This window comes from Amphibalanus amphitrite, unplaced genomic scaffold (assembly GCF_019059575.1).
Source record: "Amphibalanus amphitrite isolate SeventyFive unplaced genomic scaffold, NRLGWU_Aamphi_draft 000429F_arrow, whole genome shotgun sequence".
NCBI lineage: Eukaryota > Metazoa > Arthropoda > Thecostraca > Balanomorpha > Balanidae > Amphibalanus > Amphibalanus amphitrite.
This window is the reverse complement of record NW_024881923.1, coordinates 1-127,687: the sequence shown is the minus strand read 5'-3', so window position 1 is coordinate 127,687 and position 127,687 is coordinate 1. Positions and strand designations below refer to the sequence as shown.

Sequence of the window (127,687 nt, the reverse complement as noted above, 5' to 3'; positions counted from 1 at the left end):
AAAGTTCGGATATTGTTTTTCTTCAAGAGCATTGGCTCTTTCCGTCGGATCTGGCTACTCTCTGCAATATTCACGGTGATTTCACTTCTTTTGGTATTTCGTCGATTGACCCATCTGCCGGCTTAATCAGAGGTAGACCGTACGGTGGTGTAGCTGTATTATGGCGTAACTCTTTGGCCTCTCACGTGAAGCCAGTATGTTATGAGGATGACCGGATAGTCGGTTTGGAATATTCGTTTAGTGGTGTAAAAATTCTGTTTGTTGGTGTATACTTGCCTTACAACACAAACCTCAATTTCGACAGTTATGTTTTCTACCTAGGTAAGCTCAAAACGATCATCGATGAATTTGATTCCCAATACGTATGTGTGCTTGGTGACTTTAATGCAGATGTGGTCAAAGGCACTGAGTTCGGTAAAGAGCTTGAGTCGTTTTGTAATGATTCTCGCTTGGTGATAGCGGATATTCAGTACCTTCCCTCAAACACTGTGACACACATTAATGATGGCCATGAGGTGGAGACTTGGTTGGACCATATCGTTTGCACGAGGGGGTTTTATGCTCTTGTTGATAGCGTTACGATTGATCAATCTATTCTCAGTTCTGATCACTTCCCCATAGTGGCCAATATCGATACTCAATTGCGTGAAAATGTGTGTCATGTTTCTGACACTGAACAGAGGATGAGGTGGGTCGTAGACTGGGATTCGCTTAGTCCCGATGATATCTTAACTTACAGTTCTGCTGTGAATGACGGTCTGGCCCAGCTTACCGTTCCTACCGATCTCTTGCACTGTGATGAGTGTTCAGATACAAAGGAACACTTTGATCTCATTAATGCCTACTATGATGAAATAATTAGCTGTTTACAAAAAGCATCTGAGCTCACAATATCGAAATGCTTAGGATATAAGAAGAAACGTAATATTCCTGGATGGAACGAATATGTTAAAGACAGCCATGACTTACTCTGTGATGTTTATTCGTTGTGGGCTTTGATTGGCAAGCCCAGGGATGGGTACATTTACCTGCAATTACGTCTGGCGCGGTCACGATTTAAGTATGCTGTACGATTCTGTCTTCGGCATGAGAAAGAAATGAGGGCTAAGTCACTAGCAGATAAACTCGTTCAAAATCCTTACAGCTTGTCTGCTTTCTGGAAGGAGGTAAAGAAATTGAATAAGAGCCCTCCACTGTCTCATTCGATTGATGGTGTTTCGGGGTGTAAGAATATTGCTGACATGTGGAAGGATCATTTTTCAGACATTTTGAATAGCGTGGATAAGACGGATCGTAAAGAGTATGTCTTAGGGCAGTTTCAGGAGGAAACAAGTACATTCAATTGTTTCTCAGTCCCTGAGGTTCTGAATTCCATTCAGGAGCTTGCGTCTGGTCGCTCTAATGGAAATGATGGCCTCAGTGCTGAACATTTTAAACATGCTGGGGTCCCATGTGCCACACATTTGTCTTTGTGTTTGTCTATGATGGTGAGACATGGCTGCATACCGCATTCTTTTGCAAAAGTTGTGCTTACACCTATTGTTAAAGACAAAGCCGGAAAACTGTCTGAAAAGGATAATTATCGTCCAATTGCTATTGCCAGTGTGGGCTCTAAGATATTAGAAAGGGTTATTTTAAACCGTTGTTCTGAACAGCTCTCTACAGGCCATCACCAGTTTGGCTTTAAGGAGAACCATTCGACCGACTTGGCCATATATGCTCTAAAAGAGGTCACTGATTACTTTCTGCGAAACAGAAGTCCTGTATTTCTTTGTTTTCTTGACGCCCGCAAGGCATTTGATCGTGTAAACCACTGGACACTTTTTGCTAAGCTGTTAGAAAGGAAAATGGATATTCATCTGGTAAAATTGCTCTGTTCTTGGTACAAATCACAACAATTTCATGTGTTATGGGGCGATGAGCTTTCAGAGGGATTTACAGTGTCGAATGGCGTAAGACAGGGGGGCATTTTATCTCCTTTTTTGTTCAATGTGTATACCGATGATTTATCAATCCTTCTCGCACAATGTGGTTTTGGGTGCCACTTTCACGGTAGCATAAATCACCTGTATTATGCAGACGATATGGTCCTTCTTTCTCCTTCGTCGTATGGACTACAGAAAATGCTGGATCTTTGTGTTACGTATGCAGATGGTCATGATATTAAATTCAATACGAAAAAGACTGTGTGTATGACAATTCTTCCTAGAAATTTCCGCGATCTGTACGTACCGTCTGTGACTCTTGGTGGTAGTGAATTGAAGTTTGTTGATTCGTATAAGTATCTTGGATTTCAGCTTACTAACAAAAGCACCAGGGCTGATGACATGGAAATTCATCAACAATATCGTAGTTTGTGCTGTCGAGCGAATTCTTTGAGTCGTAAATTTGCGATGTGTTCATACTCTGTTAAAAAGTATCTGTATACTACCTACTGTTCAAATGTCAGTTGTATGCACCTTTGGCACTCCTTTCATGCATCTGTTCTAACGAAATTCAAAGTGTGTTTTAATAATGCTGCCAGGATGTTCCTTGGCTACGATAGGTTTTGCAGTGCGTCTAATATGTTTGTTCAAGAGTGTTTACCTGGCTTTGATGCGCTGTATCGTAGATCAGTATGGAACTTTGTGTCACGTCTTGCACGATCTTCCAACAGGATTGTGTTGTCACTATTCTTTAGTGACTTGGCCTACACTTCCTTGATAAGGAAAGCATGGTCCAAGAGCTTGCATGGAAGTTGAGATTGTGTTACATTGGGCCTTGGTGCCCTAGCTGAGTGGATGACTCGTTTATGGACCTAGAGTCTGCCAATAAAGGGATCTCTCTCTCTCTCTCTCTCTCTCTCTCTCTCTCTCTCTCTCTCTCTCTCTCTCTCTCTTAGATTAACGGAAATTTCTGAGTATGAGCGACCGGCCAGGCGGCCGGCCGGCCGTGCGGACGCTTTTGCGAGGCTTATATCTCCGCAACCACTTGACCGATTTACACGCGGTAATTTTTCTAGGGTAGCTTCATTCCTTCTACCAAGTATTGGACTATTCCCGATGCATGTGGGTGACCCCTTATGCACGTGCCACGTGCAAAACGAAGAGGTGTCAGTTTTGTAATTGTTGCAATAGCTCGGTAACTACTTGGCCGATTGCGCTGAAAGTTGGCATGTAGGTAGGCACCCACTAGGCACTGCATATCCATGTGCCAGAGCTGGGGTGCTGCTGCACGTGCGCACGTGCAGGGGTCGTTTCCAGATCTCGAGAACGGCTGGTCCGATTGCGCTTAAATTTGGTACACGGTTAGGGACCAGTTAGTAGGGTGCCGTGCACCAGTCAGTTGGGACCCATTTTGCACGTGCGCACGTGCAGGGTGCCGCTCCCAGATCTCGAGAACGGCTGGGCCGATTGTGCTCAAATTTGGCACATCGCTAGAAACCGGTCAGTAGGGTGCCGTGCACAAGTCAGTTGGAGGTACCCCCTCGAAATTTCGCGCGTACAAGACTCACTCCCTCGCTCGCTCCGTTAGTCGCCCCAAAAGGCGCTATACTGGTGTCTATTAACAGGTTATATCAAAGAGCTCCTTCAAACGGCCGTCTGGTAAAAGGCTGACGAGCATTTCCAATTTTCTCATAGACTTGGCGGAGTAGATTTCATGCCAGTTGCCAACTCCTGGCTTCTCCCTGACTGTTAGCCGTATGCTTCGTTATTGATGTTTATGACTTGTACTTCCAGCCTTGTTTTCGAATATTATTGCTTCGTGATCGTGTAATCTTTATCACAGTGTCTGAAGTGTCTAAAACTGAACAACACATCCACTTCGGTAGCAAACAGATAAAATGCATACTCAGTTTCCACACGATCGATCGGTTTGCGCCTCTTTGTTCAAAGCATCGCTCCTGGCCAGCTCAGGGGTACGCTCATCTAAATTCCGGATATATGTATGTACTCCCCTGAGGTGTTCCTCCTAGGCGATTGGCAAAAGACCAGTTCACGTGAGACAGACAACCAGTATGACTCATGGCTCACTGGGAATCATTGAAGGATCACTCTCATCAGCCAACTGTATGAAGTCAAGGTCAGGGCAGACTAGATGGGACACCAGCGGCAGCTGATCGAGGTCTGACTCTGTCTGCCAGTGTTTGCCTTCTCTCTCTCTCTCTCTCTCTCTCTCTCTCTCTCTCTCTCTCTCTCTCTCTCTCTCTCCTCTCTCTCTCTCCTCTCTCTCTCTCTCTCTCTCTCTCTCTCTCTCTCTCCCTCTCCCTCTCCCGCTCCTCTCCTCCCTCTCCCTCTCCCTCTCCCTCTCCCTCTCCCTCTCCCTCTCCCCTCTCCATCTCCCTCCTCCCCTCTCCTCTCCCTCTCCCTCTCCCTCTCCCTCTCCCTCTCCCTCTCCCTCTACCCTCTCCCTCTCCCTCTCTCTCTCTCTCCCTCTCCCTCTCTCCCCCTCTCTCTCTCTCTCTCTCTCTCTCTCTCTCCTCTCTCTCTCTCTCTCTCTCTCTCTGTCAGAATTCTATGCATACCTAATGCAGTATATGTTTCTGACTCAGTCTGTCAGGTATCAACTTCTGCTGCCTGTCTGTCTATCTGTGCCAGACACTTCCACCTGTCTCTGCCTCCTAGATTCTATTTGCTGTCTGTGTCTGCTTGCTCTGCCTGCCAGATGTCTATGTCTATCTGTCAGAGTCTGCCAACTGGCGCTGCCACTATCAGCCATCCCACCATGCCCAGCGCAGGCCCCAGGTGTGCGCGAATCTACTAATCTCTACATCAGCTATACATAGCACCTACTTGATATGCATGCATTTAGAAGCCCTCCTTTGACTTTGATTGTCCATCACACGGCTCCCCCGCACTAGTTTGGCGCTGTAAACTGACCACCTGCGCGGGGCCACTCTGGTAGCCTCTGGTTCGCGCCGCATTCCTTCCTTGGGCGTGGCCGGAGGTTTGTCCGTGGCTAAACGCACGCGCTACTCTGACACTTCACAAACCAGCGCCCCGGGCATTTCTGCGTCGATTAGCTACAGGGTCGTACACAATTGGTAATTTGACAAGTCACCATGTGGATAAATACGCCACTGGGGGTGAGTGCGTCATGGCGCCATGGAAAACTGCCGGTAGCATTGATGTCTGATGGGAGCGAAGATAATTATCGGGGCGCCAGTGAAGCACATGCGCTCGCAGAATACGGAGTGGCTCTGTCTACGACCACGCCCAGTTGTGAAGCCGGGTGGGTTGATGCTTAGATGGGCGTTTGCTGCCTGCTGGTGATAAGACAAGGAATAGGTGATATCATGGCCACTGATTTAATTAGAATCGATGCATCTATTATGACCATTTGTGTAACCATATGGCCACCAATGTCACCATTTACCAGATTATATCGTCAGGTAACCATCAAAGGCTATTTAATACCTATATAACAATAAACGACTTATGCAGGGATGCGCGGCGGTAGTTGCTTTTTGGTTGGTCTCATTAAACGTTTAGTCAGCTGACCACTCTCATGGTTTCAATAAAACCACCACAGGTGCTGTGGCTAGGTAATCGCACACTTAAGTACCTCATTGTCAGTTATGAGCATGTAACCAAGCCGTTGAAATAATGTATTTAATTACACAGCTCTAAAAATATAAACGAAAGCAGACAAATAAAACAAAAATGACATAGATTTCAAGATGACCATTTGTAACAAAACATACATGCTATGTCTAACCGTTACGTCCGATTGATCATGACTAAAGAAATGGGCAGGGAGTTTAAAACGGAAAAAACAACGATTTTTGCAATCCCTCGCATCTGAGGTATTGAATAACTGGAAAATTGAAAGTAGAAACTCGAAAGTGAAAAGTGTTAAAAAACTTGAAAGTGAAAGTGGACTATAAATAGGCATAGGTAAATGTAATTTGGGTAGTGCAACATAAAAGATGATTTATTGCACTTCAGGCGATATGTTTAGGCGTACAATAATTTCATAACACGGCGTAATAAATGACGTGGCGCCATCGAGTACGATCGATCGTTTTTCTGTGGCGTCGAGGAGTGCGTGTGGGTGATTTGATATCGCTATCCTGAGGGGACACCTCGCCTTGAGAAGCCACAACACGGAGGAAGGAGGGCGCACACAGGGGGTGGTCTGGCGTCAGTACCAGCCGCCGCCAGGAACTGACGTCACAGCGCTCTGTGCGTGCCCGTCTGTTTGCTATTTTCACGCTACTTAACCACACCTTTTCCCTATGAAGGAATGCGCGGCAGTGCGATAAAAAGCTGCGTAATTGCACGACTACTCCGCTTTTCATGCCAGTCACAATGACTCAATGGGAGAGAGATTCGATAGTAGCTGCTTTATAGCACGGCCCTCCCTCCTTCATACCCGGATATGGTCCAATAAATGACCTCTTCCGGCCCGCCCCCACCCTGCCACCAGCCCCGCCTCGCGCGGAGGGGGGAGGGGGACCAATCAGGTCAAGGTTGCACCTCAGCCAGGGAGACTGCTGGGCGTGGCACTTCAGACGCGATGTTGTTGGTGGGGGTGTTTGTGGTCACTGTCAGAGGCGACGGGCTGGCGCCACGCGTAAACGACGAAATACCACCTTTTTTCTTTTTTTCCTGATATTTTCGCTTGATTCATATGCTTGATGGAGAAAATGAGGTCTTAAAAGTTAAAACTCACTTTGTTAAGAGAAAGGACAGTAGACCTTTCGTTCTCGTTTTCTGCCTTCTGATGGCTTGATGTGCAATGCTGCGTCATACACTAGCTTATTTTGTTCTCTATCATCACACTCTATTTTCAACACCATTGCTTCAAATTAAGTAGTCATGTAATAGCCCCCTGACGCCTATTAATCACTGAAAATGATAGTTGTGCAGCGTGCTAAACATTTAAATCAGCCTGGAACTAATAAAGAGGTTATAAAGGCTCCACGACTTATTCAGATTATGTATATAGACAGAACAACAGCAGTCTCCTTGTCCTAGCCGGGGGAAGCAGACATGCGTGGAAAATCTGGGGCATTGAAGTGACAATCCTAATGCGACATTGGACAAACACAGTCCAAGGGGTGTTCCTTTTAAACCGTTAGTTTTTCTTGTTATACAGGTCCATATCACATAAACAAATCGTCAATTATACGAGACATACGCATGCCTGAATGGATGAGCGAAGTGAATGCGTACTACGAACGGATATCCAGCCAATGTTCAATGCAAGGTCTGCTCGTATAATGCATTTCATTGATTTTGTTGTTGATGATCAGACCTTAACCCTCGCCCATGTAGGGGGGGGGTTGGTGCAACCCCCCCTGAGGTTTTTCGGAAATAGTGCAAAAACGGCGGCGCGCAGCGCCGCCAAATTTTGGGTACCTTATGGGGCAAACCTTGCGCATCTTTTGATAAAAAAAAATTTGACCGGGTCATGTCAGGTCACGGAGTTATGACGTCACAAAGGGAACAGCCTCCGGCCGGATTTTCACAAACTGAGTGCCAACGCCCGAGGTTTCCTGCCGGTGGTACGGACATCGGTTGATGGATCGTGATGAAACTTCCCATGCATGTTGGGGCAAGTATTGGCTATCATATGGTATAAGAAACTTGACCGGGTCAGGTCAGGTCACGGAGCTATGACGTCACAAGAGGAACAGCGTCCGGTACTATTTTTGAAAAGCGCCCGAACCACTATTTTGCTAATTCTTGTCACCTCAATGGGAATATGCAGCAATATTAGCTTCTATAGGGAGCAAATGGACCTTCCAAATCCAAAAATACAATCAGATTTCAAAAATTTAAATTTTGATTTTTCGAATTTCTGCCGCCGACTGTGACCTTGCCGACTTCCGGCGCTCCCAACGCGCCATTTTTAGAGCTAGGGAAACGAAATACATACCAAACGATAGAGAATTGATCAAGGAACACGATAGTGAAGGTTTCAAGTCGATATCTCCCACCGTTTTGCCGCAATCGCCGCGGAAAGTTGAAAAAAGTCTATTTTTCCGAAAATTTGACCTTTGACCGGTCAAAAGTAGGTCAAATGTTGACCTAGGACCAAAAAATATACCACCAATCGCGAGATCTCGGCGAGAGCAATCCGTTGGTCTTTTCCGCTAAGCTCTACGACGCTCCGTTTTCAAACGCCAAGGGGGGGTCGCACCAACCCCCCCCCCCTGCATGGGCGAAGGTGGCAGATCGCCGTTTACGGGCGAGGGTTAAAGGCGTGCATATGTATAACTGGTGTGCGACGGCTCATACGCAATGTACGCTTATACATTATGCATTGGCGGCGGGCTGTGGACATGAACACCAGGGCCACGCCCGGAACAACTGACCACAGTTTCAGCCCTAACAATGGCTCCGGTTAGCCGGCTATTGTCATGAATGATGACCTGTAGACAGGCAATCTGCGGCAAGGTCATCTGAGATATAGAGCTCAGCATGCGAACACAAGGTAGTGGTTTTATTTAGCGAGTAGCTGCCGGCAGCGGAAGGTTCGACTGTTTTCGTTTTATTATCTATTTCCGGAGAAGCTGCGCAGTGGGTGATAGCTTCTGCACCGATTGCGGGGTTAGAGTTGGTAATATTTTTGCAGATTGGTATTGCAGACAGCTGGAATGGCATGCGGGAAGGTTGCTCATGTTAATGATGGTGTTGTCAGTTATTTGTCGGCGTGTTGCATAGCAATTGAGAGTTACTGGTAGATGAAAAGATAACAATCGCACAAATATGTGGCACAAGGTCCAAAAAGCCGACCGTGTAGCCTAAGAGCGCCAAACCTACGTGTAAGTACTTAATTCTGTAATATGGTGTCATCGTTTGCTTACAGATGCAATAATAATGGTGATTGTGAATGTCACAACGCTGAAAACCTTTCGATAATCTTTTGAATAAATATATCAACAGTACAGAATTTGCCTTCACACAGTTTAAGGGATTAATGATGTTTTAATCTTGCAGTACCTCATAATGCCCTTAGTTTGCCAACGCCCCTTATGCCTAACGATGCCATTTCTATCTCTAAAACAGCGCTGGCATCGCTATTCGAGATGAGCTGGCCATCTTATCCATACATTTGTGAGTAGTTTGCAGATAGGTGCTTTAGAGTCGAGCGCTGCTGTTATATGCGCCGTTACAGTCCACAATAGTACATCTGTAACTGCTAATATGCATTATGCATCTCTGCACTCACTAGGCTAAATGCTAATGTGAATGTGAGGCTGTTTGTGCAGATTTACGGTCTCCTGATAAACATTACTCATGCACCATTGCAGTTCCTCGGTAAATGATGCTGATACATTAATGCGACATTGCAGTTTCTGTTCTATGCGGTAGTGTGCGCCTGGATGCAGAAAACAGTCCGCTTTAGCGCGATGTGATAGCGCTACATGCATGAATGCAGTCTCCCGTGGCGCGTGCTAGTGTTATGTGCGTGAATGCAGTCTCCCTATACAAGCTACCTTTATATGTGAAATTGCAGTTCCTGGCATACGGGATATTGTTTTGTGTAAAAGTGCAGTCTCCATAATACGTGGTAGTGTTCTATGCATTAATGCAGTCTCCCGGTGAATGGATACTGTTGTGTGCGTGATTGCAGTCTTCCAGTACACAAGACGGAGGACCATCAAAGCGTCCAAAACCGCAGCATCCAAAGTACGCAACATCCAAAACCGCAGCGTCCAAAGTACGCAACGTCCAAAATACGTCCAGAATCGGGTATATAGGGCAACATCCAAAACCGTTAGGTTAGGTTAGGTTAGGCTAGGTTAGGTTAGATTAGGTTTCCTTATCCCCGGTAGGCATAAATCAGTAGGTTAGGTTAGGTTAGGTTAGGTTAGGTTAGGGATAGTCAAAATCAGTAGGTTAGGTTAGGTTAGGTTAGGTTAGGTTAGGTTAGGTTAGGTTAGGTTGGTTTTTGGATGTTGCGCGCCTTGGATGTCGTGGTCTTGGACGTTGTGGTTTTGGAGGTTACGTACTTTGGATGTTGCATCTTTGGATGTTGCGTTTTTTGGATGATACGCTTTTGGACGGTGCAGTTTTGGATGTTTCGGTTTTGGACTTTGTGAATGCCCCCTATGAACCCGATTTTGGACGTATTTTGGACGTTGCGTACTTTGGACGCTGCGGTTTTGGATGTTGCGTACTTTGGATGCTGCGGTTTTGGACGCTTTGATACGGACCCACACAAGACAGTATTATGCGTGAAATTGCGGCCGCCGGTATACGTAATAAGGTTGGGTGCGTAAATGCAGCCTCGTTGCCGATGTGATGGTGCTATGTGAGTGAATACAGTCTCCAGTGCACTGTAATACTGTTATGTGCCTGGCTCTCCTGGTAAACTAGGGTGTGTTGTGCCGTTGTGCGTGTTAGAGCAGTCTCAATAATTGTAGTAGCGTTAGTGCGTGATTGCAGTCTCTTACGCCCCGGCCCGGAAAGTGTGATTGTGGTATGAACGCTGTTGAGGTTCTCTGGATTCATGATGTTTTTTAACGCGGATTGTAGTCCTTCGGTTAACGTGAAAGTAATATGTCATGCTTTCTTGCTGTCTCTAACCGGCTGGGGTGTTCGGTTGTAGGTATGCGTATTGCGTAGTAGCTTTTCCTTACAACTTTGCAAACAATATATTAGCATTTTGTGCTAGAAAGACATCATAAGGTTATGAAGAAGCTAGCACTGACGGGGTGTATCAATGCATGACATTCGATTCGAATATTCATTCACCGTTCCGGAGCACCAATGCATTACTTGATAGCGCAATTACTGAACACTGATAGCACCAATAACTATTACCCTCACCAGATATATCCCAATTTCTCCTCAAAGATGGGCCATTTATGTCAGAACGGCACGTGCGATAGTGGCTTTACCGACGCCCCCGCATTTCATCCATCTGTCGGATCTGTCGGAGCTCTCCGCTCAGGGTCACTGCCGGAGCAGCAGTGTCCTAGACTGGCCACGCCCTTTGATACCGAGCAGCACTACTCGGAATTCAGCTCAACGATCGGCCATCAACAAAACATAACACAGATGAAACCAGATAGCAGAGGCGTTGGACGCTGATGGTAGGAAGTGGGTGGGAGGAGATGCTTGGTGGCAGGTCAGGGTCAGAAAATGGGGGAGTAATGATTGATTGGCGGTACGGCTGATATTGTTCACGGCCCTCAGTTACACCCTGGGGAGGTCAGGTATGGTGCGGTACTCGTTCACAATAAAATTAGATGTTAAAATGTATTTTATTACAACAACATCAAAGAAACCCACAACTTGGGGTAATTTTGTTTTGCTGTTAAATTAACAAACTCATAAGTTTTTTTTTTTCATTATTAGTCCTAACCCGCCATAAGCTATCTTTACCGGAAAGGTCAACGACATATTGATGCTGTCTGTTCTTTCTTTTCCTCCACTGCCCTGTTTCACAAAACGATCGGCCCGGGCCATCCAGCAGTCTCCCCTCAGTACAGCGCCTTCCCAGACACCAGTCTGCTTCCTGCCCACTCCAGCAGCTGCCAGATCACGTTCAACTGGGTGTGGCCGCTCCCCCTCCCCCCTCCCCCCACCACCTTCGGACGCTCAATCAAGTGTCCGGCGGCTGACTAGAGTGACCTCGTCTGTCTGAGAGTGTCCTGCTGAGCCGTCAGGTCACGCCGGGAGACCGGCGACGGCCCGTGCCCGGCTCGAGGACGGGCCTTCTGATGGATTGGAGTGTATCGTACCGTATCAGTGAGATCGAGGAATGTACAATTGCGGTACTACCGGAATGTCAAGGATAGAAGGAAATTGAGAGTGTGTTATTTTGGTGAGAACTTAGTAAGACTTTTTATAGACTTATAAAAATATCATAGATGTTACTAAATCTGTTCAAAATATGCAATAAAATATAACATAGACATGGTTTTGCATACCAATAAGCCCAGTCATGCATGTCATACCTCGTTTTAAAAACATAAACTATTATAGCTAAGACTCGAGGTTAAACCTCAAGGCTCTATGCCTCTGATCCGAATGCCTATTGTCTGAGAAAGACGATTCAAAATGATACGAAAAAGGCACACCAGGTGTTTGAGATATAATGCCACACACGATATTGGGTAATGAAGTGTGATTGATGTTTGTTCCACAATTCACATGGATAGTACCTACATGAATGTGGGCAAAAATATTCGCAATCGCTTAGTAAACCAGCAAAAATGAACCATCTTATCTTCTATCATGTCATCAGCATTCATGGGTAAGAACAATCATATTTCACCAATTGAAAAACGTTCGCATTTTACGAAAAATCGGTCACGTCTTATCACCTACCGTAAGGTTTAACAGACATCTACCAATAATGCAGCCGCCCATTTACGATGTTATTCTCGCTAACATTGCTACCAATACCATGTCTTCCCTCAGAACAGAGCAGCAACAGGACGAAGGTAGTCCAGGGGACTGGGTGTGGCCATGACAGGCAGCGCGCGGCTGCTCTGGCGGTCAACCTTGACGGCTACATCAAAGAACGGTCGATCATGGTCTGAGCTGAGTCGATGGTATGGAAACCCTGCAGTGTTGGGATCATTGGTTGGGATGGAGGTTAGCTTATCGTCAATGGCTTCAACGAAGGAATAAAGGAAGCGTATCTCTGGATGTTCCAATTTTCGATGCTTATATTCGATGCGTATCTCTGGATGTTCCAATTCCACTGTGCTTATAGTAAGATTGATGCTATTTGTGCTTAAGGAAAATTGATCTGCTAACCGGGACTGGGGGGGGGGGGGAGGTAATAAATATTAAATGGCTATCAATTGATTCATGTAAGATTTTCAAGTGTCTTTCATCCGTTCCTATTCAGTCCATTGATCCACATCGGTTATATGACTATCTTTTGACTTATTTACAGACAACAATTTTTCAGCGCAATTATAAGGCTAAAGTTAAATCAGCATACAAATATATTTTCAGTGGCGGATCCAGGGGGGGGGGGGCAAAATGGGCATTTGCCCCCCCCCCCCCAAACGGCATGATTTTAACATTACGCCTATGGACGATGCATGGAAAGAATCGATAAATTTTTATGGTTTGCCCCCCCCCCCCCAAACCTCTGAGCTGGATCCGCCTCTGTATATTTTCATTTATTTGGTCTCAAATTCAGGCTGCAATTTCTTCAGCTTATCAAAAAGAATCATGTTCTGGTAACCAGTAAATTTCAAAGGTTTTTAAATGCTATCAGCTTTCCTCTGTTTCATGGATTGCCTTCTTGTCGGGCAAAAACATCCACCCCAGAACGTCCCTCTACGTCGAGAGCGATAGGAAAGAATCCACATTTTCCAGCGCTAGGTGGCAGCGTACTGCTCCCAACAGAGATGAAGAGGGCGCTGCGTTCACGTTTCAGAATTTAGGTATAGTAGCTCACAGGTGCTGCGATTGACGATGGATAATCCCAGTCACGGCTAACTGGGATTATCAGAATAATCCGTCTAAGCATGTTCCAGCCAAAAACAGTTTTTCCACCAATTAAAACGATACTTTGTCATAGGAACTTCGGTAAAAAAGTTATGGTAAGGTATCGGACCGGATGCCTCAACGTCCATCAGCCGAGAGGGTGCCCTCATTCCAATGTAAAAAGTTACAATAGGAAATAATGCTGATGTCAGTGTCACATCAGCTTACGGCAAATTATAAGCAATTTAGTTGACAAAATCGGTTTATGTGTTTTCGCCCTTCTGTTGTCAGAAGCTCTTCAACTGATGTTCTGAGCTGAACTATGTTCCTCCCACCCCACTCCATCCCTTTATCTCCAGTTATTTTCACCCCCTCCCCCTCCCCAAGCCTTCCGATGTCCCGCCCCAATGCTCTAACCCGAGCTATGAGCCGCATATAGCGACACCCGGCGGCGACCTTGACAACCGACCGCCGCGACCGTCGCGAGGCGAGCGACCGGCACCGAGGCAGGCTGGTTACTCCGTGACCGTGACCGCCCCAGGGCGTACTGTCGGTCTCAAGACAACGGCCCAGCAGCGCAGAGGGACGGTCAACGGGTGTTTTGGTCAGTGCACGACGCTAACTCACGTCAGGAGACCGAGAGATGCTGTGTTAAGTGTTTGGTCGTCCGGCTCTGCTGCAAAAACGCTTGTTCTATAAGGATACACTGTGGGTTTGGGAGAGTGGCGAGAAGAGGGTGCATAACAGACCAGTGGCAAATAACAGCCTCAGGACCGGGTGGATGTTAGGTGAGCCATGGATGTGTCGACCTTTTTAGAGCAGATTATCATCAGTTATTCTCCGTGATGCATTGCCAGAAGAGTACAACTTTCACAGCCTCGGCATTTCGCCGCTTTGATTTTGATTGATTTAATTTGCTTAGTGCTTACCGCGCTATACGACTCGGACCTGACAATGCGAATCACACTGCAACGCTCTTTTCCTGACATGAAAACAAATACAATACAAAGGCTTCTCGGGTTCGTCGGCGTTTCCTGCCAGTCCCAATGACTCAGCGGTGTGCTTTACCGTCCAGTTCACATAGACACGCCAGCAAATGGACGGCTGGTCCGACCGTGGCGGGCACGGCATTTCAAACGGCCTCGAGAGGCTCAAACCTCGCGTGTAGAGCTGAGTTTAAGTTAGTTACAGCGGTATTAACTGCCATATTAGTGAGTCGATGCTACTTGCGCGTGATAATGTAATTATGCGAGGCATTGAAAGCATGGCAAAGCGGTTGGTGCCCGAGCATGGACAGAGGGGCGGTGAAAACTGAAGACATCATTGCTCTGGTAAGGGCATTTCTAGTCATACAGGGTATAATCGTGGCCCGTGGGGATATGGTACTATCATTTGACAGGAATAATTTGACTAGATAACTTATTCCTGGTCAGCTGAATGTAATATGAATAAATTTGCAGCGAGATTAGGATACAGCAATGATACATTTAACTGAAGCTGACACATTTAGAGTATTTTTAAAGACCCACGACTTACAAGGTAGGCGTTTTCAAAATCGTTTTAGGTTTCCTTTATGCAGTAATGGTTCCATAAGAATCAAATATTATTTACACACGTCACCATTCTGATCATAACTGAAACGCTGAGCCGTGTTAAGGCCTGGCTACACTATGCGTTTTCTGCGTGCGTTTTTTGCGGGTTTGCGTTTTTTGCCTAATATCCTTCTAGAAAAAAAGTAAAAAAATAATATAATTTTTACATTAGTTATATGCAGAAGTTAATATAACTCTTATATTAACAACAATTGAATATAAAAAAACATCACAAAAGCATAATATCGTTTATTTTTCTAGAACGATATTACGCAAAACCCGCAAACACGCAAAAAACGCACGCAGAAAACGCATAGTGTAGCCAGGCCTTTACTCCTCCTGCAGTATGCCTCAGTATGTCCCCTGCTGGTGCAGTATGACAGTATGTCCCCTGCCGGTGCAGTATGGCAGTATGTCCCCTGCCGGTACAGTATGACAGTATGTCCCCTGCCGGTACAGTATGACAGTATGTCCCCTGCCGGTGCAGTATGGCAGTATGTCCCCTGTCGGTGCAGTATGACAGTATGTCCCCTGCCGGTACAGTGTGACCTCTGGCAGCCTGCCCGTCGGTAGCACCGCCCGCTCCAGAGACGGAGCCAGCTGATTTGGGTCACTGGCGCCGCGCGCGCCAAGGTCAAGGTCACGCACCGTCCTAGTGTCGTCGACAGTGGCGGTCGGGAGACGACAGGCATCGTGTTGGCTCACAGACACGAGAGGCAGCTGGTTGGGCTGTATATGATTACAGGTAGCTGAAACATGCGCTGTATACGACAAGGACAGGGAAGTATGTACTATGTTACTAATGCTTCTATGCAAGTATAAAGCACTATGTTGCTGTTTAAAATAATGTCTAAAACATTTTTGATGAGACCTTATCATTGGCTTAACCTTGAAAAGGGTTCAATGCCAAGTCGGGGATGACATTTGCGTATGAATAAAAATATTCGAAATACCAACATGTCACTGTGGAGCTCGCATGCATAACGAACAGCGCCATCATTTTACAAATCCAGTGCGTAGCTTTCAAAGTAATTTCAAAAATTCAGTGAGAGATTTTAAAACCTGAAAGATAGATGATACGGGTGATGCACGTCAGCCTAGGAATGACTGCGGAAAAGCCTTTCATCACTCAAATGTCACGCATAAGCAGCTATGATTCATATTCAGATTAGTCACATATTTGTTTATCTACATTGAAGCACCACAAATACAATCGCTCATAATCAACAGCACTTATCCACTTATTTATCTCCCGGCTTAGCAATTCGCACCATATTGTAAATATAATCGAGACCATCTGTTGATTTTGGAAGTTATCGTAGACGGCGGTGCTTGAAAGCGACGGGAAATTCCATACATTCTCCCCTCTACTTGTAAATGCCAGGCATGAGCGCGGGATTTCTGTACGGTGATAGACAAGGTACGGCCCTTGTTTACAAAGCGGACTCAGCAAGGTGACGGCATTCGGCTCACGTCAAGGGCTGCATAGTGCATATATTGAGCCGGACTTCGCTTAGCTGAAGGTCTCATACCTGTCGTGACTGCATATTTACTGATGTGATTAGACTACTGTAACATTTAAACAATCCTTGCTACAGTCTGCCTCTTCCTTATTTAGTTTGAGAGATCTTCGGACTTTTTAACTCACGCCGATGCATTTACGAGTACACACAGCACCACGTTTCCCACACCCACATTATTTTCTTTTTCAAGGATCATGCGCACACACACATCTAGCGAACTGAGTTTCATGTGAACTCATTATCAACCCTCATGCGTTTCACGACAATTTTCAGACGCTCCCTCCTCATCGTCGAATTTCTCCAGAAATCGAGAAAATCGAGAAATTTCTCCAGAAAATGCAGTCTGCATCGATCGCATTGACCCCGACGCTTAAGTGGAAATCCCGGTCCCGCCTGCCTCCCGTATGTCGTATGCAGACCATATTGCAGCATGTCATCATCGTGATGCTTCGGGCGCAGGATTTATGTAAATTTCAGCGGTGCCCCTAGCTCTGCGTGACCAAAGCTCTGCTGAAAACGTGACTGAGTTCACGTCGTCTGGAGATATCAATCAATGTCACTCGAGGCTGGACGGAATGGAGATCTCCCCCACTCTCACCTGTCATTCCTCCGTACTCTCTCTCTCTCTCTCTCTCTCTCTCTCTCTCTCTCTCTCTCTCTCTCTCTCTCTCTCCCTCCCTCTCCCTCTCTCTCTCTCTCTCTCTCTCTCTCTCTCTCTCTCTCTCTCTCTCTCTCTCTCTCTCTCTCTATCTCTCCACCACATGTTTGAACAGAAACCCAACACCCCCTGCAAGTGACATCACCCGTCAATCGCACATCACACACCGCCACTTCCCCATCACGCTTCCCATTGATAACGTCACTTTTAGCGATCAACCTTTGTCGTGACTCTCTCCAGCGTCGCTCGTGACCAAAGTCACGGGTTTTACCGACAGTACTGGCGCCTGTGTCACTAGAGGACACGAGCTGTGTCAATCTGACATTCGAGCGGTGGACACAACTTCCCGGTCACGGTTTGGAGATGGTCGGAATTCTTGGGGAGGCAGGTGGACAGTGGAGAGACATCCATCACGGGACCCGGATCTCTAGGGATGCACCCGGATCTAGGCGGGGTGGTGGTGTGTACGTCACAGTGGTCACAGAAGTCACAGTAGTTACAGTGGTCACAACGGTCACAGAGAGTCACAACGGTCACAGTGGTCACAAACATCGCAGCGGTCGCAGACGGTCACAATCCATCACAGTGGTCACAGTTCGTCACAGTGGTCACAGAGGTCACAGAGGGTCACAGTGGTCACAGTGATCACGGACGGTCACGATCCGTCGCAATTGTCACAGAGGGTTGCAGCGGTCACGGCGGCCGCAAAAGTTACAGTCTATCATAGTGGTCACAACGGTTGCAGACGGTCACAGTGCAGAGGTCAAAACTGTCAGAATTCGATCTCAGTCCGTCACAGTCCATCACAGCGGTCACAGCGGTCACAACTCACAACGGTCACAGCGGTCACAACTCACAACGGTCACAGTGATCAGTCCGTCAAAGTGGCCACGGGCGTCACAACTGTCACATTTGTTCCACAGTTTGTTACAATGGTCATATCCGTCTGTAGCAGCGGTAACAATGACCTCACAAGCTATCGAGCTATCAAGTATCAAACTCAGGCGTTCTATCACAGTATTGACAATGTCTCCCCTAGTGCTCGTCAATGTATGACCTGTGCAGTGTGCACTGCCATACTCTGCCCAACAATCTGTAACAGTCTGATGAGTCTGTCGCAGTCTGGCGAATGTCGTGCAAAGTCTGACTGGAGATCAGTAGCCGTCGAACCAATTGATTAAAGAGACTAAGCCAAAGGAACTTCCCCAATGAGAAGGCGTGAGTTGCGAGGAAAACGGTAAGCTTCCAAGAATCATTCATTTTAACTGCGCTCTAGCACCGTAATTCCCCTAGAAATATACGGGGTTTGGAAAGGGAATACTAATTCATATTAAAACGATCACCGTGTCAAGTTTGCCCTAAAACAGCAAGAAACCGTTGAACTAGAAACATTGCAAACCAGTTTTAAGAGACCATATCACCAGCTCATGAAGAAACTCATTCTAGTCAGTCATAACATTGGTTTATGAACCGCTATAGCGTTTTGACTATCAGTCACTTCTACATACACCCATTGGCCTATGTGTACGATGTGTGCGCGGACTCCTATCGTATTCTGCGAGTGAAGCGTATGTACCGAGCCACACACACACATACATACAGTGGTGCTGCAGGTGCACCAAGGTGACCGGCACCGGGCTGCGTCATACCAGCGGCGAGCGAGGTTTTCCTGAGTTCACGGGAATCGCCGGTGACCGTCGCTCGCCGTTGACAGGTGAATGAAAAGTGAGTGGCACGCAGCCACCAGGATTCAACACAGCGCTGTATAGAGTTAAACACACTCCCGCACACATACATATAACACGTATTCGCGGATAGATAGGGGAGATTTTAGGTGAATGTCACAACTGCATTGACTATGTAAGTACGTGTGACTCTGTAATGAGTATGACTACAGTTCTATCTTTTTATTCATATGACTACAGGCCCGCCTACTAGCATTCACGTAAACGACCCCTTTTCACACTTCTGGTTAGGATTAAAGCTACCTGGATTAATAGGATAAAGCTGTCTGCACTTATTTAACCAAATAGGGGCACTTCGAGTTTTTATAAGGTCTTGCACACTCTAGTTAGCATTGGCTTTTGTGCCACCACATTGTCTATATAGGTGCATAATGTTTGCGCTCATCTATGCGTAAATCGTAATAAAACACGTGGCTATTGTTGATATTGTTGCTACTGCTGTTCCTGCTAGTTTTTGTGTTTGTTGTTGTTGTTACTGCTGCTGTTTCTTCTGCTGCTACTGCTGCTCTTGGTGTTGCGCAGCCTATCTTCTCGCAAGTCTGCAGTCCCTGCACAACGCATGTTATGATGTTTCCCAAAACCAACGGCCACTTTCAGCGCAAACGGCTGTCAGCCGCTGAGCTGATCTGTGTGTAGTTACTGGCTGCGGTAAACGGTAGCCTAATCCATCAGGGCGAGAGAAGGCTTATCAGATGTATGGACTCGTAATGCCCAGTCCCGTTTGGTTCACACTTTGCTAGGTGAGTAATCTCATAAAACCAGTTTGGTGTTGGGTCTGCGGTTTGGCCTAGTGTGCCATATTCGTTCTGATGTATCTTCATGGCAGATAAGAAGGATTGGATTCGGAAGGATTAGTGTAATTGAATATCATTGATCCTTTAAGAGTATTTATGTTGGTCCTAATCCAACCCAATCACCAAACGATCTAGTACGATCAGCCATGTGCAGTTGAAGTTAACAAAAAAAAAAAAACTTTTTATATGCATAGTTTGACTTGCAGTTTAATTTTCAATTGATTTTTTGGGTTATGATTTTTCTTAACTCGGCCTAGTTACGTTTTGCTTATTTTATGCTGCTTTATGAACCCGTAATACAGCGTAAGACGACATAGTGTACGGCATTTCTCAAGTCTCGGTAAAACGGACTACTTGGTCGACGCTATCATGTTAATTAGCTTTTCATGCTGATTTGATGCTGATTTTGGTTGTTGGGCGCACATCGCAGCCCTAACACCCGACCTAAAATTCCGGTCTTAAGATTTTAGCCCTCACCCGTATTGGTGTTTTCTCAGTCGATAGTGTATAAGGGAAGGGGGACCATCCTCCCACCCCCCCCCCCCCCCCTCATGCCGTTCGGCCCACGATAGGGCTAGAGCCTTGCCAAAGAAAGGAGCGTGTTGTTGCCCGTGACGAGAGGAAGCTGATGCTCCCCAACTCATTCCACTTAACTGCAAGCATGATTGTAACAAAAGTCCCCCATTCCCCACCATTGCGTACCCAGCGGTATGACGTCACAATCACGTGACCTCGTCAGTGCGTCATTCTATGACACCACGTGACGGGAGTGCCCGGCCCCAGCCGGAACCTGGCAGGGACCTTCACGAGTGGTCACTGTGGCGTGTCGGCGGATAAAAAACACCATGGACAGCGGCCTTATGGGGGGAGCGGCGGCAAGCGCCGGCCACGCGGCAAACGAAGTCAGGGGCTTGGCGTTTGCGAGGACGGAATACACAGGATACAAACCTCAGGCCAGAAATTCATGCGTGGATGAAGGTGTGCAACGTAGCAGGTTAACCGGGACGTAGTTGATTTAAAACAGTTTGAATGCTGGTTTTCGAATGTCGTGGCTTGAAGTTATCGGCGAAGAAAGTAGTGTCAAGGCCAGGCTTTGCATTGCATGCACAAAACCACGTGTCCAGAACCCGTTAGTTGATAAACAATCACATACCGAGACTTAAATAGTTCTTTAACACCGTTTTGGGGACATAATGATAATATGATGAAGCTAAGCATGCCAATTTTTTCTTAAAAGCTACACGGCGTCAAAGACACTTAAAAATAAAGCTAGTGTTCAAGAATGATGCCAAATTCTTATGAAAGAAAGTTACTTCTTTTACTAAGAAGAACGCCACGCAGCCATAAAGGCTGCCATATTTCAGCACGATTGTTAGCTCCGTTTCACAGTCGAGTGCGAATAATTGTGCGAAATTATGCCATGAAATCCACACGACATTGCGCAGTTATGCAAACCGACGCACTGCTGAATCAGTGCACTGACGCATCGTTGCGTATAGGACTGCAGTCTGAAACATTCCACAACACACTATGGCATCATGCAGTTTACCCGCTGAGTGGTCAACAGCGGCGTGAGCTCCTTTTGCTAAGCACGAATCGCGATACGAGGAAGTATGTACCGTGCCGCGCCGGGCCGGGCCGCGCCGCGCTGGGCCGGGGAGGGCCGGACCGGGCCGCGACGGGGAGGGTCGGGCAGAGGCCGCTTTGAGTGAGCGTCAGCCACCACCGAACAATTCACTGGCTAGCAAGGCTGACTTGGTGAGTGAGGTGAGCGCACTTTCCTTGTACGGACCGACCCGTCAGCGACTCGACGCGCTTGTAGAGACGTTACTGGACGGAACCGTACGGGACGGTTATACAAGACGGAATAAGACGGCACAGGACGGTGGATAGATGGCGGGGGAGTCAGAAACAGGACGGGAAGGGAAGAATGGACGAATGGGCGAATGGACGAATGGACGAATGGACGAATGCGAACAGATGAACAGAGCGGGATGGGGCGGAAGGGATAAAAACGGGATAGTACGAGACGGGATGGGACGGGAAAGAACTGAATGGGACGGAACAGGACGAGATGGGACGGGACGGGATGGGATGGATGGACGAATGGTGGAGGGAGGGACGGATAGACGGATAGGCGGATAGGATGAATACGGGATGGGACGGGACAATTCGATAAATATGAACGAATGGTTAGGCCGCTGGGATTTGGAAGTAACACCGTTTCTAGCAGTTTGCAAATGAACCAGTGTATCACGTTGGAGAGGAGACAGCAAAGGGAAAATATTTGTGAAGTCTTAATTTCGTTCTCACGTGATATCCACTTGATATCGACATTTGTCCGCACCTTTTCCTTTTTCCCGTAACGGGACATCGATAACCAACAGGTGACACATCCAGTGACCCTCTGGTGATCCTCCCGATGGTGTCAGCATTAGCCTGTTTCCCACCACTTCTGATCACCCCGCCTTGCACTTGCCTCTGAAGTCATGGATTACTTGTCAATCAAATAATTCCTCTTTTCCTGTTTTGATTTTTATCATAATCATTTTCCCGTAGCTGTTTTGATGAGTGTATTCTTTTGAAGTGAATACAAAAATGGGATACTGATAAACAGCTCTTACGAACTCAGAGTGTTGATAAACTTTGCCAACACGATAAATCACTCAGTATCATACGAAATCGCATTTCGTGCTCGTAACAGCTAACATACGAGCGCAAAGCTGTTCAACGTACGTTTACCCGAGTTGGCACCGCTATACTAATCAAAGTCTAGGTTTCTTCTGTTATCAACTTTTAGTGATCATATTGGAAGAAACAAATCACTACCCGATGGTCTAGTTATCGTAAAGCAGATACTACTGACTAGAAATGAAAAGCGAACTCGAAACGATCTGCTTGCTCATGTGAAAGGGAACGGTTCCCAGGCGTCATTCAGTGCCAGGTACTGTGAAAGAAAAATGGTTTGTTCGGTTTTGTCGCTGTGCTTTTACCGCTAGCTGTCCTAATCGTAATGCTCACTTGCCTTTCACGGTATTACCATGTGTAATGCATCGTGCGATGGTGCTGCGTCGTGCTTGCTAGAAAGTAAAATAATGATGGATTTATGTGGATCTACCGTACGAGCTGAATTCACGGCTACAGCTGCAGATACCGGCTGTAGCCATAGCTGATAAATGCTGAAATAGTGCTTAGAAACCTATTACCTATTGAAAAAGTGAAGAGGCATGTAAGAGCTACGTTGGGTGTTATAGACTGACGGCGATATGCCGCCAACCATTGGCTAGCTGATAGGTCATCCTCGAAGGTAGCACTGACGGTCTTACTAGAAACCTTCAACGCCACCGCGTGCCACAACCCATACTGAAACCAGGCTTGGTTACATAACCATGAAACTGCGATTGTGTGGCTCGTCCAAACCACAAAACGACACGCAGAGCCTTCACTGGGAAGGCCGTGAAGGAAAACACTTCACTAATTTACCAGCCTTGACCCGAGGATATCTGATCGCGGGAAGAATAAAAAATATTGTCTCACTGACTTACCGGCGTGAAGAGTTCCATTTTGTCGAGACTGTGGTCGTCTGGGTCTTCTGACGTTTACTGGAGGCAGCTGTCAAGCGTTAACACTCACAACCTCCAACACCTCACAACCTCCACAGTCCACACCCTTTGTCACTGAGACCTTGAAACCAAATCACCCGCTCCGGTGCCCCGGGCACCCAGTGGTCCCCGCTTCACAGGGGGTCACCGCGGGGAGCTGGTCCCCGCTCTGTAGACCGCCACCTCCGCACTGCGGCTCCCTGGTGCACGGCACCTTCGCAGAACAACTGAACACGTGCACTGTCGGCCGCGGCGGCGGCGGCGGCGGCGGCGGCGGCGGCGGTGGTGGAGCGCCTCTGTACCCGCAGGCGATCCTAGTAGTGACAGCCGTCAGCCTTCAACCAGCCGGCAGTCAGCTGGCGCCGCCGTGGGGACGGGGGGGGGGGGGGAGTCGCGGTAACCATGCTTGAAGATGGGCTGATGCTACATGCATGTAATATCCATCAATCATCATTTATTTCTGTCAGAAGGGTTGAAAATGGCGACTATGGATGATGGTCACTACAACTTACAAGCCCCATTCTAAACTAAACAGGCACGTGGGGATGTGGAAATCTTGCCCTTATTTTGTATGACCAGTTCCTTCAGTGTTTATTATCTGTTTTGTTGTAATTATCGGGAGACTTCGATTTTTTGTTCGGTTAGGCTTTTTCGCTATGACGAGACCATTACAGAGCTGAGGCCAGTTTTACCAACAGAAAAGTAGCCGCCTGCCGGAATTTTTTGCCTAAAGACCGCTTCACAAACGGAGCGTAAACGCGATGGGCACGTAAGCGGATAGGGCTTTACCGTAAATGTGAAGCGGTCCTTAGGCAACAAATTCCGGCAGGCGGCTATTTTTCTGTTGGTAAAACTGGCCTCTGGACATAGGCGGCGGAACGGGGAGGGCACCGGGGCACCGTCCCCCCTTTGATTTTGGCATTTTAACATTAGCCCCATGGGCGTTGCATGGAAAGAATGGGACCAAAAGTCGGCAGTGCCCCCCCCCCCCCCACTTAACCCGCGCCCCGCTGGGCTATTCAGCCATACGCGCCCTGCTGGGGGGGGGGGCAGATTCTGCCCCCCTGTCTAACTTCCGAACCGATGGTCGTAGAAAGACGGGGAAAACGGCAATCGAAAGCTCTCAACAAGGCGGATCTTAAGAGCCCAAATTTTTTTGCTTAAGTAGGTCAGAGGTCAGGTCAAGCTCAGGTGAAGGGTACAAAATGCAAGTTTCTACAGCATCGGCCTTGCACCGTAGTTGCCGAAGAATGGACTGAGACTGATTGCCCAAAACGTGTTCTTAGACTGCCAAGACAATATTCGTTGCATACAATGTCATTCAAAGGTCAAGGTCAAGGTCAGGTCAGGTCAGGTCAGGTCAGGTCACCAAAAACAAAATATAGAAAAGGGCATGTGCGACACATGTTTTATGGGCCATTTTACTCATAGAATTCAATAGGTACACTCAATAAGTGATATCCCTCGCGGGCCCGGGGGGGCGTTTTTCGCCCCCCCCCCCCCTGGCGAATATTTGCGATAGCTCCCGAACGATTAGGGATAGGAAGGCGAAACTTTCAGTACCTTTTCTCCCATCCATTTGACATCTTCTGTAGTAAAAAAATTTGGACCTAGCCCCCTTGATGACGTCACAAGGTTGATTTTTCTTAACCCCTGCACGGCAAACTTCGGCGTCACAGACGCGAACTTCAAATAGCTGCTAAAAATAGAGTTTTAGAGATAAAGACAAATTACGAAAACGGTTGTGTAGCGTTTGACCTAGAGAAAAATAGGTCAGGTCAACGACCCCGAAATGTGGTTTTAGTTTTTCGCAAATAACTTCGACAAAAATGGTCCTAGAGCTACGGCAGTGGTACCATCGCATTCGCCTTGTCAAGCCGCGTCGAATGATATATATTTTGTTTGGAAAAGGTCAAATTTTATGTTGACCTCATGTGACCTCGAATGACCTTTGGTTGACCTTGACACATGAAAGGTCGTTCATGATGAATTTGTACCCGCTGATCACGAATCTGGCATCTATTTTCCTCTAAGCTTTCATTTAGAGCTTCCGGATGGCAAAATTGTCTTATTTAAGGGAAGCCGGGGGAAGCCCGGCATAGTAAGCTCTTTTTCATTTTTATTACATACCATATGTGCTGTATAATATGTTGATATCCTGTTAGCTAGCTAAGTTCATTGGCCGTGTTTTCCCAAAAATTCGGTTTCGTGGAATAAGTATAAGGTTGAGAAAATCGAGTTTTAAAAAAGTGTTGATTTTTCTGGGGTAAGCCCGGCATAGGGGTAACGCCGGCCACCTCCCCAGCGCTTTACAACGAGTTGATGAAACCATTATGTGTCTTCCAAATATTAACGGAAAGTGAAATATTAAGGTACTGATTAGCTCTGGACATCTTAGAGTTTATGTCACTACTGGTATTTTAGCTAGCGTCTACCACATATACAGTACTGGTCGATGAAAATCGTGATGCAAAATTGACAAAAAATGTGTATTTTAAAATTCCTTAAAATTTATTTTTCTTTTTACCTTAATGCATCATATTGCATATCATTCGACTCGGCTGATGAAGAAGAACACAACGACACCATTTTTGAAGCTCTAGCTTCATTGTCTGTCGCGTTATCTGCAAAAACGTAGTTTGACCCTAGTTGACCTTACGTGACATGACTGGCTTTGTCTATGATAACACGTTTATTTTCGAAATTTATCTTTGATATAGGTGTAAACCAATCCTGCTCAGTACCTATTATCTCATGGAAAACAGTGGTTTAGTGGCATTGCTCTCGGTTGGGGGTAAGCTTGGCCACTCGCCCGGGGTTACCCCAATGTGCTAATTTTTATTTTAGAACAGCGATATTCGAAAAAAATGTCATACTTAAGCCAGCCTGCCTCGTCACCCCTCACTACAAACACTTAAACGGTCCTTACATAACATTCGTATAAATATTAGGACTGTATGGTATAACATTAACAGTGCAACATATCTCACTTTTTAGCTAAAAACCCTTAAAATATCATTTTTGCGCTATAACCTTCACAATATGCAATTTTTGTGAGCCTTAACTTTTTTGCTGGCGTTACCTTAGATGCCACGCTGAAAGGACAAACAGTTGAACATTTTATTGTGAATAATTTAGCCGGAAACGGGGTGGCCGGGCTTCCCCCGCGCCCGGGCTTCCCCCGGCTTCCCCTATTATTACTAACTTGAATCAGTGAAATAGCCTCTAGCAAGGATACTCTTCTGTGACCTTGACCTTTGAGCAGCCTTGTATCGTAAGATGAACCACAAATAGGGAACTGATAAGCCTCAAAACATTTCAAAACATTTTGGAAGTTAGCACGCAAGATGTACGAAAAAGTGCAAAGTTTGAGGTCAAGTTTGGGCGTGACCTTGACCTTGACCTTTGATTATGAGCACATTTTCGGAATCCTCAGATTCTCTTCTTTCGTTTGACACCCAATTTTGCCGGTTTGATGCATCCTGCCGTCCTCTAGAAGGCTTACTTTGAGATCACTACACATGTGCCGGTTTTTGCCTTTGACCTTGACCTCTGACCTTGAAAATTGACCTGAGGTCAAAAATTTTAGGTGCCCTAGAATCGTCTCGTAAGGACCTTTCGTTTGGTATCGCTTTTGTTTGCGTAGCTCCCTTATTTACGGAGTTAGACAGGGGGGGGGGGGCGAAAAACGCCCCCCCGGGCTGCGGTGGTTGGGATTACCCCCCGGGCCCGGCCGGGATATGGACCACCTCTGGATGAATTTTAGGTCGAGGTCAGGTCAAGGTCAGGTCAAGTGAGGTCAAATTTTGAAGTTGGTTGTTAAGGCCTAAAAAGGTGTCTATCTAATGCAGTTTTTCATGGCGAATCGAATGGTGCTATTTTTGTGTCCGTACGAGGTCTAGAACTTCCAAAAAAATCATTGTTTTCAAAAGTTTTGTGTGTCGTGACGTCATAAAATTTTGAATAACTCCCACATTTTTAACCGATTCTTCTAAAAATTGGTATGTAGGTGCACATAGACCACGTCTCTGACATATATTCCGGTTTTTTCGATACACTCAAAATTTTGGATTTTATAATAATTTTTCCAAAACAGTCAGTTTTTTTGAAAAAATGTGGGCCAAAATCCACAATTTTCAAAAAACCGAGATGGCCATTCGATAGACAAAGTAGAATCACGTATAATCTTTTTTGTTTCGTCTTGATTCCTTTAAAAATGAAGATGTTAGCGGCGTTTGAAATTTTGCCGTTTTTGAGGCGAAAATGGCGAACATGACGTCACTAAAACGTGAATTTCTCAAATATTTTCCGACGGATTGCGCTCAAATTTTCAGGAAACGTGTCAAATTGATGTATAATAAGGTACTGAAAGTTTGACGTCGCTGGCGTAACGCGTTTAGAAGTTATTGGCGAAAAACGGGAGGGGGCAGATTCTGCCCCCCCCCCCCCAGCGGGGCGCGGGTTAATTGAGGGTGTTCCGCCGCTGCTGCCTCTGGAAGGATATTAGGAATTATGGGGAGATATTGGTCTGGGTGGGCAGTGGGCACCATTAGTGAGGCGTCGGGGCTAAGCCCGTCCACTGGACGGGCCATCCAGCCCCCAAACACTCACCGCACCCGGCTCAACGGGCCTGCTCCTATGGGAGCTTCCCGCACCAGCCAGGTAGTGTACCTACCAGTGTGTGAGGGCCTCCAACTCCGCTTGCAATTGGTCCCGGTCATGGGATCGCTCGTGTTTATGACCCACATACACTTTTGTTTCGTCTGCGAATAGCTTGACTTGACATCGGACTCGCTCAGGAAGGTCGTTAACAAATATAACTAAAAGGACCGGGCCCAGGACTGAGCCTTGAGGGATGCCGCTTCTGATAGGGACGAGACTGGATCTTGCATCGCTGAGGCTGACCACCACTTCTTGACTTAAGCCAGTTAGGAATGCCTCAATCCATTTCAGGAGGGTACCGCGAACTCCCAGATCATAGAGCTTCTGGATCAGGCGTCAGTGGGGGACTGATCGAACGCCTTTCGGAAATCAAGATAAATAACGTCGACTGGTGAGTTCGTCTCCATGAGTCGAGTCCAATCCTCCCTAGATGAGAGGAGCTGGGTGGCACAGGATCGCCTGGGGAGGAATGGCCGTGTTGGGCGTCATTCAGTTGACCCGTCCTCACCAGGTGGTCCATCAGCTCGTCGCGCACCACGCCTTCAAGCACTTTGGACAGGATGGACGTCAGACTAACCGGTCGGTAACTGAAAGGGTCCCGCCTTCCGCCGCCCTTGAAGATCGGGACTATAAAGCCCTTCTTCCATGCGTATGGGAGCGAACCGGTCGCGAGAGACTTGTTGAAGAGCGAGGAGAGAGATGCACTCAGCGGATTGCCGAGCTCTCACAGCTCGACGCGGTGGCCCCAGTGACCAAGGTGCAGCTGCGGCCCCCCCCCCCCCCGGGGCGCCGCCGCTGTCAGACGAGACCCGCCGGTTGCTGGCTGACCGGCGGCAGGCCCTCCGCCCCGGTGGACAGCGCGACCACTACAGGGAGCTGAACCGACAGTGCCGTGCAGCTGTACGGAGAGACCAGGCCGCTCACCTGCAGCGACAACTGGCCAAGGCGGGACCGGGAAGCGTCTGGCGCGTGCTGCGGCCTATCATCGGCAGCAAGAAGGAGGCCGCGGTGCCCAGCGCCACGCCAGATGCGCTCAATGACTACTACGTGAGCATCGGTCCCGCCACGGCTGCCAGCGTCCCGAAACCGGCGACACCGGTGCCAGTTCGGCTGTTGCGGGTGACATCTGTGACTATTGTGCAGGCCCTTGTCACATCTGTCGTCAGATATTGTATTTCAGTGTACGGAACATGTGACGCGACGCAGCTCCACAGGGTACAGAAGTTGTTGAATTTTGGTGCCCGGGTCATCAGTGGCAAATGAAAAAGTGACCATATATCTGACGTGCTGCGCGAACTGAACTGGTTAGACGTGCGAAACCTTGTAACATACCACAGACTGTGCCTTATCCACTCAGCAACCACAACGAGGAGACCAGAGAGTGTTGTCGAGAGCATATGTGGTATCACGGTTCGGCAGCACCGGGCACGAGCCAAGCCACAGCACGTCCTACCACGAATACGAACGGAGCTAGGTCGCCGCCGATTATGCTACAGTGGCGTGCAAGAGTATGACCGACTACCATTCGACACGAGCGCGCGTGGGTTCAGGTCTCGACTGAGGCGCCACCTGCTGCGGGTGCAGCACGGCGGTGTGTAGGCGCGGGCTTTCGCTGCTGGCTTGCCGAGCTGATGTTAGCGGCTACTGTATTGGCACACGTTGTCACGTTCCCTTCCCCCTTTCACATGTCATTTCTATTTATTTGACGTATGACAATGAAAAACCATTTATGCATGTGGATTTGTCATGAAATACATTCTGATTCTGATTCTGAGCTCACGCCAAACCCTTGATGGGTACTGATCGGGTCCTGAGGAGGTGGAGGTATTGAGACAGCGTCAGCGAAGCCTCTCCTCAACCAGAGATGGTGCGACTTTTACTTCATCGTCCATCGAGATTCGAGAAAAGGGCCTTGGAGCAGTTCTTATCAGTGAACACACTGGCAATGAGCGTGGAGAGTACCTCCGCCTTCTCGGTCACAGCTTGTGAGGAAGCCGTCAGGTTTTCTTTATAAATCAGGTCCTAGGACCTCGTGGCACACGCTGCTTTACGGCTTGTGCAGCATTTTAGTGCCCCATCTAATTTTGCATAATTGGCGCAGGCAAGACTATCTATGGCGCATAAAGCGATGCAAAAGATTGTATACCAATACAGGTGATCCGTGCCAATACCTAGAGCTCGGAGGTCTAGGCTCCGGTATTACACTAAAACGGATACGGGAAAGCTTATAAAATTTTGTTTTTGGGTAAGTTCATCGAATTTCGGCGTTTTGAAACCGTTTACCAAGAAATCTGACACGGATGATACAATTTCAGGCATCAAAGTCATTCACAAGCTGAAGCGGTTCGTATCTGAAAGGAAGCAAGATTCTTACAGAAAGGTCGTCTGAAAGGTCGCTGGAGGTCTAGGAATTAAATGGATTTTGTTGTATTTACATTCCCCACTCTGACCGGGATTGGAAAATTGGTGACTAGTTCAAGTTTGAGCTTGCCTCTGAATGTGCATAATCAATGTGCATGAAATGAATGTGCATGTAATGCCATAATGATATGGTCACATGTTGATATATTTTTATTCTACTATAGTAAATAATTTCATTTTTAAGCACTGAACTTATATATCCTAGTGAATTTTAAACATCTTTAAACCTAACTTTTAACTCCTTATCACTGTTGCAGCGGTGCCATCGAACCAGTCTGTGAGATTGAATTGGTTGCGACTCCAGCACTGCAGCCATGATTCACAGTCTTTTCATCATCAACCACGGTGGAGATGTGTTCCTGGAGAAGCACTGGAAGTCAGTCATCCACCGGTCTGTGTGCGACTACTTCTTTGACGCGCAGAGCAGGGCGGACGACCCTGTGGATGTGCCTCCAGTGAGTGTTCTGCAGGGAGTCCTCTAAAAACGATAAATATGGTGATGATTCCAGCAGATATGCCAGTACTGCAAGGAGGTATGGTTAATTATGCATCAACCAGTACACTCATGGTGATCATATGGTTTGATTTGTGACATCATTGTGTGTTGATTTTTGTAATTAATGGAAGCATGTCAAAGTATTTACATGTTATGCTCACCTTTTGAATTGCATCTCATTTTAACTTTTGAGTTTAATATTGTGATAACCATTTTCAGCTGAGCACAAAGCCCTCAAAGCAATGAAACACTTCTATCTTGTATGGCAAGATAACCACTTCTGCCATATTCTGATGGTGAAAGACAAAATTTACCCATGTGACTAGTAACTGACCAGCTCTCTCTCTCTCTCTCTCTCTCTCTCTCTCTCTCTCTCTCTCTCTCTCTCTCTCTCTCTCTCTCTCTCTCTCTCTCTCTCTCTCTCTCTCTCTCTCTCTCTCTTTCTAGGTCATCACCACACCTCATCACTATCTGATTAGTGTGTATCGAGCCGGACTCTACTTTGTCAGCGTGTGCACCTCGGAGATGATGCCACTCTTCGTCATCGAGTTCCTCCACCGAGTGGTTGACACGTTCAAGGACTACTTCGGGGATTGTACGGAGTCGCTCATCAAAGAACATTATGTGGTGAGTTGAGATTTGTTAATCTGGAATTTGTGATAAGTTGAGATTTGATTCATCGGGAGGTCGCTATAAATGTGTAGGACATGCTTTGTAGAAGGTAGAGTTGAGACGCTCTGGTGCTCGATAGATGAGGCTCGTGACAGTGATTGTGGCTGGTGCAAGCAGTCTTATTCTTTCAAAGGCCGTGCGTGAGATGAACCGTGTCTGGCCTTGATTGGTAGGCTGAATTCAGTTATCTCATTTTGTCCAATCCAAGGAATTAGTTGATCTTATTAGAACCATTAAAACCAGTCAATCAAAAGTAAGGTATTTTGAACCAATTGATTATTAATTAAAACTTCCTGAGTATTTTTTGTGTCCACGCTCCACAAGTCCTGTTTGCGTGATTTTAGTTAGGTAGCTTGAACGTGAGCCTCTGAATCATACACCTTAGCTATACACTGGACACGCATACCGTGAGGCTAACCGAGCGGTGCGTTCCGCCATTAGACAGGACACCCGCCACGATATCGAGCAGCGCATCCGTGACGGCGGTAGGAAGTCAATGTGGCAACTGATCCGTCCCGTTGTCGGCAGTAAACAAGCTGCTTGTAAGCCGCCGGACATTCTGCCCAACGATTTTAACCGATACTTTGTCAGTGTAGGCACTCGGGTGGCGGAAGAGGTTAAGCGCCTTGGGCCGACACCGGATGTGCCGTGTCGCTTGCCGCGGGTCGGAGCATGTGCTCTCGTGTTAGCGCCTTTATCGCTTTGCGAACTGCGAGCCATTGTGTTCGGCATGAACAATACGCGCGCCAGCGGCGATGACGGCATTGACCTACGCATGATACGTACCTGTTTTGACTCGGTAGGGTGGGTGCTCCTGCACTTGGTCAACTCCAGCATAACCCAATCCGACGTTCCCCAATCCTGGAAACACTCCCTAGTCCATCGTATTCATAAATCCGGCAGTCATTCTGACCCAGCAAACTTCCGTCCTATATCCATTGTCCCCGTGATCTCCAAAATTGTAGAACGGGCTGTGCATCAGCAACTCTATTCCTACCTCTCAGAAAACCACCTCCTCTCACCAACTCAGCACGGTTTTCGGCCGTCTCACTCGACCGAAACCGCGCTGATCTCCATTTCAGACCGCATCCTTACCTCGTTCGATCGTGGTGAAGTCTCCCTTCTCTGCCTGCTGGATTTGACCAAGTGCTTCGATGTGATAGACCACTCAAAACTCCTCTCAAAATTATCTCTTTACGGCATTGATACTTCTTGGTTCTCGGCTTATTTATCCAACCACACCCAGAGCGTCAGCTTCACTGACGCCCGGGGCAGAGTCCAGACATCCACCCCGCTACCCAACAGCATCGGCGTGTTTCAGGGATCATCTCTCGGCCCTTTGCTTTACTGCATTTTTGCGAACGACCTAAGCCTATTTGCTGGAGATGCTGCAGTTATCCAATATGCGGACGACACCCAAATTCTTGTCAGCGGCAAAAAATCCGAACTTAATCAAGTCGTTCTCCGCATGGAAAATGCTCTTTTATCCCTTGACTCTTGGTTTAGAGCAAATGGACTCAAAGTGAATGCCGCCAAAACTCAACTGATGCTGCTGGGTAGCCCCCAAAATCTGCGCACTTTAAACAACGTCGCAGTTACCTATCGCGAACACGTTCTGAGACCCCAACCCGAGGCAAAAAAATTTAGGCCTTTTCTTCGATCCCTCGTTGAGCTGGGACCGTCATGTCTCTGTTGTTACTAGCCGCTGCTTTGGAGTTTTGACTGGTCTGTCGCATCTGCGGGGGCACCTACCCATGTCTGTGCTCTCAGCGCTGATCCATGCCCTGGTCTTCTCTCAGCTACGGTACTGCATCTCGGTTTATGGAAATTGCAAAAAGAGTAACCTTTCTCGCATTCAAAAAGTTATTAACTATGGCGCTAAAATGCTTTTTGGCCGCAGAAAAATACGACCACGCTTCAGATTTACTCAAGAGACTGGGCTGGCTCGGCGCTGAGAGCATGGCCTCTTACCACACCTTATGCTCACTCCACAAAGTGTGACACTCGGGCGAGCCCGAGCAGCTGGCAGCTGAACTCACCACTGTAGCCGCGGCGCGTGTGAGCACTGAGCGCACCACGCGGCAGGACGACCTACTGTCAGTGCCCCGGTCCAGGACTGAGATGGGCCGCCGCCGTTTTACCTGCCGAGGGCCAAAGCTTTACAATGATCTACCGCGCGACCTAGTCCGGCTGCCCGTGCCGCCGTTCGGTCGACACCTGAAACGTCATCTCGTCAGTTTGCCTCCACACTGACGTACAGAGTATCCAGGCATGTGTGTGATGTGTGCAGGTGTGTGCGTGCTTGTGTGTGTGTGCTCACTCTAAGTGTATACGTGTATGTGTGACATTCCTTTTTACAAGTTTACAAGATCTGACAAGAGGTTGTAATAGCCATAACTTGCCATGGATGACCTCAATACAAGTATGAATATGAATATGAATATGAATATGAACAGGGCCGTCACTAGACTGTCCCCTCTATGACCTTCTCTCCCATCTCCTGGCTAACCCCCCCCCCCCCTCCCCCCAGGTGGTGTACGAACTACTGGACGAGATGCTGGACAACGGCTTCCCACTGGCCACCGAGTCCAACATCCTCCAGGAACTGATCCGTCCGCCGAACGTGCTCAGAACGCTGGCTAATACCGTGACGGGGCGCTCTAACGTCAGCGGCGTGCTACCGTCGGGTCAGCTGTCCAACGTGCCCTGGCGCCGGTCGGCCGTCAAGTACACCAACAATGAGGCCTACTTTGATGTGGTGGAGGAGGTAGGGGAAACTCAGTGTCCTTTTTAGTCAGATTAGGAATGCTTGCATTGACACAGCAGTGACACTGAGAGGTCTGACAATTGTGACACGGAGACTGACGCCTAAGTAGCTGACACTTGCTTCTTGTATTGACTTCTATAACCTTACACTGACACTCAAAAAGAGGAACAACGCTGACACCCACTCATGTCTTCAGGTGGATGCCATTATTGATCGCTCGGGCAGCACAGTGTTTGCCGAGATCCAGGGCTACATCGACTGCAGTGTCAAGCTGAGTGGCATGCCCGACCTCACGATGACCTTCATCAATCCGAGGCTGTTTGACGACTTTAGCTTCCACCCGTGTGTGCGCTTCAAGCGGTGGGAATCGGAGCGACTGCTGTCATTCATACCACCTGGTGAGTAAAGGGGTGAGGGGGGATGTTGCGCCCTCGCTAGAGATACTTATAGGTCTTTGGACAGTCTGTTTAGCGATTTGGGTCGGTGAGAGGGTTGTATGCTGGCTGGGTGATGACTGAACTAAGCGTAGACGATGATGTTGACACATGAACCGGGTCGACAATACTTATAATTGTTGGATTTGCATGAAGTTTGGTACGGAATTTCGTACAAATCCAACAACTAAAAGTACATTTAAAGACATGATGTGGAGATGAATTGTGAATTAAAATGAAATCGGACTTACTCCACAAGAGTTCGTTGGGTCGGAGCTTTCGAATTGTATTACAATTCTTCGTCAGCGAGAGTCGTATCGGATGTTAAGATCGAATCGAAGGTACAGTGCGGATCGAACAAAATATGGGTCGGACAATGGGAAGCCACCTGTCTTGCAGCAGGGCACCAGAGTTGCGGTTCACATTCGCGTCATTGGGTGACACTAGGACGGCTTCCCGCCGTCCCACGGTACGAATGTAGGCCGATTCGAGAAGCAGTCTCATCTGGTGGTGGCAGGCACGGTTCAGGATTTTGGCGTCGTCGAAGGCCGGCGTGCAGTCCCGGTGCGTGCTGAACGCTGAAGCGTTGGCTCTGGAGCGGACCGAGCCAGCCCAGCTCTCTCGGTGCTCGCGGACTCTGGTTCCAAGTTCTCGGTCCGTTTCTCCGATGTAGACGACCGGGTCACCTTCTACCCGGCAGGAGCACTCGATGCAGTAGATGACATTGCTCTCCTGCTGCTTGGGTAGACGGTGCTTGGCTTGGCTACAGAGGAGGGTCCCGATGGTCTGCGACGGCTTCGACACGAGCTGAATGCCGATCTTGTTGGCTTCTCGCTTCAGTTGGTAGAAGCAGGGACCAGCGAACGGAACCGAGAGCCGGACGGGTGCAGGCAGCGGGCTGGGGTTCGGTGTCGACGGCAGAGCCCTGGCCTTCAGCTGGAGGTCCTTTTCTGTTCTTCTTAGGATCGGGTTGATGAACGAGAGAGGGTAGCCGTGTCGGTGGAATTTCTTGCGTCAAAGAAATTCCACCGTCGGTGGAATTCCTCCGTCAAAGACCGCCTGCAAGAACTTGATTTATACGCAAGAAATTCCACCGACACGGCTACCCTCTCTCGTTCATCAACCCGATCCTAAGAAGAACAGAAAAGGACCTCCAGCTGAAGGCCAGGGCTCTGCCGTCGCCACCGAACCCCAGCCCGCTGCCTGCACCCGTCCGGCTCTCGGTTCCGTTCGCTGGTCCCTGCTTCTACCAACTGAAGCGAGAAGCCAACAAGATCGGCATTCAGCTCGTGTCGAAGCCGTCGCAGACCATCGGGACCCTCCTCTGTAGCCAAGCCAAGCACCGTCTACCCAAGCAGCAGGAGAGCAATGTCATCTACTGCATCGAGTGCTCCTGCCGGGTAGAAGGTGACCCGGTCGTCTACATCGGAGAAACGGACCGAGAACTTGGAACCAGAGTCCGCGAGCACCGAGAGAGCTGGGCTGGCTCGGTCCGCTCCAGAGCCAACGCTTCAGCGTTCAGCACGCACCGGGACTGCACGCCGGCCTTCGACGACGCCAAAATCCTGAACCGTGCCTGCCACCACCAGATGAGACTGCTTCTCGAATCGGCCTACATTCGTACCGTGGGACGGCGGGAAGCCGTCCTAGTGTCACCCAATGACGCGAATGTGAACCGCAACTCTGGTGCCCTGCTGCAAGACAGGTGGCTTCCCATTATTCGCCGTTTCTGCCGTTAAAAAGTTCATTTATAGAATTTATCATTTTGATATTTTATATCTTAGTCTAGTTTACTATTCGTGTTTTTGTAAAGCTTTATCTCTGCTTTAGGTACTGTTTGCACCTAATCTATGCAATTTTTTACATGTCATTAACTGTATTTTTACCTACCTGCCTATATTTTTGTATTAGATATTTTACTAGTGTGTTTTATACCCATTTTACAGGCTTTTTCTAGTAAGTGTGCATCCTGTTATTATTCACGTGTTTTCCCAGTGTTTGTATGTTTATTTCAAGACCAACTAGTTGCCTCAGAGACCCTCCTGTCCGACCCATATTTTGTTCGATCCGCACTGTACCTTCGATTCGATCTTAACATCCGATACGACTCTCGCTGACGAAGAATTGTAATACAATTCGAAAGCTCCGACCCAACGAACTCTTGTGGAGTAAGTCCGATTTCATTTTAACTAGAAGTACAGTACAATCCGCTTAATTAATCCGCCTTGGTGACACGGCGTTTTGGGTTTAGCGGTGGCTTATAGGCAGGTATACTTCGTGGAGAAAATCCGTGAATAGCTCAAGTGACCACACTAAGCGGATGGAATTATTATTTGAGGATTTATTAAGCGAATTCTACTGTGTATCTACCACCGGGCGTTAATGGATTACCATCAACGTCACATTTCCATCATACATGTTGTGCTGTAATTAAGCTAGACCCCTGCGTAACAACTAACTCCCCATCCCCCTGTCTCCCCCCAGATGGTTCGTTCCGACTCATGTCCTACCACATCGGAACTCAGTCTGTGGTAGCAGTGCCTCTGTACGTGAGGCACAACATCTCCTTCAAGACGGGTCCGGGCACGGGCAGGCTGGACCTCACGGTCGGGCCCAAACAGACCATGGGGAGGACGGTAGAGAATGTACTGCTGGAGATCAACATGCCAAAACAGGTAGGGAAGGCGGGAGAGTGTGGGCGGGTGAGAGAGGAAGGGATGGATGAGGGGGAAGGAAGGAAGAAAGGGATAGATGAGGGAGGAGGTAAGGAGATGAGGAAGACAGGGAGGAAGAGAGTGCGAGCATTATTGAAGAAATGAACGGGCGAAGGAGCGAAAAAAATGGCTGAGTGAATGAGACGCGAGAGTCCGGGTGAATAGGATGGACTGGTGAATGGATGTTTTTGTTACTCGATTATTTTACAGTGTTAGGTAGGTATGTAACTGTATATTTAGGTAATGTGTTCTATCTTTCAGCTCTCTAGCGTTTGTACTCCTCTGTGTCTCGGCTGCTGCCTTCTCGCACTCCACTGGTGTGTTGCAGGTGCTCAACTGCATGCTGACGCCCTCCCAGGGCCGGGTGACGTTCGACCCGGTCTCCCGGCTGCTCAGCTGGACTGTCGGCCGGGTGGAACAATCCAAACTGCCCAACCTGCGCGGCAGCCTGAGCCTGCAGACGGGCGCGCCGCCGCCCGACGCCAACCCCGCCATCAATTTACAGTACGAGCGGGGCCGTGGGGGGGGGGGGGGGGGGGGGAGCATACGCTGGGTGTTGACGCTCTAATGGGGCTGAATTTGTCGGGGTTTCCGATTTCGGAGTACAGTGAGGATAGATTTGGGGACTGTTAGAGCTGTGTCGTAACTCCTAAGGGCGTGGAATGGCTTGTCTTTGGCCATGAGTGGCCGGATGACGACTGTCTTTTAAGAAATGCAACGAAAGTTGAATTTATATGGCTGAGTCAGATGAAGAATTCATGCGATGCCCCCATAACGGTGTGTGTTCTGAGTGGTCATAAGAATACTCCACTTTATATACATTTTCGCATGGGTTAAAACATTACCTGAGGGCTGACAGTACGATTAGGTAAATTGCCCTTTTTACTGGGTCAGTTCAGTATGATATAATGCTCGTGGCTAAGGCATGTGATATGTTTGGCCGCCTTCGCTACCTACGTTTGGATTTCGTGTGTCTTTAGTATATGTTTGTATGTAAAGTCATTTGAAAGCACCGATACATGGTGAGAGGAAGTACCGATGAAGCAGCTGCTAAAATCGGTTCGGCTCTCTCTCTCTCTCTCTCTCTCTCTCTCTCTCTCTCTCTCTCTCTCTCTCTCTCTCTCTCTCTCTCTCTCTCTCTCTCTCTCTCTCTCTCTCTCTCTCTCTCTTCCCGTCCTCCCCGGCATCCTCATTCATCCCCCAGGTCAAGTGGCTCGCTGACTCTCGTACTTTCAGCCCTGGCTTCCTCGGTCGGGCTTGATGGCACCCCCGCACCGTGACGCGGTACTTTCAAGGGAGACTACCATGTGTGAGCTAATTCCGTATCGCTAATGCCCTGTTCGTGCCTGTCATTCTAACTCCTATTTAGCCTATCGCCATTGTCTTCCACATTTCTAACACGGCATCATGCTCTTCCGCAGATTCACCATCAGTCAGCTGGCTGTCTCGGGGGTCAAGGTCAACCGTCTGGATATGTACGGAGAGAAGTACAAACCCTTCAAAGGTGTCAAGTATATCACCCGGGCCGGAAGGTTCCAGGTCAGGACGTAGCCACGTCAGAAACTGAGGTGCTTTGGATGAGGGTTCGGACATGGTTTATGGTTGGGTAGGCTCCCTGTGCCAGGCTGAATCGGTTCATTCCTGAATTGATTCAGATCTGAACCAGTATGTACTATGTACTCGAGGTAGTCCGTGCGGTTCAGTCCTGAATCAAAGCCTCCGTTGGTTGATATGGTTCACCTCTGAACCATTCCAAGGGCTGAGCTGGTCGTTTTTCGCTTCTGAATCTGAACCGAGGTTGGTCCGTTCGGTTTGGTTCCTTGTGTGGGTAAGATTCACACCTGAACCAGTCCATATCTGACCGCAATGGTTGCTGACTGTCTGACTCGGGCTTTGTTATTTAACCGAGCGCCACCTACCGTCAACTATCTGACCAACATTGGCATTGTGTTAGTCTGGGCCTCCCCTCTATAAAGCGCGGTGTGAGAACGCCATGCCGCCATCTCACTATCTCAGTGTGTGTGCGCCGGTGGTTGTCGGGCTGAGAGTTAGCCGCTATGTGGAAATGTGTTTTCTTATGCGAAAGGTGGCTTCGGAGTTGAGAGCATTTCGGCTGAGATGCAGCAACAAGGTGGCTTCGCGGCGAATGTCAATTGTTACGCAGATCGAGTGACGAAACGTAGAGTACGATCTTATGGGGCGAAGAGGTGGCATCCGGCAACTGAAAACGAAATATGTATATCTTTGTATTTATGTGTGCTGAAGAGGCAGGGACGCTTCATTCCTGTGTAATAATATATCTGATGTATTGGGACGATCTATGAGTTTTTTTTTTTATAATCAGAGGGATTTAAGTCGTTCGTTTCTGCTTTTTTACCACTTATTTAGGCATGTAGTCAGCAGACAAATGTTAAGCAATGCTCATCACACACTTAAGGCGTCATATAGGAATTCGAAGGTGGGATATGGTGACAACTGACGACCGTGTGCTTGAGTAAAAACAAAGAATAGGAAAAATAGTTCAAGTTCAATGTAGTAAAAACGTATGTGAGCTAAAAAATTGCACGTTATTTGTGAAAACAAAGATCTACACGACCTGAAAGTATGTAGTTATACCTTATCCTGACCTTTGAGGTCACCAGTTCACCCCAGCACAATCCTCGTAAGTGAATGGCTTTCAGACACCGGAGGCTATGTATTTTTTTCCTTGTTTACGGCTATGCTTTGTAACTGTTGGTGGCTATTTCCCGAACGTGAAGTCCTAAGGATTCCCATCCACACTGCGTGCCCTGTGCTGTAACACATGTGTCGCCAATTATTTTCGATCAACCTTCTATCAGTCCGGAACGTGAATTTCTGATAGCGGCTGAGCCTGAGCCTACCGAACCAGACGAGTTAAACCAGGTGGCCACAATTCATTTCGATAAAATGAATTGCTGCAACTACTCATTCAACAGGTGACATTGCTAATTTACTGTGGCGTTTATCGAGTACATAACCTGTGCATTTTCAACAAGGAGCGTGTGACGAGCTCGTAAATTACAGCACCTATTCAAAACTGATGTACGAATTTAAGATGCACAGCTGATTTGCCTTGTACGGCTGTGCAGCGAAACAAAACGCAAGAATGTTGAAAATAACAATTTTTAGGTGCAATGGAAATAGATAACCTACGCGGAAAATGTATGAGCAAAACTCATCGCATTCGTACTACCGTATTTACCTATAGGCACAATCGTAAGGCGTATTCCTACTGCCGTATAAGCATTCGCTTCGGAGTGCGTATCAGAAGGCATTCCTTACATTACATATATCGGCGACTCCAAGTTGTGGAGTGTGGACCAGTGTAGACTTTGCCAAAGTTGATTGATATTGCGCGCTGAATATGATTTATGAGCGTAAATTGCTGCGGTAGCTCACATGTGAACCCTATTGTTACGATATTAGTGACTTCTGGTCAGGTCATTGGTCATCATTTTCAAATTTCTTGATATAAGCAATGAAATGTGCTGCGACTCACTATGCCGTACCATGGATTACACTATGTACTTCATCCATGGCCGTAGGTACTTTACTTACCAATGGGGAATGCTAGCCAAGTGTAAGAAAATTGATGAGTTCTCTACATCACCTAGATTTGTTGATCATTTGAGTTGAAATTTTAGCATAGTAGGAGACATAGCGACTGTGAATATTCATAGGTACGCTGGCGGATCCAGAAAATCGGCCTTGGACGCTGCGGGGGTGCATACCTACTGCCTAGCCCTACCCCTATAGAAAAGTTTCTTCAAGTTCTAAAAAATCATCTAATTTTAGTTCCTAGCGCACTGCTGTGCTGTTTAAAACAGATTTTACATGATAAAAGTTGTTTAGTTTTCGTTTCATTCTCGAAAAAACGACAGATCTTCGTCAATTTCGGGCGCTTTTTTGTCAATGTGCAGCGTCCAAGACCGCCTTTCTAGATCCGCCAGTTACTCGAGGCTGCAGCCCGGATTCAGCCGAGATTCGGGACACCTTGGAATTCGGATCAACTTCACTGGCAAAACACAAATACAAGTAACAAATACAAGAGGTATAGGTATTGTGCGTATTATATTCAGTAATACAGGGTGACACAAAAAAGCGGTCATCACCAAAATTCGAATAACTTCGGAAGTTTTATTCAGATCATCACCAAACTTCGGCCACTTTAGGTCACACCTATGTAGCAGTCAGCAGACATCCGCCAAGTTTCAAGTCTTCACTACGAATACTTTTAGTACAGTGTGTGTTTTACGGACGCTCCACAATGTGCTCCAGGTGAGCGCCCCGGCGCTGCAGGCCGCAGGGCGTAGGCATACCTGCATCCGGCGGGCAAAGTTGCCGATAACCCGATAAGAATAACGTTTCAGGGGTAGCACACCCCCTGAGCACTGTCTCCAGAGGCCATTGCACTCTGTAAAATGCACAGCCATCGGGTTATCGACAACTTTGCCCGCCGGATGCAAGTGTGCCTACGCCCGGCCCTGCAGCGCCGTGGCGCTCACCTGGAGCACATTGTGGAGCGTCAGTAAAACACATACTGTACTAAAAGTATTCGTAGTGAAGACTTGAAACTTGGTGGATGTATGCTACATAGGTGTGACCTTAAGTGGCCGAGGTTTGGTGATGATCTGAATAAAACTTCCGAAGTTATTCGAAATTTGGTGATGACCGTTTTTTTTTGTGTCACCCTGTATGTCAGCAAAACACTTCTCAGGCTTGCAGCAATAAGTAGTCGACTCAACTGACCCAACATTTGCCTCCAATATCAACGAAAGTTCAATAAATTTAATATGGAAACGGAAATGAAATTGAAATGGTCTCATGCCACGTCTTTACAGCGTTGTACGGAGCGCGTGACATAGCTCAATTTAGGTGGGTGGGTAAATACCTATACTGACGAACCGGCGTAAGTTGGACCGCTCTAGCTTTTGACCTGACTCAAATTCTACGGTTAATAATGGAACACCTGCGGGGAACGATTAGTGCGGCAGCTTCCGATTGCGTTTATACATGCCGACAGACAAGATTCGATCCCGCATTTCTATCGCATTTGTTAGTTCAGTCGCACTATCGCCTCATGCAGAAAGGCCACGATTGCTAGGCACGATTGTAGCATTTGTGCTGTTTTAACCCGCGACCGCCTGGGGGGGGGGGGTCGGATCCGACCCCCCCCCCCTCCGTTTTTCTTGAATAACTCATGAACCACTTTCGCTATCTACTTGAAACTTGGCATACCTTCTTCCCCATCAATTTGACGTCTCCTGTGCAATTTTTAAGAAAATATTTCCGAAAATTTCTGAGATATATCGATTTTAGTGATGTAACTACATGGCGTTTTTAGTCAAAAAGTGGTAAATGTTTAACCCGCGCCCTGCTGGGGGTCCTGGATTTCCACGCCCTGCTGGGGGGGGGGGTGTTCAAACACCCCCCCCCCCTTCTAACTCGGCTCCTGGGCCACGTAGCGATACGCGGAAGGCGGCGTTCGAAAGAGCATAAAAAATAATGACGAAATCACTTCGGTCAATTTTTTGGTCAGGTCAAAGGTCAGGTCACCAGAGGTCATTGAAGGCAAAATTTCGCCGATTTCCAGGTCGAATGTCGACAATTTCCAAGAAGCCAACGCATAACTCGGGAACCAATAGAGCTACAGCGCTGCGGAAAAGCGCATTCGATAGCCCTATTAGCGCTCTTTCTGAGTAATTCTCTCAGATTTGACCTAGCGTCAACGGTTTTGCCTGCAGGGGGTAAAAACTGCAAAAATAGCCGATTTTTTCGGAAACAGTTTTTCTGCAATAACTTTTGACCCAAACCTTGTACGAGCTTACTTTTACCGGCATCGTGTTCCTCTCGTCAAGACGCATCGAATGAACTATAACTTGACCTTGAAAGGTCAACTTGAAAATTTGACCTCAGGTCAAGGTCATGACCTGGGCCTCGTTTCATAAAACTCTGCCGTAACTTACACCTTTCCGTAATTCACACCCTTTCAAACTACGGAGCGCAAATGAAGCCGTTTCACAAAGCCACAACTGGAATTGTTTACACCTCCGTAACTAAGCACATTTGCGTAGTTACCGTAATTTATCAAGCGTCCTACAAATTACAATTTCATGTCAACACTTATTTTTTACGAGAAATTATAAAGCAATCATGTTGAATTTAAATCTTAAAAATTATTTATGAAAAAACAAAATTGATATTGATGACCATCCTTTATTAAAACAATATATTAACCCGCGCCGTGCTGGGGGGGGGGGCGTTTTTACGCCCCCCCCTCAGGTTTTTCGCGAATATCTCAAAAACGGCGGCGCGCAGCGCCGCCGTTTTTGGTACACGTGTTCCTACATCATTTCCGCACATGTTGTGAAAATTTCAGACCTAGGCCGATCAAGGTCAGGTCACCAGGTCACGTCAAGTGACCTTACCTCAGAAAAAGTTCAAAGGCTCGCTATAGCTACACCGACTGAACGATCACTTTGAAACTTTCAGCGATTGATATGAGTAACAGTATGTATAAAATGTATATCTCGGATTTTTGATATCTGTGACCTAAGGTCAGGTCAATTTTGCGACCTCTCCATTATAAGTCAATGGGAGAAAATTGAAATGCGCCTCTTTTGGACGAATATCGTTCAAAACGCTCTCAAACATCGGTTCATAGGTAAACATGACACACTGAATAGGAAAAATGCACCTGTGACCCCTCTGTGTGCCCCTGAGGTCATCTCAGGTCATGAACGGTCGCCAGCAGTTTTTTGGCTATAACTTTTGATAGAGACGTGCTAGAGCGGTGAAAACACGTCAGATGTGTTCAGCTCGACGATACGGATCGACTGATATGCAACATGACCCTTTTCGGTCAGGTCATGACCTTGACCTGAGGTCAAATTTTCAAAATGACCTTTCAAGGTCAACAAATAGTTCATTCGACGCGTCTCGACGAGAGGAACACGATGCTGGCAAAAGTAATGTCATGGCGCTTATGAGTCAAAAGTTATTGACGAAAAAACGTTTTTCGTAAAAACGGCTATTTTTGGAGTTTTTGCCCTCTGGAGGCTAAACCGTTGACCTGAGGTCAAATCTGAGAACATTACTCAGAAAGGTCTGTAAAAGGGCTATCGAATGCGCTTTTCCGCGGCGCTGTAGCTCTATCGGTTCCCGAGATAGCCGTTGGCAGTTTCCAAAATGTTGAAATAGTCAACATTTTACCTTTGGTGACCTCTGGTGACCTGACCTTTGACCTGACCCAAAAAATGACCGAAGTGTTTTCGTCCTTATTTTTGACGCTCTTTCGATTGCCGCTTACCGCGTGTCGCTACGTGGCCCAGGAGCCGAGTTAGACGGGGGGGGGCGTGAAAACGCCCCCCCCCCCCCAGCACTCGGCGGAAAGTTCAGGCCACCAGCACGGCGCGGGAAACAGCAGAAAGCCAGCTTAGCAGAAGTGCCTAACTACGAAAGTGGCGCGGCGCGGCGAATAAACAAAATTCCGATAGTGGCCACAAAAAGCGACTGGTACAGAAGATTTGCAGTTTCTTTTTCTCATTTTGGCTGTTCTTTATTCCTCACCGGGCTCAACATTATAAAATATATTAAAAATTAGCTTCGAATCTTCACATTAATTCAAAATCACGCAACATTTTTGTGCGTAGTTTACACCACTGATATCAAGAGCTTGATAAAATATTTGGCGTTAATTACGTCGTTTTATGAAACCCAAATGGCATCAATTGGTCCGGAACCTAGCATTTGCCGTAAATGAAGCTCCGTACTTTCGATGGCGTGAATTACTCCGGTCTCCGGCTTTATGAAACCGAATTGGCATCAAATACGCCAAATCTGGCATAATTGACGGAACGCCGTAAGTAATTCCTTTTATGAAACGAGGCCCTGACCGGAAAGGGTCATGTTGCATATCAGTCGATCCGTATCGTCGAGCTGAACACATCTAAGGTGTTTTCATCGCTCTAGCATGCCTCTATCAAAAGTTATTTGCGAAAAACTGTTAGATACCATTCGTGACCTAAGATGACCTCAGGGGCATAACCAGGGGTCACGGACACCATTTTCATGTTCAGTGTGTCTAAACCACTTGTAATTCAGTGTTTGGGAGTGTTTATAATGCTTTTCGTCCAAAAGAGGCGCATTTCAATTTTCTCCCATTGACTTATAATGGGGAGGTCGCAAAATTGACCTGACCTTAGGTCATCGATATCAAAATTCTGAGATATACATTTTGTACATGCTATTGCTCTTAGTAATCGCTGAAAGTTTCAAAGCGATCGGTCACTCGGTGTAGCTATGGCAGACATTGAAACTTTTTATGAGGTGAGGTCACTTCAAGTGACCTGGTGACCTGACCTTGAATGACCTTGGTCTGAAATTTTCACAACATGTGTAGAATTGATGTATGATAAGGTGTACCAAAAACGGCGGCGCTCCGCGCCGCCGTTTTTGAGATATCCGCGAAAAACCACAGGGGGGGTGTTCAAACACCCCCCCCCAGCAGGGCGCGGGTTAAAAAATTGCCAAAAATCAGGGTTTGAAGCAAATTGCAAATTAAGGACATCAAAAGACGCAGCCCAACGAGTTCTTTAAAATGGCTATCTCGGATTTTCCATAAAATGCGTTTTTCACCCCTTAAAATTCAAAAAACTATATTTTTTGGAAAACAGCTAATTAATTCCAAAATTTTGGGAATTTAAAAAAACCGGAATATATGTTGTAGAGCTCTATTAGAACATTAGATGCCCCAAATTTCAACTTTCTATCTTGATTTTTGACCCCCAAATTGTAAAAAATAGCTCCAACATGCATAGGGCATGGTGACGTCATAAGCATTTTCGTGAATTAGAGGCACTTCTGAACATCGCATGTGAAAACAAATGGCACCACTAGATTCCTGGGACAAAGCTCGTCTAGAAAAGTGCATTTTTATGTCAAAAATAAAAAGTTGAAAAATTGACCTTTTTTTCTTACCCCTCGTTTAGTTATGTATAGTATAAACGATTTTTTATGCTTTCAATGCACACTTATCACCAGCACAGTGACTTGGGGTCACATATAACAATTACCATCGGATTTGGCGTGAAAAATAAGCCATAAAACATGTGTCGCACGCCCATGTAGCAGAAAGTGAAAACCGTGACCTTTCGTGACCTGACCTGACCTTGACCTGTACCTAGTATGACCCCTATACGCACATGGTACCTTCACTAGGCCTTTGAGGTCATTTTTGGTGAGTTTCGATCAGCAGCTATCGATTCCGCTGTCCGTAAGCCGATTCATGCAAAACCCCTGAATTTGACCTTTGACCTGACCTTGACCCGAAAGTTGACCTCAGTCTTAAAATCTTAAGAGTGCTTTGGGAAGGTCTCGTAGAGACCTTTCGAACGCCGCCTCGCGGGGCTCGATACGACCATTGGTTCTCGAGATAACGGGGGGGGGTCGGATCCGACCCCCCCCCCAGGCTGTCGTGGGTACGGAAATAGCCCAGGCGGTGCCGGGTTAACGCACTGTTACCTACTTTCCTAATCCCTAACAAACATGACGTGGGAACTTTTCGGTGTTTCTGTATGTGCGTTGCGGCTGATGCGTCCTAAGTGCTCTCATCAATTGCTAGTATTGGTCATATTGTTGCTTACCTACGTCTATTGGCCTTATTGGTCGATCGGTGGGAGACTTCGTTGGGGGGGGGGGGTCATGGGTGGCGTCGGTCCGGGTCGAAATGTGTGTACCTTATGACCTCGACAAACAGCTGGTGACATTAACCACCAAATGGTCAAGAACTCACTATACGAGAACTTACTATACTCGTACGTCACCAGAGGCCATAACCAATCACGAGCCAAATCACGCTAATTTATGTACAAGCGAGCCCACTATAATAGCGATTAAATGCACGCATGCTTCTCAATAACTCCGGGTCAGGAAAGCTTTTGCGAGCCGCTTGCGCACGAGTTACCCGAAACACGCGAAGTGGAGGGCGCCAAGAAACAGGAAGTAGGGGAGAGCGGGGTCATTTGGCCGCCCGGGTCACTTTGGCCGCCCCATGCCTACGCGTTTTGACGGTCCCGAGCGATTATTTTTTAATATGACTTCATCCGCCGTCATAAGAACTACTTTGGAAAGAAACTAAGGAAACTCGGCGACGCCCAGTTTTTTGTAAAGCCAACGATATTTGAATTTTGGCTAAAAAACGTAACTTTTTCTTCTTTACGAAAAGTTGCATGGTGTCCCTTATTTGGGTGGCATCAACATTTTAACTCTATTGGTAGAACAATCTGGTAATTCAAGGAGCTGTCTGACCCTTTTGCAAGTTTAAGTAACAATTTTTGCTTGTCTGCGGACCTCTTTTCCTAAAAATGTCATATTGGGGTAAATTGGCCGCCCCATACGGGGCGAATTGGCCGCCCAGCGACTCAGTTGATTTTTTGCCTAGTCTGCGAGCGACGCGCTGCGCTGGCTAAGTTCTGCCACTAAGGATGGTAATGCGGCGGAGTCTAAAATGCAAGGGACGACCTAACCAAGGTGTCCGCTGATTGGCTTTCGGCACCCGGCGGCAGATGGTGACGGCAGATAAGCACGCCGCGGCCCCGGCCGTGCTCCAGCCGCCTGCCGCGGCTGTGCTCCAGCCGCCAGCCCCGGGGCCGGCCGTGCTGCAGCTGCCTGCCGCGGCCGTGCTCCAGCCGCCTGCTGTCGCCGTGTCTTAGTTGCTTGTCGGAAGCCCAGAGTCCATCCGACCACTTCCGCAGGTGCGCATCAACGTTCAAAAAGCCGGTCGGAAGAAAGGGCGTTCTAAAATCATGACTAACAGCCCGGAGCGGACGGCTTTGGAGGGCAAGCAACAGGCACGTATGGCGAGGAGCAAAAAGCGGGGTCCACAAGCTGGACCGTCGAACCGTTGAACGTCGGGAGCTGGACGTCGAACCATCGAACGTCGGGAGCTGGACCGTCGAAGAAACAGGGGCGCAAAGGTGAAAAACAGTGAAGCGCAGTGATGACTGGACATCCATGCCGTCGGGACCGTATTTTACAGTGGATGTGTTTAAATGCTGGGTCGAAGACGGGGCCTGCTGGAATCGTTTATATTTCATGTTTACGACAGAGTTTGAAATAAACAAACAACTCGTACACAAATAACTTTTTTTGCAGTGTGATTGTCGTCTAAAGCAATCTACGATTTGGCAGCCATTACAGTTGGCTGTTGTTATCACTGGGCAGTGCTCAACTCATGAGTCGTAAGTTCGTAAATCAAATGTTGCTCCTCACTTGCACTGATTCAAATGAATCGAGTGTAAGCCTAGTCTTTTGAAAAATTAAGGATTTCAGGCGAATCAAAGATGAGTCACGATGCTCATCATTTGTGTCAGCATTGGGGCATCTGGATCGTCACATCAGTCATGCGTCAAGTCAATCCAGAATTCATGAGTTAAGCACAATCTTGGGCGTCAATATTTCAGGTTGTCTCAGCTCTGTAATGGGTATATCTCTGAATCACATGCCCGGCCAAATGACCCCACTCCCCCGGCCAAATGACCCCGGTACCGGGGTCATTTGGCCGCCGTGCAATCTTTGAAAGAACGGTCAATTACTACCGAAACGAGATGTCCCGGCATGATGCAAGTAATATGCCGGAACAACAAATGAACGCCCCACACCCCTCCATGGAGAAATCGACCAAACGCGCACTGGTTTTCTCAAAATATCGTTTTTACAAAAGGGCGGCCAAATCGCCCCGTTCTCCCCTAATTCGACGTCACACGCAAGCGTAGTATGTAAACGTATTTCTGTGACCTTATTATTAGGCAAAACACATCACAAGTTTATACGATTGAAATTGAATGCAATGCCAATAAAGATGAGATGAACGTATTTGGGGCAAAGAGAACCTGACATAATAAGGCCGGGTAAGCCGTGCGAATAAAACGGGACGTGGACAAAGAATATTTAGATTAACCCTCGCCCTGGCAAGGGGGAGGTCGATGCGACCCTCCCCCTAAGGTTTTTCGAAGATAGTGTAAAGCCAAATTTGGCACAGCCTATGGGGCAACCTTTTTACATATGACCTGAAAATTTCAGGTCCGGGTGACCTTGGGTCAGATCACCAGGTCAGAAAAACCGGTACAAGGTCATGGTCAAATTTCAATTTTCTTTTTGCACCTGTCTAACTCACAGTTTTGGACTGATTTCCTTCAAACTTTCTGGATGTGCTAAGTTCACCGAGTTGTATAACATATAGTTCGGGTTTTTTGAGGTCACTGACCTGAGGTCAGTTAGAGGTCATTACGTCGTAATGTTAAGCCTATGGGAAAATACTAAATTCGGAAAATACTGGAGATATCCGCTTCGTTCTATCACTTTTGTGCTTTAAAACCACAGTACTTAACAGCATGTCACTTGGTGCTTCTTTGTTTGGTGTACTTATCCATGGGTCAGGTCAAATGAGGTCAACTGAGGTCAAATGACGTTTTTGCCAATAACTTCGCACATAATGACGCTAGAGCTTAAAAATGGTATCATTGTGTTCCTGGTGATCAGCCGAATCGAATGATATGCAATATGATGCAATTTGGTTAACTTGAACTTAATTTATTAATTTAAGTTTACTTAAAATTTAACAAAAACTTTAAGTACACTTAAACAAGCTTAAAAGTATACCATTCGACGGGCCTTGACGTGCTGAGTTCACTGGTGCTTTTCTTTTTACTCTATCTTAATTAGATCAAAAGTTATAAGCGAAATACTTTTGACCTGTTTTTAGCGAAATTTTTACATTTATACCCCCAAAAACCCCCCTAAATATTGACCTAGAGCAACCAAATTTGCACAGGGGCAAGAACTCCAGGGGGCCTACCTACCTACCAAATTTGGTGTTTCTAGGTGCCATAGGAGCCAATCGCGAGAGGGGGTCGCATCGACCCCCCCCCCCTGCCAGGCCGTGTTATGAAAAATGCCCTGCCAGGGCGAGGGTTAAATCTCATCCAATCCATCATTCGCCAGTACCAGTCCTCGATTACCGAAGGATGTAGTACCTAATTTAAGCCCGTTTGCAAAATGAAAATTACAGGTAGAGCACACAAGAAAGGGCAAAAGTACAACCGACACGGAAAACTCTCAAAATACTTCCGCACTGCAATTTAGCTGCAGAATATCCTGCATGCACGTTATCCGAGTGCATATTTCAATTAAAAAAAAAAAAACACTCAAGGCACATCAGGAATAGGTATGCGCACAAAACCAATGATCGCACTGAAACAAACATCTAACTTGAAAACCAATGCCCGGTCATCAGGTCAATCCGTAGACTGGTGAATCAAGAAAGGATTGGATGATGCTGAAGGATAGTCACTACTCCCCAAAAAGTTCTTCAATTTTTAGAAACTCTTCTGATTGCTCTTATTCATACGTTGCTGTATAACCTAAAGCAAACTTTGTTCGATAAAATTTGCTCGTTTTTTCTACCCCTGCGAGAGAAATGGTGAAATTTCTGATAAACTGTGTACGCTGAGGCGGGGACCAATGCCCCAGGCGCCCCTCGGGTCACCCAGTGTACCGAGGGGTGTTTGCAGTACCCCTCAGTGAGTTCTCTCAGCGGGGAGACATGCGGGTGTGTGGGTGAGGCTCCGGGAGGTCAGCGCACTAGCGCTTACCGTTCCGTGGCAAACAGCGACAAACAACAGCGACACACACAGAGGCAGATAGCCGTCTCTCCGTTATCCTCGCTAATGCTGGCTTGGTAGGTATTCACTTAGGCACCTTTAGCAAAAATTAGCAAAAAGCAGTAGAAAATAGGAAAAAATATGTGTTAAGTTAAAAATGCTAAAAAGGAAATTCACCTATGCCCTATAGTTAACCCGCGCCCCAGTGGCGGTCTCAGCCAACTTCGCCCTAGTGAGGGGGGGCATATGTTACCACCCGCCTCTAACTCAAAAACTAAGAGGGCTAGAAAGACGCGGTAAAAAGCAGTCGATAGCTCTCAATGCGTACGTTTGAAAGTATTTCGGTCATTTTTCACCTTAGAGCAATATTGGGGTCATCAGAGGTCATCAAAGGTCAAAATTTGCCAATTGTCATTATATTTTTCAGAAAACATGCCGCTATCTCAGGAACTATGGTGGCTAGAAAAACGCATGGAAGAGAAAACGATAGCTTTTGAACTCTTCTTTTGAAAAGGTCATTATCAATATTGACCTCAGGTCAACGGTTTAGCCTCCAGAGGGCAAAAACTCCAAAAATAGCTGTTTTTAAGGAAAGTGTTTTTCGACAATAACTTTCGACTACAAAAAGCTACGACATTTCTATGGCCAGAATCGTGTTCCCTCGCCGAGACGCGTCGAATGAACTATAATATGACCTTGACAGGTCAACTTGAAAATTTGACCTCAGGTCAAGGTCATGACCTGACCGGAAAAGGTCATGTTGCATATCAGTCGATGCGTCTCAACAAGACAAACACAATGAGACCATCCCCAGCGTTCTATCTCTTTCCAATCGCGAGTTATTGGCAAAAAACTGTTTGTAGCCTCAAGTGACCTCGGATGACCTGTCTAGAGGCTATCAGCAAAAATGACACCTTGGTCATCACGAGTGGACTAAATCATTGTGATTCTGAAATATTTGGACTGTTCCGATGCGTACACACGGATCTAGAGGCATTTTCATTTTTCTCCATTGACTTGTAATGGAAAGGTCACGCCACTGACCTGACCTTAGGTCACGGATATAAAAAATCCGAGATATACAAATTGTAGGCGCCTATAACAGCATGCAATCCACCAAGTTTAAAACCTTTCTGACAAACACTGCAGGCTGGACATGATTGCAAACTTTTTTTAGGCTTAGTCAGTTAACTTGACCTGGTGACCTGACCTGACATGACCTGGGGTCAAAAATTTCACACATTGTCCAAAATTGATGTACCAAAAGCTACCCCAAGCGGCGCGGCGCTACGCGCCGCGGTTTTTTAGTCACACGCAAAAAACGCGACAGGGTGGTAACATATGCCCCCCCCCCCCACTGGGGCGAAGGTTAAATGTTGGGTTTCATGTAGTTTATATATCCCTTTGTTGGGACCGCTCTTTCACTAAATCGTGACATTTCCGGTAAGCAATTTGGTAGCGTCAGAAAGTTATGAGAATATGATCTCTGCGGCTTGGCTATCGACCCAGCTGTTTTGCATGCATTCATGTATTTTTTCCTGTAAAATAGTTGCGCACATGTGTGCACATTAATGTTTGCATACTTGGTCATATGTACAATGAGTTAACCTTGAGTTAACCCTCGCTGGACCTATTAGTTTTCTACATACGCGCCGGCCGAGGGGGGGGGGGCGGCGGGTACGACCCTCGCCGTTTCGCCCCTGGTGGAGCTAGCGCGTCGCAGAAAAAAACGAGCGTGTGCGCCGTTACGAAACGCAGAGATTGGTACCCGATTTTAAGGTCCTAGGTCAACCGGTGACCTCTGAGGTCGGGTCAAGTGCCCCAAGGTACGGTTCAGTTTTTGGTGAATAACTTCGCAAAAACGGCCGCAGAGCCGCGATTTTGGCAGCATCGTGTTCGCCTCGCTCAGGCGCGTCGAATGATATACTTTTTGTTCGGGTCAGGTCAACTTAGGGTGTTGATCTCAGGTCAAGGTCAGGTCAGGACCCCCAGGTCACGAAGCTGGTCGAAAGAGGTCATGTCGCATATTATTCGAAATTTGGCAGGTCTTCTTGAGTCCATTGGTGGCTATTCCGACTCGCTAGTTCAATTTGATCGGGAGCTATTGACGAAAAACTAATATGACTTTGATGACGTCATAAATGACGTCACGCAAGGTCAACATTGCAAAAGTGACGCATCTAACCTTGCAAGGAGTGCATCAAATCACGATTCTGTGTGCTTGAGATAGTTGGAGATCGTTCCCGGCGCCAGAATAGCAGTTTTCATTTTTCCCCATTGACTTATAATGGTGATGTCACGAAAATGACCTGACCTCATATAACTTAAGAAAAATCCGAGATACACAAGTTGTGAGACTCATCATGGATACTAGATCCTGCAAGTTTCATTTCCCTGTGACATCTCCTCTGGCAGTGAGGGCGTTGCGAAGTTGCGACATCTGAAGAGCGTGCAGAGGTTCACTTATGACGTCATAGGTCAGTGACCTGACCTGACTCAAAAATGCGGTTGTTGTCAAAAGATCCGGCTTGAATCAAAGGTCAGGTATGCCAAGTTTCAGCTCTCTATCGCCAGCGTGTTCGGAGCTATTGCGAAAAAATCCTATGGGGGGGGGGCGGCACCCGCATCAGCCAGGCCATACGCAAATGTGGTGCTAAACGGGTTGTTATACATGCTGGGACTAATGACGTAACTCGCAAAGGATCCGAACTGGTCGCAAAGGACATATTCAGTTTAGCTGACCAAACTAAGCGTAGGGATGGTGTAAGCGATGTGTTTATATGTAGTATAATCCCAAGAAAGGACACCGGATCCTTCATCTACAGCAGATCTGAGAGCGTCAACAATAGGCTGCGCACTCTCTGCTCACAGAGTCCTGACATCAAATTTATTGACTTGCGGCAGGCTCTGCACAGCTGTAGATTCAGCGGATTAGCGAGAGACGCAGTTCACTACAATAGGGAGGGTGCCACGCAGACCCTCAGATCGATCTTACAGTTGACAGGAAATACTTTTTTATAGGGTCTGAGCACCGAAGACCCAAACATAGTGTAGTTAATGAGCCAGCCAAGGAATCGTCAGGTTCCCCAGTCCCCGCGTCTCGTACCTCGCCTTCCTTGCCATCAGTAGCCGCTGCCTTGGTCTCGAGTCCATGTAGAGTGCTGGGTACCAGCATCAGCCATAGTCGCGTGCCGTCATCAAAATACGTCTTATCAGTAGGTAACCTGAACGTAAGATCTTTGACACCCTCATCAGATATTGTGTCAGATTATGTTAAGCGTCACCACATTGATGTGTTGTGCCTTACAGAGACTTGGCTAAGGAGGGGTGAGCCTGATGTACCCATTGCCAGTATGAAGTTGGCCAGTAGAGTCGATAGGTCGAGGAAGAAGGGTGGCGGTGTAGCCATCTACTGCCGCAATGACCTTACGTTCTCGAAACTCTCTAGCCCGGCTCTTCATGGCTCCAGCCGGCTTGAGTTAACTTGGATAAATGTACAGTGTGGCCATAACCGAGCACTGGCCATAGGTTGTGTCTATAGACCGCCCAAGTACGATGGCATTAAATTAGATTTTGAGGCGCTAGAGCTATCGATTCAAAAGCTCTTATCGGCAGGTAAATGTGTTGTATTGTGTGGCGACTTAAACTGTGATCTGCTTCAACCAAACCTTCCCCACGTTCGATCACTGCTTTCTGTCATCGGCAATACTGGACTGCAACAGTGCGTCAGCCACCCGACCCGCATTACAAGCTCTAGTTCCACCCTCATTGACATAGTTCTTGTTAGTGATTCTTCTATTGTGACAGAATGCTCTTCGCTAGACTGTATTGCATCCGATCATAACTTAGTTATAGCAAAAATTAAAGTAAGGAGAACTAAAGTGAAACCCAAAGCAATAACATTCCGCAACTGGAAAAATATCGATTTTGAGTCATTTTCTAGAGATTTACGGACGATTTCCTGGTCACAAATAGGTGATGATACTTCTCTTGATGAGGCATGGAAAGGGTGGACAGACTCTGTAACTCCTGTCATCGATCGTCATGCCCCATTCATTACTATTTCACTTAAACATAAATCTGGTTTTGGTATTTCAGCTGAAACAAGACAGCTTATCCGTTCAGCAACTATTCAGCTGCGTGTGTCTCGTGTCTCTGGTTCCCCAGCTGACATTGCTCTTTATAAGCGCATGCGCCGGCAGGTAAGGAGTGCCATCTCCTCAGAGCGACGTTTAAAATTTGAGTCCAGTATCACAACTCATTCATCCAGCAGAGATACGTGGGATCTGATAAATTCGACCTTGGGTAGGTCAAAGGCCACTCAGGTCCTAGATAAGCATACAGCACAGTCATTTAATGACTTCTTCTGTTCGTTAGGGTCTAATTCATCCACCAGTGCTAATGTTGTTGGGAATAGGAATGACACTGACGTTGTTTCTGGTCCAACTAGAGTTTTATCCACCAAATTTGATCTTCGTCCAGCAACGCTGGCCGAACTTCGTTCTGTAGTGCGTTCGCTCAAAATGCATTCATCAGCTGGTCCCGATAAGCTGCCTACATTTTTATTTAAGTCTTTCTCAGGCAGGCAGCTTCTGCCGCTTTTGCGTATTTTGAACGCCTCCATCAACAGCGGTACCATACCACTGTGTTGGAAAACTGCAGAAGTTGTCCCTATTTTTAAGGGTAAAGGTGACCCCAGGGATGCGACTAATTACAGACCGATTTCTCTGTTAAACGTTGTGTCTAAGATTCTTGAAAGAGTTGTTTCACTTCAGCTTAAGACATATTTAGAAGACTGTTGTCTGTTATCGGACGAGCAGTTTGGATTCCGACCTGGTCATTCCGTAAACCATGCTCTCATTGCGTTGACAGAGTCAATTCGGTCCACCATCGATAGCGGCAAAATATGTATCTTGGTGTCATTAGATCTGAGCAGAGCCTTTGATTCTGTTGATCACAGTATATTGCTTCAAAAACTTTCTCATTACGGAATTGAACACCCCTGGTTTGAGAGCTACCTTGCTGAGAGATGTCAGTATGTTCGAGGCTGTGATGATTTTAGAGGCAAGGTCTCATCAGGTGTTCCGCAAGGCAGTGTCTTGGGCCCGACGTTGTTCAATTTGTTTGTCAATGATATGACTTCTGTTGCCAATAACTTGGGCTCCCTAGTCCAATACGCAGATGATACTCAGATAATTGTTTCAGGTAAACCTCAAGACATTGATGACATTATAAATCGTCTTCAAACATTGCTGAACAGGCTTCGTGTATGGTTCTCTCGAAATCGCCTGACGATCAATGTCAGTAAATCACAAGTAGCTGTTTTTGGCTCTAAAACTATTTTGAGGCGAATCAACTTGCGGAGCATTACTATCTTTGATGCTGTGATACCCGTCAAAAGTACATTGGTGAGTCTAGGCGTGACAATAGACAGTTGTTTCACCTGGAGCAGTCATATTGACAGCGTCGTAGGCCGATGTATAGGCATGTTAATCCGCCTAAGTCACCTTCGTCATGTGTTACCTCCCAAAACCATCGTATTATTGATAAATGCTCTAGTTCTTCCTCATCTTCGCTTCTGTGTGTCTCTTTGGGGCACATGTGGTCTGGCTCAGAGGAAGAGAATATCAAAAATTGTCAAATTTGCGCGGCGCATCGCAGGTAGAGAACATCAAAATATTGCATGGCGCGGTGACCTCGAGTTGGAATGCAACATTGCTGTCCTCACCGTTGTTCGCCAGTGCCTACTCTATCCAGAAACCATGTCGCCGTTACTTTCATCCCTCTTTAGGACCAGGAAATCGGAACGTAATACGAGACAGGCTTGTAACCTTGATCTTATTGCTCCTAAAACTGACTTCTTAAAACGCTCCTTATCATACCAGGGTTCAAAATTGTGGAACAGTTTGCCGACACAGATAAGAAGTGCATCTAAAAAGGAATTGATTAAATATCTTCAAACAAAGGAGCACACAGTTTAATTGTCATACATGGGACACATGGTTATTTATATCTCCGCGTATGGATTGCTTCACACTGCGCCGAATATTGTGTTAGTCGATTAAGTGTTCATATATGAATATGTGTGAAATTGTATGCATGTGTGCGTCTGTTTGTGCTATGCCACCGTAATGCCCACTGTTCTGTGGTTGGTGGATGTTTGACATAATAATAATAATAATAATAATAATAATAATAATTTCCCATGCGATTAGTTGACCTTTAGAGAGGCTTCTAGAAATAAAATGCCGGCAACCGGCTATTTTTCTGCTGGTAAAACTGACCTCGGGACGACTTTATCGTTCAACCCCTGCAATTTGACGAACTCCAAACAGAGCTGATCCTGTGGAAGACGTCGACGATCCAGAACGTCTTCAGCGAAAGCACTGCGACGTTCATGCAGTGATCAGTTTCGCTTCTTAAAATTCGCCACATACGCTGCTCAAAGATCAGTCAATTGCGCCCATGAGATAAACAATAAGCTACGCTTAGTGGTTCAACTATGGAAAGGCGAGCACGATTATGCCAAAATCGCGGCTCTGCGGCCGTTTTTGCGAAATTATTTACCACAAGCCGAACCCGTACCTTGGGCCACTTGACCTGAACTCAGAGGTCACCAGTTGACCTGAGACCTTAAAATCGGGTACTAGTCGCTGCGTCTCGTAAGTCGTAACGGCGCACACGCTCGTTTTTTTCCGTGACGCTGTAGCTCATCAGGGGCGAAACGGCGAGGGGGTCGTACCAACGCCCCCCCCCCCCCCTCGGCCGGCGCGTATGTAGAAAACCAATAGGTCCGGCGAGGGTTAACCGTCAAATACAAATACAAATACAAATGTTGGCTCCAAGAATCGACCCAGTGCATGTATGGGCGGGGTTCCCACCAGTAAAAATACCTTAGCACCCATCACCCATTCAAGGAAGCTCGGAAGCGACAATGTGCCATCCGCTGGCGGTCGGTATTCAAACGACCCGGACAGCCGCACGAACGGGGTCGGGTGGCGCACAAAGTTTTCACGAAAGGGAGCGATCACATACCGTGTGTCGGTACTGGACCGAGCAGCGCCACTGAAAGGTAGTGAATAAAGGCCTGGCTACACTATGCGTTTTCTGCGTGCGTTTTTTGCGAGTTTGCGTGATTTGCGGAATATCGTTCTAGAAAGAAACGACATTACGTTTTTGTTAAATGTTTTTCATATAAACTTTTAATTAACATAAACGTTTTATTAACTTTTATATAAATATTAAAGAAGGTTAATTAATAATAACCTTTTTTCTAGAACGATATTTTGCAAAACACGCAAACTCGCAAAAAACGCACGCAAAAAACGCATAGTGTAGCTAGGCCTTAACTGTCATGTATTATTTTGGTGGTTGGATGACATCTATTCAGCCAGAGAATGGCACCCGGACAATAGCTAACTACTTGCCTACAGTTGGCGGGTTATTTGGCGCAAACCACCGGGGCATGGATGCCGGTGGGTGACATAGGTATTGTACATTTATACAACGACGACGTCAGCGACGGCACTAACCGTTTGTACCAGCCGTACAAAAAGAGTAACCAAGAAGACACAAGGATAGCCAGAAAAGACATTCAACCTTTGCCGAAATGTTGACATAAGAATGAGGTGTAATTATGCGCGGGCAGTGGGGAGGGTCGCTGGACGATGCTGGTTTGGGGTGACGAGACAGCCACGGACGGCGACTAAGATTGGTAAAAGCAAAAGCATTTGTAGCAATTTCAAAAGTTGTTCGTCGAGAAATACACGCATATAAGAGTTATAGATTGAAAAACAATGCATATTCGCACCAGGTTTAGCCGACTGATGGTAGTTACTGGCTATAGAAGTTCTAGTAATTTTGGCATAAGCTACGTGTGAACTCACACAACCTACTTCTCTGTCAAAAAACTGGCGACTGACTTCATGATCTGATCATCATCATCATAACGTTTCCCAGGTGACTGTCTGACTAAATGTCTGACCAGGGAAGACTGTCTGAGCTTCAGTCACGTTCCGACGGACCAGAGCTGCACCCTCTACCCGGTCCGCGGCAATGTCGACTCTCCGAGACCGGAGCGAATCCGCTACCGTGCGGCACTCGGTAAGATTCGGTATATGATGGTCATTTAAAACTAAATAAAAACATCAAAGAAATTACGTTACTGGTAGAAATAAACCGACCACAGGTGATTTAATGACAAATCTCAGGCTTATAAAGTGCTATTGACTGAGGCATAAATATCTGCATGTATAATGTGTTTGGTTACAAGTTAGCTTTTTTATCTATATCTATAAAATTAAAAATTTAAAGAGACCAAATTTAACCCTATTCCTGGCGGGCTCCGCCGGGACAAGAAACTGGCGGGGGGGGCCGATTCGGCCCCCCCCTGAGATCTCGAGAACGAAGCAAGATAGCGACAAGCGGCAAACGGCATCGGATACGCATGGTCAAGATCTACAATTTTTACAAAGGTCATTTTCAGGTCAGGTCAAAGATGACGTCACAGGGGTCGAAAAAGTCAAAATGGCGGCGCTAGATATGGAGAGAGTTTTTCTCGAATAACTTTCGAATTAGTCAAGATAGGAACAAACCAAGGGCATCATCGTGATCCTCTCGTCAATCCGCATCGAATGATATATATGTTGACCTCGAAAGGTCAAGGTCAAAGGTTGACCTCAGGTCACGTGACCTCGAGGTCATCATGTATATAATTCGATGCGTCTTGACGAGCTGAACACAATGAGACCATCCACGCGTCTGTATCTTGTTCCTGTACGGAGTTATTGGCCAAAAACCTTTGGTGACCTTTGATGACGTCACATGACCTCACAGCTGCCCAACAGCAAAACAGGCCTCAAGGTAGTGAAGGTTGATCGTATATGAAGTCATGTATGGTATATGGGGCCATTCCGACCCGTTTTAGTGGTAAAAACAGGGAGTTGATTTTTCCCCCATTGACTTATAATGGGGAGGTCGCGAAACTGACCTGACCTTAGGTCACCGATATCAAAATTCCGAGATATACAAATTGCACATACTGGTACCCTAACTAAAGCCTGAAGAGAAGAAATTGATCGGTCAAAAACTCTAGCTCTGGCGTGATTGCAAACTTTTCTGAGGTAGGGTCACCAAACCGCCTCTGGTGACCTGACCTGAGGTCAGATCAACTCAAAATTTTCAGACATGTTGCGTAGAAGCCTTTTAGGAAAAGTCAGAAAATTTGAGCTTCCTAGCTCAACGCGTTTGGGAGAAATAACCAAAAAACCTCAGGGGGGGCTCCTGAGGCCCCCCCGCCAGGAATAGGGTTAAGCCCATAATACTCTTTTTCATCCTCCAGTCTGCGAATAACTGGCTTTTGGCATCGACCCTTGTATGCCAGAAGTATAATGTGTATTGTGTAAACCTTGTAATGGAGTCGATTGGAAGTGAATTGCTAATGCATGGAGGTTTCCAGCAGGCGATAATGTGTTAATGCCCGCGTGTTTGTACGTGCGTGCATGTTCGTCTGATTCCGCATGTTTGAAAGTTTATCGGGTGCGATGATGACAAATAATGAAGCAGCCCGCTGTTGATTCAATCAAACATCTGTTTACGGGGTACTAAAGGCCTATGTATGATGAAACCAAATCGCTGATTCCCGGCAGGCAAAATGACAGCAAAGGCTCTCAGCCCCATTCATTATCTGCTAGTCGCCTTTCGAAGTTACCTGATGGCTAATAGTCTGTGATTTGAACTTTTGTCTGAAGTCGTAGTTTGTCTTACTGAACAGCAAAGACCATTTTTTTCGGTTCATAAAAATTGCGATGGCAACGCAGGGGGTTGAATGTAGATGGTATATTGTAGAGCATGTTCACCTGTATGCATACCATTGAGAAGTATGTCCATTTATGTCTCATGTAAAGCGAAATAATTCGTTCAAATCATGCCCTGGCAAACGCAAAATAGCAACAGTGAGGATATCTGATTCAGAAATGTCAATAAGGGTGATAATATCATGCTGCGCATATGCAGAAATGCCTTTATGACGCCTGACGGTAGAGTGGTAGGTGATGCATTGGTTACGCGGCTGTACAGTGTACTTTTCGGTTATTGATGGCAATGCACTAACTGCTGGCAGTGCCACTATCGGTGACTAATGTACTTGCAGTAATGTAATGTAATGCAGCGCTTTGCAGCTGTGTGGCTATAATAAAGGTCAACTTGTGTGCAGATGCAGAATACCGTCAGGCTCGGGGACGAGGCCTTCTGTACTAGCTTGTTCTTCAAATACGTCCACTACTACATGCGTGTAGTTATCTATCTATAGGCCTATATCGAGCCGCGCGCATCAATAATTTACTTGTTTTTTTTTTCTTCAAGGCACTTTTTCTCTATTTCTATGCATTGCCTTCTGCCACAAATGCATAGTTTACTCTCTAAAGGAATAAATATGTGATCCAAATGGATCGGGATTTATTTTGACTGCTCAAGCGCAGAGAAGGAATACGGACAGTGGACACGTCTTCCATTGCCTGGCGATCCTCCCGTCAAATCAATTGGGCTGCTGCATGACACGCATTCCTAGAATACTAATTTAGACACAAGTCAAAGTTCAGCATGCCTCACATCGTGGTAGATTCTGGTATTCCATGCCCAGCTGGTGACTCTTCTACACTCATAACACTTTTAAGCTTTCCTCACTGGAGCAAAATTTGCATGATTTCTTATCTTCCGCAAAATAATTGTGTGCCCTTGGTAACAACGAGAAGCGCCGATCTTTAACCGCAGTAGTCATGAGACGCATATAACCATTACTGCTAGTTACACATACACGTTTGATTGCAGCCTATTTGGGCGACTGGTGCTCGTCGGACGAGGACTGCCTGCTGCTGACCTCCGGTGCCGGGGTGTGTCGAGAGAACACCTGTAGCTGCCCCGAGGGACAGGTCCCGCACAACCGAACTACGTGCGGTAAGAGCGCACACCGTCGGCGCTGAAAACGTATCGCGAGTGCTGTCCTGCTGAATGTGCCCCAAATGTGCACTGTTAACTGAAAAGGCAACACGAAACTCCCGTCGACCGTGTAGTCATAATCAGTGCTTTTAACGAAACATTCAAATTATGACATGTAATTTATGAAAGCTGACAGGTGCTGCCGTAATCATGAGCTCTGGGCGGTGGCTGGCTCATTTTATCACCAGTGTTATATGGAAGCTATTCTGGAAACATAATTTCCATTGCAATGTCCATTACAAGGTCCACTTGCAATGTAATGTCGATTATGCCTGTTGTGGTGTTCTGGAGCTCATGGCTTAGGTCTGCTGAGACATCAATTTCAACAAAAATAACATTTGACCATGCACTATCTCAAATGTCACCAAAAGGGAAAACGCTAAATTATTTTATTTGAAAAAAATATATAAAACTTTCTTTATACTACAAATCGTTGCATTATAGGAGTTTGGTATGCATTTATCGACATGTTTTCGTAAGCAACGTTCTCGTAATCCTAAAGTTGATCACATTGAATCCCGTCCATTCGATACGACCGACTTTTGGGTAGAGGTCCATTCACTGAGACTTAGTCGCCTTGTTGCGGGCTTGTTCGTAAGGCCTCGTTCTTTATTTCCACAAAAATTCGCCGCCCCTTTACTTATCACTCTTTTTGTAAAAAAAGAGAACCATGACGTCGGGTTCACCAATGGCCCGATGAACATGCTGGTCATTGACCGTCTTTTTTTTTACTGCTTTGCTTCAGGAGACCCGATCACAACCAGTACCGTTCCACCATCCTCGACCACAGGACAGGCAGCAACAACAACAGCTGTTGCTGTCTCCACCGCTGGGCCTACAGCGTCTTCAACAGCTGCGCCTTCGACTGCATCAACCACGGCTACAGCAACTTCGACCATTGCTGATCCAGCGACCTCGACTACTACTGCTCCAACGACTTCGCCCACTGCCCGTGAGTGCCGTCATGTAGTTTCATGTGGCTCATCCATACGAAGCGCGATGGGATTTAAAGGGGGTATTGTAGGTTGATCTTGTCTATTCGCAAAAAAATGAATCGTTTTTATTGTTTTATTTCGTTTCAGAATCCACAGCAACTACTCAATCAACAACAACGGAAACAACCACAACAACAGCACCATCAACAGCAGCACCAACGACGACAGCGCAAACAACGACAACAACAACAACGACAACAACAACAACAACAACAACAACAACAACAACAACAACAACAACAACGACGACGACGACGACGGCAACACCGACAACAACAACAACAACAACAACAACAACAACACCAACGACGACGACGACAACAACAACCACAACAACAACAACTGCAGCGGTCACCGTAGGTGCGTACGGGCGAACGATGCGTGGGGCCATCGGGGAGCTAAATATCGCATGGCGTGACTTAAAAACATGCGCATATAGGTACCCAACCCAAAATTGACGAGGCTGTTCTAGAATACAACGGCAGCGTCATTTGCGATGAAAAATGGCATTTTTATTAGTTTACGCCATGAATGCTGCAACTATGAAACGAGTATATTAAGATAGAACAAATCTAGCATTGAGTAGTAAAAGACAAGTATATATTATGAGACGGACACAACACATTCGGGTGGACGCGTATCGTCGAGAGACTTCTTCAACACCAAGGGCCTTCAGAAATGGAAGCAATACAAGCACACACAAGAATAAAACTTGCACAGCAGTTTAACATTAACCATTCTCTTCTCCAGCACAAACTTCGTCACCCCTATCATCTTTCCGGTTCTGTCCTGTGGTGGTTCGAGTCTTACCTCTGTGGGAGAGAGCAGCGAGTGGTGGTCAACGGGAAGACGTCTGGCTGGGCCCGTGTTGGGTCGGGCGTGCCGGAAGGCAGCATATGTGGGCCGATCTGTTTATTTTATTCTGCAACGATTTACCATCTTACCTGAACTCGTCGTGCCTCATGTATGCTGATGACATGAAACTGCTCCGCCCGGTTCGCACGCTTGATGACGCTGTCGCCCTTCAAAACGATGTACATAATTTCTGTACATGGTCAACTACTTGGAAGCTGCAATTGAATCCCACAAAATGTAAACAGATTACATTCAATCTCCGCACTAAACCAGTCCATTTCGACTACTCCATCCATGGGATCACCTTAGATCGTGTATCTGTGATGCGCGATCTGGGTGTGCTCATGGACTCAAAATTAACTTTTGGGCCTCACGTCGACGGCGTCGTCGGGAGTGCGAACCGGGCGCTTGGCGTGTACTTGCGCTCGCTGCAGACCTCTCGTGCTGCGAGGGGGAGACGGTTTCGACCTGAGCCTCTTATTACTGCTTTTAATGCCCACGTTCGCACTGTGATAGAATTCGGTAGCATAGTTTGGGCTGGGGCCTCAAAAACACATATACAGCGTCTGGAACGGATCCAGCATAAGATGCTCATCTGGCTGGCAACTCATTCCACACAGCCCTCTCAGTCTCTCGATTACCATCAGCTGCTGTCTCATTTTGGTGTGAGTTGTATTCGGACAAGGTTGGTGCAGCGCGATCTCACTTTTCTTCATTCGGTGTTCTCTGGTCGCATTAGGTCCACCGATATTGTTGGGATGTTTGGATTGTGTGTTCCATGTAGGCGGACTCGAGGACGGGCGATACTGCACGAACCCACCGCAAGGGTGGAAACGATAAGGGCCGGAATGTTTTGTCGCTTACCGAGACAAGTGAACGGCATGTACGAACATGTGGCATCTGTGGACCTATTCGCCAGTCGAGGAACTTTTATGAAGTCTCTTAGAGCCTTCTTTATCTCTCTGGCATGACTATGCGTACCTATATTTGACAACCCATGAGCACATGTATTTATAGGTTTTAGTATCGGACTGCGTCTGTAAATGGGTGTCATACCTGTGGGCGTTCAAATAAATACATCCATACATCCATACATTAACACACCGTTTAAATATAACATGATAAGAATGCGCATAGCTATAAATAATGACCTCCGATAAAATCTTGAGAAGTCTCTCGAAGAAGTCTCTCGACGAAACGCGTCCACCCGAATGTGTTGTGTCCGTCTTATAATATAAATCTAGCATTATTTGCTCTTATTGTGAAATCGCAGAAGAGTGTCCAACTTGGAGCAGCTATCCGAATATTGAGCATATACTTTGCATTTCTGAACGTTTTAACCCTCGCCGGACCTATTGGTTTTCTACATACGCGCCGGCCGAGGGGGGGGGGGGGCGGGTACGACCCCCCCCCTCGCCGTTTCGCCCCTGGTGGAGCTAGCGCGTCGCGGAAAAAACGAGCGTGTGCGCCGTTACGAGACGCAGAGATTGGTACCCGATTTTAAGGTCCTAGGTCAACCGGTGACCTCTGAGGTCAGGTCAAGTGCCCCAAGGTACGGTTCAGTTTTTGGTGAATAACTTCGCAAAAAACGGCCGCACAGCGCCGATTTTGGCAGCATCGTATTCGTCTCGCTCAGGCGCGTCGAATGATATACTTTTTGTCCGGGTCAGGTCAACTTGGGGTGTTGACCTCAGGTCAAGGTCAGGTCAGCACCCCCAGGTCACGAAGTTGGTCGAAAGGGGTCATGTCGCATATCATTCGATTCGGCAGGTCTTCCTGAGTCCATTGGTGGCTTTCCCGACTCGCTAGCTCAATTTGATCAAGAGTTATTGACGAAAAACTAATATGACCTTGATGACGTCATAAACATTGGCGTAGGAACAGGGGGGGGGGGCCAGGTGGGCAAGTGCCCACCCACTTTTCGAGGTGGGGGGGCCAACCATGTGTTTTGGCCCACCCACTTTTTACTCGAGGCCCCTCGTCTCGATTTGAGAGGACGTCGCACGGACTCCAAGGGGCCGTGATGGATCCAAGGAGGCCCTCTGTTCATACTTGTCAGTCGAAGCCCCTGAGACTGATGGCCTGAGAGGCCCTAGTGGATCTGAGGAGGCCCCAATATCCACACTGGTCTGGGGAGGCCCCTGGTACTGGCGGTCTGGGAGGCCCCTCTATCCACACTAGTGAGAGGTCTGAGACTGGTGGTCTGGGAGGCCCCTCCATCCACACTAACTAGTCAGAATAGGCCCCTGACACTGGCGGTCTAGCCGAGGCCCCCTACCCTCAGTAGTCAGAGGAGGCCCCTCTATCCTCAATAGTCAGAAGGGGCCCCTGAGACTGATGGTCTGGGAGGCCTATCCATCTACACTGTAGTCAGAGGAGGCCCCTGAGACTGATGACCTGAGAGGCCCTTATAATCACATCAGGCAGAAGAGGCCCATGAGACTGATGGACTGAGAGGCCCTTCTATTCACACTGGCCACAGGAGACCCCCAAAACTTTCGGTCTGGGAGGTCCCTCAATCCGGCACCAGTCAGAAGAGTCCCCTGAGACTGATGGCCTGGGAAGCCCTTATATTCACACTAGGCAGAGGAGGCCCCTGAGACTGATGGTATGAGAGGCCCTCATATTCACACCAGTCAGAGGAGGCCCCCGAGGCTGATGGCTGTGAGGCCCTTCTGTTCATATGTATAACTGGCCGCTGGAGGCCCCTGAAACCGGTGGTCTGGGAGGACCCTCTATCCACACTAGTCAGAAGAGGCCCCTGAGACCGATGGTCTGAGAGGCTCTTATATTCATACTGGCCACAAGAGGCCCCTGAGACTGATAGTCAGAGAGGTCCACTCCTAATGAATCTGAGGGGGCCCTCTATCCACATTTACACTTTTCTAGGGAGGCCCCCGAGACTGATGGTCTGAGAGGCCCTTGTATTTATACTGTCCACAGGAGCCCCCTTAGATTAACCCTCGCGGGCCCGGGGGGGGGGCGTTTTTCGCCCCCCCTGGCGAATATTTGCGATAACTCCCGAACGCTTAGGGATAGGAAGGCGAAACTTTCAGTACCTTTTCTCCCATCAATTTGACATCTTTTGAAGTAAAAAATTTGGACCTAGCCCCCTTGATGACGTCACAAGGTCCATTTTTCTAGACCCCTGCACGGCAAACTTCGGCGTCACAGACGCAAACTTCAAATAGCTGCTAAAAATAGAGTTTTAGAGATAAAGACAACTTACGAGCACGGCTGTGTGGCGTTTGACCTAGAGAAAAACAGAAAAATAGTTTTGGTGACCTGAGGTCAGAGGTCAGGTCAACGACCCCGAAATGTGGTTTTAGTTTTTCGCAAATAACTTCGACAAAAATGGTCCTAGAGCTACGGCAGTGGTACCATCGCATTCGCCTTGTCAAGCCGCGTCGAATGATATATATTTTGTTCGGAAAAGGTCAAGTTTCATGTTGACCTCATGTGACCTCGAATGACCTCTGGTTGACCTTGACACATGAAAGGTCGTTTATGATGGATTTGTACCCGCTGATCACGAATCTGGCATCTATTTTCCTCTAAGCCTTCATTTAGAGCTTCCGGATGGCAAAATTGTCTTATTTATTATTACTAACTTGAATCAGTGAAATAGCCTCTAGCAGGGATACTCTTCTGTGACCTTGACCTTTGAGCAGCCTTGTATCGTAAGATGAACCACAAATAGGGAACTGATAAGCCTCAAAACATTTCAAAACATCTTGGAAGTTAGCACGCAAGATGTGCGAAAAAGTGCCAAGTTTGAGGTCAATTTTGAGCGTGACCTTGACCTTGACCTTTGATTTGGAGCACATTTTCAGAATCCTCAGATGCTCTTCTTTCGTTTGACACCCAATTTTGTCGGTTTGATGCAGCCTGCCGTCCTCTAGAAGGCTTACTTTGAGATCACTACACATGTGCCGGTTTTGGCCTTTGACCTTGACCTCTGACCTTGAAAATTGACCTGAGGTCAAAATTTTAGGTGCATTAGAATCGTCTCGTAAGGACCTTTCGTTTGGTATCGCTTTTGTTTCCGTAGCTCCCTTATCTACGGAGTTAGACAGGGGGGGGGCGAAAAACGCCCCCCCCCCCGGGCTGCGGTGGTTGGGATTACCCCCCGGGCCCGGCCGGGTTAATGGTCTGAGAGGCTCTTCTATTTATACTAACCAGAGGAGGTCCCTAGGATTGATGGTCTAACAGGCCCTTCTATTTATACTAGCCAGAGGAGGCCCATGAGACTGATGGTCTGAGAGGCCCTTCAATTCAAACTAGGCAGATGAGGCCCCTGAGAATGATAGTCCGAAGAGCCATGCGGCGGCAACTGGCCGTGGCCATATTTCGGCTCGGTAGGGCCCCACAGAGCTCATGAGAGCACCTCAAGGGCTCCTAAGTAGACACGCTTATCCCCATAAGGGTGCCACGCCGGCTTCTGAAGGCTCCTTGTAGGCATCTAAGGGCCCTTTCCGGCCTCTAACGGCTCCACCCGCCTGTGATGGCTCCACACCAGTGTTTATGAGCGCCACACAGCGGCGCCTTTGAGGGTCGTACTAGTGTCTCTTAGGGCCCTATATCGGTGGCTCTGGGGCCCCACACCGGCGCCTCTGTGGGCCACCACACCTGTGCATCTCAAGGCTCTATAGGTACATCTGAAGGACCCACACCGACACCTCTGAGGGCCCCACACCAGTATCTCGGAGCTCTGAAGGCCCCACACCGGTGACTCTGAGGACTCACCGGCTCCTGAGAGCACCATGTTGATGTCTAACGGCTCCACAAGGCCACTGAAGGCACCACACAAGCTCTCACTGAGCTCTAATGTCCATGTACCAGCCTCTGAGGGATTTAAGCCAGCGCATTCATAGCTCCACACCAGCAATTGTAAGGGCTTCACACTGAAGTATCTGAGGGTTCCACACCGGTGTCTCTAAGGGCCACATACCGGCATCTCTGAGGGCCCATACCGGCATCTCTGAGGGCCCCATACCGGCGTCTCCGAGGGTCCACACCTGGCGGGCACCCATCAGCGACTGAAGGCCCCACACTGTCGACTCCGAGAGCCCCATCTGCGTCTGGGGGCACCATGCTGTCTCTAAGAACCACAGCGGCTCCTCCGTACGAAAGATGGGCGTCTGCATGCCAAAGGGGAGCGGTTCTGAGACAGTAAGGCACCTACGTGCAATAGAGGGGCGCCTATGAAGCCCATAGGGGCGCCTCAATGCGAAAGAGGGGCGCCTCTGAGGCCTACAAATATGGGCGTCCACATGCAATAGAGGTCTGCAAATTGTAATTGATCAATGCCATGGGGGTGCATTCATAAGAAACAGGGGCGCCGGCATGGCAAAGAGAGGCGCCTTCAAGTGTCCATAAAAGAGAGACGCCTATGATAAGCGCACATTGTATGCGACAACGGACTGTGCGACTGTGGGACATATAGGGATGTCTCTGATGACTATACATAGGGCGCTTATATGCCAAAGAGGGCGCCTGGCTATGAAGCTAATGGGGGCACCTGGGAAACGAGGAAGACATTTGTGTAAGGGTTTTCAGGGGTCATGCGCCGTTTGCGGCAAATAGATTCTAAAAAAAAATTAGCGGGGGAATAAGTTTTAAAAATGGTGCGGACTTTCCGCACTTCGCTTAAGCGGGGTGCATCTGCCCGATCTCAGAAGCTAGATTTGGAGGTCATACTTGAAAGCAGCCAGCAGGACAAAGCAAAAGTTGGAGGCCCCTGAAAATAGGAGGCCCCCTGGAAAAGGAGGCCCCTTGACAGGGTGGCCCACCCACTTTTCATGACGTTCCTACGCCCGTGGTCATAAATGACGTCACGCAAGGTCAACATTGCAAAAGTGACGCATCTAACCTTGCAAGGAGTGCATAAAATCACGATTCTGTGTGCTTGAGATAGTTGGAGATCGTTCCCGGCGCCAGAATAGCAGTTTTCATTTTTCCCCATTGCCTTATAATGGTGAGGTCACGAAAATGACCTGACCTCATATGACCTTTAGGAAAAATCCGAGATATACAAGTTGTGGGACTCATAATGGATACTAGATCCTGCAAGTTTCATTTCCCTGCGACATCTCCTCTGGCAGTGAGGGCGTTGCGAAGTTGCGACATCTGAAGACCGTGCAGAGGTTCACTTATGACGTCATAGGTCAGTGACCTGACCTGACCCAAAAATGCGGTTGGTGTCAAAAGATGCGGCTTGGATCAAAGGTCAGGTATGCCAAGTTTCAGCTCTCTATCGCCAGCGTGTTCGGAGCTATCGCGAAAAAACCCTATGGGGGGGGGGGGCGGCACCCGCGGGTTCCGGACAAAATATCGAAAAGCAAAATATCGAATAGCAAAATATCGAAGACAAATTATCGAAGTGGCAGAATATCGAAAGCAAAATATCGAATGCGCAAAATATCGAAATCGCAAAATATCGAACCGCAAAATATCGACATCGCAAAATATCGACATCGCAAAATATCGAATTGCATAATATCGAATTGCAAAATATCGAACTCGCAAAATATCGAATAGCATAATATCGAAAGCAAAATATCGAAACGCAAAATATCGAAAGACAAAATATTGAAAGACAAAATATCGAAAGACAAAACATCGAAAGACAAAATATCGAAAGACAAAATATCGAAAAGGCAAAATATCGAACGCAGAATATCGAAATGACAAAATATCGAACGCAAAATATCGAACAGACAAAATATCGAAAGACAAAATATCGAAATGGCAAAATATGGAACGCAGAATATCGACAAGACAAAATATCGAACGCAGAATATCGAAAAGACAAAATATCGAACGCAAAATATCGAAATGACAAAATAACGAACGCAAAGCGTCGAAAAGGTAAAATATCGACTTGAAATGGCCCTCTGCGGACTCCTTAGAGCTCTGTCGAACTCTGTCGAAATTAGGTTTCGCTCGACAGATCTTCCAGGGCTATCAAACATGGGCTGATCCAACCCAGAGTTTTGGGAGGGGCAAACCATCACAATTTATTGCTTCTTTTCATGCACTGCCATAGACGTAATGTTAAAAATGATGTCCTTTGTGGAGGGCAATTGCCCTATTTGCCCTCCCCTGGATCCGCCACTGCTATCAAACACCGTTTGAGTTTTGAAAATCGGTCCAGTAGCTTCGGAGATAGGAGGGGGGGGGCTCTCTAAGACCCCACACATACTTTTGGGGCCCAAACGCTTGCTCCTGAAGGACCCACTGAGACTCCTAGTCCTTTCCTCTATTCAGTCCTCCATACTGGCTCTTTTAGGCTAAACATCGGCTCCTGGTGGCCATCCCAGCTTTGGAGGGTCTCCATACAGGCTTTTTTGGGTCCGATGCAGTCTCTGAGAGCCATCAAAAGCCTTTCGAGCCTACGAGTGTACTGCTTTCTGAAACCCTTCAGCAACTTCTGAGGGACCGACCCTGGTCGGAGGGCTCATTCGGTCTGGGGAGTCATGTAGGTCTCTGGAGGAGCCTCTAAGGGGTCGGTTTCCAAGGGGCTTTTAAACACGGTCTTCTAAGAACGGTCTCATAGGGCCCTTAATGGTCCACTGCGGATCCAGAAAAGTGGGTTGAGATGCTGAGGGTGGTGGCTAGACTAAAACAAGATTAGATGATAAAAACTAGCTGCATTTGCTTCGTTATGATATGATATGATGATGAGATAGGTACACTGTAATTTCAAATATTTTGCAGAACTTGTGTGTTTGGGGATAGTTTTCCAAAATCTTCGTTTTTCATAAAGCAATTCAGAGTGTTCCAAGTCTATCATGGACCCGCTGATTGCTCTTTGAGGCCTACAGATAACAGAGGGCCCGATGAGTTCGACAGAGCTCTAAGGAGTCCGCAGAGGGCCATTTCAAGTCGATATTTTACCTTTTCGACACTTTGCGTTCGTTATTTTGTCTTTTTGATATTTTGCGTTCGATATTTTGCCTTTTCGATATTTTGCGTTCCATATTTTGTCTGTTCGATATTTTGCGTTCGATATTTTGCCTTTTCGATATTCTGCGTTCGATATTCTGCCTTTTCGATATTTTGCGTTCGATATTTTGTCTGTTCGATATTTTGCGTTCGATATTTTGTCTTTTCGATATTTTGTCTTTCGATATTTTGTCTTTCCAAACTTTGTCTTTCGATATTTTGTCTTTTGATATTTTGCTTTTCGATATTTTGCGTTTCGATATTTTGCTTTCGATATTATGCTATTCGATATTTTGCGATTTCGATATTTTGCAATTCGATATTTTGCGATTCGATATTTTGCGATTTCGATATTTTGCGATTTCGATATTTTGCAATCCGATATTTTGCGATTTCGATATTTTGCAATTTCGATAATTTGCGACTTCGATATTTTGCTTTCGATAACTTGCGTTCGATATTTTGCGCTTCGATATTTTGCGTTTCGATATTTTGTCATGGAAGCGGCACCCGCCCCCCCCCCCCTCGGCCGGCGAGGGTTAGGTAAATGTTCCCATGAGCAATTTAATGACTTTGGCCGAGTTCAATGCAAATAGAAAATTTAGAATGTAGATGATGTAGGTACTTTGTATGCACGGAGTGTGCTATTTAGGTCAAATATGCACTTATAACCTAAACCTTTTTTTGTCAGCTCCTGACGTGGCATTCGTTCGGAAGCCTCAGAGAGGGAACCCTCTGGGCGACGGGTCGTACCAAATGAGCTGCAAACAAGATTCCTCTGCAAACATGGTTATGGTGGGCCTCAAGGATGACCCGACCTTTGGAACAATGTGGAAGGTGAGCTGCAAAAAGCATGACTTCTTTGTTGTGTTGGAATATGGTTGTGTCGACAAAAATGTTCTAATAAGTGACGTGGGTGCAATTAATTGCATACATTACACCTACTTACAGTACAGCTGTAACGATGGAATCTAAAAGCAGACTAGCCGGCACCCGTATGAGGCAGGACCTGAGTGGAGTCAGCTGTCTCTTACAGTTTACACCACGTTATGGTGTTTTTGGCAGGACCTGAATGGGGTCAACTGTCTCTAACACAACGTTACTTGTTGGCAGGACCTGGATGGGGTCAGCTGTCTTTAAACTTGTTGTTGGCAGGACCTGGATGGGGTCAGCTGTCTTTAACACAACGTTATGGTGTTGTTTGTAAGACCTGTGTTGCGTCAACTGTCTCTAACACCACATTATGGTGTTATTGGCAGGACCTGGATGAAGTCAGCTGTCTCTAACACAACGTTATGGTGTTGTTGGCAGGACTTGGATGGGGTCAGCTGTCTGACACCATATTATGGTGTTATTGGCAGGACTGGATGAAGTTAGGTGTCTATAACACAACGTTATGGTGTTGTTGACAGGACCTGGATGACACAAACTGTGCCGAGTACCGTCACTATCCCGACCTTGTGATCGGAGCGCCGGGTTCTCGGATGGGGTTCTCATCGGGCACGGTAGGTAACACGGGCGGGGTCACGGCAGATCAACGGTCAACGGTCAGCCTTACAACGTTATATAATATTACCGCTCAGCCAAACCTGAGTTAAACACTGGAGGCTAGGCCAGCCGTAATGCATATTGCACACTGCTTAGTGCATAAGTTTGAGTATAAGAGCATTTACAACTTTGGACTTACTCCCAGTACTGTTTCAACACTGTGGTGTCAAGATAAGTAAAAAATGACAATCTCTGTCGAAAGGCGGTGGCGAAGAGAGCTTTAACGATCTCTCCATGCATGAAGAGAGCTTTAGCTTTAAGGATGTCAGTGGCCAAAACGTGTATTTTTTCATTCCCCTTGCAAACTTAACCGAATATAAACTACTTTTCCTTCATAAACGAAAACAGCCGGAGATAGGTACTATATCATTTTCCAGCCCTGTGCTTCCACGACAAGACAAGGGCTGAAAGATGTGAACTGTGAGACACTGTGATTACCCCCCCCCCCCCGCCTCACAGGACCTCTACCGCTGTCCTACCGGCTCGGTCCTGGTCACCCTCATTGACGACGACTGGAAGTTCAACACCCCTACCAGCATGCAGTGCGCGCCCGTGCAGGGTCCCTACACGGTGGACACATCCGACTGCGTCATACGACCCATCGACGACCCAGCGGCCATGCAGTCTTCGACCAGCGACACGAGCGAGTGAGTAACCGAGAGCAGAGGTGTTATTTTACGCCAACTACGTGGGTAGTGTGCTGGGGACGTGTTAGCTTACGCGAATACTACGGGTAGTCTAGAGGAAACGTGTTATTTTACGCCAATACAATGGGTACCTAGTCTGCAGAGGACGTGTTACTGCACGGCGCACACTTTCTATGTGAGTAACTATACATACACACTGTGGATATTTCTTCTTGTGTATTGGCTGCAGACTAATCGTCAAGTGCTTCATCTAGGTATAGCCAACTCTGTTTCGAGTTTTGCGCCGCACAAACTGCAGCAATAGCATGCTCCCGTTCCGTTCAACACCCTTCCCTATCACTGACGTTTTTCCGCTCTATTTCCAGCTGGCCATTCCAGTGTCCGCAACTACCCTCCGCGGTGGGAATAGTCACCCTCAAGTACAGCCTCTCCTCCTCCGACTACCACTGGAAGGGCATGGAGTGCTGCAGGATCAAACCAACAACTCCCTAACGAAGAGGCAGGGATTTTGGTGACGTCATAAGCCCAACTCGACCTGGCGGATGGTGTTATCGCTCTGCAGTGCCCTGTATGTTACGCATCGGTCGGATATTTGGTTGCGGTGACTCAAAGGAATCTCATATAGCCATGTTCAATATTTATTTTGCACCTTTAAACAATGTTGCGGTTTGAGCACGCCTGGCGCCCCACGGTGTCGTTAGTATTTGGATTTCCGCATAGTGCTTAGCCAACCGACGCTATTACCGTTGTGCATGTTATTTGATGCGTTGTTTCTTGCACTGTTTGTTAAAATAAAGGATTCAGCAAATAACTGATAAATATAAATAGGTATATAAAACGTTGGAGGCGAATGCGAACGTCCAACGCATTCATGGTTATAACTTGATCGCGAATAAAATAAACGTTCTGAAATGTATATCAAATTCAAAATTGTCTGGAACTATAGGCTAAATGGCGTTTCAGGAATCGGAAAAATAAATCCCGCGTCGCTGATTATTTGGCACAGCCTATGGGGCAACCTTTTTACATATGACCTGAAAATTTCAGGTCCGGGTGACCTTGGGTCAGGTCACCAGGTCAGAAAAACCGGTACAAGGTCATAGTCAAATTTCAATTTTCTTTATGCACCTGTCCAACTCACAGTTTTGGACCGATTTCCTTCAAACTTTCAGGATGTGCTAAGTTCACCCAGTTGTATAATATGTATTCCGGTTTTTTGGATGTCACTGACCTGAGGTCAGTTAGAGGTCATTACGTCATAATGTTAAGCCTATGGGAAAATACTAAGTTCGGAAAATACTGGAGATATCCGCTTCGTTCTATCACTTTTGTGCTTTCAAACCACAGTACTTAACAGCAGGTCACTTGGTGCTTCTTTGTTTGGTGTACTTATCCATGGGTCAGGTCAAATGAGGTCAACTGAGGTCAAATGACGTTTTTGCCAATAACTTGGCACATAATGACGCTAGAGCTTCAAACATGGTATCATTGTGTTCCTAGTGATCAGCTGAATCGAATGATATGCGATATGATGCAATTTGGTTAACTTGAACTTAATTACTTAATTAAAGTTTACTTAAAATTTAAGAAAAATTTTTAAGTACACTTAAGCAAGCTAAAAAGTATATCATTCGACGCGCCTTGACGTGCTGAGTTCACTGGTGCTTTTCGTTTTGCTTTATCTCAATTAGATCAAAAGTTATAAGCGAAAAACTTTTGACCTGTTTTTAGCGAAATTTTTACATTTATACCCCTCAAAACCCCCCTAAATATCAACCTAGAGCAACCAAATTTGCACAGGGGCGAGAACTCCAGGCGGCCCACCTACCTACCAAATTTGGTGTTTCTAGGTGCCATAGGAGCCAATCGCGAGGGGGGTCGCATCGACCCCCCCCCCCCCTGCCAGGCCGTGTTATGAAAAATGCCCTGCCAGGGCGAGGGTTATAAGCGTTCAAAAAGTAGGAGTCAGGACAGGAAACATGTGACGCTGTCGCTGTCCCGACTTATTCAAAAAGGGCTACAGAAGTCCATAGCATGCATTTATATTGACCGTGCTTGCGTGTTTTTTTTTTGTGCTTCTCTGAAATAAATACATCTTTTGTCTTGGCTACTGTCTTTTTGCCCAATAATAATAGCTGCAATCAGTTTTGGCTCATACATTACATAATCATTTTGTAGGTGCCTCCCATTCCAACTGGGATTGTCACATTCACCGGCAGATCCAGAAAGCGGTCTTAGGTCACGCAGTAGCGGCGGAACACCTTCAATTAAGGGGGGGGGCACTGCCGACTTTTGGTCCCAAGTCTTTCCATGCAACGACCATAGGGCTAATGTTAAAATGCCAAAATCAAAGGGGGACACGGTGCCCCGGTGCCCTCCCCGTTCCGCCGCCTATGGTGCTCTTGAACGGGGTTCGTCCAACATACAACCCAAAAGCTGCTCCAAATAAAAGCTCTAATTTCGGTTCCTCATGCAATGCTGTGCAGTTTAACCCACGCAGAGCCAACTTTCCACCTACGAAGGGGGGGGGGCAGTTATCCGCTCCCTGGATAACTGAGGCAGTTATAGCTCCCCGTTATCCGCTCCCCGGCTCCCGTCCAATATATCGAAACCAAGCGTCACGGTACGCTAGTCGCTAACGACTATAAGCAAACAGCGATTAACCCTCGCATGTGTATTGTGTAGGGGGGGGGGGGTCGGATGGACCCCCCATGGTTTTTCGCGAATAACTCGCGTAAAAAGCGGCCGATCGCGACGAAACTTTCAGTACCCTCGCATCGATCAATTTTACACCTACCCTAAAAATTTCATGACCCTGACCCAAATGACCTTTGACCTGTGACCTCTTTTCCGAGACCATGTTTGGCCGGAATCGCGATTTCGCGTATGTCGGCTCGCACTAGCCGCGTGTTTGCAAGCTTTTCGTGGTTTCAAACGTTCAAACATGTGATTTGATGTTACTTCCGTGTGTGTCAAGGTCACCTGAAGGTCAGGTCAGGTCATTGACCTTTGGTGACCTCGGGTGACCTCGGGTCACTTTTTCGAGTTTTACTTGTTTCTAGGCTAGTTTTTGGAGCTGAATTCGAATTTAGCAACCATTTGAACATTTACGAAGTAGTTTTGGTGACTTCGTAACATGTTACGAAGCTGTCAGAGGCGGTTGACACCATAGGTGGAGCACTGGCGGATCCAGGGGGGGGCCACCGGGGCCATGGCCCCCCCCAAAAGCCTGAAAGGGGGGGCCAACATATCTTTTGGCCCCCCCCAAAACGCTTGGAGAAAAATTAATGTGAGAAGGTTGCGTAGTAGATACCTACTAGAATCAGCAGCGTGATTCAATAGCGTAGAGAAAGTCAGGGGCGCGGGAACTACTTTCAGACTGGGGGAGCACACCATAATAGAGATCAACCTAGGGTCCCCCCAAATCTAGTTTTCTCACCGGTTTTAGGCCACTTATTTTTCATCCCTTGGCTTTTTCAACAAAAAAAAGAAACAGTTGCAAAAAAGGACGGTAATCCGTCTGAAAGTTGTGGGGGCACCGCCCCCACTGGCGGATCCAGGGGGGCCACCGGGGCCATGGCCCCCCAAAAGCCTGAAAGAGGGGGCCAACATATCTTTTGGCCCCCCAAAACGCTCGAAGAAAAATTAATGTGAGAAGGTTGTGTAGTAGATACTTACTAGAATCAGCAGCGTGATTCAATAGCGTAGAGAAACCCAGGGGCGCGGGAACTACTTTTAGACGGGGGGGGGGGGGAGGTCACACCATGATAGAGATCAACCTAGGGTCCCCCAAATATAGTTTTCTCGCCGCTTTTAGGCCGCTTATTTTTCACCCCTTGGCTTTTTCAACAAAAAAAGAAAACATTTGCAAAAAGGAGCGGTATTCTGTCTGAAAGTTGTGGGGGCACCGCCCCCACTGGCGGATTCAAGGGGGCCACCGGGGCCATGGGCCCAAAAAGCCTGAAAGAGGGGGCCAACATATCTTTTGGCCCCCCAAAACGCTCGAAGAAAAATTAATGTGAGAAGGTTGTGTAGTAGATACTTACTAGAATCAGCAGCGTGATTCAATAGCGTAGAGAAACCCAGGGGCGCGGGAACTACTTTTAGACGGCCCAGGGGGGAGGTCACACCATGATACAACCCAGGGGAGGTCACACCATGATAGAGATCAACCTAGGATCCCCCAAATATAGTTTTCTCGACGGTTTTAGGCCGCTTATTTTTCATCCCTTGGCTTTTTCAACAAAAAAAGAAAACATTTGCAAAAAGGAGCGGTATTCTGTCTGAAAGTTGTGGGGGCACCGCCCGCACGGCCCCAGAGTTGGGGGGGGGGCAAGCTGCCACCACTGCCCCCTCCCCCCGGTTCCCGCGCCTATGGAGAAACTACCGGGTTTACTTTACTAGGTTCCTTCATAAAGTGTCGTCATGTCTTATCGTCACCCGAGAAGGTCTTATTGCATAAATATCGATTGAGCTGTCAAGTTAACAAACTTGCTGTGGCAGCCTGACCTGACATGACCCGGCAACTTTTCATTCACGGAATATGCGCAATAAATTTTTTAGGAAAACTCACTGAGTTTTCGTTGAAAAAAATTGTTTTGTTTCGTAATTGCACAAGAAGCATATGAGGGACCTTTTTGTCCCTTCCTGCGAAACGGTAAAAGACTTATTTCGGTCACAGCTCAGGCCAATCTCTAAGGGTCAGTCGGGTCACTTATTTCTTAAAAGGGTCCTTACGGCATCCAAGGACCAATTCCGGCTTTTGAGTGCGCCACATCAGCATTTGATGCTACGACAGATGTCGAAATCTGAATATATGTTACAGGCCGTATGAAAATTCGGTCCGTTTGCAAACGGCCTGGCCCAGTCAGGCCATATGAAACTACCTGAAAACACCGGCCGTTTGCAAACTATGACCTGAAATATCAGACCGTTTGAAAACGACCTAGTTAGTTTCGGCCTAGCGGATCCAGGGGGGCCACGGGGTCATGCCCCCAAGCCTGAAAGGGGAACAACATATATTTTTTGTCCCCAAAAACACTTAAGAAAAATGAATGTGAGAAGGGCGTAGTAGGTAGAGAGAAAATACCGTATCATTAAAAATCTGTGAGCTTGATAAAAGTGTTGGTCTTGTCTTCACCCAAGAAGTTCTTATTGCACACTTTAACCATGGATGAAAGAACCTTCATCCCCAGGTTCTCCTTCATCCATGCTTTAACTCTCGATCGACGTGTGAAGTTATCGTGTAAGGTATCATGAAGCCGATCGCGACGAAACTTTAGTACCCTCATGGTGACAAATTCTGAAAATTTCATGACCCTGACCCAAGTGAACTTTGACTTGTGGCCTATTTCTCGAGACTGTTTGGCCATGTTGGAGGCCATGTTTGGCCGGAATAGCGATTCGGCGTATGTCGGCTCACATTATCCGCGCTTTTATAGTCTTTTCGTGGTTTAAAACGCTCAAACATGTGATATGATGTTGCTCCCACGCATTAGGGCGGATGCCAATGTCACCTTACGGTCAAGTCAGGTCATTGACCTTTGATGGCCTCGGTGCACTTTTCCGAGTTTAACATGTTTCTAGGATAGTTTCGTTTAGCTGATTTTGAATTTAGCATTTTGCAACCATTTGAACATTTACGAAGTAGTTTTGATGCCTTCGTATCATGTTACGTAGCTGCCAGTGGTAGTGGACACCTGCTATACGGACGCCCATAAGTACCCCTACTGGTTGATCTGACCTGACCTGCCCCGACATGGCCTAAACGCATGAAGACATTATCTATGATCCAAACTAACATGAAATTTGTGATCAGCACAAAAAAAAACGTATTACAGCCTTACTTTAGGAGGTTCTGACAGGTCCTGATTTTCCCGTCTTTTGGGTCTGTGACCTGACCTGGGCGGTGTTTCACGGCACGCTGCCAGCCGCTGCCAGCGCTGATGGCACTTTTGGTTTCAATGGAGACATCAACAAGCCTATACCCACAACACTACCGAAGGCTGACCTTAGCTCGCAGAATGCGCTGTCAGCGGCTGTCAGCACGACCGTGAAACACTGCCCTGGAAGGTCAACCAATGACCAAGGACCTTAAAATCGGGTATCATCGGCTTCGTCTCGTCACTCACGGGCAACACGCCTGTTTTTTTTTCCGCGAGCTCTAGCTTAATCAGGGGCCGAACGGCAGGGGGTCCAACCGACACCTCCCAGCCCGCGAAGGCTGCGCCACGCACCGACCCGGAGCGGGCTAATTGGTCGACAAAAGCAATTTGAAGTGTTTTCAAAGTAATATTTAGGCTCGGGTTGGGTGGGCTACCATTTCTATATTTTTTTTTTATTTTTAGTTTAAAAAAATATCGTTTCAGGGCTGTGACGAAAAAATAAGTGGCCTAAATCCGATGAGAAAACAGGATTTGGGGGTACCCTAGGTTTGGTTACTTGCAGGAGTTGGCCCCCCCCAAAACGCAAGTCTGGATCCGCCAGTGAGGTGGAGAATTGTGACCAACTGGGGGTGCTCGGGCGCAGCAAATCCGCCGCCGCCTAGCGGTGACCTTGACCCGCGCCGCCCGGCCGCGGCTCCAAAGCCAAGCCGGCGTGGAATTGGGAGAGCTCGAGCACCCCCAGTCCAGCACAATTCTCCACCCGTGGTTGACACGTACTACGAATACCCGTCACGACGCCTACTGGTTGACCTGACCTGACCTGACCCGACCTGGTCTAAATGCTTCAAGACATCATCTGTGATCAAAACTAACACGATATTCGTGATCAGCACCCCGAAAAACCCCTTAGCAGCCACACTTTACGACTTTCTAACAGGTCCCGATTTTCCCGACTTTGGGTCATTGACCTGACCTGGAAGGTCAACCAATGACCTAGGACCTTAAAATTGGGTATCATCGGCTTCCTCTCGTCACGGGCAACACGCTCGTTTTTTCCGCGAAGCTCTAGCTCGATCAGGGGCCAAACGGCAAGGGGGGGGGGGGTCCAACCGACCCCCCCCCCCCTACACATTAGAAGCTGGCAAACGCCGCACACATGCGAGGGTTAAGGTATAGGTACCTAATACGGGCGATTAAGGTATAGGTACCTACTATTTAAGTTCATTTTAAGGGATCAAAATCAGAATTCAGATCCCAGAACCATTTTCTCGGATCCATGCACAATGCACAATGCGCACGGTGTCGTCAAAAATAAGGTACCTGTACCTATCATTGAATGCATCTTGACAATCTGAGCATAATTAGGCCATTCTGGAATAACAACAATGAAGTAAGCCGTAATAAATTGATAAGGGTCAATTTAATTGCGGTCAGGCTAAGAACTGCAAACTAATGCGATATTTGCAAGAATAGCTGTTGAATAGTGTTGTCCGCTATCCTTCTGTTTTCATATTAAAAGGATTCTTGATAGGCTACATTCCTGGCGCTATTGTTTCGCTTTCAAGATCCATGCCATAGAAATACTCTGTTCGATTGTTCACAAACTTTATGCTCGCAGTTTTAAAACCAATTGGCGGTCGCAAATTCTGTTGCTTGCAGTTAGTCTCACACTGCAAGTGGTTCATTGTGTCTTTGTGTTTTATGAGCAGTTTGTATTGAACAGTTCTCGGCACGTATTTGTATTACGCTGCGCCATGTGACAACCAAGGTGACAACGTTTCGTTCTTTTTTCACTGAGGGATGCTTACAGGCGTAAATTTTGTCCGTTACTCAAAAACTCTCACCCAAGTCCTTAAAGGGACCCTCCCACCTTAACATTAGATTTGAGTTGAGATAGCCAAAATGGGGTCCCTGGCTCACAATTACCGGTTTCGGCACTCACAACATCGAGAAATGCCTTAAATCGGAAATATTGAATTTCAAAATTGCAGCATTTTGATTCAGAGGGGCTAATGCATAGGAATACCCCTCTGAATGTGTGACGTCAGCGCAGATATCTAACGATTTTTAAATGTTTGACTAAAACATTTTGTAGCATGCGGTGGTATATGCTGCTTTGCGCGCAACAAATGCCGCACTTTCAAATAAAGTCGCTAGGAACAGTGGAGATCCCAAAAAGTAAACAAAAGTAAAAGTCTAATATCTTGAAAACCGGTGAATTTTTTTTCGATGAAATTTGGTAGATATTCGTTTTTGCTCTTTCTGAACCGAGCGACATCACTTTCATGCCAATTCATTAACTTTTTTGAAGGTGGGAGGGTCCCTTTAAGTCTCAGAGAAGTGATAAGTAATGGCCAGTGTCCCATAGTTTGCAGAACGTGTTATTTCCGAGAAGTGTTCGTCTCACGTATTACACGAATTGTGATTCGCCGCCGTTGGCAGCCGCTGACCACTGAGGCACGGACCATTGACGTCCGCGAGCAAGGAAGGAAGTGGCGTAAGGTGAGTATTCGATGTTTTTCATGTTATGAATGGTTAATTCTTTCACTTTTTCTAGCTATATCCCAGTAGCGGCGGAACACCTTCAATTAAGGGGAGGGGGGGGGGGCACTGCCGACTTTTGGTCCCATTCTTTTTTACCAGCCCGGAAAATATCATGACCTGAGACCAGTTTTACCAACAGAAAAATAACCGCCTGCCGGGATTTTTGCCTCAAGACCGCTTCACATACGGAGCGTAAACGCGATGGGCTCGTAAGCGGATAGGGCTTTACCGTTTACGCTCCATATGTGAAACGATCTTTAGGCAAAAGTTCCGGCAGGCGGCTATTTTTCTGTTGGTAAAACTGGCCTCTGGACCCATAATGACCGTTGGCTTATGAGCTTTTTCTGGAGATCATCTTGAGCCATAAAATCTCACTTCAAGAAGTTATAGCGGATCCCGATTTTCTCGACACTTGTCATTGCCCTCTTGAATGAGACGGAATAACCAAGGACCTTAAAAATGGGCAGCAGCGGCTTCCTATTGTCACGGGTAGCACGCTCGTCTTTTTTATGCACAGCTCCATATCAGAGTCCGAGAGGCCGCGGGGGTCCGATCGACTCCTCCCCCTTACGTTAGCGGCTGTTGAAACGCCAACAGACGGGCGACGGTTATAAGTTGCAGCTGCTTTTGTACGACTGTACGGAGGGGTGGGATGGTGAGGCGAGCAGGTACGTGAAAATTGGTATCTAATCAATGTGTGCTGTGCCTAGTTTGGCCTGGGCTAATCTTTGAACCCTGGGATGCAACAGTCACGATGGCTCCATCACTGGAGCTACAAACTCTAAAAAGATAGGCTTTCTCAGAATCCCTCATTACGTGCAAGTCTACTCTGTGTATCAAAATTCACAATTCATCTTCATTACAATTCACAAGCGGACACTGATTTGAGAATCAAGATTCAGGGTTCAAAACTTGACATTCTGGACAAGCATGTGCAGAGATGATCAGCAAGCTTGAGCGCTTGTGGACAACAATTTGCAGAGACAAACAAATGAGCTGACACTTGAGCAGAGAAAGTCAAGATGATTGATGAATACATGTGCTAGGAAAAATGTGGAAAATTTTGTGGAATATTACGAAATCATAAATCTTCAAACATCAGGAACTGGAAAATAAACCAACGCCGGTTCCCCTCACGACTTCGGCTGGCTATGGCCTGCTTCCAAGCACGCCCATACCGGTCCAGAGCCTCATAAACAATGATTTCCCACCTCGACTCGAACCCGGACTTTTGCAACTGGATGCCAAGAAATAGGCATGCAAGTACGATTTTGTGCTTACGAAGAAATGCGAGACCAAAGCTGTGGTTACGTTAGCCAATTGCCCAATGCCCAAGTATAGACAGCTTCTGTGTGTTTGGTAAACTTTAGACCCCTAATTACCAGTGACAGTAATGTGTCGTCCCATGCGTTCTGATGTATTTCCTTACTCATGTGTGTTTTTCTCGACAGCCGTGATCTCCTGACCTCGCGATGGTGAAGGAGCAATATCGAGAAACGGACTCTGTCCGCAAAATGTGAGTGTATTTCTAACTTCCTTGTGTCTGCTCATATATTTTATACATGTCGAACATTGTAATTAGTCCATGAAACTCAAAATGATATCATTTTGAAGTCATTGATTATTAATGTATTTTGTATCCTATTACTCTACTGGTGCCATTAAAGCTTGTACCATTCAGTGCTCTTCTGCTGACTTCCTTCTGCCATGTATCTAACCCTCCCCCTCCCTCTCCTCCAGTTCCGACATCAGCTTCAGCATTCTGACGTCGCAGCAGCTGCAGCAGCAGGGTCTGGTGCATGTTGTGGCCAAGAACCTCTACAACCAGGATCCGGGCCGCACGCCCGTCCAGCATGGTGTGCTTGACCGGCGCATGGTAGGTGTCACCGGGCCGTACTGACGTGCAAAGGAAGAACCACGTATGCTTTTTGAGTATCTTGAGACAAAACAATGCGAACACACAAGAACAGAGAGCTAGCAAGCACAGCTTCATGAAGTATAGTGTGTACAGTTTCATACCTTGTGAAATACCTCTTGAAACACGCGATATTTCAACAGGTATGAAATTACTGTGCTTACTAGCTTTGTTCTTGTGTGTTTGTATTGTTTCGTCTCAAGATATTCGGGCGTTGAAAAAGTCTCTGACGAAATATGTTATTTGTTTGGGGCAGCGTTACGTAGTAGACGCTATTACATATTAAGATGGTGACAGGGGATGGTAGACAGTTTAGGAGGTTGTAGTTATGAGAGGGAGCTATGTTAGGTAGCCATTAGCCACATGCATGTTGCATATTTCACATATTAGATGGTATTAGGTATATGATTGTCAATGTTAACTTTGAGCGAAGTTGCGTTTAGGTTCTCTTTTGGTTGAGTGACCTGAGGGATAGACAATATCACTGACAGTTTTAGCTTTGTAGCATATATGCCTTTTTATTTATAAAACTGATACCTCCTTGACTTACCACTTGGTCTGTGTCCTCTCGACAGGGTACCAGCTCCAAGGAGAACAACTGCAGTACTTGTGGTCAGACTCTGGCTGACTGCGTGGGACACTTTGGCTACGTGGACCTCGAGCTGCCCGTGTTCCATATCGGATACTTTGGAGCCACCGTGGCGATTCTGCAGTCAATCTGCAAGGTAGGAGGAGGGCAGGAGGCGGGGAGGGTAAGTGGGAGGATTTAGAGGAGGATTATAGCTTGGACAGTTTGGAGATAGGACGGCTCAAGACAGGGTGATGATATGAATCTGAGGAACAGGTTGAAGCTGGTAGGATAGTCTGAAAGTGGGAGGACGCTGTTGTCTGGAGGATGGCTTATGGGATTTGAAGGACAGTCTAATGTTTTGATCTTTGATGATCAATGCAGTATCTTTATCTAAGAATAAGCCAACTTTTTGCCGGGTGTGATATCTTATGTCAGCTGGGCTTTCTTTCCTATGCTGGTATAGTATCAAGGTAACTATTCTTTTGCAGACGTGTTCGAGCGTGCTGCTGCCACCAGCAGAGAAGGCCTCCTATCTACAGAAGGTCCGCAACCCGAACCTCTCCTACCTGGCCAAGAAGGCGCTCAGGAAGAAAATCCTGGAGAGATGCAAGAAGATGTCCAAGTAAGTACAGTCTGAAATCAATTTGCTTTCGATGACTTTGCTGAGCTCGGTTATATATACCCTTTTGGTCTTGTTGAAAACCAGCGGGTATCAGTAAGGGGCGATCAGGGAAGAGTTTGGGCAAGTCTTGATTCGACCATGGAGGAAAGGCTGCTGTAACGAACTGTTTGTACGATTTAAATGTTCTTATGTCTTGCAGCTGACCCCTTCATAAGCCCCAACTAATCCGAGCACAGGCATATATTAACCCCTCTACCGAAAAATACCTCGGTGACAGGGTAATGGTGTGCCGCGTCATCTGTGTTCCTGTCTCGGTACTTATAGTTCTCACGTCCGCCGCCAGATGTCCGTCGTGTCAGGCTCTGAACGGCGTGGTGAAGAAGTCTGGGATGCTGAAGATCAGCCACGACCTCTACCGGAAGGTGAAGAAGGATGACCCCATCATGCAGGCCTATGTCGGTGGGTAACTGCTGTGCCGTGTGGCTGGGTTGCAACGGGAAGCCCACCCATTTCGTTTTGGCCTGAGGTCGCCATAAATACCGCAGAGGCGGATGTATACCTAGTTGGTCTCGTGGCAAAGGGTAGTTCCATTCTTTGGAATTTCCAACTACTAACATCCGTAAGGCTAGCTTTAGTTAGCACTAAGTCTTTCATCAATAGGAAGATCTCATGGCGAAATTTACTCCAACTGTGTTTGTTTGAAGGCAATCCTCAACCTCTTGACTTCCACTGTGTTGTTTTTCATATTGTGCTGGTGTAATTGCTAGTCATCTTCCATCGGTCCATTATATTATTGTGTCATGGTCCATCTGGCTCTTCCCTATTCTTACCCTCTCTCTCTCTCTCTCTCTCTCTCTCTCTCTCTCTCTCTCTCTCTCTCTCTCTCTCTCTCTCTCTCTCTCTCTCTCTCGCTCTCTCGCTCTCTCGCTCTCTCGCTCTCTCGCTCTCTCGCTCTCTCGCTCTCTCGCTCTCGCTCTCTCTCTCTCTCTCTCTCTCTCTCTCTCTCTCTCTCTCTCTCTCTCTCTCTCTCTCTCTCTCTCTCTCTCTCTCTCTCTTCACATCTCTACCCACAGAGGAGTTCAAGTCCGCGTTTGAGACGAACCGTGACTTGGAGTCGCGTCTGACGCCCGGCGTTCCTCTGAACCTCACTCCGCTGGATGTACAGAGGTTGTTTCAGAGAATTCCCGAGACGGACCTGCCGCTGCTGCTCATGTCGGGTGAGAGGGGAGGGGTGTGGAGAGAGAGGAAGGAGGATCGGGGAGTCGTAGGGCAGTTTACACAATTCCGCTGTTGTGTCGTCTTAATCCCTGGGCAGCCCATTCGCCATTCCCTTTCCCACGTCTCACCTAATGTGTAATATCGAACGATTTAGTTACTTATAGCGTCTAACCCACGCTGATGTGTCTCCAGGCACCCTGCTAAGCCATCTATTCTCACGGAGCTGCTGTTTTATATCTTTTACTCCGGTTATACTCTGTCTTTACGCCGTCTCATTACTCCCTTAGCTGACCTATCTTGCTATTTCCAGGCACTCAGAGCCGTCCCACGGAGCCGCTTTCATGTGTGATTTACCCCGTCTTATAACTCCCCTACTGATCCATTTCTCTATTTCCAGGCACTCTGAGCCGTCCAATGGAACTGCTGTAGTGTGTGATTTACGCCGCCTTATGGCTCCCTTTGCTGACCCATTACGCTGTATTTCCAGGCACTTTGAGCCGTCCCACGGAGCTGCTGCTCACTCGGATACCCGTGCCACCTCTCTGTATCCGGCCGTCCGTCGTATCTGATCTCAAGGCCGGCACGTGAGTAGCGCCGGAACGCTAACTTAAAGAGTTAGGTCGTGAGTGGCGCCGGGACGATAACTTAGAGAGTACGCCGTGGGTAGCGCCGGGATGCAGCTAAGTAAGGGGGCAGGCCGTGGATAGCGCCGAAACGCTAGCTTAGAGGCATGTCGTGGATAGCGCCGGAACGCTAGCTTAGAGGGTAGGTCGTGAGTAGCGCCGGGATGCAGCTAAGTAAGGGGACAGGTCGTGAGTAGCGCTGGAACGCTGACTTAGAGGGTAGGTAGGTCGTGGTTAGCGCCGGAACGCTAAGTAAGGGGGAGGTCGTGGATAGCGCCTGAGCGCTTACTTAGAGGGTAGGTCGTGGGTAGCGCCAGGATGCTACCTTAGACAGGGGCGGGTGGGGACTGGGTAGAACGTGAAAACATTCAATCATTTTTTTTCAGGAAGTCATTGAAATTATAGAAGTACTATGTGTCAGTTATCCCGCGCGGGGCTGGGGTCTCCAGCCGAACGCGCGGGGCTGGGGGGGGGGTAAATTTTACCCCCCCCCCCCTGCTATCTCCCGAACTAGAGGTGGCAAAAGATGAAAATTTTGGGAACCAGACTCGAACCAGACCCGGCTGGACCTTTCTGGAACCAGTCGGACCCGGTCTTAGTTGGAATCGGAACCAGTTGGACCCGTTCCCCAAAAGTCAATTAATACAAACTACTTGTAGGTATCATTAGTGGCATCATGTAAAACAGCCTATTTCCAATTGGGAATACTCATGAGCTACTGTGTGCAAATAAACATTCACTTAATTCACTTCATATTTGCAATAATGTGTAGTGTGCAAGATGTATAGTTTATGGCAGGACCCGGTTGGACCCGTCATAAAATTTCCAGGAACCGGTCTGGACCCATATGGGTCCAGACTGGTTCTTTGGACCGGGTCCTCGGGTCCACATTTTGCCACCTCTATCCCGAACTAATGGTCCGATTTGGAAAATTCAAACACCAATCGAAAGCTCTCGTCACGAACTACTAAAAACATGTACTTAATTTAAAGTTTGAGGTCAAGGTCAAGGTCAGGTCAAGGGTACAAATTGCAAGTTTCTACAGTATCGGCCTTGCACCGTAGTTGCCGAAGAATGGAGTCATGGACTGAGACTGATCGCCCAAAACGTGTTCTTAGGCTACCAAGACAATATTCGTTGCATACAATATCATTCAGAGGTCAAGGTCAAGGTCAGGTCAGGTCAGGTCAGGTCACCAAAAAACAAAATATAGAAAAGGGCATGTGCGACACATGTTTTATGGGTCATTTTACTCATAGAATTCAATAGGCACACTCAATAAGTGATATGGACCACCTCTGGATGAATTTCAGGTCGAGGTCAGGTCAAGGTCAGGTCAAGTGAGGTCAAATTTTGAAGTTGGTTGTTAAGGCCTACAAAGGTGTCTATCTGATGCAGTTTTTCACGGCGAATCGAATGGTCCTATTTTTGTTTCCGTACGAGGTCTAGAACTTCCAAAAAAGTCATTTTTCAAAAAATTTGTGTGTCGTGACGTCATAAAATTTTGAATAACTCCCACATTTTTGAACCAATTCTTCTAAAATTTGGTATGTCGGTGCACATAGACCACTTCTCTGACATATATTCCGGTTTTTTCGATAGACTCAAAATTTGGGATTTTATAATGATTTTCCCCAAAAAATCAGTTTTTTTTTAAATTTAGGCCAAAATCCAAAATTTTCAAAAAACCGAGATAGCCATTTGATAGACAAAGTAAAATTACGTATAACCTTTTTTGTTACGTCTTGATTCCTTTAAAAATGAAGATGTTAGCGGCGTTTGAACTTTTGCCGTTTTTGAGGCGAAAATGGCGAACATGACGTCACTAAAACGTCAATTTCTCAAAAAATTTCCGACGGATTTCGCTCAAATTTTCAGGGAACGTGTCAAATTGATGTAAGAAAAGGTACTGAAAGTTTGGCGGCGCTGCGCGCCGCCGTTTTTGAGATATCGCAAAAATTCGCGAGGGGGGGTAAAATTTACCCCCCCAGCCCCGCGCGGGTTAAACTTCCTGGCTGGTTGGTGAGACGCCAGGTTTATAACATTGGTGATGGTGTTTTGGGGTAAAAGTTGAACTTAAGTCTTAGTGTCGGTGACAGAAGCTTAAACGAAATACATCTAAGATGATCGATTAGCGTGGTATTTCTATTTAATTTCCGGAATGCAGTTTTGTTTACTCTTTCGTCGGTTATCAGGAAAATCACATGATACGCCTGGCCTCCAATTTACAGAGATCACCGTTTAACTTTCCACTATCTCCATTCCCCGTCTTTCTACAGAAACGAGGACGACCTGACAATGAAGCTCACTGAGATCGTGTTCCTAAATGACGTCATCAGCAAGCACCGCGAGTCAGGGGCTCGCGTTCAGATGATCCAGGAGGACTGGGACTTTCTGCAGCTGCAGTGTGCGCTCTACATCAACGGAGAGATGTCCGGCATCCCGCTCAACATGCAGGTAAACATGGTGGAGGTGTTCGGAAGGTGTAATTGAAGGTGATGTGGAATGTGCTAGTGAAAGCTAATGCTAATGGAAGGGTAGTGAAAAAGCTAATTAACAATAGCATCGTCCAGCTAAACATGTTGGTAAATAATGTGATTCTGATAAGCATGCTAGGGAACAATTTTATCCGCTCAGTGTAATTGAGCAGTGTCATTTCGCTTATCAAGGTGATCGTTATGTTCATCGACCTGCAACTATTCAGCGTGTCATTGAATTAAAGTTGTCGTGTTTAAAGTGTAGGTAGACAATAGACATGCCGGCCACTGCATTCAACATTGATGTAGGCTAGGCTAGATCTGTATGATTTATCTCAACTGTCTGTGACTACTGTCCCCTACTCTCCTCCCAGCCGAAGAAGCCCACCCGTGGCCTGGTGCAGCGACTGAAAGGAAAACAGGGCCGGTTTCGGGGCAACCTCAGCGGAAAACGGGTCGACTTCAGCAGTCGAACTGTCATCTCGCCCGACCCCAACCTAAGGATACACCAGGTGATTTACACAACGACCCTGCCCTTAATAACTCAACTAAGCACTTGTCAAGTAACTGATGACCCTGTCCTTATCAAGCTAAGGATACACTAGGTAATACATACAGAAAACCATGACGTGATGATCGTTGTCTCAGCGCTCTGCAATGTTAGGTTTTTTAAATGGGAAGCACCGAAATTCAACGGCGTTTGGTTATTTCCATTCTTCTCGTGTTCGATTCAATGCTTTTTATTTACCCGATATGGGGTAGATATCAGTTATAACAATTCGTTTTGCCATCTGCAATACTACGTCAAAGTCTTCGTAAAAGTCAGGTGTAAACTGGAGCTAACAGCTCTTTGGCGAACAGATCACTGCACTAAAATTATGTCACTGCCCTGTAGTTTACTGGAGTGGATTTCTGGCCTATCATCACCGACCCACCTCTTCTCAGGTGGGAGTACCTGAACACGTGGCCAAGGTACTGACCTACCCAGAGAAGGTTACCGAACACAACCTGCAGCTGCTCAGATCTCTGGTGGTCAATGGAGCGGACACACATCCCGGTGAGGAGGGGGACGGGGAGAGTAGAACGGGGGAAAGACGGTGGAAAGCGATGCTGTACGGGGGAAAGAATGACAGAACGGGGAAGAACGGCGAAAAGACTGTGGAAATGAGTGGTGGACGGTGGACGGAAAGGTTGGCAATAGGTGGAAGAGAAGAGTGGTAGAATGGGAGGGTTGGTGGGATGTGGAGGGTTTGGCATATTGTGTGTATTGATTGAATGGCGTGTGGTGATGATTTAGAGGACGGTGGATGAAGGAATGCTTGAAGAAAATACTTCTGTCTTTAATTGTTGGGTTTCCAACTACTTTCACTTCTGAAGTCGATCTTACACTGTACTTACACAGCTTTGTCAACATTCCAGGCGCCAACTTCGTGGAACAGCGCGGTACGGGCCTGAAGAAGTTTCTCAAGTTCGGCAACCGGCAGAAAATCGCTCAGGAACTGAGGGTGAGTTCGGTATCCAACACTTTTCTCAGGAAGCTGTGATTTGATTTGCAGCGATGTGGATAGAATTAGACGTCAAATGACTTCAGGCTGTTAAAAGGGTTTAACCTGATTCTCTTATGTATGTATTGCGCTCGGCTGTTAAGTTTGCACTTTATTGCTGGCGCTGCAAGAGATGATTGCGCCGCTTTTGTATTTGTAACATTTGGGGCCACTTTTAGTATATCGCAGTATTTGAGTAGGGCCATTTTACGAGCGACCTCCGTCCCCTCACCCCCAGCCGGGTGACACGGTGGAGCGCCACCTCCTGGATGGAGACGTGGTGCTCTTCAACCGACAGCCCTCCCTGCACAAGCTGTCCATCATGAGTCACCAGGCCAAGGTCCTCCAGCACCGCACCTTCAGGTAAGGGGATAAGAGCTATCCTTTCGGTGAGACAGTTTACTGGCCAAGGTTCCCCAGCATCGCACCTTCAGGTACGGGATAAGGCCTCACCTTTTGGTCAGCTAACTTTTAGGTGAGGGTTCCCCAGCATTGCTTTTTCAGTGACAGAAATGGGAACGGGGTTCTAAACTACCTTGTGGGACTGTACCTAGCTACCCTTAGCTCACTACCTCAGGTTTGACCCGCGCCCTGCTGGGGGGGGGGGGGGGTGTTTGAACACCCCCCCCCCCTTTGTGGTTTTTCGCGAATATCTCAAAAACGGCGGCGCGTTTCTGGTACACCTTATCATACATCAATTCTACACATGTTGTAAAAATTTCAGACCAAGGTCGTTCAAGGTCAGGTCACCAGGTCACTTGAAGTGACCTCACCTCATAAAAAGTTTCAATGTCTGTCATAGCTACACCGAGTGACCGATCGCTTTGAAACTTTCAGCGATTGCTAAGAGCAATAGCACGTACAAAATGTATGTCTCAGAATTTTGATATGGATGACCTAAGGTCAGATCAATTTTGCGACCTCCCCATTATAAAGTCAATGGGAGAAAATTGAAGTGCGCCTCTTTTGGACGAAAGGCATTATAAACACTCACAAACACCGAATCACAAGTGGTTTAGACACACTGAACATGAAAATGGTGTCCGTGACCCTTGTTTATGCCCTGAGGTCATCTTAGGTCACGAATGGTATCTAACAGTTCTTCGCAAATAACTTTTGATAGAGACATGCTAGAGCGATGAAAACGCCTTAGATGTGTTCAGCTCGACGATACGGATCGACCGATATGCAACATGACCCTTTCCGGTCAGGTCGTGACCTTGACCTGAGGTCAAGTTTTCAAGTTGACCTTTCAAGGTCAAGTTATAGTTCATTAGATGCGTCTTGCCGAGAGGAACACGATGCCGGTGAAAGTAAACTCGTACAAGGCTTGGGTCAAAAGTTATTACAGAAAAGCTGTTTCCGAAAAAATCGGTTATTTTTGCAGTTTTTGCCCCCTGCAGGCAAAACCGTTGACGTTAGGTCAAATTTGAGAAAATTACTCAGAAAGGGCGTTAATAGGGCTATCGAATGTGCTTTTCAGCGGCGCTGTAGCTCTATTGGTTCCCGAGTTATGCGTTGGCTTCTTGGAAATTTTCGACATTCGACCTGGAAATCGGCGAAATTTTGCCTTCAATGACCTCTGGTGACCTGACCTTTGACCTGACCAAAAAATTGACCGAAGTGATTTCGTCATTATTTTTGACGCTCTTTCGAACGCCGCCTTCCGCGTATCGCTACGTGGCCCAGGAGCCGAGTTACAAGGGGGGGGGGTGTTCAAACACCCCCCCCCCCCAGCAGGGCGTGGAAATCCAGGACCCCCAGCCGGGCGCGGGTTAACCCGCGCCCCACTGGGGTCTGCGTATAACACGCCCTACTGGGGGGGGCTATTCATAGCCCCCCCTCCTAACTCCGAAACTACTGGGCCGATCGTCAAAATTCAAACGGCGTCTGATAGCCCCGGAAAAACTGTCGAGCGAAACCTAATTTCATTGACCTCGAGGTCACCGATGACGTCACAGGTCAGGTCAAAGTAAAAATTATTAGCATTTTGGCTTGTTCACGTTTTGGGCTCTGGCCGCCGTCTTACAAGTCAGATCAGGCTCATTTTTGGATCACACACTCGGGAGCAGATGCTCTTGTTACCCTGAGGGTACCAAACTTGTACTTTGATTTTCAGGTCAAGGTCAGGTCATCACAGGTCACGAAAATATTATATCATGCGTCGGTCACGTGACACATGTTTTATGGTCCATTTAGATCAGAGATTTCGAATTTGATGTCGTCTGTATCATTCGAGGTCATTTTGAGTCGAATTTAGCTTAGGTCAGGTCACTTTCAGGTCAAAAAAGGTCAAATTTTGAAGTTAAAATTTTTCAACAAAAAAGGTGTCTATTGGATGCAGCTTGAGCTCAGAAACACGATGGTGCTATTTATATTGGCGTACGATGTCAAATACGTACTGAAAAATTGATTTGAAAAATTAATAATTGTGAATTTTTTGCAATAATGCGTAAAACTTGGCCATTTTTGAAGATATTGAGCTAAAACTTGCTAGAGTTAGTCATAATAATGCGTTCTATCACATATATTCCGGTTTTTTCGAAAAGTCAAAAACTTTTTGAAAAAAAATGTAAAAATTTAAATTTTGAATTTTATTTTATAAAATTTTCAAAATTATGAAAATTTTGAAAATCCGAGATAGCAGTTTGATAGCGCAGTCTATTCTGAGTCCTCCCATGCAAAGAAATTGGATCTAGCTTAAAAACTGAGCCCTTGGGAGCGATTGCCGTGGTTCAATGTTTTGCGTCGAAATCGGCCGAACATGACGTCACTCTGACGTCATTTCCGGCCAACCTATGGTAGCTACGAAGTTCAAATTTTGACACAAGGTGTCAAATTGATGCAGCCTAAGGTACTGAAAGTTTGGCGTCGATACGTCAAGCGGTTTGGAAGTTATTGCCGAAAAACGGGAGGGGGGGCTATAAATAGCCCCCCCCCCCCCAGTGGGGCGCGGGTTAACATCGTCCCGTATGAACACTGCTCTTAACAGTGGTTACAACTGCAACCTGGCTCATATGCCAGATTCCACGTCATCCCACGTGAGCCATCCTTTACTGCCTTCACAGGTTCAACGAGTGCGTCTGCGCGCCCTACAACGCTGACTTTGACGGAGACGAGATGAACCTGCACCTACCGCAGACGGAGGAGGCAAAGGCCGAGGCCACCGTCCTGATGGGGGTAGGTCAGAGGTCACGTGGTGTGGGCACACACTGCTGATGGGGTGGGTTGGGTATCACGTGGTTCGGGAAGACGACGTGCTGAATTGCTGATGGGGGTTGATTGTGTCACGTGGTATGATAGGCAGACACAGTGCTGATGGGGCTATGTTGGTCACGTCCTGGTCCTGTCCTGGCATGATACTATATTATGCTCGCACCACCCACATTTCTTCCGTGATAACTAACTCCGTGTCTGAACTTCTTTCTCAGTGCCTCTCCGCCCCCCCCCATCCCCCCCAGCAGTATACTCACTTTGTCTCGCTGTATTTCTCGTCCTCAGGTGAAGAACAACCTGGTGACGCCCCGCAACGGAGAACTGATGATCGGGGCCACGCAGGACTTCCTCACAGGAGCCTACCTGATCACTCAGAAGGACCAGTTCTTTGACCGGGCCAAGGTAACTAAGATAGTTGGACTTTTTCGACCGAGCGAAGCCAACTGACCAATCACACAGGAGGACGAGTTATACTGGCCGGTTGATGTAAGTTAGAGCGTTATCTGATCACATTGGGATAGCCATCAACAGGGAGCGTTTATCGACTTTATTCAGAGTTGTTAATACATATTATGCACCGATGCATGTCATATTCCACCTTACCGTCCATTACAAGCTACAACGTCTCTCGTCTCTTACGCCTGTCTCTCTTCCATGTCTTACGACCGTTTGCCCTTGTCTTGCGATCTTCTATAGTCTGGCAAACCTAAGAAAGAACGGACTTAAAGTGCCTGAATCACTTTGCATGTGATTTGTTCACTTGAAATGTATGGTTCGGAGAAATTTGTGTGAAAAGTTGTAACAGAAAATATGCCCTCACAATATAAATGCACATGCATCAACTGCCGCAGCACTTTAAATCCATTCTTTCTTAGGCTTGCCAGACTATAGTTTCCACTCTTACGACCGTCTCTCGTCTCTTACACCCGTCTCGCCTATGACGCCTCCCGTGTATTACGACGTGTCTTCCCGTGTATTAAGACGTGTCTACCGTGTCTTACGCCCGTCTACCGTGTCTTACGCCCGTCTACCGTGTCTTTCGCCCGTCTCCGTGTCTTACGCCCGTGTCCCGTGTCTTACGCCCGTCTACCAAGTCTTACGCCCGTCTATTTATTTATTTATTTATTTATTGCACTTCATCAGATCGTTCCGCTAAAATAGGGCTATTCTCCGATCATCGTCATGACAATATGCATAGGTATGAAAAAAACACACATACACACACAAGATAAATTGAGAGGTACAATGACGGCATAGCAGTGACAAAGTACACTATCACGGCATAGCCCTACCCGACTGCGTTACTCTGGCGCAGTAAGTCCTTCATCTTGGCCTTAAACGTTGCTACACTCAGACCAGCCAAGCCGTTTTGCAGCGCCATTCGATTGTACAGGGAGGCGGCTCGGTGCACAAATCGACGTTTGCCATGGTTGTTTTTCGCACGACATACGGCTAAAAGGTGCGACTGTCTGGTGTCTCGACACACGTGCTCATGGTTATAGGACATATAAGAACGCAGTACATCAGGCTTCCCCGACTTAAGAATGCCATGCATCAGTGACATGTCCACATGCGCTAAAAACTCGGGTACACGCAACCATGCAAGTTCGTCTAGCACATCAGAAACATGATCAAATTTTCGCCGCCCGGAGATAACTCTGGCTGAGAAGTTAAAAACTTTCTGTAATCTGGCTATGGTCGTGCGATTGGCGCTACCGTATACAGGAGCACAGTACCGCACATGGGACAAAACGAGAGAGTCGACAAGCCGAGGTAAAATAGAATGTGGAACAATGTGTCTGATGTGCATTAGACCGATAAGAATGCCGAAGCAGCGGTTGATGATGGTGTTGATGTGCGCTTCCCAGGTGAGCTCGGGGTCCATGACCACACCAAGGTTTTTGACAGTTCGTGATAGCGCAAGGACCTGACCCATAAACTCGATCTGAGGAGGCTCGTCGATCCGAGCCAGCTGGCGACGGTCACCGCTGCACATGAGGAGCTCTGTTTTGCTGGCATTGACCATCATACCGTGCTGGAGAAACCATGTGCACAGCGTGTCCAACACGTTCTCCAGAGCAAGCTTCAGTTCTGGAAGCCGGCTACGAGGGCCAGTTATCGCAACCTGGGTGTCGTCTGCATAGCGAACGGCCAAGATGCGGAAGCCGTTGACGCTGGATGGAATGTAACAGCCGATGCTGTTGCTCACGATGTTGAACAACAATGGGCCGAGGCATGTCTTACCGTGTCTTACGCCCGTCTACCGTGTATTACGCCCGTCTACCGTGTATTACGCCCGTCTATCGTGTCTTACGCCCGTCTATCGTGTCTTACGCCCGTCTCCGTGTCTTACGCCCGTCTACCGTGTCTCTTCACAGGCGTGTCAGCTGCTCTCGTCTATTCTGGCCGGGAAGGACAAAAACACCTGGTTCGACCTGCCCACGCCGGCCATCCTCAAGGTAAATACGAGGGCAACGAATTATTATCGCCCTGGGTTCAGGGCTCAGGGTTACACCAGATACAGTAAAACCTAGTGTATTCAGAATATGAAGTAAACGATGGAATTTCTATTGATGACTCGAATTACTAGAATTGAAAAGTGCCGTTATTGGACTTGTGACAATGTCTTTTTTTATTAATATTTTGTCAACTAAACTGTCCACCATGAAAATTTTCCGTATGATGCCTTCATAAACATTGCATGATTTAATTAACCAAAAATGAATTGAAATGTCAAATGTGTCTCTTGCCCACTTACCTAAACGTTCATGCAATGTATATTTCAACATTTGTCCCTCCCCTCGCTGCCGGCAGCCCGTTCAGCTGTGGACAGGCAAACAGCTGTTTGGTCTGCTGATGCGCCCTAACAAGAGCTGCCCGGTCAAGGCCAACCTGAGGACCAAGGGAAAGGCCTACACGACCGGCGACGAACTCTGCATCAACGACTCGTGTGAGCTGTTGATGTTGATGATGATTTTTATTATTATTATTATTTTTTATAAATTAAGTCTGAATGGTTGAATGGGTGCATTTGAGGAATCAGAGCCCGCACTAAGCATAGCTTGTTGTGCTGACCCTGACCCCACCACCCGATGATGATGATGATGATGATGATGATGATGATGATGATGATGATGATGATGATGATGATGATGATGATGATGATGATGAGGGTGATGATGATGATGATCTTGAAGATGTTGGTGACGACATTGGTGGTGACTGTTTGGTTGGTGAGTGAGTGAGTGAGTGAGTGAGTGAGTGAGTGAGTGAGTGAGTGAGTGAGTGAGTGAGTGAGTGAGTGAGTGAGTGAGTGAGTGAGTGAGTGAGTGAGTGAGTGAGAGTGAGTGAGTGAGTGAGTGAGTGAGAGTGAGTGAGTGAGTGAGTGGGTGAGTGAGTGAGTGAGTGAGTGATGGGAGCTGTGTCCTGAGCGCTTACTGGGCGAGGCACATGGTATGATTTGATGTGCTGTGATTTTTTTTTTGTGTGAGCTGACCTAACCTACCCTCTCCTAACCTGACGTGTCATGACCTGACCTTTGACGTTTGATCTCGAATTCTCCAGACATCGTGATCTGGAACTCTGAGCACCTGGCAGGAGCGCTGGACAAATCAGTACTGGGCAGTGGCTCCAAGAGTAACATCTTCTACGTGCTGTACCGTGACTATGGCTCCGAGGTGGCTGCCGACTGCATGTGGCGGGTGGCCAGGTGAGAAAAATGGGCAGTCAGAGGTGAGAATCGGGTGATATGGCACTGGTGAGGTGTAAGACATCGAGTAAGAATATGCTGACTAAGAAACGCTCTGTGAGGTGAGATGATAAGATGAGAAAGTCTCCGAAATTATTATCGGGTTTGAGGCATATCGACCAGTTCGAAGTTCATTCAGATAACCGGATGAACTCCGTAATTATAAACCAAGTTGCCGATAATAGGCGGAACGGTGCTAGCTGTATTTAGGGCCTTGGGTGCTAGCGACGTATATACTTTCTATTTGTAAGGGAGGTGAATTGAATTGAAGACTGTATGAACAGGTAAAAGAAAAAAAACATGATGGGCTAAGCCTGCCACATTCACAGCTTCTCACGTTTACACATTGTGTGCCTGTTTCAGGATCACCTCATACTTTCTGATGAACCGCGGCTTCAGCATCGGTATCGGTGACGTCACGCCTGGCGTCGGTCTGCTCAAGGAGAAACACCGCCTGCTCAACGAGGGGTGAGCGGTGACGTCACCTTGACGTCATACGTGCGTACTGTACGGACGGGAATCGGGGAATTGGTAGTGTTGTGATAAGAAATATGTTGTTATGTAAATTGAGTGATAGGGAGGTGACTCTTAGGTCTGCTTAGCCTTAGGCAATGATGGATTTTTTGTCGTAATGTTTTCGGTTCTAAGGTGGGTTTCGGGTAGGTTGTTTTGTTATTGTTCATTTTTAAATAAATTTGCACATAATATACGCCATGCCTGACTCTGATCTCTCTCTCTCTCTCTCTCTCTCTCTCTCTCTCTCTCTCTCTCTCTCTCTCTCTCTCTCTCTCTCTCTCTCTCTCTCTCTCTCTCTCTCTCTCTCTCTCTCTCTCTCTCTCTCTCTCTCTCTCTCTCTCTCTCTCGCTCTCTCTCTCTCTCTCTCCCCACAGCTACTCCAAGTGTGACGACTACATCCGTCAACTGGAGGGCGGCAGGCTGCAGCGGCAGCCGGGCTGCACTGAAGAGGAGACTCTGGAGGCCGTCATCCTAAAGGAACTATCCGACATCCGTGATCGAGCCGGAAAGGCCTGTCTCAGGGAGCTGCACAAGTCGAACGCGCCCCTCATCATGGCACTCTCTGGCTCGAAAGGTGCGGACGGGAAGGATTATATTAGTGGGGGTTGCAGTTAGATTTGGGTAGATTTGGGGCGTGAAAGGTTGGGAGTTATGATCAGAGTGAATGGTGGCGTGTTTTTGATTTCAGGTTTGTGAAACAAACTTTGGATTGAACTGATGGCTTTTGTATAACAACCATGGTTTTGTTGTTCTTTTTTTTAGGTTCTAACCAAGATTTTGACTACACCAAGGACTTCTGAAATACGATTTATAATATAAATATAACCGTATTGCTGATTTTGGTTCGTTTTCAGACTCTGTGATCTCTGTAAAAACAAAGAAATGATCAAAGATCAAACATGGCCGAAATGTTAAAAAATTTGTTATAAAATTTATATATTTATCTGTGATCCCTATTCCCTACGACTGAACTGAACGAATGACCTCTGAAATGGGTGCTGCTCGTTTTTCAGGCTCGTTCATCAACATCTCTCAGATGATCGCCTGTGTGGGACAGCAGGCCATCAGCGGCAAACGGGTGCCCAACGGCTTCGAGGACCGCGCCCTGCCGCACTTCGACCGGCACTGTGAGTTTACATTTTGACAGGACGTACCGATGGGTGTAAAGTTACACTTTAACTGGTACTTGCTTGTTAACTTACACTTCGACCGGCACCGTGAGTGGAACCTGTCACCTCGATCGGGTGCCCTGTGGGTGTTAACACTTAACGGCACTGTGAGTGTTACTTAATTGCACCTCGACCGGTACTTAGAGCGCTAGTTTACGCTTCTAGGAGTACTGTGGGTATTAATTTACACTTCGACTAGTACTTTGGTAACTAATTGCTCTTGGATGGGCACTGAGGCAGATTCAATGTAAAACTGCACATCGAGACATGCTGAATGTTAGTCTATGACCATGCTGCTGACCCCGTCAAGCTTAGCTTAGTATTTTAGGTTATTAGAGTGTGTGCTTAGATTTTAAGATTAGTGGTCATTTAGGTCAATAAACTCTTACGTTGCTAGGGGTTAAACACTTCAATGATTATGAACAGTTTATGTCGACCCACTTGAAGCTACGCATTGAACTCACGTCACCCTTCAAACCAAAATCGCAACTACCATTAAGCTGGTTTGGACCTATCCTAACTCGCCCCCCCCCCCCCTCCCACTCAGCCAAGACGCCGGATGCCAAGGGTTTCGTGAGCAACAGTTTCTACTCCGGTCTGACGCCAACCGAGTTTATGTTCCACACCATGGGTGGCCGCGAGGGTCTGGTAGACACGGCCGTCAAGACGGCAGAGACCGGCTACATGCAGCGGCGACTGGTCAAGGTTAGTGGTCAGCTATTGGTCAGCTATTGTGGTCAGTGGTCAGTCAGTTTGGTCAGTTAGGGTAACCGTTAAGGGGAGGGTTTAAGAGGTCAGTGGGTCAGAAGTGGTCAATGACTTGACAGGGGAGAGGCCCGGGTCAGATGTATAGTTGACCTTGTGTCAGCGTGACCTTTGGGGGAGTCATTGGTCAGTCAGAGAGCGGGGGTCAGTAATTACAGGTCATTGGTCAACTATCGATGGCTAGTAGTAGTGGCGAATGGTCACTGGTCAGAGGCCGCCATCGGGTTATACTCAGTGGTCGGAATTCGTCAGTGGGCATTGGTCGGGAGTGATTTTCACCGTTCAGTGATCTTTTGGCTGCTGGAGCCTGGAGGACCTCTGCCTCCCAGTATGAAGCTATGTCTCTCCCGTTCCCCAGTGTCTTGAGGACCTGTGCTCCCAGTATGACGTCATATCTCTTCCGTTCCCCAGTGTCTGGAGGACCCCTGCCTCGCAGTATGACGTCATATCTCTCCCGTTCCCCAGTGTCTGGAGGACCTGTGCTCGCAGTATGACGTCAGCGTACGTGATTCGGTTGGTAACATGATTCAGTTCTGCTATGGCGGGGACGGCCTGGATCCCGCCTGCATGGAGGGTAAGTTCACGGCGCCTGAAATATGAAATCGGTCGCTAATTTCATCATCCCAGATGTGTTATAGATTATTAGAATTCAGAAGGTGACAGGCATAAAGATATAAGTCACAAACATTAATTTGATATAATTATAGAATTCGTTGTTATTAGTGGTAACCACTAGCTCACTTCATGGAACGGGTCAACTGCAGTATTTGATTAATAAATTTGCTGGTTCGTGATATTCGCGTGATATCCATACGTGTTTTATCTTTCCGCAAAATAAAACATTCCCTAGACTAAGTCGATGCTCTGTCTTTACTCAGGAACCGCCACCGAATCTGAGCATCTAAATCTTAATTTGTATAAATTTATCACGCCCCCCTCTCCATTCCAGGCAAGGACAAGCCGGTGGACTTTGAGCGTATCCTGAACCACGTGCGGGCAAAGTCTCCTTGCGCCGACGAGGAGCCTCTGGACGCCGACAGTCTCCTCGAAGCAGTCGCTGAAATCATCCAGATGCCCGAGTACGCCGCCTGCCAGCCCACCTTCATCGAGGAGCTGAAAACGTTCGTGTCTGCCCAGGCGCGGCTGGTGGCTCAGACCCGCCGTGCGTTCCCCCTGGAGGCGGAAGGCTTACCGGAGGGAGGGGGTGTCCGCGCGAGACTGAATCGCATCACAGTCTCACAGCTGGTCGAGCTGTGTGAAATATGCCGCGATAAGTACCTCCGCGCGCGCATTGAACCGGGCACAGCGGTCGGCGCGCTGGCAGCTCAGAGTATCGGAGAACCCGGCACACAGATGACCCTCAAGACGTTCCACTTTGCCGGTGTGGCCTCGATGAACATCACGCTGGGAGTGCCGAGGATTAAGGAGATCATCAACGCGTCGAAGAACATCAGCACGCCGATAGTGACTGCTCAGCTGGTGGACGATACAGATCCGGAGTTCGCGCGCCGGGTGAAGGGGAGGATCGAGAAGACCATGCTGGGACAGGTGGGTTCAATGGGATAAAGGAGAGTTAGATGAAGGAGGATGGAGATACAGGGACGGGAGGGGTGAAGGGTGACGTTGTTGGTCAGCAGGAGTGTCGAGTCTGATGGCTCGTGTTGGGTACACTCGGGGGCAGATTGATGTTCCACCACTCCCTACCCATCGGGCTCCCATGGCTCAGCACTGGCTGCTACCAGTGGCAGCACTGGTAGCACTAGCACTGGCAGGCAGTGCTGAGCCATGGGAGCCCGATGGGAAGGGAGTGGTGGAACATCAATCTGTCCTCGAGTGTACCATCCAAACAGGTCGGTTCAGTGGGAAAGAGGAGAGTTTGATTGAGGGAGATACAGGAACCGGGAGGGGTGAGGGGTGACGGATCAGATGTTCAATAGGAGTGTCAATGAAGAAACGGATCACACGTGGTGGGTACCACCATCTAAGCTGCTGCACACTGGTCCAGATTCACGAAGAAGTCGATCAAAAATAATTTTTGAGTGAACTGAGTTCAAATCCACATGAAAAGGATCTATAAGCATAAACATGACCGAATTTCTACATTTTACCTCAGAAACCGAAAATAACGAGTGATTTTAGTTGGCCAGCTTTAACAAACACACACACAAACACACCAACACACTGAATGATTTGTAACAAAACTGTTTATATGTCACATCATAACACACACTGAAAGTTGGCAACTTTATGCCTCCCTCCCCATCATAACACACACTGAAAGCTCATCCCCGCGACCAGCAAGACAACCACCACCACCACCCAGGCTCTACAGCTTCACCGATGGAGCCCGAAGGAGGGCCAGGACCTCTGAAGGAAACTGGTCCGTGGCCGTGGTCGTCGGAGTCTTCAGCTTCCGCATCCGGAGGGGGCTGATCAAGGGGTCGGAAGTCTCAAGAAGCCGGTGGACCAGGTCGGTGTTGGACTGAACCCGGGACATCTGGCGCGAATGGTGCTCCCGGATTGCCTTGAAGTCCTTGTTCCTGGCTTCTTGGGCTTCTTCTGACATCGCCCCCAGGGGAAGGAGCATGCCGGCGGAGACAGTGGGAGCATGGATCAGCAGCTTGTGGACCGACTGGGGCATCCTGAACCACCCATACTGACTGACCAATATCCTGGCCGTCTCAACCGCGTACACGCCGAACCGCTCTTCGTCGAGGTGGAAGTTGGAGGACGCAGCGCGGAGGAGGTAGCTGAAGCGGCGGATCAGGGTGGAATCAAGGCCCAGGATGTCCGCAGACGTTTCGTGCTCCAAGAAGAAGCGGCGGGCCGAGTTGCCGTTGTTGGTCGTTCCAGCTCCGCCAGGAAGGGGCTGGTCGATCAGGAGCCCCAAACGCTGACGAAACTCGGTCTGGATCCGCTGCTTCTGTTCCTTGACGATCCGCTGCTTCTCCTCTCCACGGGCCTGCCACTCGCAGAACGGGAGTCGGTACGCGATGTGAAGGAACATCTCCATCGACCGGATCCAGCAGTGGAGAGTGGAGATTCCGTGCTGAGTCCGGTCTCCTGCAATGGGCCGGGCCAGGACTCCGTCGATGTTGTTCATCTCCGTAGGCTTGGCCCGGCAGATGCTGCAGACCTGTTGCGACCGGATGCCCTGGATGGCGTTGTGGACCTTGCCGTCAATCATGGTCAACGTCATCTCATGGCGGACGGAGATGGTGACGTCGTTAGTGAGTTGGACGACTGACAGCGTGAGTGACTCCACCTCCTGCTGGAGTTGGACGTAGGTGGCGGTGGTCAACTCCTTGGACTCCTTCTCGAAGATGAAGCTGATCGGACGACAGAAGAAAGTGGAGTTTGGCTTCGGGTTCGCCCAGATCACTCGGCCATCCTCGGTCCGGAGCCGCAGAGGGACCATACTCGCCAGGAACATGGTAGAGTCATCGACGTCCGTTGATTGTCGATGGCGGTAGACTTGTTGACCGGTAGCGCCGTCAAACCCGTACTTGGAGGTCAGGATCAAGGAGCCTTGAGCTGCCGACGATTGGATGACCGACGCCTGGAGCGTGCACAGCCTTGACGCCGTGTGGTCAAGCAACTGCTGCACGGGGACAGAAGCGCCCCGGTCGTCGACAACAACTCCAGCCGGATGGCATCGCTTCTTGGCATCCAATACGAAGTTGTACGGCGGGAAGATGTCGGCGACGTGGTCCTTGGATGTCTCACGGACCTCTTGGTACGCAGCTCGTGTCATGTTGGTGTTGAAGAGCAACACGAGAGCTTCGTCGGCCGACAGCGTTTTCGGAAGCGATGGAGGGGGTCCGCGGTACGATGCCTGCACCACAGTAGGGTCCGGGCCGTCTGCGGCAATCACTTTCTTGATGATGTCGGCTTCGGTTTTCCTCCCCTCCTTCCTCAGAGTCATCTGAGCCGCGTACGCCAGCTGCTCGCCGGTGAATCCTTGGTCGAGCAGCTGGGACACGTTGCGGCGCCTGGTGGGGGAGGAGACGAGGGTGAAGGCAGCCGGCATCTGCGACGGTCGTCCGCGGCCATCCATCGGGTCGTCTTGCCCAGGAGCTGGAGGTGCCAGGATCGCCACTGGAACAGATTCGAGAAGCCAGACTGCATGTTTGTCGAGCATCTTCGCGAAGATCCGTCGAACTCCTGGAGCATCCCAGCGTCGATGCATCCTCTTCCGGTGATCAAGAACGACGTCCCGGATGACAGATCGGTCAGGCACACGTCCAGGAGGAACCGAAAGACACAAGAACTCGACACCAGCTTGCAATGCCTCGTCCGACATCAGGGGACCGGCTCCCAGCATCGCCTCCAGAAGCTCCCGACGGGTGGGGGACGTCATCTCATTGAGTGGATCTGAAACGGGAAAATCTAATTAACTGCTAAAGTAGCAAAAAGTAGCAAAACCTTTTCCTACCAAGTGAAGAGTGATGTCGTAGGTATCACATGATGTGAGTTTGATTTTGTACTTTGCTGTCCTTCTGTACCATTTCATCCGATGAACAAACAACAAGCGACCGCACGACCACATGTGATTCCAACCAAAGTGAATTCTCCCAGTATTGGCTCAAAAGGGGAAACGACCACTTGGTCGGGAAGTTGCCATCCTTGGGTGACTGGAGGTACCACAAAAACTTGGAGACACGAACGTTCACTGGTGAGCACACGAGCACAACTCGTCACTTGCTGAGAAGCGGCATGCAAAGAGGGTAAAAAACCCTCACTTTTAAACGCGCACTGCTCCTGATCAGAGGGCTCGGGAACCAAACTAAAAGCATATCTTGGTTCCCCAGGAACATAACAAAAGAAAAATAACCCTGGAATAAGTAAATTCGAAAACAGCAAATATTATTTTTGATCGGGTCTTACGTGAATCTGGACCAGCGTGTGCTGTTGTAAAACACTTAGTCCGCGGCGGTCGATGTCAAACTATTGTTAGAAATCGTGCACGTCCTTCTCCTTGTATTGTGCACCAACATACCCCAGCTCACCATTCGTGGTCAAGCGCACCGCCTGACTGACTCACAATGATAAATCACTTAACTCGTCGACTCAATGACAATAATCGACAACACATTGTGAATAACACGTGCGCCTTCGGCGCTGGCGCCTTTAACATATATCCCTAACACCCCTCCCCTCTCCGAAACACACGCTCACATCATACGGCTATGTACACATGTCATCACTGCAGTGCGCCTCATTGTCTTCTTCCGGCTCATCCATTGCTGAAAGGCGCCACTGGGCGCGACAGGCGCCCGTATCGTGTGAACACCGGGGTGGGTGGGCCATAAGCCACTTCCGGACCCTCCTCAGTAGCGCCGGGACGCCCCACTGCGCCCAGTGGGGCTGGACCGGGAGCGCTGCCCAGCCATGCATCTACCAATGGGTCGGACACCCCGCCCCTGCCCTCTGGTGTAGGCGCTCCGCCTTGCACCTGGCCGGGCTCGGAGTTAAGGTTCCGCCCCATGCATTGGCTCTCCCCCGCGTCCGGCCCCCGATACGGCTTCAGAATATTGTGGTGCAGCACCCTCTCTCCACCATCACTGTCTTTCACTCGGTACGTGACGCCCCCGCCACCTCGGTCTGGTTGACCAAGTACTGTCCATGGCCCCTTATATTTGAGTCCCAGTTTAGGTTTCCCTCCCGCCGATGCTCGGAAATCGCGAACCCACACCAGGTCCCCGTTGCGGTAATTCGCCTGCCGGCTCATAGCATCATAGCGCTGTGCTGCTTCGGCGGCTGCGCTCGTCATATTGGACCGCGCCCTGGCATGTGCGTCCCTCAGCGCATTGAGACGGTTTTCCATGTAACTGCTTGGCCGAATCAGCGCGGTCGGCATCTCGTATGCGACGTCCAGTGGAGACCGAGGTTCGAGTCCATGCAGTAAGAAGAAGGGTGTGTGACCTGTCGCCGCGTGCACCGAAGAATTGTACGCGAAGACACACGGCTGAACTTTCCGGTCCCAGTCCGTCCCGTCGGTTCGAATATACTTGCTGATCATATCCTTTAAAGTCCTGTTGAATCTTTCAACCATCCCATCACTTTGTGGATGGTAGGGAGTAGTCCGAGTTTTCCGAATCCCCATCGTCTCACACATGGCCTGGAATAGGCGTGATTCAAATTGTCTGCCTTGGTCGGAATGTAGGCGTTTCGGAGCACCGAATGCGTATACCCAGTCCATGAACGCATCCAACACCGTCTCCGTCGTCTGGTCCTTCAGCGGGTACACGCGTACATACTTGCTGAAATAATCCATTATCACCAACGCATACCGGTTGCCCTCGGTAGACGTCGGCATCTCCGTGATGTCGATACCTACTCTTTCGAATGGCTCCGAGGGCGTCTCTGTTTCCAAAGGAGCCTTCATATTCGGCCCGGGAACACTCCACCGCTGACACGGCACACACGAGTCACAAAAAGCACGCACATCGCGGCTCATCCCTGGCCAGATGAAGCGCTCTTGTAGCCGACGCGCTGTTCGTTTCCTTCCCATATGGCCACTGCTGGGATGGCAATGCGCCATTCTCAAGATCCCCACACGGAGCTCCTCAGGAACAGCGACCCTAAATTTGCCATCGTCTGCGATGCCGACCACCCCTTCGACAATCGCCATTTTTCGACCATGATGTTTCAAAGTCCCTGACCATTCTCCGTGCTCCTTTGGATCCAGGGTCAGGCCCTCCCGTATACAGTTTCTAATGGCCGCCAGAGACGGATCGTCACGCTGAGCCTGTTGCAGGTCGGTCGGATCCATGGCTGTTACGGGAGAACGATCCGTCGCCGCTCCGGCGCTGGTGACCGGTGCCGCGACACGAGGGACGGCGTCACCGCCAGAACACCCAAGTGTTGGTGAACCGGCCCTCACCGGGTCGGGCCCTGGCGCACCCAGCCGCTCACTCGACCCTGCGTCCGTATTGTCGCCCGTTGACTCCTGTGCCGCCTCGGCGCTGTCGTCTGGTGCCCCAGCCGCCGTCATCTCCGGCGGGGGCACACCGCCCCACGTCGGGTCTGACCCCAGACACGGCTCCGGCGAGCAACTCTGTACCGAACCTGACTCCTGACACGCCCCCGGCGAGGGCGCACCGCCCTCCACCGAGCCTAGCCCCCGAGACGCGACCCCATTCCTCAGTGGGTCTGCCACTGACTCATCGCGGGTGGCGGGCGAGTACCACCCTGCGAATATCCGAGAGAATAAGGACACGACGGCCACAAGCAGACACCGGATCATAACCGAAGCCGTCGGGGCGGCGCGACCGGTCCGTTGTACCTCCGCCGCTCGCACCGCTGCAGACACGACCCCCCGACTGAGGACCGGCGCGACAATGGCCGGCTCCTTGTAAGTCTCGGTCCCAGACGGCCGCCTCGAGAGGGCGTCTGCATTGCCATGGGCGGAGCCCGCCCTGATTCTCACCTCGAACTCGAACGAGCTGAGCTCAACAGCCCATCGGCCTCGACGGCCAGTTCCATCGCGCTCCACCGCGATCGATCCTGGGATATTGGCGAGCGGCTTGTGATCAGTGACTATGACAAACTTTGACCCGACTGTATATTGTCGGTACCTTCGAATGGCGTGAACCACAGCCCACAGCTCCTTGTCATATGTGGGCCATTTCACCTGGGCCTTGGTTAAGACTTTGCTGTCATAGGCGATTACTCGCTCCGTCCCATCGACCAGCTCACTAAGAACTGACCCGACGGATGAGTTGCAGGCATCGGTGTAAAAGATGAAAGTTCCTCGGAACGTGGGAAGGGCCAGAACTGGGGGCGCCGCCAAGACTCGCCTGAGATGCTCAAACGCTTCGTGCATTTCATCGGACCACTGCAACCGTCCCGGTCTTTGGGCCGCGTCGCGCAGTGGTTTGCAAACCTCTGTGTAGTTCGCTATGAACTTGCCGTAGTACCCACATAGGCCGAGAAAACTCGCCATCTCCTCTGCAGTTTCTGGTTTTGGCCATGAGAGTACCTTCTCAACGTTTTTCGGGTCTGGCTGGGTCCCTTTTTCCGTCACCAAATGTCCCAAGAAAGTGACTTCCTTTTGTGCTATCTGGCATTTTTTGGGCTTTAGTTTGAGTCCTGCGGCCCGGATGCGTTCGAATACCGCTTCTAACGCCTTTAGATCCTCATCCTCCGTCTGGCTGAAGATGATGAGGTCGTCCAGGTATACCAAGCACGTTTGCGTATCCAGTCCGGATAGCACCAGCTCCATTAACCGCTGAAATGTTGCGCTAGCGTTTTTCAGGCCCATTGCCATGACCCGGAACTGGTGCAACCCTGTCCCCGTGGAGAAGGCAGTCTTCTCACGGTCTTCCTCGGCAATCCCCACCTGCCAGTACCCCGAGGCTAAGTCCAGCGTCGAATAGAACCTCGCGCCTGCCAGACAATCCAGAGTAGAGTCTACACGGGGTAGCGGGTGTGCGTGACCTTTGGTGACCCCGTTCACGGCGCGTAGGTCCACGCAAAATCGGAACGTACCGTCCTTCTTACGCGCGAGCACCACCGGCGACGACCACGCGCTCGTGCTGGGTTCGATAATGCCGTCCTGCAGCATACGCTCTTTTTGCTCCTCAATTTCAGCTCGCACCGAAACGGGGATACGGCGTGGGGGCTGTCGAATCGGTGCTGCATTTCCCGTGTCGATGACATGCTCTACCAAGTGCGTGTGGCCGATATCGCCGTCATGCCGACTGAAAATATCCTTATAGGCGGACACAATTTCCCGAGCTCTCTCCTTTCCCTTCGGTGATAAGGCTGTGTCTCCAAGACCCAAATCCGGTATGACTGAGTTTGCGGGCTCAGAGCCAGCGCTGTCACGAGGCACACCGCCGTCTGCGACAGTGCTGGCTACCACGTGCGGAGCCTGGTCTGGACACAGTTGGAACTCGCTCTCACCGCTCGGGAAAAAAGGGTAAAAAGTGCCACAGTCAGTACCCTTTAGAAGCCGTGCTTCCTCGTAGGCTGTGTTGGTGAGCTGCAGCGGGACTAGTCCGCTGCCGTCACTGGTGACTATTTCCCGCGGGACCAGCACATCAGCTATCCCTTGGGTCGCACTGGGTTCCAGAACCCCTTGAATTGCGATCAGCCTGCGCGACTTACCGCCCACTGGGTTTACCCTCGCTCCCACCAGCATGGTAGACCGCGGCGGGATAGTGACATTAGTCACCAACAATACTCGTGCACGGCGAGGCCAGATGTCGGAGTAGAGAGGCAAAGGGACGGTTAGCTCCCCAATTCTGAGCGTGCCCTCCTGGTCATCGATTATCGTGCCGAATCGGCAACAGAAATCTCGCCCTAGCACGAGGTCGTAAACCAAACCCCTTACAACAGCGACGCCGTCACACAGGAACTCTTTACCCTGGATGGTGATTGGTACTTTGTGAATTACCCCCGCGATGTGGAGCGGCTCTCCGCCCGCTCCTGTCGCTGATTGAGTGGGCAGTGTCAGTTCCCTTCCCAATGTATCGTGTAGACCCTCGCGCATCATCGAGAAGTCGGCCCCGGTGTCCACCAGGGCCCACACTCGCCTCCCCCCAATCTGTATTTCAACGACCGACGCTGTGAGGTGGGACCCTGATGGACGCCCGGCTGACATTTGTCCCTCAATGCCAGCTGCATCTAGTTTCCCTGGGTCTGTCCGGCACCGGGGCACGCGGGCGCACCGCCCATCGTGGCCGGGCCGTGCAGACTGCAGTCGGACATCCAATGACCATCACGTCTACAGCGCAGACAGAAGGGCCCCCCTGCGGTACAAGTTTTGGGACAATCACGAAATAGATGCCCTATTTCCCCACACGCGTAGCACTGTCGGCCCTCAGTATGGCCGCGCCGTTTGGGACAGAATCGTCGGGTGTGTCCCGAATCGCCACAGTCAAAACACCGAGGGGGTGGACGGCGGTTTCCTGATACGAATGCGGTGCCTCTCCGGGCGCCGCCGTCGCCATCTTCAGCGAGGCCGCCGGTGTTCTGCCTCCTCGGGGCGTCGGTACACAGCTGCTGCAGAGCCTGCTGGATGTCGTCCATGCGGCGCTCCAGAGACTGGAGAGCCACGGCCTGGTTAACGCCGGAACCGCCGCTTGAAGCCACCATGAATTGCGGTGTCATTGCCTCGTGTGCTCCCACTGCCGTTCCAAACTGCTGCATGGCCACGAGCGCAGTCTGCTGGCTCTTGAATTCGCGAGCGATCTTCACCGCCGCGTCCATAGAGTCTGGGCTTTTGTTGCAGAGCACGCTCTTCAGTCCAGCGTCTCTCAGTCCACATATGAAGAGGCCTCGCAGACTGGCGTCGAGCGTCGGGTCATCTGGGACGGCTTGCGGATGGGCTAGGCGGCCCAGCTGCCGCAGTCTGTCGGCAAAGTCCGATACCGTCTCACCCGGCTGTTGACAGGCGCGAGCCAGCTCCACTTGTGCCTGCAGCGGATTCTGTAGCTGGCTATAGCGCTCTGCCAGGGCGTTCTTGGTGGTTTGATAATCCCCGCGAATTTGCTCCGGCAGGGATGCAAAAAAATCCAGCGCGCCACCCTGCAGCACGCTGATCAGGCACGGAAGTCGGTCGGCAGCCGGTAGCGCCGAGGTCTTGGCTTCGAAACGACGCACCCATTGCTGCCAATTTTGAGAGCCGGTTCCAGAAAAATGCTCAAAGTGGGACATGAGCAGTATGTGGTGATCCATTTCGATATAACAGTTAAATGACCGCCAAAAAAGTCACGTGAAAAACGACAAAATATGCTTACGTTATCCGAGTGAAATTAATAAAACCGCTACAACTTCAGCAAGGACATGACTTAACAATGAAAATGATTTAGCGGCACGTAGGAAAGTGAACATGCGACCGCGCCAGTGTTAGAAATCGTGCACGTCCTTCTCCTTGTATTGTGCACCAACATACCCCAGCTCACCATTCGTGGTCAAGCGCACCGCCTGACTGACTCACAATGATAAATCACTTAACTCGTCGACTCAATGACAATAATCGACAACACATTGTGAATAACACGTGCGCCTTCGGCGCTGGCGCCTTTAACATATATCCCTAACACTATCAACCTATCTGGCTGTTTGGCGGAAGGTTATGGCTTGAATACGAAAAGGCACGTTTGGGTTGGCTACTTGATTGCAAATCGTCTTTTGACGACGAACGTGCTGTATATGTGTCGTTCAGTTTAATGACGGGCTGTCGTGTGCTAACTGGCAACTGTTGTACCGTCTTTTACTTTTTCATTTCATTACTAAAAGGCTTTTTCATTGGTCTAGAAATATTGTCCGGGAAATATTGACACTGTTAACTTTCGCCGCTCGGTGTGCGGACTGACAGACTCTCGTGGCTGTCAGTCCGCTGACCGCCCTCTCCTCTCCCCTGACCTGACCCCGCTGACCCCTCTCTCCCCTCTGACGTGACCCCTCTCTCCCCCTTCTAACCAGGTGTCCGAGTACATCGAGGAGGTCTACCTGCCGGATGACACCTTCCTTCTCATCAAACTGGACACAGAGCGGATCCGACTGCTCAAACTCGAGGTGGACGCCGAGTCCATCCGGTACAGCATCTGCACTGCCCGCCTGCCTACCCGCCCTGCTTCGGTCACCGTGGAGAGTGATACAATCATCACAGTGCGCGCTGGCACGGGAAAATCATCGTCATCCCTCTACTACCAGATTCAGAGTCTGAAGGAGCATCTCCCGGGCGTGGTCATCAAAGGTCTCCCGTCCGTCGCCCGAGCGATTATTGCCATTGATGATAGCAAGGGAGCTCCCCGCTACAAGCTGTTCGTCGAGGGAAACAACCTCCGTGAGGTCATGGCAACGTATGGGGTGAAAGGAACCGCGACAAGCTCCAACAACACTCACGAGGTGTTCACGACGCTGGGTGTGGAGGCGGCGAGGTCTACCATCATCCACGAGATCCAGTATACGATGGAATCACACGGCATGTCTATAGATAGGCGGCACGTGATGTTGCTGGCCGATCTGATGTGCTCGAGGGGTGAGGTGCTCGGCATCACCCGCTATGGACTGGCGAAGATGAAGGAGAGCGTGCTCATGCTGGCCTCGGTGAGTAGGGGGTTGGAGCGGGGAAGGGGGTAGGGCCGTGTTAGCTACCATTAAGGCGAAAGGGTTTGCTGTTGTCTAAATTTTAGAGTGGAGAGGGATGTCCACTGTCTTGCCTAATACGGGAAAGGGATGTTGTGGGGATATTAAGCGTTAATCAGGTGTGAAACCGGTATTAAACACCAAATTTCAAGCATGCTTGAGAACTGAGGGAAATAGCTCTTCCACACACATCCGTTCCTGACAGGGGCGTAGGCAGGGGGGGGCCACTGGGCCATGCCCCCCCCCCCCCTTGGGCGCCGAAGGCGCCCTTTGCGATTGTGATATAATCGAATCGAAAAACAATCGCGACTGGAGGGCGCCCTCCAATCGCGAATGTGTTTACAGGGAAAATACGGATGGAGGGCGCCCTCGGAGGACGCCCATTCCAAATACGCCCTCCAAATACGGTTGGAGGGCTCCCTCGGGCGCCCTCCAACCACATTTGTAGGCTGTAGCTCTCTAAGCGTAACGGTGGTCGCCTATGTAAGCCGCTGTCCTGTAAATAAGCGCCCTCTCACCCGAAGGCGCCCTCCTGTAGGTTGCCACCCTGCTACACATTGCCGCCCTTCTGCTGATCGGCGTCCTCATAATTATTGGCGCTCTCCTACCTATTGCGCCCTCATGTGAAATTTTGAAGGCCGCCTTTCTCCCTTTTGGCACCCTCTTGTTCAGTGCCGCCCTCCTACCTATTGGTTCCCTAGTCCTTCCTGTTGAATGTTAATCGGGGCCCTTCTCCTATTGGCGCCCTCGTGTAGATCGCCGCCCTCCTAACCACTGGCACCCTCCTGTTGATCACCGCCCTCCTATCCACTGGCACCTTCCTGTTGACCAGCGCCCTCCGCACAGACGCCCTCCTGTTCGTGTCATCCTCTTGAGCAAAGGCGCCCTCCTCACCATTGCCACCCCCATTTTAATCGTCACCCTTCCGCTCATTGGCGACTTCCAGTTGATGACCGCCCTCCCACCTATTGGCGACCTCTTGTTGATCGCCACCCTCCTATTGGTGCTCTCCTGTTCCTCGCCACCCTCTTACCTGGTGGCGCCCTCCTGTTGATTGTTGATCGGCGCCCTCCTACCTATTGGTGCCCTCCTGTTGATCGCTGCCCTTCTATCCATTGGCGCCCTCCTGCTGCTCGCCAACTTCCTACCTATCGGTGCCCTACTGTCGAAACTCGGGATGTTGATCGGGGCTCTTCTACCTATTAGTGCCCTCCTGTGGATCGCAGCCCTTCTACCTATTGGCAACATCCGTTGATCGCTGCCCTCCTATCATTTATTTACTCCTTTGGCATGTTTTTCAACTTAGTCGTTCTATTGCACATAGTTGATGGCTTGCCTGTGAAAACTGCCACAAATGAACGTGCATTCAGCACAATGAATGAAGTATCTATAGGTACCTACCAAAACTATCTACGCTCTACGATGCATAAAACACGTCTTTGGTCTTAACGGATTGATCCTACTTTACGTGCATCATGGCATCTATATGGATTACGATTAAGTATTGTCAACAGGTTCGGGCGCAACAGCAGGCATCTGAAGTTTCGGTGATTGAAACAGGGTATGATTGAAACGCGTATTTGGAATTTCCGACCTCGACGAGCGTCTGTGGTAGAAAACCACCACTTTGGTAGGGGAAACTACTGCTGTCTGCTACCGTTTGCACTGCATGTCTCGCTGTAGTTGCGACCGATTGCGACATCTATGCTTAGCGATATACGTACTTTATAATTTACGTACTTTTTCGATGCGTATTTTCTTCCTTGACGTAGGTACTTTTGTCTAGGTATACGTACTTTGTACTGTACGTACCTACCTCTGCGATACCTACGCCTACTTCCGTCCTTGACGTACTTATTCCATACGTACTTTATACTCGACGTACTTTTGAAACTGGTTATGTGGGTACACTATGCATCTGTGAGAAGGCTATGAAGGCTGGTCTGAGGTAATTTGGATGATGTTTACGCATCTCGCGCTCCGGTATCAATCCGATACGGTGATCTGGTGCGTAGATATGCCACCGCCAATAAACTTTTATACATCGACACCCATGAGCCAAGCTTTCTGTACAGTTTGTGTGGCAGCGGCCCGACCAAACCTTAGGTATTTTTTACACCTTCAAAATTGGTAAAAGAGCGAGAGGAGCTTTGAACAGTGATCGGATAAATGGCGTGCCTAAAAAGCGGAGGAAAAGGTTGTTTTCAAAAATTTCGCGCGCCTTCGGCGCAGCATTTCAAGAACACTTGACCTTTTGTGACCTGAAGTATAAAGAATACACACGATGCAAAATCAATGCAGCACGACCTATACGAGGTTACGCAAAAAAAAACTGGTGGCATGGTAAAAAACGCCTCCCAACCCCCCAACCCCCACTGAGCGATTTTTTATCTCGCGACCGTATGGCGCCCTCCTTGGGTGAGGTGGCGCCCTCCAAACCCTTGCCCCCCCCCCCTTCGCGATTTTCTAAATACGCCGCTGGTTCCTGAATCTTAGCTTTATTGACTGGCATTATTCTACCAGTGATGTCAATCATAAACGGTTTTAAGGTATTCGTAAAACTGTTGAGCATCACGTTATATGTTTTAACAAATGTTTCCCCTTCTCTCAAAATGAGCGCTCGACAAACTCATTCATCCATGACTGACTCCACTCTCTAATCGTCCCCAGTTCGAGAAGACCTCGGACCACTTGTTCGACGCCGCCTACTACGGCCAAAAAGACGTCATCACGGGCGTATCCGAGTGTATCATCATGGGCATGCCCACGTCACTGGGTACCGGGCTGTTCAAACTGCTGCATAAAGCCAGTCAGGTGAGACGGTAGTGAACGTTTGTTTGTATTTGTTTTTGTTTGTTTTGCTTTGTTGGGTTAGGCCCTTTCGGTCTGACAAGACCTAAGTGTTTTTTTTTTTTTTGCTCTGTGGGGTTAGGGCCTTTCGGTCTGACAAGACTATTTCAAAGCCGGGAGGATGATAGGATATAGGGGGACACATTGGTCTGGGCAGGCACCCTAGTGAGTCACCGGGGCTCAGCCCGTCCCGAAGGACAGGCTGACCAGCCCCCCAAGTAGGGAGCAGCCCGCTTGAGATAAAGATGCCTGTCCAGCGCGGAACGAGGGCTGCGGCGTGGAGGAGAACGATTTGAATGTCCTGAAGCTGGAAACGACGGACGGGTGCAGTGTTCGCTGACGACCGGAAACTAAAGAAAAGTAAACAGTAAAAATCAGTGGAGGAGCTAACAGTAGAAACTAGAAAGTTCACCAGGCGTCAGAGGAATTGACGCTAGAAATAACGATTTACCTCGTTGATTATTGACATAACGCCCCCTCCCGGCAGCCGACCGAACCACCGCAGAGGAAGCTACTGTTCGCGTCGCCAGAGCTGCACGTGCCGGGCTTCAGGTAGCACAGCGCCACCTATGGAGAGGAACGGACACTGGAAGTTCACATTCTGGCCACTATGTGACCGTGGCGCTGGTGTCGTGACGTACTGGATGGATCCCAGGGAGTGTGATTTTTGTTTTCACCTTTCAGAGTGTGTGAGATATGGTGGTCGCTGATATGAGATACTTTTGTGAGCGGTTTTTCAGCTACTGTGCTGCCATCTGTTGTGGGCTTGGACAAGCTTTGGCCTCTAGTGGAAGCGGGTTGAGAGCATTACCAGCACACTAGCACAGGTCAGCGTGGAATAGAATGTCTGAGGTTGTTATCAAAGGTTTGAATATATTTGAATCGGTATGCCGCGTTTGGTTTCGTCCCGTTTACCGTTATGACCGTTAAGTTATTTTGTTTAGTGTGACGTAGGTTGCATGCGGTCAATTAAACATGCTTTATGCTGTTAACATAATTGATGTGAACCTTTCAAATAATAATTATCTTTTAACGGCCTATTGACGTCAACTGCGAGACTGCAGGAAGCCATTCAGGACAGGCAGTATTGACCGAGCTGCCTGCTGTGGTTTCCAATGGTATCCAACTGGTAAAAGGTCAACCAATTTATCAAATTGTGCCATGCGGAGAACAAAGAACTCGCGATAGTTTTTTTAGTGGGGGTGCGGTGCAGCAGGATCTAGTGGTGCGTTCGAAGAACATGGAATATTCACCGGCTCCGGGAATATTTCCCGTGCCGCGTTCGGAGGCGTATCTCCGTGAATATTCCGCGTGCATGGAATTTTCCACGGATTCCACATAGAATGTGCCTCTCCGAACGCATGTGCCTCTTGTATGAGTACAAGAGGCTTTAGTAGTTCACCCCTCACCTTCCTGCCTCATACTTCCGCCAAGTTTCAGACCATTGCACATACAAAGCTCAACAAATGTGGGGACTTGTACCAAAAAATAATGACAAAGGAGCAAAGCTATTATTATCTGTTGAAGTATATTGAGACGCGCGTAGCATACTACGACAATGTAAACACCATGGAAGTACAACAGAGTTGGTGACAACTGGCAGGTCGCACTAGCACGTCCCGGTAAACGGCACGCACACTGCCGATACACCGACCGATCAGCGATCAGTCTTACGCGCCGAGCGCCGCAGTCCCGTGCACTTTACGTTGACCGTCACAGATAGAAGGTGAGCTTTCAGTTATATTTTACCAGCTTCTAATAGACATTTGATCCCAAACAGAACAAATGATGAATTTATTTTCCAAGGCATAGAGAGGTCTATGTCCGAGGTGATGTCAAATTGTCCACAAACAGCATTTGGCGGCAGGAAAGCTCACTAAAGACCACATGCATCGTTTTCAAACGTTATGTAATTATTTGATGAATATGGTCGGTGCCTCCAATCAAACTAGACGCATCCTCCATTCCACAAGTCAGTGACACCATTTCCACGACCTTTCTAACGCGCCTCACCTCACCTCCCTACCCAAAAAGCACTGTCCCCCCCCCCCTCCACAAACCTTCCTCCCCTTCCCTGACATCAATCCTCATCCCCCTCAGGCACTGTCGGCTTTTCCAACATGCCTTTCCTCTTCATATACGGCGTATAGTGTTCGGGTATATCCCAAAACCTCGTCACGAGCCGTCTGATCTGTTTCGGCGTCAGCTGGTAGTGATTCCTCTCCGATCGCGCCATTCGGACAAAATCGTCACCAAATTTGTCCAGAAAATGTTCCACGAGGCGGACCTGAGCGGTGGGAAGACGGACTTTCCTCTCCCGCGGCCGGTTAGCCTCTGCCTCGAGTTTGGAGACGACCTCTGGTCGGGTGACCGGCCGCCGACGGGCCGGGCCGGCCGTGGAGGTCTGGTCGGAGGAGGACGTGGGTGGTACGGGCAGTACCGCGTTCACCTGTGAGATAGACGATACCAGTGTTACAATCTGTGCATTAGGAAGGCAGGTTGTACCTACAAAATGCTGACATAGTGGTTAAGCTGTGTTGTTGTTTGTCATGGGTAAGATATCTGCAAAATTTACAGTGCATGTTAGGTTTTACAATATCTTGACAGTTGATGCATATCCAACAAAGCTCCCATAACAAAGAAAGCATCCCACCAAACACTTTCCAAAAGTGAGTTCCTCTTTTTCACACACTAAATTGGAGAAAACCCAAACAGACACCTAGGTAATGCATAGCTATCCTCTTGCTGCTCATCACGTAACCTACCTTGAAGGCGAGTCCCATGCTCTCAAGATTAGCCTTGGTGTGTTTTCTGCTGTCCCAGGCCTCTCGGATAGCCTCGCAGGGAATCCTGGGCTCCAGCTTCTTTTTCCTCTTCTGCTGCACCTTCCGCCGGTTGACATTGTACATGTACTGCTTCTTCTTGCGTTGCTTCACCGTCTTACCCATGGTGCCTGGTGATGCTGTTGAACTACCTATGGAGAGATCAGATAATGGGTATCAAACAACTAAATTTCCCTATTCTTATTACCCAATTATTTCAAGCTCTTTTGTGCCCATGATTAACTTTGCATGACTTCAATAAAATGCTTATGTTTGCTCCATCAGCCAGTGCAGGATTTCACCCGTGATAACCTTCCCATTTCATGCTCCACAGTCTAGTTCATTGCCAGTAAATGTTATCAACCTCCCCTCATATTTGGCAATATCAATACCTATTGGTTGAAGAACAAAACTCCACTGGCACAGGGTAATTGTAATTGTTGCAGCAGGTAGGCTATCCAATTCATATTTCACAACCTAAACAAGTTCAAGTTGGCCAGATGCTTTCTCACAGGGTTGTGGTCTATCTCACCTTATCCTTTGCTTTAGCGAAATAGGATTAAATGCTTCAGCTTTGCTCTTGCATTTGCATTCAAACCCCACTTGACTTCAGTCTTCCTTGGTCCCCTTGCAGTGCAGTCTGCACCTTACTGTTCCTATTTATATACACTGTTGCTGTTCCTTTGGACTTCACTTCTAAGGTGCACGATCAAAGGGTGCCCTGATTATGTACTTGTTTATCTCGGCTCACTTTTATTTACTTGATCCAATAAATTATTTCCCGTTCACTGACTGTTGTGATCTTTGCGCACGTGCGTCTCTAGTGATAATTCGTAAACGTCGCACGCGCGTCATGATTGTAAGCGTTAGCGAAGGCGTACTAATTCCAACAGAAAAATACAAACAAATATAATTGAATCGGGCATTTGGACTTTACACTATAAGAACATAGGCGGCGGAACGGGGGGGGCACCGGGGCACCGTGCCCCCCCTTGGATTCTGCAAGGGGGGCACCAATAGCAAGGTGCCCCCCCTTAAATTTGATGTATTAGTACCAGGGGCGGATTCGGGAAAACTCGGCAAATTCGGGAAAGGGGAGGTTCATGAATCGAAGTGGTGCCCCTACCTAGTACCTATGCCCAAAATTAAAACCTCAACGGATTTCGCCCACTTAATTTTGGTGGTGCCCTATTTTCAGTTTTTTTTTGCTTTATTTTTGGTTAGTCATGTGATGACTGGTGCCCCTGCTAAGCCGCTGGTGCCCCTGGAAAGACTGTGGTACCTACCTACCCTGCCCCCTGACAAGCCTACGGTGGGCCCTGACATGACTTAGGTGCCCATGGGCCCTGACAGGCCCGTGGTGCCCCTGACAGGCCTGTGGTGTCCTTGCTAGGCATGTGGTGTCCCTGGGCCTTGGCAGGTTTGTGGTGCCCCTGTTAGAACGTAGGTGCCCTTGACAGGTTTGTGGTGCCTCTGACAATCCTAAATTGCCAACGACAGGCTTGTGGTGCCCTTGACAGGCCCATGGTGCCCTTGAGAAGCCGGTGGTTCCCCTGCGAAGCCGATAGTGTCCCTGACAGGCCTCTGGTGCCCCTGGCAGGTCTGTGGTGCCCCTGGAAGACCTGTAGTGCTTTTGCTAGGCCGATGGTGCTCCTGACAGGCCTGTGGTGCCACTGACAGGCCCGTGGTGCCCCTGCTAGGCCTTTGGCACCCCTGGCGGGCCTGTGGTGCCCCTGTCGGCTGTCAGGCCTGTGGTGCTCCTGGCAGGCATGTGGTGACCCCAGGCCCTAAGTCATGACACATGTGACCTCCACCCTGGGATTCGCCACTGATTAGTACTGCGATGGCTTCTTGGGAATTATACATGTAGGATAAATGGAATTTATCAAACGACAATAAGGAAGAGACAAACACATAGGTACTTGAGGATCAGCTTAAAGTTAACCACACATACGGGCAGGGGTGTAATTTTCCTAAAATGATTGTGGGTGCCCAGCTGTAGGGGCGCCCGGCGCCAGGCCGTTTTGGGGCGCGATAGATATTCTTTATGTGGGAGCCTAAATTAACACCGAATTTGATAACATTGCTAGCCGAATGGCGCTTCAAGTGACGTGTCTGACTAAGCAAATACCGGGTGTCCCAAAAGTAAGGTCATGATTTAAAACTTAAATATCTCGAGAAGTAAGAGTCCGAATCACTTCCAATTTTAACACGTGCAAGGTACATCCATAAAATTATTTTCTTGCATGCTTAAACCATTTTTGATCATAACTACACCGAGCAGTAGACATAAAACTGAGAAGGTCGAAATTCAACTCTTAGAGAGGGTCCGTCATTAAAACAAAGGGTAAATGCCGCCCAGTTTTCGGCCCTAAGCAGACCCTATCAGCTCGCCCTATCTCTGAACTCATGCATAGTTTCGCCTCAACCGGTAAAACGTCAGAAAAAAGGTATAATGTACGCACAGGGCATATATACTTAGCCACCTGTGCTTCGAGGTCCTGAGGACTACAGCGGGAATCTGGTGACAATAAATCAAGAGAGGTGGCCGAGAGTCCTCCCAGTGGTTCTTCCGCTCGTTGCAACGCAGCTGTGCCGACACCATCAGCCAGCAGTGGTTTCAGCAGGATGGAGACTATGCTTGCACCGTCCTGAAGATCATGCATTGTCTCCGAGAGTGGATGTGAGATCCCGTAATTTTCAGTCAGGGCAACGCCATTGAATGGCCTCCGCGGTCACCTGACGTTACACCTTCATATTTTTATTCTCTGGATACACAACAGAAAGATTGTCTTTTAGGACAACCCAACGAGCCGGGAAGAACTAAAGGATGATCCCTTCGAGCAAACATAGGCGGCATCTCACCAGAGAATCGCTCCAGAATAGTGGAGGAAGTCAAACGTAGACTATTCATGCACGCGGCCCGAAATGGCGGCCATGTAGAAAAGCAGCAAATGTGGGGCTACGAGCCAATGTATTGACTCATATGTATGTCAGAATAAAATTTTATATAATGCTCTTTCATATGATGTCCTATTTATATCTATCCATCGCGTATTTTTGGCAGTGTGGCCAAAACAAATGATGACCTTACTTTTTGGACACCCTGTACACGCTTAAAAGTGGAAACTGACCGGAAGGACGTAAAAAATATGTAGAGAGGCGCCATCCGGTAGGAGGGGCACCAAATGTGGAGGCGCCAGACGGTTACGACTTACGAGGGCGCCGTGAGACGATGAAAAGGGCGCCATTCTCTTAGGAGGGCGCCGAGTGATTGAAAACGCTATGTGGTCTAGGGGCGCTAAGAGGCCAGAAGGGCGCCGCACAGTCAGTAGTGCTACGTTGGTGGGGACGTGGGGGCGCCAGATGGTTACGAGGGCGCCTTGAGATCATGAAAAGGGCGCCATTCTCGTAAAAGGGTGCCGAGTGATTGAAAACGCTATATGTGGTTCAGGGGCGCTGAGAGGCCAGAAGGGCGCCGAATAGTCGAGGGATGCACGGTGAACAGAGACCTAAGGACGCGAGACGGTCAGGAGGGCGCCGTTAGACCATGAGAATGGCGCGGTGCTGTCAAAAGTGCGCCATTCTCCCAGAAGGGCGCCGAGTGATGATTAAAAACGCTATCCATGCTCGGGGTTACATGAGCAGAGTTAATACGCATTACAAACGGACTACAATGGTGAGCGAATAGGAAAATCCGTTCCTGATACGCATTTACTTGCTCATGTAACCCCGGTACATGAACGCGAGACGGTTAGGAGGACGCCGTTAGAGCATGCGAAGGGCACCGTGCTCTCGAAAGGACGCTTGCAGCCTTGTAAAAGACTTGTGGGTGCTTTTTCATCATTGTGGGGGCATAATTCAGGATTGTGGGTGCATATGCCCCCACAAAGAGATATAAAATTAGGTACACCCCTGCATACGGGGGTGAACTGCAATTTTCGTTTAGTAAAAAAAAAAATCATCGTGTCAGGGCTGTGACGAAAAATAAGTGGCCTAAATCCGATGAGAAAACAGGATTTGGGGGTACCCTAGGTTTGGCTCCTTGAGCCATGGTGCCCCCCCTTGTCTCAAATCGTTCCGCCGCCTATGTATAAGAATCTTGCTTTAGACTCTCCCCCTGCAAAATGCTCAGAAACGGACTTTTAAAACCGCGTCCCGCTGGGGGTTCTGAATTTCCACGCCCAGCTGGGGGGGGGGGGGAACAACCCCCTCTAGCTCGGCTCCTGGCCTCCCTGGCCTCCCGGGCCATATATAAGATATAAGATCTCTATGTCCCGGGCCACGTAGCGACACGTGGAAAGCATTCGAAAGCACGTCCAAAATAACGGCGAAAACGCATCGGTAATTTTTTGCATAATATTTTGCACACTATGCATAATTTAATTTTTGGCATACGCATCGGTAATCGATATATCTCCAGAACCGCTGCGCCGATCGTCACCAAACTTTCAGTACCCTCCCGTTAATAACTATTGCACATTGTGACCAAAAAATTTTCCAAAGGCTATGATAGGTCAGTGGCGGATCCAGGGGAGGGGGTAAAATGGGCATTTGCCCCCCCCCCCCAACGGCATAATTTTAACATTACGCCTATGGACGAGGCATGGAAAGAATCGATAAATTGTTATGGTTTGCCCCCCCCCCCCCCAAAAAAAACTGAGCTGGATCCGCCTTTGGATAGGTTGGCCGCTAATGGCGTCAGAGTGACGTCATTTTGCCGTTTTCGACCCAAGAAAACATAGACCCGGGAACAGGGGGGGCAGCGGGGGCGCTTGCCCCCCCAACTTGAGAGCCGAGGGGGCGGCGCCCCCTCAACATTGAGGCAGCGTGAAAGGATCTTTCTTCCCTTTTCCGGACTTCTTTCCTTCTTGTTTTCCATCTAAACATCACACGGCATTTTCCCAGCCATCTGAATGGTTTCTGCTGATACAGTATCGATTTCACAACATCTGCTATTGTCACCCCGCTTTGGTTTGGGCCTGGCCTTGGCCATGAGTTTGGCAGGCCAGATTTTATACTAGACCATTTTGAGAAAACTTTGAGAAATATATAACGTACAACGGTGGTAAAATCGTTGCTATAATATAGGTATAACACAGTTTACCCGCTCCGGGTGTGAGGGAGGGGTGTGGGGCAATGAGTGCACTGACGTGGCGCCCTCGGAAGGCCGGTATCTATGGGATTAAAGCTCAGCGACACTAAGGGCTTGTCTGATGCATTTGGTTATCGGTAGCACCCTCAGAATCACCGGCGTATAGGGCCCTCAGAGCCGCCGGTAAGGGGCCTTTAGAGGCATTGGTATGGGCCGCGATGCAGGTGCCGGTTCGGGCGCACAGAGGTGCTAGTGTGATTCTCTCAGAGGCGCCGGTGAGGGTCCTTACAGGCGTTGCTCTGGGATCTCATAGACGCTGGTGTGGTGTGGAGCCGTTACAGACGGGTGTGGGGTCTTTAGAGCTGCTGACGCGAACCCTATACAAACCAACAGGGGGAAACCCAACAGGAACTACAAACCAACCAGTGACCGGCACGGGGCCCTTAGGCCGGTAGAAGAAGTCTTGTGGGGTCCTTAGAGACCGGCATGGTACTGTCAGACGCCGGTGGGGCCCTCAGGGCTCAGAGTAACCGGTGTGGGGCCTTCCAAAGTTTCCAGTGGGTGGCCTTTAGATGCGCAGGTGTTGACTGTTGGGTCCTCAGAGCCGCCGATATAGGGCTTTAGCACTGGTATAGGCACTCAGAGTTGGGGGTGTGAAATGCTCAGAGACACCGGTGTGGGCCCTCTTAGGCGCCGATGAGGGCCCCCTCAGTTGCCGTTATGGGACCCTCGGAAAAATAAGTGTGTGACCATCACAGGCGGGAAATGCCCCTAGAACTGGCCCCTCATAGGCCGGTAAGAACTCTCAGAGGCCAGTATAACGGGCCTTTGGAGACCACCGAGGGGCCCTTAAAATCTGCAAGATTCCCTCAGAAGCCGGCGTGGGGCCCTTGTTGAGATTTTAGTGTGGTTATTTAGGGCCCATAAGGTGCACTAACGAGACCTATGAGGCCATTCTGAGTCGAAATATGGTCATCGTTAATCCTCAGCGTTCAAATGGCACCGCAGGTCCTCTCGGACCCGAGGGTCCCTTTCAACCCGATGGGTGGGGGGGGGGGGGGTACGCGTCCCCTTATACCCCTAACTACGCCACTGCTTCATATGCATCATGTCAGGCATTTTAGGCTCGCCCCCCCAACTTGAAAATCGTTCCCGGGCCCCTGCAAGAAAAGGTTTCGCGGGAAGAGCTGTCAGGCCTACAGATTTAGAGATACAGAAAAAATATTTCAGACATAAAAGGTGTAGAATTAACAGTGTTACAAAACTGTCATCTCGGATTTTGGAAATTAATGGATTTTGACCCCCAAAAAACAAAAATAGGTTTTTTGAATATAAAAGTCGAAAAATCCACAAAGATTTTTGAATTTCGAAAAAAAACGGACTATTTTTGATAGTAACTACCGCCTTCTATCTACATACCAAATTTGAGATCGATACCTCTTTTTTTGGCCAAATTATAGCGACAAAATGTTCAAAATTGATGACGTCAAATGTTCAAACTCATTTTTTAGCAATTCTAGACCTCGATAGCGCAAAACAAAGACCACCATCAGACTCCCCGTGACGAGCGGCATCGAATCAATAACCATTTTATGCAAAACTAACAACTTTGAAATTTGACCTTTTTTGACCTGACCTTGACCTGACCTCCACCAGAAAGTGACCTAAACCGTACCTGATGGTCTTATAACCAACACCATTGAGTCGGAAATTAAAAATTGGACATAAAACATGCATCGCACAACCTTAGTAAATTTGGGTTCATGTGGTGACCCTTAATGACCTGACCTGTGACCTGACCTGTTATGACCAGTGACCTCTAATAGCAACATATGTACTAGACAACTGACGCCCTATCGCTGATTTTCGACAAAATGTGTTTTACTCGGTGTTATAGCGCTTTCCCTAGAAGACCCGTGAACGGTGAAACATTTTATATTTTACCTGACCTGTGACGTCATCGATGACTCCGAGTTCAATGAAATTTGGTTTCCCCTGACAAATTTGACAGGGCTATCGAACGCCGTTTGAATTTTCTGGTCCGTCCAGTAGTTTCGGAGATACGGGAGGTGGGGCAAAAAAAATGCCCCCCCCCCTCCGCGCGGAAGGTGGCCGGGAGGCCCACCGCCTGCCGGGTTAAAGCTATATTGTGCCGCGGAGCTGCGGAAAAGCGCATTCCTTCCGGCATTCGATAGCTCATTACTCATTAGTAACCCTCTCCCTGAAGTGTGCCCTTATATTTGATCTCAGGCCAATGGTTTAGCCTCCAGAATTCAGAGGGCAAAAAAGGTTTCTACGAAAAAAATGATTCTTAAAAAACTTTTGACTCGAGAGAGCCATGACATTAGGTGCCTTCTTTTGCCAGCATCGTGAAAGTTCCTCTCGTCGAGACGCTTCAGATGAACTATAGTGTGACGTTTAAAGGTCAACTTGAAAAGTTGACTTGAAAAGTTGACCTCAGGTCAAGGTCATGCCTAAGGGTTTTTATGGACCAGTAGGTATGGTTTGAAATAAAGTTCTGATTGTCTGTCTTTCTGTGTGTCTGTGTATCTGTCTGTCTGTCTGTCTGTCTGTTTGTCTGTCTGTCTGCCATGACCTGACCGGAAAAGGTCATGTTGCAAATCGGTCGATCCGTATATTCGAGCCGAACACATTTATTACGTTTAATCGCTCTAGCATGTCTTTATGAGAAGTTATTAGCGAAATACTGATAGATGCCTCTCGTGACCTGAAATGACCTCAGGGAGTAGGGAAATAAAGAAGGGTGGGTCACTGCTGCATCTTCCGGGACAGTGGGTCATGTTGCGATGTTGACCTGTTACGCATATTTGAAAGTGTTAAGTACCTGTGATATGACTTTCATCCAAACTAGCTAGAGAACTCAGCACACACAAAAAAATCAAAAAACATAAAAGGGCATAAGATGACCTTAGTATTTCGGCATGATTTTTGATGCTGTTTCGAATGCGGATTACTGCGTGCCGCTATCTATATGCCTATGTACATGCCTATATGGCCCAGAAGCTGAGTTAGAGGGTAGCATAAAAACGCCCCCCCCCCCCCCAGCACTCCACGAAAAATGCAGGCTTCCAGCACGGCGCGGGTTGAAATACGCAGCTTTTCAAAACAGCCTTCCCATACGACGAACCTTGTGCACACAAACCTTTTTCGAGTACGGGCCTCTTCCGGACTTCCGGTACGAGGCTTGGCATGCGAATCCTTTCTTGACGAACCGTAGCCGTTACGAACCTTTTCCCACCCTTACTGTTTTCTGTTCTTATACGAACCCTTGCATACCAATTTACCATACGAATCTTTGCTTAGCCGAACCTTCGCTATGATTTCCTCATATAAGTACTAGACAAACCCCCAGTGATACTACTCCACCACATCTAATTTGTGTGGCAACGGCCTCATTATTTCTAATAATATCTAATGGCTGGCATGTTGTGCTCATTAAGCTGATAAGAACAGATACTACACTTTACAAACAAACTGTAAAATTAACTCGAGTGTACAGACGAAATGTGTACTGTCAATGCACTTGCATGATGTACATTGTACATACAGGTGAATAAGAACCTTTGTGATGGTTTTTGACCTGTATGTTTTCACTTGTTTCTGAAATAAAAGTGTCAGCGGAAAAAAATGCTGTGCTCATTACCGTCTTACTACAGGCCTGCTCCGCCTCTGGTTGGCTTCCATTTCTCACGTTTCTACGTGTATTTCCAGGTTGTTGCCGACCCAACGCGCCTGAGATGAGTTCCGGCTCTCTCGGGTCTCCCGCGCTCTCTCTCTCTCTCGCTCTCTCTCTCTCTCTCTCTCTCTCTCTCTCTCCTCTCTCTCTCTCCTCTCTCTCTCTCTCCTC

At 48.2% G+C, this 127,687-nt stretch overlaps 4 protein-coding genes across 10 annotated transcripts; 3 read left to right on the top strand and 1 right to left on the bottom strand.

Annotated features, from left to right (window-relative positions):
• The first annotated feature begins 30,104 nt into the window (after window positions 1-30,104).
• On the top strand, window positions 30,105-39,785 carry LOC122391292 (AP-3 complex subunit mu-2-like). 5 transcript variants are annotated; one of them, XM_043385089.1, is made up of 9 exons: window positions 30,113-30,160; window positions 30,280-30,356; window positions 30,643-30,840; window positions 31,329-31,508; window positions 34,084-34,320; window positions 34,517-34,718; window positions 37,239-37,429; window positions 37,797-37,972; window positions 38,890-39,785. In XM_043385089.1, exons 3-9 carry the CDS (start codon window positions 30,700-30,702, stop codon window positions 39,017-39,019), a joined length of 1,257 nt encoding a protein of 418 aa, XP_043241024.1. In that variant the 5' UTR covers window positions 30,113-30,160; window positions 30,280-30,356; window positions 30,643-30,699; the 3' UTR covers window positions 39,020-39,785. The 5 variants fall into 5 exon arrangements, with proteins under 5 accessions (XP_043241022.1, XP_043241024.1, XP_043241023.1 ...); XM_043385088.1 differs by having other exon boundaries at window positions 30,117-30,160; window positions 30,280-30,430; XM_043385091.1 differs by having other exon boundaries at window positions 30,133-30,160; window positions 30,280-30,307.
• Window positions 39,786-58,615: 18,830 nt separating this feature from the next.
• LOC122391279 (integumentary mucin C.1-like) lies at window positions 58,616-76,235 on the top strand. The gene is made up of 9 exons (XM_043385069.1): window positions 58,616-58,625; window positions 59,110-59,253; window positions 61,978-62,103; window positions 62,891-63,097; window positions 63,228-63,500; window positions 72,634-72,779; window positions 73,355-73,447; window positions 73,950-74,137; window positions 74,503-76,235. The coding sequence occupies exons 1-9, from the start codon at window positions 58,616-58,618 to the stop codon at window positions 74,627-74,629; spliced, it is 1,314 nt and encodes a 437-aa protein (XP_043241004.1). The 3' UTR covers window positions 74,630-76,235.
• Window positions 76,236-81,758: 5,523 nt separating this feature from the next.
• Window positions 81,759-116,790, top strand: LOC122391287 (DNA-directed RNA polymerase III subunit RPC1-like). 3 transcript variants are annotated; one of them, XM_043385080.1, is made up of 28 exons: window positions 81,759-81,790; window positions 82,391-82,524; window positions 84,018-84,082; window positions 84,307-84,442; window positions 85,057-85,206; window positions 85,541-85,674; window positions 86,018-86,133; window positions 86,748-86,891; window positions 87,380-87,476; window positions 89,795-89,972; window positions 90,367-90,504; window positions 90,938-91,049; window positions 91,412-91,497; window positions 91,775-91,899; window positions 94,605-94,716; window positions 95,038-95,154; window positions 97,131-97,211; window positions 97,567-97,702; window positions 98,317-98,461; window positions 98,864-98,968; window positions 99,391-99,590; window positions 100,030-100,143; window positions 100,733-100,890; window positions 101,416-101,524; window positions 101,900-102,498; window positions 112,387-113,013; window positions 115,723-115,866; window positions 116,390-116,790. In XM_043385080.1, exons 3-28 carry the CDS (start codon window positions 84,039-84,041, stop codon window positions 116,456-116,458), a joined length of 4,176 nt encoding a protein of 1,391 aa, XP_043241015.1. In that variant the 5' UTR covers window positions 81,759-81,790; window positions 82,391-82,524; window positions 84,018-84,038; the 3' UTR covers window positions 116,459-116,790. The 3 variants fall into 3 exon arrangements, with proteins under 3 accessions (XP_043241015.1, XP_043241014.1, XP_043241013.1); XM_043385079.1 differs by lacking the exon at window positions 81,759-81,790 and adding an exon at window positions 81,792-81,843; XM_043385078.1 differs by lacking the exon at window positions 81,759-81,790 and adding an exon at window positions 81,801-81,820.
• A 621-nt stretch (window positions 116,791-117,411) lies between these two features.
• On the bottom strand, window positions 117,412-119,633 carry LOC122391296 (nucleolar protein 16-like). Its single transcript, XM_043385092.1, has 3 exons — window positions 119,257-119,633; window positions 118,668-118,876; window positions 117,412-118,351 (listed from the first exon to the last, which is right to left on the bottom strand). The coding sequence occupies exons 2-3, from the start codon at window positions 118,848-118,850 to the stop codon at window positions 117,983-117,985; spliced, it is 552 nt and encodes a 183-aa protein (XP_043241027.1). The 5' UTR covers window positions 118,851-118,876; window positions 119,257-119,633; the 3' UTR covers window positions 117,412-117,982.
• Between the last annotated feature and the right edge of the window lie 8,054 nt (window positions 119,634-127,687).

Bases quoted from the DNA above. Each gene is read 5' to 3' on its own strand.
- LOC122391287 (XM_043385080.1), top strand. From the start codon at position 84,039: ATGGTGAAGGAGCAATATCGAGAAACGGACTCTGTCCGCAAAAT. The intron at 99,591-100,029 runs GTGCGGACGGGA...CTCGTTTTTCAG, and splicing joins GGCACTCTCTGGCTCGAAAG to GCTCGTTCATCAACATCTCT. The intron at 100,891-101,415 runs GTTAGTGGTCAG...CCCGTTCCCCAG, and splicing joins TGCAGCGGCGACTGGTCAAG to TGTCTGGAGGACCTGTGCTC.
- LOC122391292 (XM_043385087.1), top strand. From the start codon at position 30,700: ATGATTCACAGTCTTTTCATCATCAACCACGGTGGAGATGTGTTCCTG. The intron at 30,841-31,328 runs GTGAGTGTTCTG...CTCTCTTTCTAG, and splicing joins ACCCTGTGGATGTGCCTCCA to GTCATCACCACACCTCATCA. The intron at 31,509-34,083 runs GTGAGTTGAGAT...CCCTCCCCCCAG, and splicing joins TCATCAAAGAACATTATGTG to GTGGTGTACGAACTACTGGA.
- LOC122391296 (XM_043385092.1), bottom strand. From the start codon at position 118,850: ATGGGTAAGACGGTGAAGCAACGCAAGAAGAAGCAGTACATGTACAAT. The intron at 118,352-118,667 runs GTAGGTTACGTG...TCTATCTCACAG, and splicing joins GCATGGGACTCGCCTTCAAG to GTGAACGCGGTACTGCCCGT.
- LOC122391279 (XM_043385069.1), top strand. The intron at 59,254-61,977 runs GTAAGATTCGGT...GTTTGATTGCAG, and splicing joins CCGCTACCGTGCGGCACTCG to CCTATTTGGGCGACTGGTGC. The intron at 74,138-74,502 runs GTGAGTAACCGA...CTCTATTTCCAG, and splicing joins TCGACCAGCGACACGAGCGA to CTGGCCATTCCAGTGTCCGC.